The sequence below is a fragment of the Podarcis filfolensis genome, assembly GCF_964270895.1.
Source record: "Podarcis filfolensis genome assembly, chromosome: 2".
In the NCBI taxonomy this organism is placed as follows: Eukaryota; Metazoa; Chordata; class Lepidosauria; order Squamata; family Lacertidae; genus Podarcis; species Podarcis filfolensis.
The window spans coordinates 85,288,264-85,432,442 of NC_139605.1; the positions used below are offsets into that span (position 1 = coordinate 85,288,264).

Below are 144,179 nucleotides of genomic sequence, written 5' to 3' on the forward strand. Positions count from 1 at the left end.
TTCCTAAAGTAACCAGCATTCAAACCAATATATACAACCATCTATATAACTGTATGGGACATGGGTGGCGCTATGGTGTAAACCACAGAGCCTAGGGCTTGCCAATCAGAAGGTCAGCGGTTTGAATCCCCACGACGGGGTGAGCTCCCGTTGTTCGGTCCCTGCTCCTGCCAACCTAGTAGTTTGAAAGCACGTCAAAGTACAAGTAGATAAATAGGTACCACTCCGGCGGGAAGGTAAACTGCGTTTCCGTGCACTGTTCTGGTTCACCAGAAGCGGCTTAGTCATGCTGACCACATGACCAAGAAACTGTCTGCGGACAAACGCCGGCTCCCTCGGCCTATATAGCGAGATGAGCGTGCAACCCCAGAGTCGTCTGCGACCGGCCCTAACGGTCAGGGGTACCTTTACCTTTATATAACTGTATAAAAAATATACGTTAATATATTTAATTAATAAATTAAAACTATGCTGCATAAAGATAGTATCGCATGATGTGTGACACAGGTATAATATACATATTTTTGTATATAGTTTATTCATATAGTGCGGCTTAGATGCAAGCAGGCAGTGACTTCAAGAGGCAGTCCGGATGTGGGCAATGGGCAGTCCGATTGGAAGTGCCAAATTCAATGTAATTGGATTCTTCCTCTATTCCTAACTCCAAACCCCCATTTACTGGTATGGTTGGACAATGAAGGATCTGGCTACTTCATGAATGCATCATGGTTCTTGCTCTGCCTGGGGAACAATCAGCTGGCCTGGCTGGCCTAAACAGTCCAAGGCCTCACAGGGACCAGAGGGGGAAACCTCTCCCTTCTGTTTTTTCCCCTAGGCTATAAACTGGGAGGCCTGTTCAGACCCCAGCCAGGGCTTTCTTCAGGCAAGCTGGGTAATTGGTTTGACAGCAGTCAGGCAGTTAGAAAGCTGGATTCTTGCCCCATTTAATAATTTAACAGAATTATATACTGCTTAATCATTAAAAAAAAAATCTAAGAGGTGCACATAAAACACTCATAAAAGCAACATAAATTTAATAGAATAATTTGAAATGGTTCATAATATACACATCATGCATGGGTGAAACATGTCAGGAAAAACCCGAGTGAAGCAAGAAATTTCCCACTCCCATGCCAAACTCTGTGTGATTTGCAGACAATATAGTTGGGGCCAAATTTAATCTACCTGCTGTCATGCTGCTCTGCTCTACACTGTGGGTACAAATAAACAATCTTTGTGTGACTTTTCATATGATTGTGACCATATTCCTTTTGTGTGGAAACGTAATGCTGCGCGTGTGGAGCTGTGCATTTTCATAAAACACTGCCAAAAACAAGGACGATCTTGTCTGGTTGTACCATTGGTTGCATGCATGACTCTTTATATATGGTTTACCACTGTTCATGTGTACCCCAGTGAAGCACCCCACAAAAAAGAACCTCTATGCAGTCATAGTAAAATCACATCCAGATTGTTTTTTATTATTTTATTTTATTTTATTTATTTTATTTTATTTTGATGCTGTGTTTTATGAATGAGGGCATGCAGATCGGTAACACAAACTGGAGGACAAGACATACAGGAACTGAAGGAATGGGGAGAGTCTGTAAACTTGGAATTTATTTCAGGATTACTCTTAGAAATTTTAATTAAGTCAGAACACAGGAGGAGCAGAACCCAGAGCGGAGCAAACGATAGAATGGAAAGACAAAGAAATGGAACAGGGAAACCCTCCCAATTTCAACTCTCCCATTGGAACCATTTTTTTCTGAGAAAATATCAAAATCTTTTCTTTACCTCATGCCACTCCCACTCCAATGCGCTGGAGTGATGCTATTTCCAGGGTACTGTGGAGGACGCAAAATGGTGGCCATGCTGCCAACACAGTTGTTGCTGCTGTAAACTATTGGAGAATTTATATCCTCTCTGGAGAAATGTGTTCAACTGGTCCCCGCAACCCACCTAAATAGCTTAGGGAATTTTGAGGGACCATTTGCACCCAGCTCTAATTTTGAGGAACTAGGTTACAGTGGTAGGGCATCTCCTACCCTTCCACTGTTGCCAAAACCTCCCCTGTTCATTTTCTGCCTGCAATTTACAACAATATATTTACTGGTTACACAAGGCCAGGAACTTCACTGCACATTCTGGAGCACCATCTACTGGTGTGTGGATTTACTTGCTTCTCATAGGTTGGGCTAGAGAGCATCCCTGTGACAGGTGGTGATGTATAAACCACATGTTTATTATCTCTCCGGGGATGTATTCCAGCCAGATGTGTCTAGTGAGGTCTGCCCAATATTGGACTTCCATGTCCCTGAAGAACATGATAGTCTGAAGGCAGGTCAAGGAAGCCAGATCTCTTCTTTTCCATGGCAGAAGATTTTGGGCTCTTCGGAGTTGTGTTATGATAATAGTTTTTATATATTTTTAAAATACTTTAACACTCAGGCATGGCTGCAGAGTAAACCCATGCTTCTTTACTAAGAAGTAAGTCTCATTGTACTGGTATTCAGTGGAACTTACTTCCAAATAAGTATGCATAGCATCACACAGGTTAACTAATCATAATGGCTAAATAACCCAAAGAACTCTATAAACAGATGCAAACGAGAATGATGTTCAACAGATGCAAGCACAGCCGTGCCAAATGTTCATTAATATCAAATTTGGGGAAGTCAAACTAGTGATTTTACTGGGTAGACTACCCACCCCCCAAGTAGCAGCTTATGTATGTGAATATTCACCTTCTCGAAACCCTCACTCCTGACCTGGTGCTATTGTTTCCCATCTAGATGATAGTTCCTTCTCCTTCTCAAGTTAGGCACATGGGTGATTCCATTATCAAGGATTATGGAGTGAATCAAGTTGCAGCATGCAGCATGATGGTGCTACTGTACATATATGTCAGGGATAACAAAACCATCGGATGTGGTGACGTGTTGATATCATTTAGGGTAAATGAGGACAATTGAGAGTGTGGGCAATTTTAGCCAGCAGAAAATGGGAAGCAGTTTTGAAACCATTGAGGGCAAATAAGGGCAATTGGTAGCAAGGCAATTTAAAGGAACAGAATGGGAAGATACACACACACACACACGGGGCAATCGACAGTGAGGACAGTTTACACAAGGGGAAAGAGGGAAGCATTTTTTTGGTTCTGTGGAAAACCTTTGCAAAAATGGTGCACAGTTCCTTTCAAGGCATCGCGAAACCACTAACATGAAAATCGGCTCTTGGGGGGAGAGAGATTTATTCCTGATTGGTAAAAGGTGTTTTTTTTCTGTTTATAACCATATTGTTTATTTCAATCAGCCATGCTAGTCCTACTATTCTGCTGCTGAGCTATTCAAGCTCATTTCTGCTTGGGACTATGTGGGAGGGGGAGGCTGCCTTTATCCCTGCTTAGTGCTTAGTTCACCGAAGCATGGAGGTAGCTTTTTCATGCTGCCTCCTGCTTTCTAATTTTTTGAGGCTTGATTATGAACCGCAGTTGAAAAGGGGTGATGGCAAAGAGAAGGGATCAACTCTGCTGAAGCAGGCATCCATTGCATCTGCAGTAGCTTCACTTTGGAACAACCTCCAGTCTCTGCAGGACAAACTTGGGCTGCCTTTAGGCAGAGCAGAAAGAGCAAAACAGGGGAAATTGAAGATGTCTCTGGGTCTTCATCACCTCTCATAGGATTCCCATGGACTGGTGGTCTGGAAGTTAGTTCTGCTATCACCTGAATACTTAAATCAGTTATTTATATATAAAAATTTGGATGGCATGATACATCCTGCAGCCCCCACCCCACTCACATTTATCCCCATGCATGACCCAGATTCTCTTAATGGCAGCTGCACTCGCTTGTAATCCCCTTCCCTATACAACAGCTCTGCAGTGTAATCCCTTACAGCAATGCTTCCACCCAGATGCCCTGGCTTGTTATCCTTTTCTCTGCCCCAGGCTGCTCCCTTCGTCTCCAGGTTCCCCTTCTGCAAGCTGGAGGAAACCAGTTTTGGTACTTCCCGTTGCAGACATGTGCAAAATCTTCAGTGAATATTCAACACCTTTGACCTATCCTTTTTTAAAAAAAGAAGTCGTCTAATAAATCTAACATGTACAGAGGTACCTCAGGTTAAGAACTTAATTTGTCCTGGAGGTCCGTTCTTAACCTGAAACTGTTCTTAACCTGAAGCACCACTTTAGCTAGTGGGGCCTCCCACTGCTGCCGCCGCGCGATTTCTGTTCTCATCCTGAAGCAAAGTTCTTAACCCGAGGTACTATTTCTGGGTTAGCGGAGTCTGTAACCTGAAGCGTCTGTAACCCGAGGCACCACTGTAATGCAATCCTAGAGGTGGAGTGGGGGAGCTCAGTTTGGCCTAGTTACATTTCCAAAAACAATATGCAAAGCACAACAACCCTTTGAAATTTGCACTTTCGTGAATTTTGCAGTGCAGTTCTCCAACTGGAAAGTGATAGGAAAACATGTGTACTGGGAAAAGAAAGGAGAAAACCACACACATAAGGCACAATAACATACAAAATGGATTATATTAGGAGAAATCACAAAAATGAGTGAATTAGGAGGAACGTACACTACTAAAGCTGCTGAATGTTTGTGAGAACTTTTTTTTATTTTAAGATTTAAAAATCTGCAAACTTCTGCACCAGTGTGGCAAATTGAAATTAAATCAGAAAAATAAGAAGCCAAGATCAACCAATATCAGCAGATTCATCCATCTCTATGAGATTTTAAACAAGTTTACTCAGAAGTAAACCTCCTTCAATTCAATAGGATTTGTTGCTCGGTCGCTGCTCCTGCCAACCTAGCAGTTTGAAAGCACCTCAAAGTGCAAGTAGATAAATAGGTACCAATCCGGTGGGAAGGTAAACGGCGTTTCATGCGCTGCTCTGGTTCGCCATGCTGGCCACATGACCCGGAAGCTGTATGCCGGCTCCCTCGGCCAATAAAGCGAGATGAGCGCCACAACCCCAGAGTCGGCCACGACTGGACCTAATGGTCAGGGGTCCCTTTACCTTTACCTTTAAGCATGTACAGTGGTGCCTCGCAAGACGAAAAGAATCAGTTCTGCGAGTCTCTTCGTCTAGCGGTTTTTTCGTCTTGCGAAGCAAGCCCATTGACGGATTAGCGGATTAACGCAATTAGCGGCTTTTAGCGGCTTTTAGCGGCTTTTAGCGGCTTTTAGCGGCTTATCGGATAAGCGGATAAGTGGCTTAGTGGCTTAGAAAAGGGGGGGAGGGGAAAAAACCCGCAGGAACTCGCAAGACATTTTCATCTTACGAAGCAAGCCCATAGGAGATTCGTTTTGCGAAGCACCTCCAAAACGGAAAACTCTTTCGTCTAGCGGGTTTTCCGTCTTGCGAGGCATTCGTCTTGCGGGGCACCACTGTATTGGAATGCAGCTGTGCAGTGCAAGCTTATGCGTTTGGATTGGCAAATCAGCACACTGTGTTCTGTGAGGCTTTCTCCTTAGTAATGGTGTATATGCCTTACAGCACAATCCTATACACGTCTACTCAGAAGTAAATCCCAGGTAAGCAGGTATAGATAGGATTGTCATCTTAGCAGGCTTCATTGTGATGCAGCAATTGTTTTTGCCTGCATCCCTTTGATGCAAAACAGCTTGCAACGTTCCTGTTCATATGTTGTACTGATTGGCAGGAAGAAGTGCAACTCGCTTGTGCTTCCTGCAGCCTGCTGTGCGGTAACATGCAAAGCCTACAGAATAAGGCCCTTAACTCTATGCTCCTCAGGGGACTTATATATGCATTCCATTCTATAAGTGGGAAACAACATAAATCCCAAACTGAATATACTGCCTAGACAAGAAGTAAGGTGGATTGTAAAGATTTATGCTTTATTGCACAGATGTTGAGAGAGAGACACTAAATGGATGGGCAAAATGGAGCTGCTTACATGTGTGAAAGCACAGCCTTTCAGGAAAAGTGAGAGGGGATGTTCTGAGAGGTTCCCACAGAATGTGGAAGAAGAGAAGGGGGGCTGTATAACGTTTCTGCATGTTTTACATGGATATAGGATCTGACATATTAAAATGAAATGTTAATAAATTCTGAAAGGAAGAGTATAAAAATATGTCTTGTGATGTGTGATGGGACCTGACAACTTGAAAGCTGATTCCATGTTTCCATTCTTGAAGTAGAAAGAGCATAAGAGAAAAACCACAGAGTCTGTCCTAGGAAGAGACAAAAGAGATGGGGAATGCATTCTCCGCTAATCATACCTTATTTATCAATAGAAAACATATTCAGCATTTATTTCTGTGACACTTTATAAAGTAATGTTCATTCTGTGATGCTGGCAACTATTGGAAGTGCTGCAGCAGGGATCATTCAGTTTCTAATTTAAGGGTTAATAATGTTAGCAGCAAGTCACCTAACCAAGGGTGGGTGATGGAGGTGTTGCTTTGCAACCAGGCAAAGTGCCATGATCTTTGCTGAGGTAGCGTGTGCCCAGATTGGCTGTGTAATTCTGAGGGAGTTATTTCCTGTGAGTCTTAGACTGAATGTCTCCTTGCTATGTACAAAATCTAGACTAAGAAAAACAAAACTCTCTGTTCCTTTCTCCTCAAAGTAGACACTGTTCTTATTCTGTTTTGGTCAGTAAATTATTATCAGGATTCATTTTCTCTCTGAACTCCATCTGTGTTATTTGCTAGCAGCCTCTTCCAGATGAAACATTTACTGACCAATCATCCCAATTTGTTTTGACAAAATTTGTGCAGGTATTTTATGGCATTGCTTATTATCCCGTACTTTCCACTGTTGTTTCCCATGAAAAAAATCCATTTTTTTTCCTTAGGGGCAGGGAGGAGATTTGTTGCACAGATGCTCTGTTATTGCACAAAGGACATCTACTGCCATTTACCTAAATGTGTAAAGAGATCCATGCAAAACTGAAGCATGCTGGAAACACCCCATGATGTTACTATTATAACAGTATTAATAACTATTGTTCGTCACAATAGACAAAACAGGCACAGGATTCAAAAAGCAAGCAAGTATGTACTCATAATACTATACCTAGAGAGAGAGAGAGAGAGAGAGAGAGAGAGAGAGAGAGAGAGAGAGAGGGACTAATAATAATCTACTGTTCTACTACACTTGTTTTCTAGGCACTGTATGGAGAATACAGTGCAATGTTACTATTGAGCAGAAAGCAGATATGCTAATACTGGGTGGTTTACTCAGAAAAAAACTATATTATAAATGTTCATTAATTTCATTGGGTCAGTCCTGAGTAACATTTAGTTGACTACCACCCACTACTTTTACTACTACCGAGAGTAACAGCAACACTTAAAAATTATTCTATGGAAAGAATATAATAGACAGATCTCTGCTGGAGTAGTATACAACCTTACAGAAGATGCAAAAAGAAAAGGGGATGGGAAAGGAAGAAGGAAAACAAGCAAATTCAAAATTCAAATACATTACATTCTGGTGGAAATTTCACTTGATATGCAAATGAGCAATGATGATGATGATGATAGTAATAATAATATTTTTTTATTTATATCCCGCCCTCCCCGGCCAAACCAGGCTCAGGGCGGCTAACACCAAAGTATATAATACATTAAAACATAAAGTCCAGCAATCGACTGAAATACAGATTAAAATTAGATTAAAATCAGAATAAATCAGATGGCAACCCACAGTTTATAACAACTATAACTATCGGGGTTATAGTTATACATTATTTCAGGTCTAGATTTTCACTGGCCAAACCCGTGGCACTTCTGTTTTCACTCCATGTTTGCCCTGAGTTCAAATGTCGCCCTGATTTCGCAGAGTTCCCCAGGAGCACCTCCTTTCCATTTCCCCTGCACGTAATTTCCAAGAGTCCTAAAGTGCAGGTGCTCCACAGCCTCCACCTCGTAACTCCCCTCCCCTCCCTTCCACACACACATATAACATACGCCCAGCAGCACAAGGAGTTATTCTCAATGATGTGGCTTTAATAGAGCCGAGGCTATAGGTGATGGAAACATGTAGGAAATGCTGTTGAGCTCAGGGACAGCTGGATAAACATGCAGTACTCTTGGGAAACAGGGTGGGTGGTAAGGGAAGAGGAGCCGAGAGGGGAAGAATTCCCTGGGGAACAAGGAGAGAGCTTTTTTTCCCCTGAATGATTCTTCAGCTTCCCCGACCCTCTTGGTGCTTTGTAGGCTTGTGAACACCGGGGCCTCCCAAAGCCCTGGGTGTTGGAGAAAAGCAGGATTTGCAAATCACTCTTAGAAAGGATGGAAAATATAAAGTGACTGTGTCCACCAGTCCTTGCTCATTAGAATAAAGGGACTCCTCAGCGGGTTGCTCTTTAATCTCATTTATCCTCATATTGTGAGCAAACCCGTCTGCTAATCCATCTGTCTGCCTCCCCATTTATCCCCATCGATGGCTGTCTCATGGAGGTATTTGTTAGGGGTGTGTACAGGCCCCAAGATTCAGCTTGTATCTGTATCTGTGCATTAAAAATGATCTGTGTTCTTTCCACTTCAACCTATGTTTCACGTTCTGATGTGCTCTGTATAAAATGAAGCTCTGTGTGCCCCATTCATTAGAATGGAGAATCTAAAAACTATAACTTTGCCCTTTTTGACCAAAGTGGATGAAATTTAGAGGCCCAGGAGCCCCTCCAGAGGAGACTGAGCCTGCCAAACTGCAGGCAAAGAGGTCCAAAAGGGTTTTGTGTGTGTGTGTTGGGGGGAAGCAAAAGGGATCCACTTTCCTCCACAATCATTTATTAGGAGAAAGGGGGGGAATGTTGTTGTTCATCTGTACCTTAAAACAATTAAGAGGTGGATGAGTGGTGTGCATTCTTGCTTGTACATTATAAAAAACAAGTCTGTTATGCACCAGTCTTTCCTTTGGAGAATTCCAGCAAAAACAGAAAGAGGACAGAAATTGCTGATGTTCACTTATTTGTCTTACTTTTGAAACAGAAATCATCCCAGTGAATACAATTGGTAACTGCTGTTGTTGCTTTCAGTCTGCAAACAATATGTGATTGACTACACTCCCCGCACACACACACACACACTTTGCATTGCTGTTTGCTTTGCATTGAAATGAATGGGGTGGAATAACGTAATGACAATGAGTTGAATTCAACGCTGGGTTATTACAAATGTTCCATCTGTGCAAGCATTGCAGCTTGCCAGATTGAATGATCTCCTTCTCCTCCCCTTGCACACTGTTCTGGGGGTTCTCTTGATCCCTCTTGAGCCAATTTTGGAGAGACCACGGGGAGGGAAAAGAGGGCGGAAACCTTCCATTGTGCAAGAGGATGCCATTGAGCAGGGCTTACACTGATGGAGCTGATTAGGTGAATACTGCCCAAAGTAACTATGTAATTTACGTCCTTGATTATGTAAGTCACATACTTTCTTCCCAGTGGACAGCAATATTACTGACATAGTTTTGAGTGGAAGGGAAACTGTAGTGGAACAGAAACACTGCTGCTCAGTTGGTTAGAGCTTGGTGCTGAGAATGCCAAGGTAGCAGGTTTGATCCCCATATGGGACAGCTGCATATTCCTGCATTGCAAGGGGTTGGACTAGATGATCCTCAGGGTCCCTTCCAACTCAACAATTCTATAAAATACAGGTCAGAATGGAAAATGATGTATTCTTCCATGCCTAGTCATAAGCCACACCTCTAAGCCTGGTGAGACAGTACCATGTCAGCTCACGTCCGAATGTAAAGGTAAAGGGACCCTTGATCATTAGGTCCAGTCGTGACCGACTCTGGGGTTGCGACGCTCATCTCGCTTTACTGGCCGAGGGAGCCGGCGTACAGCTTCCAGGTCATGTGGCCAGCATGACTAAGCCGCTTCTGGCGAACCAGAGCAGCGCACAGAAACACAGAAAACCCTCCCGCTAGAGCGGTTCCTATTTATCTACCGGTACTTGCACTTTGACGTGCTTTCGAACTGCTAGGTTGGCAGGAGCAGGGACCGAGCGATGGGAGCTCACCCTGTTGCGGGGATTCGAACTGCCGACCTTCTGATTGGCAAGTCCTAGGCTCTGTGGTTTAACCCACAGTGCCACCTGTGTCCCCGTGTCCGAATGGACACTACTGCAATTGCAGTGAAGGCTGCAGAGATTGCTTCAAAACTCAGCATATAAAACCACCAGGATGCTATCTGGGATAAAATGGGAATGGAATTATTCTGATGAATTGTTGCCTAGATTCTCAAGAATGAATGAGTCCTATGCATTTAGGAGGTAAATCTCACTGTGTGCAAAAAGTGGCTTACTCCCAGGTAAGTGTGCAGAGTTTTCTGGCCTGAATGGCATCACAATACAGGAGAAAATGTCACCTTTAAACATGATGTGGCAGTTGTCATGTGTGTGAGAGAGATTATTGGTACTTTCCCTTAGGCTCGAGCTCCACTGAAAGCACTGCTAGTTCTTACCTCTCTTTCCTCCCCTCAGAAATAACTTTGCCCTCACAAATACCATAAGAAAATATTTTTATGTGCAAACAGCATCTCTCTTTCTCTCTCTCACACACACACCATTCAAGCCAGCTGCTGTCAGTGGCAACAGGACGTGGATAACATCAATTCTATTGACATTGCCCAGTTGAAACTCTGCATCCCAAGGGATGCCCAGTTTAACCGAGTGTGGTTATTAATATTGTATCATCAGCATCCAGATGGTAGAGAGAGAGAGAGACAGAAAGAGAGAGAGGAGAGAGGCAGTTTTCCTGTACTTCATTGAAGTCCTTCAGAGGTAAATTGTTTCAATTTTGTTCCTTTTGTTTCCTGTGGGGGAAGCAATGCATTAACTACAGTATGTTCTTCGGTTGGACAAATAAGTGTTTGTCCTTTGGGGGGGAATTTGGGGGACTTAGGGTGACGAGTGCATCTGCACCAGCTCAGAACATGCAAAAGAAGGGCCTGCCCTCAAAAGGGCACAATCCACTCTCTTGCAATAACGTACACAACTTTCCTAACATCACATTGATGTTCTGTCCATGATAGAAGATGCACAATGCAAGAATTTGCTTTCGATTCTTGCAAATGTTTACCAGGCGTTGCATACAGCCCCAAGGCTATTATTAAGAATATAAGAACAGCCGTGCTGGAACAGCAAATGACTAATTTAGAAAAGCAGCCATCCTTAACTTGATGCCCTCCAAATGTTTTGGATTGCAACTCCCATTAGTCCCAGTCAGAAAGTCCAATGGCCTAGGATGATGGAGGCTTGAGTGGGGCTTGTAAGAACCAATGATTTGTCAGAAGCAGTGGTGTAGCGTGGGTTGTCAGCACCCGGGGCAAGGCAAGTAATTTGCGCCCCCTAACCCGTGGATTTGCGCCCCCTAACCTGTGGATTTGCACCCCCTAACCCTAACCTCCAGATGTTGCGCCCGGTGCGACCGGCTCCCCCTGCACCCCCCACACTACGCCACTGGTCAGAAGTTTATATTTTCCTGCAAAACTTCCCCCTACCCACCCACACAGGCAAAGGTATTTTATTGCCCCATTTACTCTGGTGTTTAGCCATGCTGGCATCTCATCAGACTTGTAATAACATTTCTCATCCATACTATACATTTTATTGGAGCTCCTGGTTATAGATGGTGTGCTGTTCCTCCCTTTTTAAGCTCCCAGAGTGCAAGCCACAGGTTCTCTGTGGAAAGTATAGGTCAAGGGGTCCCCTACTCCATACAACTTCCCTGCTCCTTCTACTGCTACCAGATAGCTGTGTTTACCAGGAAAAGGCTACTGGATTTCTGACTCAACATTGAGTTTACCTCATCTAGGCAAACAAGCCTTGTCCTGACTGTTTCAGCTTGTTGTCTCTGCTCCGCTATCATCTGTGGCTTAAATAATGGCTTGGGGAATGTTGGGCAGCTAGCCACCAGCTCTATTTTTCTAGAAAAAGAGGTGCCACAACTCACCACGAACACCTCCCTTGTTCTCCTAGAATAGCACCCACCTGAAAGTTGCCAGAACTGAGTTCTGGTGAGTTCTGGCTGGAAAAAACCCTGCCAGCCACCACTACCCTAAACCACTTCAGGTATACCTGGTCAGGCTGGGCGAGACATGGAGAGGATTCATCTAACTCCCTGCAGAAGATAATAGTAGCAGCTCTTTCTTTATACACTTTCCTATTCAATATACGTAGTCTAACCCTCTGCATTCTTAATCAGTAAATCCCACTGAGTTCAGTGATGCTTAGTTGAAGGTAACATACATATGATTGCAACCTAAGGCTCACAGAGGACTTGTGCCAATCCAGGGGGGTTTAACCCCATGTTAAATCACAAACTGCTGCAGCTCATTTGGGCTCACAAACCACTTTCCATAAACATCTTCATCGTCTTTGTTTAAGGGCCTTCAGCCAGCCCAGAACTGCCTCCAGACATTGGTCCAGCACCTGCAGAACTTTGTCTGATTCTGCATCAGCCTTGTCCCTACATGCTGTTTCAGCAAATCCATGGACCAGGCACTGGTGATCTTGCCACATCCAGTGCACACTTGCCTTGGTAGAAGTCTCAATGAGCACAGTGGGGCACTGCGTCCAAATAAAAAGGCATAGGATTTGTTTCTGATTTGGTTTTGCTACAAGAGGACAAGAAGGACAGTGCTCTCAGCTAAGTGCCCAGATCTCAGCGGGGCACTGCGAAGCAGGTCTTTAAGTCATGTAAACAGCATTGCACAACAAGTATCTGCAATAAAAGATGCCAATGCTGCAAGTGATTACAAAGAGAGAACCTCCCCTCCCAATTACAAATTGCGAATGGTAAACTAAGTGAATTAATCAGAGGGTTTGTACACACATTATGGTAAGAAATACAACACCCTACGGTAAGAAAATCATTGTACTGCACCCTGCGGTATCAATAAATGTGCCAAGAGTGTGTGATTAGCTTTCCCACATTCTTTATCCGCAGTGTGGTGTGTGTGTGTGTGTGTTCCCTTGGAGAGATCAGTTAGTGAAGAGTAATGGATCCGTGAGTGGTTGCTGCTTCCACCTGGGAGCCTTCAATTACATTGCAGACTCCAAAGAGTGCATCAGTGCAGCTGTGAGAACACTTTGCAGATGGGCAAGCTGAGGCCAAGTGAATGTCTGGATCATGAGATGAGCCAGTCAAAGACCTGGGCAGAAGAAGGATGAAGATAAAATGGGGAAACGCTTGTATAAAATAGAAATTAAATTGGTGGCTATGTTTTTAAACATTTCAGCTCTTTTGCAAGATATTCAGATGTTCCATATTGCACGCCAATCATTAAATACTGTGGAAGAGGATATTTTGGTTTGTTTTTGCAAACTGTCTCCCAAGAAACCCTGGTTTCTTTGCAAGCTCCCTTACTCACTCCATCCAACAGCCTTCAGGTTTGGGGATGGTAGAGAGCCAAGACCTGCTTTTCTTTGCCAGTGCAAAATTAGGAGTGCATTTTAAGGTTCCTAGTCATGCATTAGCAGCCGTGTCTCTACCTGATCGGCAGCTGTGTCTCTACCTGCCCCACATCTGTGGGTATGGTTTGGGGAAACCAGCCTTACAGGCCAAATTTAAACCTCTGGCAGGCAAATTTGACCTGCAGGTCAGAGATTCTGACCCCAATCCTATATAGTTCACTATCTGTTCCTACACAGACAAAGGAGATACCTACGGGAAGTCCACAAGCAGGATGCGGCAGGAATAACCACCCCTCATTTCCACCCCCAGCTGATATTCTGAATGATCTTACCTCAGTGACTCACTGGATATATATATGGAGGGAGCACGTAATATCTCAGGCCACCCTGACTAGATAAGCCATAGATGCAGTGAGGATTCCAGCATTACAGGGTATCTCTCCTACCCCAGTGCTTTGTAGTGGTGGGCTGTGAGAAGTAGGTAAGATATCTAGGTAGAGGCATCACTATAACCATGCCTTAGGGTTAACTCCATCTGCTTTGCTCATTCCCTACCCACACTGAACTGTCTTCTATCAGCTCCATTAGCAGCTGTCAGACATTGGAATCTGGTCAAGGCAACCTTACCTTCTATCAAGGTAACCTGATGGTAAAGGTGGGAGCCCTTTTCAAACCCAGGGGCCAGATTCCCTTCTGGGCAACTTTTGAAGCCACTCAGAGTGGCTGGGGCAACCCTGCCAGATGGGTGGGGTAGTATTAGCATTAGTATTAGTATTTTAGTATTTTAGTATTACATGCTAATGGTGGGCAGAATCCTAGGCAAAAGCGGGTGGCGTAGCAGATGTCAAGATCACCTCTGGACTTGCACAGTTTGCTAGCACCCCTCCTCTCTGTCCTCCATCCCTGCAAACCAGATGCAGAAACCCTCACAGAAGGTGCAAAGCTGGGCAAGGTAGGGGTGTAGCCTGTGGAGAGTTTCGGGGCCAGACAGAGGGGCCAGGACAGCCATATTCAGCCTGAGGTGCCCCACCCCTGTGCTACTGAGATCTCAGTCACAGGCTTCGCTCCCTCTTCTCCATTTGTGAGGGGAAGAGAAAGGAGTACGTGGCTGCTTGCAAATGGCTGAGCGGCGCCTTCCGCTCTCACTTGCCCGAAACCTGCTTATGCTTTGAAGGGGGCCAGGAACACTGCGCAGCAGCCCAAATGTGTCGCAGCAGCAGCTGCTTCCTCCAGGTATCCTTCAGCTGCGGGGCGTTTGTTTGCTTTCTTTCGTCACCCTGAGAGCCGTGCGGCCTGAGCTGATGATAGCATTGAAAGGGACAGTGTGTGCTCCACAGAGCATGTCGCTATTGCAAATACGCAAATACCACAAGCAAAACAGCAAACAGATGTCGTCCAAGGGAGTTCATAAATTTTTGATGGTGAGCCGTGAGCCATGCAGGGAAAGGAAGGGCCCCGCCATTGCCCACCAGAGATGCGCGCACTGGAGCTAATTGACTTGCTAGAAAATGTAACAGCATTACCGACACTGGGAGCGAGCAGAGTTCATAACGCTGCAGTTAGTGAGTTCTAATCTGGGGTTTAAACAACATTAAGATGGGCAGAGGAAACGGATGGGTAATTGCCCTGCCTTCCCTTATTTGTGGAAAGCATTTGTCTTGAAATGTTGACACTCAGCCTTTTCACATAGGTGCAGGGGGTGGGTGTTGCACACTGGCAAGATGCAATTGCCCATGTATTAAAATATGTTTAAAAAATAAGACAGGATCTGTGATGGGGTAAGATTGTGCCTTAAGTTGCTGTAATGCAACTGAGTGCTATACACCTCCCTCACAGTAGCATCTCACCTCGTAGCAGAACGTCCTGTGATATAGCACATACACACAAGAAGGAATCATTCCATTCATATGTGTGATTCTTACTGTAAGAACTTCTGCGCTCTATCTCTGTCTCATATGTTAGGGAGATACTTTGAGTCAGTCACACCAGTCTCATCATAATGGAGCAAGGGTGGGCATGCTTTAGGGAGATACTTAGGCTACAAGCAAATTCTTTTTCTCAAAGAATGTTGGGCACTGACATTTGTTAGGGGTTGGGGTTGCTGGGAATTGTAACTCTGTGAGGGGTAAACTCCAGGAAAAGAACGCGATTCGAATGTGCTTTAAAGGTGTGGTGTGTACACAGCCTTAGAATCAGCCACAGCTCCAGAGAATAATACCTTGCCGCAGGAAGCAATGTAGGTTGACAGAAGCACCTCGGAACGTGGATGCAGTTTACTGTGCTTTCCCAAAGAACTAGCTAAGGCTTTGCCACTAAATTCTCTTTCCAGTTTGCCCTAGATGTTCTGCAGTGTGAACATGCCAATCTTGCCAAAAGCCTCCGCTCCCTTCGATAGAATTATAGAGCGAAGTGGATGTGAGGTTTAATTCATCTGTGTTTGCTCACTGCTTGGCTTAAAGGAGCTTTTGTACATTAGCATATATACCCTCTAAGAATGGTGCAACTAATAATCCTGCTCTATTAGCACTGGATCATGTAGTGTAATATGGGCTGTTTGCAGAGATCCCAAGAGGCACTTGTTCCGCTTAAGGAGGAGGGAGCTCCACTCTCCCATCCATTAAGTGATTGGGCATTGCTGTATTTAAATGATTTTCTTTGGGGGCGGGGTTAAACTATTCTTAAATTCCAATTTAATAAGCTACATTTCTACCCTCAACCCCCATCCCTTTCTGTAGCTTGATATTTTTTTTCTTTTTTCTTTTTTTGGTGACAGACATCATTATCCTTCTGGTGGAGCCGATTAGCGGATTGCTATTGGGCTGCAATTTGAGTGTAATTAATTCTGCTTCGGGTCCCAGTTCAATAGCATGAAACAGCTCTCAGGTCCCTCTTTCAGGATTCCACAGAGCCTGTTGGCAGCGCAGCCTATAGCAAAATGCTGCAGGCAGCAGATGCCCCAACAACAGGCCTTGCTCCTATCCTTCCCCAGCCCCTTTGTTCAGGGTCACACTCTTTGCAGAAGGAAGGGCTCCAGTTTGCGAGGGATGCTGTCATGTATTTCTGCCTTCTTTCGTCGGAGATGTGCCTCACTGAATTTTGTGAGGTTTTATATCTCTTGCAAAAATCCATTTGTTTCATCACCATTCTCTCTAATAGAAAACTCAGGCGCTGAGTGTCGATGATTATGTAGCCAAAATAAGAGAGATATGCAGAGAAATAACAGGGAGGTGTCAGGATGCTCTGGAGAAACACCAAAGCCTATAGATCTACAAAACAAGTGAAGTGGCACCCTTCTCCCTCAGAAAGCTGCCTGATGAGGACTGAGTATATCCAGGGCACATGGAATGCTGAGTGTCTATTCCAGGGGGTGGGAAAACAGGGTAGGGAGAATTGCATGGAACAGTGAGGGAGAAGGCATGGCAGATTGGCTGGAACAGGAGCACTTCACACTGCAACGTTTTCTTATGGCTCCCACTTGTTTCATTCCTGTATTGACTTACTTTCATAGAATCCTAGGTAGCATACTTAGTTCACACATAGCCGCTGGCGGAGGAAGAGGAGTGGGGGGGGAGCGCACCACCCTCGGCAGCGCTATCCCGGTGGGGTGCCATCGCGGCTGCCCCCCCCTGTGCTGGGCGCCACGCTCCCACAGGCGGTGCACCACACCACCAGGACACACGTCATGCCCCTCCCCCCAGTGCTGGAGCATGAAACTCCGCCACTGCACATAGCCTTCCACAGACGAGACCTAACTACTACTGACATCTTGTGTGATTTGGATCATGCATCTGATTAGGTGCATCCTAGCAAAACTAATATAGTATAGAGGGGTGGTATCTGTATTAAGATGCACATTCAGAGGCAGGTATCATGTGTTTGTACTGTGCTTCTTTCAGCTGAATGGAAATCCAGATGTATATCTCAATGCACATCCTGCCCCAATTAGTCACCTTTCTAGAACTGTATGCAGCAGTACGCCATCTCATTCTCCAAGGCTAGCAGTCTAGGTCAGTAAGATTCCCTACTTTCTTACTGGCTTTCCCAACCTGGTCCCTTGCAAATGTGGTTGTTGGACTCCAACTCCCATCAGCCCCCTTGGGCAATAGTCAGGGATGATGGGAGTTGTAATCCAATAACACCTGGAGGGCACCAAGAAGTGAGAGGGAGGCTGGTTTAGGTTTATAGACCCCTGTGCAATCACCACAGGCTGCTCAAGGCTTTTCATCTAACTTGTTCAGTCTCACAACTCTTAAATAGCACAGCATAAAACAGTTCTTGCACTGAAGCCACTTTGAATTGCATCCCATGATGGCTTTCTTTTTCTCCATGAAGTAGCACCCCATACAGGAGTGTTTCGGAATACTTGGAAGAAAATGCAGGATTTTGAGATCACAAACGGGCAATCCTACGCACATCTGAATTGCATCGGTTAGAAGATTCCAGAATTCCAATAATTAAGTAAAGCTCTGACATGATAGGGAGTGAAACACAGATGCAAACAGCAGATTAGAGCTGCAAATTAATGTCTGCGTCATCCAGCCAAAAGACTGAAAGGGAGTTTACCAGCTCTTGCCAATACTAACCCTTTGATCAGCTACTGTGCCAGTCAAATAACACTCATAAAGACCAGACATGGTAGGGGGAGATGGGAGTAGGAGACGAAGAAGAAGAGAGCAAAACATCTTGTGGGGGGGGGGAATCCACAAGAAACCCTTCTTGTGGTAGCTTTGAATTCTTAAAACATGCTGGATCAGTGGGAATAGGGTTGGGGGGGTTGGTTTTTAGTTTTTTAGAAAAGAATGCTCCATTAAATGTGCCTATACAAGTAGAAAAAGCTTCATGGGTGAGGGAAGGGGCAGAGCCAGTGCATTAATTCCCACCCTCCCCCATTATATAGGGCCGCTATATGTCCAGATTTTCGGGATTTCAAAGGTGGAATTGACGTCTGGGGGGATTTCCGAAAGTTGACGCTTTGTCTTGTACCTTAGGCAAGTTAATCAGAGAAAAAAGCTCAACAATTTTGATGGTTTCCTAGAGAAAGTTCAACAACTTTTGGGGTGTCCTGGTTTATACTTTTTGAAATATGGCAACCGTACATTATATGAGGGACCAGAATGCCCACATAGGGCTTTACTTTGGAGTAAATGTCTTCTGAACTGGGCTGCTGCATCTTTGACTAGATGGTCTCCATCAAGTGCTTTTCCTTCCAACGCTTCATCAGAAAGCATCAGTCTTAATCAGTCACAGGCAGCTGGACTCCCTGGCATTGTAATTCCTCCACACCACTGTAGTGTATGCGCAGCTTTGCATTGTGAGGAACTTTTAAATGGAGGTATCAGGGACTCTAGCTGCAGGGATCCTGTGCTGACAGCAATGGCAAAAGAAAAGAAAAGAAGTAGGCGCAGGAATCTAGACTGCAACTCGTGTCAGTGGCAGTGGGCCCTGCTAGGCTCCTGCCATTTGCCCAAGGATGCCAAGTGATGGCACTGAACATGCAGAAACTCCCTTGGTTTGATTCTGTGAGCTGACTTGGGCATGACGCTTTTTCTCTGCCTCTCTTCTACCATCTGGGGATGATAACTCTGACCAAAGGATTGCAGCAAACCAATGTATGTGGTGTGTTCTGAGCACTCTCTGAAGTGCTCTACAAATGCTGACTGTTATTCTTTTATCATTCTTTCCTTATTGAAATCAGATATGTTTTTGTTAGCAAAAGCTTCTAGAAGTTCACATCAGTCTTACAAGCATCCTTTGCACTCTAATGTCATTCGTTGAATCTATGCTATTATGGTTACTTGTTTGTTATTTCATTTTTAAAGAACTCATCTTTCTGTCGATGCCATCCCAAATTCACCAGCACTAGGCTCTCAACTCAAAGGCTATTGAAATGACCTTTGGTGATTCATTAGACAGGAGCTGCCCTGAATGTGCCATTGGATTGAATCCTAAAAGCAAGAAAGCTTGGATGCTACTATTAAAGGAAAGGCTTGACCTGGAAATTAGTGGGCAGTTCCAAGGACATACGCAGCACCTTAACAAACAAACAAAAGCTGCCTCTGATTACACAAAAATAAAGTGATTGCTTCAAGTTTGGGCATCAGTTTGTGTGCGCCTGTGTGTTTTACAAGTGGCACATCTGGCAAAGGATGAGAGGTCTCTCTGAACTGGCTCCGAACCCCGATTCTCAACCAGTGAGCTGTGGCTCATTGAAACACTGGCCATTGATTCTCATGCAAATGGAGGGGCGACGTGAGCAGATGTGAAACATTTGGTTCTGTTCTTGTTGGCTTGTAAAGAAATAATGCAATTGGGTGGGGGGAGGAAGGTGGTGTGCACAAGGGGAGGGGTTTATGGGGGGAGTATTGGAGAGTTCTAACAATGGCTTTCTTCCTTGGTGGCCCTCAACAATGAGGTCTATGTCAGCCTATGCCAAATTCTTAACACTAAGCAAGCGGGACCGGTAGCTGTAAGATCTAGGTACAGCACACGCACAAATATTATAAATACAGGGAAGTGTGGGAGCCGTGTCATGTCCAGAGGGGAATCATCAATCATTCCCTTCCTGTCCTGAGTTTATAAAGCAATTCCTAGCAGCACTTAAATGGTTTACTCAAGCAGCAGAGAAAAAGCTTACAACATGCTTCAAGTATGTTGCCTTTGCTATGGTGGAGATGTTGTAATTCTCATCTAGAGATTACAACACACACACACACACACACAGCCTTTGCTCAAAAGAAGCACTGATGGTTCATGCACAAATTAAAATTATGCTTTACCCTGGTGGTCCTGTTCCAAAACCTTTGTTTCTATCTGTTAGCCCCATCTAGGGCAAAAGGGGCTAGAGGGGATCTGCCAGAGTCGGGCCGGAAATTTGTGGGATGGGATGGGGTAGACAACACAATTGCAGCTCTCCATTTCTAGCATAATATGTGGTGAAAGATGATGGAGACCCGGGAGCCAAATTTATCTACTGAACGTATGAATGCATAATGTATGCATTATGTAACAATACGGCAACAATAAGCTCCATAAAATTAATGCTGTTTCCATAATGTGTGCTAAAGACCTTTAAGCACAACTCCAAATGTTTATTATGAAACTTTACATTCTAGAACCCCTTCAGAATCTTCAGTTAGCTGTAGCTTCTTCATCTTGCAATACAGATCCATGTGAACCATTGTGCATCCCAAAGAAGTGAATGACCTGTCGGAGTGGATTTTCATAAATGGTAAACTGCCACACTTTTTCTTCAGTGGGTAGTACAGATTGAGTGTGAACATAGATCAAAAAGCATTGAAACAAAGTTCTGAGCATAGAAGAACCCTTTGCCAAATTGGCCAGTTCTTTCCTTTCCCTACATAAAAGCCAAGAATCAAGAATGATAGAGCACTTCTTTTCTCTTTTGGCATAGCATCCCCAAATTTTATAAACAGCATCATCTCCAATTAGAAAAAAGAAAAGAAAAGAAGGGTGCTGGCTTGGATCCAGACTTGCAGAGTTCTAATCATGAGATCTCTAGATACTAGCCATTATGTACCAGGGCTTGGGAAGGTATTGTGGGTGAGGAACCTGTGGCCCTCCAGATGTTGTGTTGGACTCCAGCTCCAGTCAGCCCCAGCCAGTGTGGCCAATGGCCAGGAATGTGTAATTTGTAATGAGAGTTGTAATCCAACAATATTTGGAGGATATTAAAGAGCCCTTTTGGCCCCTTGGTATACACCAGAGTTTAGGACAATGAAACAAGCTGGCATGCAAGTGGAGGAAAAAACCCAGATGAATGCAATTTAATACTGGTGTGTGCTCACTACTGATCAGTGGCAGCGAAAGCAGAAAAAAGCATACTTTACTGCCCCATTGCCTCCTCACTGTGCCATCCGCCAGAGCTTTTCTGAGTAGTATGGATCCTTTTATGGGCTGGCCCAATGGAGCTGGTAAAACTGATGGGGAAATGTAAGTTATGAGCTTTTTAATCTGAGATGGTAGGCTATGAGAATAAGTATTTAGGAAGAAAAAAACATGTGACTTCAGAAGGGAAGAGGGAAGATGGAAAAGCAAATCTTGCGAAACAAAGGATTGGGAACAGCTGGGAAAATCATTTGCCACCCAGCCATTCAGATAAGTGCTTGCCCATGCATAGAGGCACATTATGATTATTGTGATTTTATTTCGTGAAGCATTAAAGGCCAGATTTTCAAAACATTCCTGTGTGCAATTGCCTGCACAAACCGACCAATTGAACACAAAGTCATGGATGCTGCATATGCAAATCAGGCATGAAATTGCATCGATATTTTGTTGCCCTAAACTGTTGAACCACTGGCCCTAGGCATTTCTCCAGCCCCTGCAGAAGACCATTTAATCATGTGGCTAGGGTTGTTTTCATTTTCACTTTAAAATGTGTTGGTTTTCTCTGTTTGCAGTGACAGAGAAAACTCATTGCACTGGGCCAGAGGGGGGAGATTTGTAGATTTACAGAGAAATATCATACACACTCCTTTTGCACTACTGATTTGGTACTGCTTGTGACTTCTGCCTTCTGCCAGCAGAAAAGAAATAGAGACTGGACCTCAGATGGCCGCCACCATTTTGAAAGATATAGAGCTGGTTAGAAAACAACAATAAAATATATCGGCATCAGAAAAAAACAAGAAATCCTCCCTGCTGGTTTTCTTGCTGAACTTACTTCAGCTGTGAGCGGAATGTATGAACACCCTTGTAAATAAGACCACAAAAGTTACTAGCCTGCAAAAATGTTTACCAGTCTGTAGGAGATTGGCAAAGGGATGGAGCTTTCTACCCCCCTTGCCAGCCTACTGCATTTCTATGCTGCTATGCTGGGTGCCAATGAGGGATGGACAGCGTGGTGTAGTAGTAAAGAGCTGTGGACTCATAATCTGGGGAACCAGGTTTGCATCTCCACTCCTCCACATGCAGCTGCTGGGTGACCTTGGGCTAGTCACACTTCTCTAAAGTCTCTCAGCCCCACTCACCTCACAGAGTGTTTGTTGTGGGGGAGCAAGGGAAAGGAGAATGTTAGCCGCTTTGAGACTCCTTCGGGTAGTGATAAAGCGGGATATCAAATCCAAACTCTTCTTCTTCCCCACCAGTCTGCACATTCACTTTCATGGAATTCCATCCACTCAGCTGCACGCAGTTGCTACCAGACTAATGATTAAAATACAAGACTTGTTTAGCTCCACACAGAGGCTCTTGCCTGCCACTGACTGACTGACAATAAAAGTAGCCACAGGCATTAGCACGTTGGCTTCATTAGCCAGGAACATAGGAAGCTGACTTATACCAAGTCAGACCATTGGTTCATCTCACTTAGTATTGTTTACACTGGCTTAGCAGCATCTCTCCAGGGTTCCAGACAGGAAGCTTGAATTTGAGACCTTCTGCATTGCAAGGCAAGCAAAAAGGCTGCTGATCAACCCAGTACCCATGAAATCAAGGTAAAATCATAGACAAAGAATTAGATAATCTATTCAGGGAATATTCATCCAGCTCTTACTGGCACAATAAGTGAAGATGACAAGGATTTGGACAATTTTTTGCTCAGAATTGTTAAGTACTAGGAGTACCTCTGCTTCTGTGTAGGAATCAGTTTAAGATGGGGGAAGCTGAAACACGTGAAGTAGTTAAAAAGATGGAATGGCCTCTCTGTGCATTTACAAAGTGCATTCCCTTCACTAGCTCCCCATCCCAACACACACTGCAGTTATCTGGCCTCAGAGATGGCTTTTAGGCAGGTGTCTGTTCTGGGGGCCCTCTTTTTAAAAAAATATTTAAAGTGTATTCATTTTTAAAGGAATAACAGGTTTGCTTCTGCCTGAAGAAGTGTGCCAGGTGTCAAAGTTTGAAGGCTCCATTTCAGATCAAGGAGCCAGTTTTGCTCAAATGGCACTATGTGTGCTTGTCATCCGTGCATGACAGATGCCCACTCACGGCATTTGCGGAGCACTTTTCTCACTGAATATTTGATGATGGTGGGAGATCTTTTGTCCCCCCTCAGTACTTTCCAAACACCCCTGGGGCCTGCTTAGGGTAACTTTCTGTCTCTGGCTCCTTAAGCGAAAGGTCATAGGACTGAGTAACACAATCTTAACTCCAAATGCTTAAAAACTGGAATCATGTTATAAAAGGAGCATGTAAGGCTCTTCCCAAGATGATTGCATCTTTGTGCAATTAGAGTGTGCACAGTTGTTGCCCATTTACCGAGTACAGTTAAAGCATCTTCCCTCAACATTGTGCAGTGGAAGAGGGAAGAAATTTGATTCTATTGACATTTAAATGAGAAATTGCCCAATTTGCATTTCTTAAATCAATATGTGAACCAAAACACAATTATCCATCAAAAGCCTCACTTGTCTCAATTTTGTGATGCAGTTCTACAGCCAAATAATATCTACAAAACTGTGTGTATTAGGGAAAGGTGTGCAGCATAGTGCATATATTGGCAAATATAAAATGCCCAAATGCATTATATTAGGGTCAAAACTGCATACAAAAATATGTATATTAGGAGAAAATTGCACTAAAATGTTGCCAAATTTTCATGTGGATAACCTCAAACTGCTTGTATAGAATTATAATTTAAAACTTGCCGCAACCTTTGCTTAGTAAGCACTAGAATAGTAACCACTAGTAGCTAGTGAGGCTTTTCTGATGGGTTGTGCTAGAAAGGTTTGAACCCACATGTCTGATACAAATGTACTAGGTCACTTTTTATTTCTTTCTCATGAGTGATACTCACATTCTTGGAATTGCAATACCCTCATAATTATAATTAGGGCTGGGTGTTGTACTGACAGGCTGTTGGACTGGGAGAGATGCAACTTAGTATGTCAAGGTTTTCAAATGTGGTCTTTGGGTGACATTGGAAACATACAGGATATTGGTCTATAAATCTCCCTAGTTTATGTGTCAGAGGGAGTGATTTTCTTGCTGGGTGCATTAGTTTATTAGCCCCATAAATTCTTGGTGCTGACTCATTATGACAAATTGTGCGAGGAGATAGAAAAGTAATTGGTGAAAGTGTCCCAACAGAGGTGCTTAACGCTGGATGAAATGTGATCTAAACAAATGCCAAAGGGTGGCCCAATGAGCCAGAATTGTCTCAGGACACACCTTTAAAAAGGAGGGAGGGGTCATTTATACAAGAAGTCCAAGTGATACTCTTAAGATATTTCATGTGTAAAAGCAGCGCACCATCAGGCAAACACACTAAGCTCTGTGTCCACATTGTCACCCTCCAAAATTGGAGAGAAACATCTGAAGTGGGGAGCTTCCTGTACTTGCAGAGATACCCTGTGAGATTTAGAGCCTAGAGTCTAAGCCATCTGAGTAGCTTCCATGAAAACAGGAGGCTCCTACTTCAGATGTTTGCCTCCCAACTTATGATTGGGAATTGATGAATCTGCCAATTTCACTTTCTCTCATTGTCTTATTTTTCCCATCCTAAATTCAGTTGTTCAGATTTCCTGATCAGTCTGCATTTTTTTAAAGAGTCTTTCTGAAAGTTCCTCAGGATTTAATAGACATTTCTCATATTTTTGCAAGCAATTTTCCTTACCATAACGCATTTGATGGATAAATTTAATAGTAGTGCTATACTGATCATTCCATGCTGATCTACCTCCTTCCCTTTGATGTACATCATCCCATGATGGAGAGCATGGCTTACTGATTGGCTGAAATCTTGAAAAGAGCGTTCTTGTTAGGGAATGAGGATATAAAACAATGGAGCAAGTTTTCTGCTACCCAGGAGCTGTCCTTGGTTCTGTAGATTCTACCTCCTGGCTAAGCTTACCTTGGTAGCTGGCCTTTGAAGAACTCTCCACTCTATGGACTGTGCTTCTGGACTGCAATTGCCCTATGTGAGGCTCTACTGAATAATCAAGTGGACACTCAAATGGGCTGCATTGAACACAGGGTTGTATTCAACAATAGTTTTACTCAGAATGGACCCTCTGAAATTAATGGACAAAACTAACAGGCTCCATTAACTTCAGTGAGCCTTCAGTAGAACTTAGATCTAGACACATCAAAGAAACAACTCAGTTAAATGCATTGTAAACTTCGTACAGGGAAATCCCGTTGGCAAAAGACAGGACTCCACAGTGGTGTCACAGTGTTATAACGCATATAAAGCATTTTATCTTCATGAATGTAGCTAAATCCTTAGTTGGATGTAACTCATAGTATTTCCAACAATGCTGAATGAATCATTAGGTCACTCCTACAAAGAATCCATGAGGCAATACCATTGGGAATTCTCAAAATGAACATAGAGTGATGTTTTTGTTACTTTCAATCATTCAGACAATCCTTTGACCATATCCTTTGAAAACAGACCATATCTCTGTTTTCTTCCTTAGCAATGTATCATTCTTCACCAGGTCTATCCATCAGTGCCTAGCCTCAGATGAGGACCTTTTAAGTTGTATAGTCAAAACATTCCTCATCTGGCCATGAAGTTTTGGACTAAATAAGTTTTATTTAGGAATGTCATTTGTTTTTTTTTTAAAAAATCATCAGTTATAGGCATATAACTCTGAGCAGAGTATAATGTACAGTGAGAAGGTACTGCCAGCCTTGCACTGGTGACAGTGAAATAAAAATCTTCTAACAGTTGCCCTCACATTTCTCTGGCAAACAATAACACTTTGCATCTGATAGCCTCCCTGGAAAGGGAGCAAGGCAGCGCATCCCAACTGGCTGGCTGGCACCAGTCAAAGAGCCATCTGGGAGGCAGCCACCACCTAACATGAATTAGTAAAAGATAGTAAGAAAAGAAGACTGAATAGGAAGCAAAGTCTTTTGTGGATGGAGCTTTTCCTTCTTAGCAAACCTTTGCAGTACACATAAATTTTGTTCTGACATGATGAGCAGGAGTGATTGGCTTGGAACTGAGAAAAAGCAAGGAACGTGTGTTTCAATCCTAATAATTCCTTAATTTGTCAGACTCTGAGGAGTGAAAGGGAGCAGGGATATGTGGCCCACATTTCCATATTACAAGATAAACCACAAAGTACATTGTTCAAAAGGTTTGTCTCTTGAAGAGAAGGATGATCTGTGGTTTGTTTGCATACAACAGATAACGTGAAGGCAGAGAGGGAGAGAAAGAGATGGGAAGTAGAGGAAGAATCAGTGCTTGACTTATAGAAGGGATAATAGGGGGCAGTCCCCTGACCTTGGGTAGGGGGCCCCTTAGCTACCATTTTTTGAAGTCTTGAAGGAGGCCTGATTTGGCTAAATTGGGGGGCAAGAGGGGGAGCTAGTGGATTTTATTAAGCACCATGAATGATAAACCTGGAGCAGAAGTGGAAAGCCCTTTTAGCCCAGCAGACCAGATTTTTATCTTCTCCACCCATCAATCACCTGACACCTCAATGCCCTCAAGAGTCTTCAGAAGCCTCTTTCAAAATACTATTTTGCACAGCACTTTGAAAGGAGCTTTTGAGAACCTGACAACCAGCTGATCGCTGGTTTTCAGTAGCCCCTTTCAAAGTGCTATTTTGTGCAGTACTTTGAAAGGGTCTTCTGAAGGTCTGTCTATCAGCTGGATTTATTTATTTATTTTTTGTTAAAGCAAAACAATATAGGATTTTCTTTTTTAAAAAATAAAACTTATGAGAAGCTTTAAAAAATCCTCTGCTGCTATGTTTTAACAAATAATCATAATAATATTCCAGGGCTCTCCAGAATTGACATTGTGCTTAAACTGAAGAAGACCCCCGAATCATCCCAATTGCTAAGCACCACCCCATTTTTGTAAACAGCAGTGTCCCATTGTGTCAGTTGCTCCTGCCTAGTTTACAGAGTTGTTGTATAGACTACTTGGAGGAATTCAATGAAGGATAAGTGTCTCAGTTGTGACATTGGGTATCAGGGGCAATATGACTCTGAATCTTGGGAGTAGCAGCAGGGGAGGGTTAATGTCACACCCTGCTTGCAGGCTTTTCTTAGTTGTCTGGTTAGCCTTTGTGGAAAAGGATGTCAGACTGGATACCAGGGGTAGGCAACCTAAGGGCTGGGGGCTGGATGCGGCCCAATCACCTTCTCAATCTGGCCCGTGGCTGATCCGGGAATCAGTGTTTTTTTTACATGAGTAGAATGTGTCCTTTTATTTAAAATGCATCTCTGGGTTATTTGTGGGCCATAGGAATTCGTTCTCCCCCCAATATATATATATATATATATATATATATATATATATATATATATATATAGTCCGGCCCACCACATGGTCTGAGGGACGGTGGACTAGCCCATGGCTGAAAAAGGTTCCTAACACCTGGGATAGACTAAGGAGACAAAACCCCTCCATACTCCTGGGCTAGAATTTATAAGGCTGCATTTTAATGTTTTAATGTTGTATTTTAATCTTGTTTTTTAAGTTGTATTTCAGTCAACTTGTTTTTATTATTGGTTGTTAGCCACCCTGAGCCCAGTCTTGGCTGGGGAGGGTGGGGTATAAATAAATTATTATTATTATTATTATTATTATTATTATTATTATTATTATGATCTCTGTGCAACTTTTGGATTCATCTGAATGACCTTCTCACCTGTGCTCAGAATAGTGTACAAGCAACTTGGATGTATGCTTACTGTTGAATAAATGAATTGGAGTGGAACATATCCTGGGAAATGGGACCTCTCTTTTTTGCAAATTTGGACTAGGCGTTGGGGAAGAAACCACAAGAGGCTGAAGGAATCTCAAAAGAGGGAGAGTCAAGTAGTTGAATCCTGATTTACACAGCTTTCAGCTCCAGAGGCCTAAGTTTCCTGAAGCTGCTTCAGCCAGATCACCCAGGATGACACGAGTTAGATACCATTTCAGCACAATTCCCAGCCGACCCAACAACATTTGTCCACACACAATGGAAAGACCCTCCTCCCCAGAAAGGAAAGAAAAATCCTTGAACTTTCTGGTTGATTTCAAGGAGAGAATGCCCAGGAGATTACCCGGTTCAATAATGGATTTGGCTAAAACAGGAGCCTCCATTGACTCCTTTCCTCTGGGCTCTCAGATACTCGCACTGCCCTGGCTCCTCCCCATTTGCTGCTATTGTTCCTATTCATTCTAAATGATGAAGGGGCTTTTGTTGCTCAAACCCATATGGGGTCAGATCGCCCCTTGCTTATCAATCTGCCTCTCTCTTCTCTCCATAACCTCAGCTTACCCCTCTCCCCAGATGCAAACAATGCCATGTTTTCTTCTGGTGCAGTTTTCAGAGGGGGAGTTGTTGCCTTTGGCTTTTGACCTTGTAATCAGTTGTAAGGATGTGTTAGCCTCCGTGCCCTCTCTCCCAAACTCCCCATTTAACCTCTAGACCTGTCTAAGTGATGGGAGACTCCAAAACGCAAAACCAAAGAGCCTTCTAGTTTCCAGAGGAATGTGTATAAATGACCAGTCCATTTGCAATGTCTTTCATGCCTAAGGAAACAGCCCACTGGCTTAAATTGCATGGGAACACCCAGCCCAACGCCACGCAGATCATGGTAGAGAAATTAAGATTATAATAATTTTTAAATGTGCAGCAGTACACAGCCCCAAACCAAATAATGATTCAGGATGCCTCAGTTTTGTCTCATTTTACATCCCTGTTTTCATGAAGACAGGGGACTTGGCCTTTTCTAAATATTGGGGCCCATGTTAGGTGCCTACCACCAGTTTTTTCCACTGGGGAAAACAGACATACTCACACTATAAATCATCTTGTAGGTGTACATTGTTCTACCTTGTTGATAGTGGATCAAACAGCCAGGGGTTCAAGAACAGGGCATGTGAATTCTGCATGGGGAAATCCCAAATTCTCAGTGTACTCCCCATCCCCATTTGCTTATTAGAACACATGCTTCCAACCAAAGTATACATGAGGCAATCAAATGGGGAGGGAGAGTATATAGTGTTTGGTGGGGTGAAGCTACCCAACTTTGTGTTTGAGTCTTGCCCTTATTGGCTGATGGAAGCTGCCTGAGATGGACAAAGTGGATAAAGTAGTAAATAAATAACTCCTTACAGGAGGGCATCACTCCAATGGGTTGTGGTAAGACCTCTACTTTTTTCTTTAAAAAAAAACAAAAAAACCCTCCATGAACCTTGCTGTGTTGGGTCATGCCCAGATAGGTCTCCAACATTTTATTTTTGAGCAAGGTGCTGGAGTTCCTGATAGCATCTTGACTGTCAATTTTGCCTGGATATTGCAAAACATCCACAGCCTTTTTGATCTGCAAGGAGAATATTTAGATGCTAAACTGGTGCTGAACAAACCCCTAGCTGCTGCTGCTGCTGATGATGATGATGATGATTTTTTATTATTTATACCCCGCCCAGCTGGCTGGGTTTCCCCAGCCACTCTGGGCGGCTCCCAACCGAATATTAAAAGCACAATACAGCATTAAACATTAAAAACTTCCCTAAACACTGCTGTCTTCAGATGTCTTTTAAAAGTAAGATAGTTGCTTATTGCCTTGACATCTGCTGGGAGGGCATTCCATAGGGTGGGTGCCATTACCAAAAAGGCCCTCTGCCTGGTTCCCTGTAACTTGGCTTCTCACAGTGAGGGAACCGCCAGAAGGCCCTTGGAGCTGGACCTCAGTGACTGGGCTGAACGATGTGGGTGGAGACGCTCCTTCAGGTATACAGGCCTGAGGTTCTTCTGCTCTATAGAACTGCTAGGGTAGGGATGGAGTTCAGACTGGTTTGAATGGACTGCCATTCCCCTTGAAAACAGAGGCTCATAGTCTGGGGCTGCTTCTGAATCCAGCTTGGAAGCTAGAACCGATTTTAATGGCACTTACACCCAAGTAAGGGCATTAGTGTTGCAGCCTCACTGCCTCATTAGTGTGGGTACAATTGTAGGTTTGTGCATGTTCAGGTCTCCCACTGAAATCAGCTGGTTCACAGCAGTAGAAGATATTTCATTACTGGATACATTTTTCTAAGCCGTTGAAGTTCAGCATCAGAGCTAAATTCAAACAGCAAATAAACACGAGGAGATCTGAGTCAAATGTTTCGTGAGTACCATTTGTCTTCAATTCTTAAAATCTATGGAAGCCATTTCAAGTGAAAAGGACTTCCCTGCAGGCTATGAAATAATGATGCCCTTACTATCAGGCGTTTTCGGCTGAAATGCAAGGAAATTACTATATGTTATTCACTCCTCAAGCAGAACAGTTTAAGTGATGAGAGGAATATAAAAAGAACAATATATATATATATATATATATATATATATATATATATATATATATATTCCTAGTATAGCCACGGTGATCTGTGTGTGGAAATAGGTGCCCTCAGATGTATAATTCTGCCAGATCTACATCAATTTATGCAAAAAGTTGCTGGGGGACACATTAGTAGGTGATCTCCACACTGATAAGTATTGAGCAACACTTGCAGAGGTTAGGAGGAAGGTGTGTGCCACACAGTGTGTTAGAATATCCAAGGAACGTGGGTGTTGTGCTTCAACAAGTGAAATCTATGAGTGAGTACAGTATCACCTTGGGACTTTTATCACTATAAAGGTGACTTTTTGCACTCATTTTGCTTTTCACCTTGCATCTTTTCCAGTGTGGTTCCTGTGACTTTAACAGCTGTGCCAAGATGGAAAAGCTTTCACAGTTAACTTTCCTGTACCTGTTGCACAACAGTTTAAAGGCACAGGATTCCTGCCAGGAAGCAAGATCAGAGAATCCTAAATTGCGTTTCTCTGAATCTTCTAGGCCACCTGGTCTAGCTCCTTGCTTGATGCAGTAAATCCAGAGCTAGAACATTCCCCAAAGATGGTGGTCCAGCCTCTGTCTAGAGTTCTCCAAGATGGGAGATCCCATCACCTCCAAAGTAATTGATTCTATTTTCAAATGGCTCTTACCCTTAACGTGTTTTTCAGAACATTTCAATCAAAATCCGCCCTCCTGTAGCTTCAGCTCATGAGACCTCGTCTTGCCTTCTGGACCATCAGAGAACAAGTGTTTGCTCTCTCCCTTCGTGAGAGCCCTTTGGGTATGTGAAATCTGCTATCATGGGTGTCCCCTCTTCAGTCTTCTCCAGTTCTTTCAGCCTCTCTTAAGCCTCCCCCCCTCCCCGCAACCTTGCTGCCTATTTTCTTTGCCCTCCTTTGCTCCTGTTCATGTGCTTCTATGACCTTTTGAAAGTGTGGCTTCCTAGTTGGAAGTTGGGACAAAGCAAATAATGGCTCTCAGTTAGTGGATTAAGTCAGCTGTATAAAATTCTACAGCTCTGATTCCCAGTTAGCTTCATAGTTACAGCACCCATGTAGAAAGCAGTTAGTCTGCTGTTGGATATTCATGGGACAATTTGTTCAGGAGCTCCTACTCACCCTTCTTCTTTCTTGCTAATTTTATTTCCCACCTACCCACCTAACTTGATGGTTATTGGAGAGTGCAGAAAAATCCCCTTTTCCAATCAGCTGTTGATAGTAAAGAATCTCTCCCTGTCTTTGTATCTGGTTGCTGTAAAAAAAAAAAAAAGCTAGAATGTTAAAATGGTTAATGTTAAAATATTACAGCCCAATTCTCCAACACCATTTGCCTACACTTGGCCAGAGACTATTGGCAGTATGACCAAGTGAGCAGAGCACCAGACTGAGTCCTAGGTTTACATTTCTTGCTTTGCCATGCAATCACTGAATGATTCTACACAAAACACTTGCTCCAATAGGTTCAGTTTTCCCCATCTGTAAAACTGGGAAAAACCTGCTGTTTAGAGATGTTGCAAGGATGTGAGGGTGTATGGACTTTTTATACGTGTGGTCATAAAGTTTTTCTCAGGGAGACTCACTTAAATTTGTCATGTTCATTAATTCCAGTGAGTTTTCTCTGAGCAAAGAGCACACATAGCCTTTACCTAAGTGTTATGTAGTTGCATCCGTGCATTACCACTTATTTCACAGCAGGACCAATAATGTCATCTCCTGATGGGCTATTTGTAAATCCTCTGCATGGCAAATAAGCTTTTCTCAGGGAGAAACTCGCCATCTAATCTAAGGCTACATTAGCACACATGGCTAAGGGTTACACTGAGACTTTCTTTTTGAAATATTCCCAAATCCTTTTATTATGACCAACCAAAATGTTACAAAATAGGGGGTAAGCTTTTGAGTCCACCAGAGCTCTTCTGTAAAGCACAGCGGGAGGTAGAGTGAGGGAAGGGAAGGCTTAGTACTGAAGTCAGAATATCTGCAATGGTCAAAAAAAATTTTGCCGTATAGTTTTGTGTGGTTTTGCGGATCTGTTATGAAAGGTGTCTGCACTTGAGAATTTACCATTAAACCACTGGGTTTCATAAACCCTGAAAAATGAGCGGAATTCACACCCGAGTAAATAGCATGAGCAGGATCAGGCTTCAGAAGTGCTTCTGAAGTTGGCAATAGCTATACATCTCCAGCTCTGAATTTCGAAGATAGTGGTTGGAGAAGTACTGTATCTCCCAAAAGTAACTCCCTCCCTATCCCAAGTGACTGCGCGGGGTGTGTCCCAACTACTTCTTTCTCCGCCTCCATTCAGAGTCCTCTCTGAAAGGCATCTCCGCCCACTTTGCTTTTGTCAACGTTCCGTTGGCTCCTGGGCCCGTCGCTCAAGCTTCGGAGGTGCCTTTCGGAGAAGTTTTTGCTACAATCAAGAGCTCCACGTGTGGTAGCCGCTGGAGCAGCCGGGAAAAGGGAGCCCCGCAGGAAAGAAAGGTGACAGGCGGTTGGGAGGATTTTCGCCTACCCGTCCGCGCGAGGTGGGCGCTGCTGCTGGACAGCTAAGGAGCGCGCAAAATCCGAGCGAGCAGCGGCGGAAAAGCAACACCGCGCACGGCAGCATCTGCGACCCGAGGTGGCTTGGGAAGAGTTGCCGGCTCAGGACTGGTTTGTTTCTTCTTCTGCTGCGCACAAAGCTCCAGCAGACCGGGGTGGGACTGGCTTCCCTTCTTTCCTCCATCAGCAACAACGATCACCCGGGATCTCAGCCTGGGCAGCCGACAGACGCTGTGGCAGAGAGAGGAGAGCCCTCTCGGCGACAGATCCTCTCCTTGAAACCTTGAGCGCATCCTCCTCCAGCGGCTGCCTCCCGGATTTGGCCGCGCTTCCGATCTCCGCCTGGATGCGCCGCGCTCCCTCCGAGAGGCGCCTGGCAGTGTTTCCCCCGCGCTCAGGCGCGCTGCTCCTTGGCGGCGCTTTGACCGGAGATGCGCCAAACTCGCCTCCCAGCTGGAGTTGATGCTACCCGCCCCTTTCGCAGCGGCTGGGCTGCTGCGAGGCTCCCTCGAAGGCCTGGCTTAAGCCCAGGTGCCCAGACCCCAACCCCCGCCCGACTCCAACGCCTGGCCGCTGGGATGATGCGCCCGTGAAGCTCCGCGCACGGGGGGAAACCAGCTGCGCCTTCTGCCCTTGCTCCCCACCCCATACACCCAAACCCGTCAGCGGACCCCGATCCGAGCCGTCCATGATGGGGTTGCCCGCTCCCCGCCAGGCAGGGCTAAGGGGCTGAGCGTAGGGGGCGATGGCCCCGGCGCGGGGGGCCGCCTAGCATGGCCCGGGGAGGGGTGCCCCCCGCCTCAGCGCCTGGCCCAGAGCCCCTGCCCCGGCGCGCCCTGCGGAAGCTGCTGCTGGTCCTCGGCTCGCTCCTCATGTCTCTCTACGCCAGTTACTGCCTGGCCGGGGCTGCGCGCGTCCTCACCAGAGAACCGGCCCCGATCCCGCTCGCGCCAGGCGACGAGGGCGCCGCCACGCCCCGCGATCCTTCGCTGCAGCCCCAGGCGGCGGGAGAGGGCACCAAGCGGCTGCCGCAGGCGGTGATCATCGGCGTGAAGAAGGGCGGCACGAGGGCGCTGCTTGAGTTCCTGCGGGTCCACCCGGACGTGAGGGCGGCGGGCGCCGAGCCGCACTTCTTCGATCGGAACTATGGCCGGGGGCTCGCCTGGTACAGGTATGGATGAGGATGCGCTGCTCTTGAACGTTGGCTTGGCTCAGGAGAGGGACTGGGCGCCCCTTCTCCTCCCCTTCCTTACTCTTGTGTGAATCCGGATTCAGTCCTGCCCAGACTGCTACTCTTGAAATATTGTGTGGGCAATTAAGGGGAATCCAGTACAGAGATATGAACTTAGGGTTCCTGTCACTCAGTGCCATGCATCCAACTGTGGGCAGCAGAAAGCCATGCATACTTACCTTGGGAATTCCTAACCCCTATGAACACTAATACTTTCTCCTGCGTAAACATGTATAGGTTTTGATTACTATTTGTGGTAATGCTGAGGGCCTTAAAACTATTATTTCTGCCTTGGAAGCACTGCTTTTTAATTTGAAGTGTATGGGACATGCTGTGGTTATTTAATGCTGAGAGAAATATCATTTGTATATGTTCAGAAACACTGATTGATTTGCATATTCCAGGACTGGCCAGGTCATAGAGGGCAGAATTACTCCTGGGCCTTTGAACAATGGCAAGAGTATTCCTAAACTTGCCTGGGTTCCTCTTAAGGAAATGTGTGTGATGCTCTGCCCACACCAGTCATGAGTCTGCCCCCCCCCCCGGGTCATGCTTTGCAAACTCTCCCTGAGACCTTGCTACTGTCCTAGGTCCATAAAATCTGTGAACATTCCTTTCCACAACCACAGAAATCTATTGGCCTTTGCCCTGAGATTCTCCCACCAAGATTAAAGCCTTGTGTTTAAAACCCACTTCAGAGCTCCAATATCTCCTTCTGAAAAGGCAAACTTTGATGCCCAAATCTTCCTGGAGCCTCTTGTTTTTTGTTTTTAAAAAGTCAAAGGCCTTGGCATAATCTTTTTGTAAACCACTTTGAAGTTTTATTACAATCAAGTGGTATATAAATCTTGTGGAATAAGTAAAATAAATAAATCATTAACCAACCATGAGACCATAACTCCTGTCCACAGCCTCCCCATTGACCTGTATTTATCTTCTCTGGTACCAAACCTATGAAGGTATCTCAGCCCTGCATCTTTAACTGTCTGACTTGAGTTGTTCTACCTCAACTGTCAAAGTTACTTACAGCCCTGACTTTTTCACAAGGGTAACCACAGTGTTTTCACAACAAGGTATGGGTAAAGCAGCTTTCGCTAGTTGGCCTTTTAATTAATAAGGTGTTTGCATGCTTAAAGCTTGGTCTCCAGCTTGGTCTCCCTACACTTCATCTTCACACCTGTCCCACAAGCCCACCTTTAACCATCACTCTGAGCACAACCAATTGTACTCAGTATGGCAACTCCTTGTGTAAGACGTTTTGCATCAGCCAGCTTTGAACCTCAGACGTCCCACAAATGTGCATCCCTAAGAGAGGAGCCCCACACCCTATAACTCCATTTGCTCTTCCTACACGCAGCCCCATCTCCTTGTCATGTTATATTAGGAACTACTTCCTATCTTCACAACTTGATCTGCAGTGCATGTATCTGGAAGTGAAGCAAACTCTCTTGATTCCAATAAAGTTTTACCAAGTCAAGTGTGTTCAGATTTGCAGCATTAAAAAGCTCAGAAGTCGTCTTCAGGACATTGTTGCAGCCAGCTCCAGTCAGTCCTTCCTGATAAATGTTGTGAATGTATCAAACTTTCTGTAAAGAAATCCTTAATTAATCGTCCTGCATTCCATGAACCCACTTTCTCCCCCCTCTGAGCAATCAACTCTATTCGTTATATCTGAACTTTCCAGCCTCAGCCTTGAAAGTGACCTCACTCTGTATCTGTCTTGGACCCCCCTTCACCCTTATCTACAGGGTCAAAGAGGAGGTGTGCAAACATGATTGGTAAAACTCAATTAATCAAGGGCTCGTTTGGGATTCGAGGGTGGGGTGAGGAGGTAGAAGAAAGGCAGCCCTTGGCAAAACTCTGATTTGCAGGAGTGATGCCATGAGTGCTTCAAAATTTGGAATGCACCACTTATAATGCAGAATAAAAAGTGGAACAGACTATTTGGAACTGAATGTGTGTTTCAGCCAACAGAGGTCTTCAGGTTTGAATTTCTGATGCGAGGAATGTAAAGCTCCCAGTTTGCCACTTGTTCAAACAGTCTGAAAGGTGATGATTTCTGCAAAAGGACAGGTGGTTCCCTCTCTAGTTCCTTCCTCAGGATTTCTTTTACTACTAGTTGTTAAATTAAAACAAACTGTAAGAATAACAGCCCATCTACTTCCATTGAAGGGATGTGCATTGCAAAACATGGGTAGGCTCTCATTTTTACAGACTTTTATCTAGCAAAATTAAAAAGAAAGAGGGGTGGGTTTTTTTAGAAGGCAGAGTTAAGAAATTAGTTGTGTGTACTCACTGATTGTCTGTTTCAAAGCTCTTAACAACATTCTTGCCAGTGGATTGTGGGAAATTAGTGCAATTAACCGCCTCTCTGTTCCTGTAAATACTTTTATCATTTTATTTCCTCTGCCATTGACACATTTATGCAGTCATGAGGGATTTGTGCAACTGGAGCCTTTGATGGAGAATTTTTGATGCTGTGCAAAAGGTCCTTCTAAAAACCGTGGGCCCAATCCAGAGGCAAAGTTAGGTATGCTTGACACTACAGTCTTGTATGCATCTAGTCCAACCTGCTACATTGCAGGAATCTCAACTAGATCATACAAGACACTTGGTCATCCAAACTCTACTTGAAAGCCCACAAGGAAGGAGAGTCCACCACCTCTTGTGAGTGTCTGTTCCACTGTTAACTGAGGTTTATTCCTTGGTAAGTGGGTGTTTTTGATATTAGAACTATATTCACCCTTTCCCAACTTTGGGAGGTGGGAGGTGGGTATGCCAGTTGTGTGAGGCCAAAAGTAGGTGTGGCTGTGGCACATTCTTGCATGCATAGACACACAGCCTGATCTGTGCAGATGAGCTGGGGGGTATTGTTCCTTTTCAGCTCTGCAAATGATTAAACTGATGGCCACAGAGGGGACAGCTTGCATCCCCATCAGGGCCCCTGTACAGTGTCTCCATTTTTGCTTTTGCTGCTGCCAAAATCAGTGGGTTTAGGGGCGAAAATAAAATTGATTGGAGGGCTGCATCAGACCAGGGCTTAGCCACCCCCGGGGTATAGGCTTGCATCCTCTCTCACTGAAACCAGCAAGGGTTAATACATTTTTGGTGTAGGAGAACAAAGGAAGCTGCCTATTCAAATGGTGAAGTCTTATTCCAAGTCAGACAATTGTTCTGTATAGCTCAATGCTGTCTACACTGGCTGGCAGCGACTCTCCCAGGTATGAGGCAGGAGCTCTCCCCAGCTTTTCCTGGAGTTGGCAGGGCTTGCACCTGTAGAATTACACATGTGTCACAGGCCACTACTGGGAAATGCTGTGACACTGCTAGTGAGGAGCTACACTGTCTCCATCCTTCTTATGCCTTGTGATCTGTAGAAAAAGTTGCTGAACTACACCCTGCATGGCCAATGGCAAGGGATGATGAGAGCTGTAGTGCAGCAACACCTGGAGAACCACAGGATTTCTGCACCTGGTATACTAGACAGACTGCTGGACTTGTGCTGGAAAGGGGTACACTTCTTCCACACACACCCTTTTTTTGAAGGGGAATGGTTGTGTGAATCAGGCATATGCAAGCAGAGGGAGTGTGATTGACAAACACTTTTTGTAAATGGCAGAAGGGACTTTACCCTTTAGCTTTGGGGCCATTTTTGCTTTGACCCCTTTCAGGGTGTGAGTAGAATTTCCTTTGTTTTCTTTCAGTGTCATCGCCATGTAGCTAAATCTGATTGTTTATGCATCATCATGGGCTCATCCACACAGGAGCTTGATGTGGGTTTGAAGCTACTTGCACGATGATTTTTTTTTTGGGGGGGGAAGGGTTGCCACTATCCACAAACATCCTGTGAAGCCCATACTTTCCCCCCAATTTATGCCCCATGGATAAATCTGATAAAGGGGAAAAACCTCCAGCATGTAATTGCTTGTTCCCTGACGTGCATTGTGAGGTCACAATATGGAAGGGCTCTTTTTTTACACATGCAGACATCTCATTGGGTGTTGTTTCCACCAGTTGCTGCTGAGGATGTGGTTGTGGTACACACACACACACACACACACACACACACAGCTGTTTTGTGTGAAATTGCTGTTGTGCAAAACAGCTGTATTAAAAATGAAACTGGCCCTTCAGGATATAAACAGGAGTTGACAGGTACAGTAGGAAGGAAGGAAAGAAAAAGAAAACACTTGCTCTCCAAATCCCGCCACTCAAGAGCACTCTCTTCCCCCCCACCAACCCATCTTGTCTCAGCTATGTATGCCTGTGTGTGAAATGCATTTACATTTAATTGTTGACTGCCCAGAGATTATTAGTTATTGGGTAGTATAAAAGCACTGTCAATAAATGAATGAATGAATGAATGAATGTTACCAATCCATGCACTTGTGCTATTTTGCCTGATGGCTTGACCCTGCCAAGTAGCATTCAGCAGGATTCACTGCCCCTCTCGCACCCCACACCCCCAAACTGACTACTTTGACAAAGCAGCTACCCCCACTTGTGCCTCCTGATGGGCTTGTTTCATGAAACTTGAGTGGGTAGAGAGAAGGGAGATCACAGTTCTCTATCTCCACTTCCAGGATCCTATCCTGAAATAAGCTGAGGCCAGATCATAGTAGGGTTAGAGAAAGCAGCCCTATTGGTGTAGTGGTTAAGCAGTGGACTCATAACCAGGTTCACTTCCCTGCTCCTTCACATGCAGCTGCTGGGTGACCTTGGGCTAGTCACACTTCTCTGAAGTCTCTCAGCCCCACTCACCTCACAGAGTGTTTGTTGTGGGGGAGGAAGGGAAAGGAGATTGTTAGCCACTTTGAACTCCTTAGGGTAGGGATAAAGCGGGGTATCAAATCCAAACTCTTCTTCTTCAAACTCTTAATATCCCTAGCAACAAATAAAAACGCATATGGAAAAGTCACAGCCTTTTATCCATTTTATTTCTAAACTGCTTTGCATGGCAACTGGGATAGGGGAGATCCTGAAAGAGAAAGACTTTCATTTGGGATTGCCAAACAATCACCTCACCAGGGCTCTGTGCCTTAGATGGACAGCTTGACAGAAACCAGAGTAGGAGAATATGTGGTTCCAGCTCCATGCTAGGACCACCCTCACCTGTCGCATGCATGCCTATCTTGGGCCCTGTCTGGAACAAGCTAGGTCACCAGGATGCTATCATTGAGGAGGGAAAGGGGAGGCACAGAATATTTGCCAAGTGTTAGGCAGCAGCTGGAGCACATCCAAAGCCCCTGAACCCAGAGGCACTGGCAGCTGTGCTTGTGAGGAGTGAGAGAGAGAGGGAGTAGTGGCCACCTAAGTGCTCAGACAGTGCTCAGGTCTCAACCACTCCTCACCACCAATCATCATGGGAAGGGGATTCAGTGACTGAATTCTCATAGTTTTTCATTGCTGTTCATTTAGGCTGTGATCTTCTAAGGTAGATGTGCTCATGACTGTTTGGACAGCAGTGGTGGCAGCTGGAGGGGAGTGCCTGGCCTTTGTCAACAGGGCACTTAACCTGAATGTATTCACCTATAGTAAAGTATGAGTGAGAGAGGTATGGGAGACAGTCACAGCAAATCATACTTGGCCCCAATGCTTTCTCTTCCTTTGCTCACCTGCTCTGCCCTTGCATCCCCAATTGTTGGTGTGGAGCGTAGTGTTTGCAGTTGGTATGGAGTCTGGTGTTTGCAGTCTCCAGTTTGTGGCTGGAGTCCCAGGTTGAGGTGCATGTTAAGGTTCTTAGAAAGGAAGTGCTAGCAGTGCGTTAAGTCCCCACGTGTGTTGCAATGTCAGGTTGCTTGTGCAGGTCTCCCTTTTGTGGCAAGGTGCTCAGAACTACCCCTTAGGAAGTCTAGGTATGACACGAGGCCAGAGAAGTATCATCCCATGCATTTGCCTTATCCTCCTCTTAGGTTTACATACAGTTTTACCTCAGGTTAAGTACTTAATTCGTTCTGGAGGTCCATTCTTAACCTGAAACTGTTCTTAACCTGAAGCACCACTTTAGCTAATGGGGCCTCTCACTGCTGCCACGCCGCCGGAGCACAATTTCTATTCTCATCCTGAAGCAAAGTTCTTAACCTGAAGCACTATTTCTGGGTTAGCGGAGTCTGTAACCTGAAGCGTATGTAACCTGAAACGTATGTAACCCAAGGTACCACTGTACCAGTGGGTGATGTGCTGTGATTGGGTGCTGAGTTGCACCATGCTGGTGTGGACTCAATGGAAGTCAATGGAAGGACAATTTCCCGCACTGGATTTGAGGTGACATTAAAAACTGTGCCACAGATGGAGGTCCAACTGTGGATTGTAGGGATGTAGGATACAACACAAGTGTGCCCCTCCACTGCCCTGCCATGACTGTCCCCCATTTCAGCCTTTCCTTCAGCATACTTGGTATTCTACTTGTGTAGTGGGGCTCTCAGTCAGTGGGTGTTTAGTGTATCCTGTAGCTGAGGGCTGTGCAACACCTTGCAGGAATGTCTTCAGTTCAGACCTGACTCCCACCCTCCACTCCGCTTCATTTCCTTAAATAAGCCACTTTCACAATGGTAGAATTTTGAGAAATCTAATAAACGTCGGTTACAGGAGGTGCCTGCAAAGACAGCTTTAATCAAATCCAATCAAATATTTTTTAATAGAATACATTCATCATTCATTGGGAAAGGGGACCAAAAAAAGAGACCACAATGTGAAAATAAACATGAAAGCCAAAGGGCAATTGTCTTATTTGCAATTTGCATTGTTTAGATGGTTCTCCCACGTGCTCCTGTCATTTAAAGTTAATAAAGTTGTGTCCTCTGGCAAGTTAATATGAAAATAGCTTGTTGGCTCAGCAAGCAATTTGTCTTTGTTGCACGGCAGAAATGCTTTGTTTCCCGTCAAGTACGCAGGAGTGGAACAAAGGGCTTTAAGGCTGGGATTGGTGCACACTTAGCAATGAAACATCCTTCCAAATGATCATCAGTAGGTCTTCCCTGTAAAGTCTAGGATTGGGTAAGACTTCAGTCAAAGGCTCACTTGCTAGGGAAATGAATGCAGAATGTGTACTTACTTTGAGTACACATGCTAATGATTGCACTGTACTCCTCGGATAACACCTATTTAGCTAGGTTTTATTCAGAGTACACCCACTGAAATGAATTAACATGACTAAGTTAGGTCCACTGATGTCAGTGGGTCTACTCTGAGTAAAATTGTGTTCAATATCACCCCTTGTTCTGATCTGACCTCAATTATTCCTGTGGTTGAACCTGTTGCTTGATTGGTTTGAAAGAGTAAAGATAAAGGGAGAAGCAGAGCAAGTTATGTGCAGTGCCGTCTGATGTATGTCTGCTCAATAATACATCCTACTGCATTCAGTAGGGCTTGGAGTAAGTCTTGAGCTACAGCCAGAATGTCGAAGTCAGCAATCCTGTAGACACCTACCTGGGAGTGTCTACAGCAGTGGTTCTCAAAGGGTGTGGTGCAACACAATGATGTGGCAACAGAGGATGGCAAGTGTAGTGGGAAGATTCAAGGACAATCAACATATTTTGGGAATGATTCATGTTCTTATGTAGTTGCATTTCTGGATGTCCCGTGATCATATTATAAAGTTGTTGTGTTTTGTGTTATAAATCAAGCACTGCTAGGAGTTGCTTCTTATTGTTCTCCAGTGTATTTCCTATCAATAAAAAAATTGGTGTGGTCTGATCAAAGGTTTATTCTGAAGGTGTGGCCCAGAGAGAACCACTGGTCTGGTCTATAGGATTACAGGCTTAGACATTCTGGTTGTAGGTCAGGAATGGGAACCTAATTGACTTGAGCTACCAGCAGTCCTTACCATTGGTTGTGCTCGCTGGGATCTGGTGTCCAACAATTTCTGGAGGGCCACAGGTTCTTCATCCCTGTTGTAACTGAAGCATTGTTCTTGAAACAGGAGTCCCATATTTAGATGCCAATTTATGCCCCTTTAACCCCATGAATTCTGTGGTATACCGACCAGATGCATTTCCCCCCTGATAATAAAGACTTTCTATTCCTGAAACCCAAAGCTGTCTGAGGAATGGTATTTTCTTAACTGTGCAGTTATCCAATTTTGCGTGCCTTGAAAGAGAATCAGAAAGGAAACATTAAAACTTCTGAGATTTTTCACATTTATTTTTAAGCACATTTTTCTTGACTTTGAAAATAAACACCTGACTTTGGGGACAGTGTGTGGTCACAAAGTCTGGCTGATACTCAAGGAAACTGTTTTATACTTAGTTGTGATCCTAAGGAGACTTGGACATAAATTCCAGTGCAATCAAGGAAATAGCTTTGGGAGGAAACTCTTTGCATATAGTTTCAGAAACTTTGTCTGAGTAAGGAATGCAGGATTGGATAAAGGAGCTGCCTCATCAGCAGTGAATTTAAGAGAGCATGACTGGTTCAGTCACACTGGGTATGGAGTCTTGGAGGTGCCACAACTGTGATGTAGAATGGAAGATAAGAGGTGAGGGGGAGGGCACTGCAGAAATTTGAGACCCCAAGATCTGCCACTGGCATCACACATTGCAGTGCAATTAATATTTTTTTTTAAGTGGCCATAATAATTTTCACATAGGTACAATTGATCTTGGAGACACTTTGATTTCTGCATGGTTTTATTTAATCTATCCTATAATTCATCACCACAACCACCTTTCACCATACTGTGGTGATTGGAGTGGCTTCAGAAAACAATACACTGCAATTAAAAGCTAAACCAATCCATCAAATTGAAACTGTGGCCACAGAGCTATTTGACACTTTAACAGATCGCTGATCTGCACTGAGACAGCTTTTGAAAAGTTGTAGTCCAACTCAAGTACATGTGAGTCTGCCCTAAATTGCCCTGATTTGCCTCATTACTCAAGGTACACAGAAAACAGAGGCACACTCATAGAGCTGGATTCAGCTAATGAGTCCTAATAGCAGAAGCCTGTGGAAGGTCTTCTGCTAGCGCAGTGGGACTTTTCACCCATGTGTGCTCCCCACATTGGCTTTGGAGTGGTCAGGGAACCCCAGAGCAGTGCATGAGAGGAGAGGAGAGATTGTTCCATCCGGCAAGCTGAAATGCAACAGTCTCCTTAACACTACACTGAATTCCTCCCCATGCATTTATACATTAGGAAGTAATGTCTTTAGGAATAAGATGTCAGAGTGAGATCAGTAAAAGGATGCCATACAGTGGTACCTCAGGATGCGAACGGGATCCGTTCTGGAGCCCTGTTCACATCCCGAACAGAATGTAAGACGGACAGTGCGTCTGCAAGTGTGCGGGACGCGTTTCGCTGCTTCTGCGCATGTGCGTGATGTCATTTTGACCATCTGCGCATACGCGAGCAGCAAAACCCGGAAGTAATGCGCTCCATTACTTCCGGGTCGCCACGGAGCGCAACCCAAAAGCATTCAACCTGAAGCGTATTTATCCCAAGGTATGACTGTACTTGCCTTTGGGATTTAGGAAGTAAGAGGGGAGACCCACCAGTTCATGGTGACATATTTTTTTTAATAACTTAAAAAAAAAAGCATTTACTGTTTTCCATCTCGCTCCTTAGAGTGAATTGAAAATAGTGTTAGATTAACCTTGCATGGAAATATATGGAGGATGAACAAGGGCAAGTTCAGTAAGTACTCAAGATAGTTGGTGACTATTCTTATATGAAAAAATCAAAGCCAACAAAGTACTTGTTTGATTCCAGTTCATATTTTTATAGACCAAAGCAATTTGCAACCAATTTTCTCTGAAGTAGATACATCAGGACTACTTGGGAGTAAGATTTGAGGATCGTTGTTACAGCATATATTCCATGTCTCCTACAAAGCTGAAGATAAACAGTGCAATCCTATGCGTGTTTACTCAGGAGTAAGTTTTACTGTGTTCACAAGGCTTGATCTCTGAGTGTTTAGGATTGCAGGCTACCCAAAGCTTTTTTTGTGGAGGGAAGAGCATTTTCCTGATAAAACTATTGGCCAGTATAGAAATCCCATCCCTAATTAAGCTCCAAGCCATTAAAACTAGCAAATACAACATACGGATGTTTATGTTAAAATATCCTAGTGGAACACGGTGTTTGGAACATGCAATTAGAAGAGCACAGTGGCTTTAACATCAGTCTCTCAAGTTGTTCTCTTGGGTTAGTTTCTATTTTTTACTTACATAAGAGGACAACAGTGACCTCTACAGTTGAAAATAAAACATTAATGGACCTACTAGAATGGAAATATTTAGTAACCAAGCATACATTTAAAAAATGATGCATAGAAACAGAGTTTCATGTTGCTTTTCTAATGAGAAATCAAAAGTTTAGTAATATTGTGGACAGAAGCTGAGTAGGTCAATCTGATTAAGCTCTTTTATTTCCTAAAAACCCCCCAACAAGACAGTGATTTTGAAGACTATATGAAAGCAGAGTGTGCTCCTCTAGCTAATCCCCCTGTTAGCCAGTTAAATTCTTTCTGCTTGCTTATGGATCAGAATCGGAAATGAAACATGTCTGCAGCGCTGCGTGCTGATTCAAGGGGAACAAAGTCTCTTCCCTGCTCCCACCCATACCTTCCCTTAAGAGCACATCTCTCACATTGCAAAGGCAGATCACCCACTGCAGAGATCCTTATTTAAACACAATAGCGGGGCTTTAAATTTGAAAGCTGTGACATCTCAATGGATGGATCCATGTGGGCTGGATATTTCGGGGGAAGCTGAGTGCCTGCAGCAGCTTTCTCTCTGTTTCACGTCTGCAAGTTCCTAGGTTCACAAGGGAGAAATTGGGAAAGGAGTGAGTTGGGGGGGGGGGAGGGAAGCCAGTCACAATGGCCTCATTGATTTAAAAAATTGAGGAATCGTTGAACAAGTCTATTGAGCAGGCAGAGTTCAATAGCAGGTGAAGCTTCCCCCGCCCACCCCCTTCCTTCAGTGTAATGTGACTTTATAAAGCCTGAGGGTGAAGGAAACCTTATGTAGGTTGTGTTAAAAATGTAGGGGAGTAAGTTACAAAGGATGCGGTGGGGGTGGGGGGAGAAAAGAAATCATTACTAAGGACGTTAGGGTGAAGGGTTGTTTTTGAGAGGTGCTATTTTTGCCTTCTGATCCTTTGTTTAGCCCGCCACAGATTCAGTTGCCCACTGGAATGCCATTATCCCGTCAGTCACTCCAAGATCGTCTATTTAGTATGTTTTAATCTTGCCTGCCTTTGTAAAGCTGCCACTGGATTTGCGAGAGGAAAAGAATGCCACTATCTTAGGCAGCGTTCTGCAAGGAGATGAAAGATGATTCAGTATACTTTTCTTTCAAGGATCTCTGTGTGTATGTGTGGGGGGTTAAGTACTGGCACTCCTTGATGCTTCAGATCTGGGAAGTTCTGTGTCTTCTAATTAATACTGTTTCTTTGCTTACACACATCTTCCCCCTCCCTCAAAAGGCAGCTACGAATGGTGGGAATCAAAGCAAAGGCCAAAGTTTGCACTTCCTTGAAAAGGGCTTGGAGAGAAGCCTGTTCCAGCAGCTGGAGGCAGCTGTGGAGCCCCTGCTTCCTGTACGGCTTCCCGTCCTCAGTGCCTCAAGCTCTTCCTCACATGAAAAAGTTGTGATGGAATCTGAGCCTTGGGGACTGAGCACTTGGCTGCTGTTGTGGCCTGCCTGCGCGTGAGATGGCTTAGCAAAATGCAGGGTCCATAGGGCCAGAATGGGGTGCATCACAGCTCTGAAAGAAGCCGTAGTGCTTGGCATGCCACCCATCATTTGGAGAAGGGTTGGGTTGATTAATATGTACTGTATGCAGGTTACATTTAAGGTGACAGTAAGCACATTTAAGCTTTGAAGGGATTTGTCTGTTACATCACTGTACTCCCCCATCACACTCAGTCTTCTTGGTAGAAATCAGGAGCAGGAATTGGGCTTCTGTTCTTGATCTCCTGCTTCTCTTACCAAAGGCGGGGGGCTAATTTCCCAGTTGGAGGTGAAATTCAGCATTCAGACAGCTGTAGAATCTTCCACTCAGGCCAAAATCTTAGGAAGATAGGAAGCTGTTTGAAACAGAGTTAGATTGTTGACCCATCTAGCTCAGTATTGTATATACTGACTGGTAGCAGTTCTCTAAGATTTCCATCAGTAGTTTTTTCAGCCATATCTGGAGATGCCAGTTATTGCACTTGGGACCTAGCACATGCAAAGCAGCTTCTCTACCATGACAAGAAGGAAGTAGCTAGAGAGAATGAATCGTGGTTTCACTTGTCTTAATACTAATGCACAGGGCATAGAAAACAAGCAAGATGAAGTTGAGCATTTAATAAAGCATGGCAATTATGACCTAATAGGCATTACTGAAACCCTGGTGGGATGTGACTCATGACTGGAATGTAGAAATTGAGGGGTGTAAGCTATTCAAAAGGAATAGACCAAACAGGAAGGGACCACCAGCAGCATTATATGAAATAGAATGCCAAGAATGTAAGATCCAATAAATTACTCAATTGCCTTGCTGACAATTTCATTTCCTAGAAGGTGGTGTCTTCCAACTCTGCGGTTCTACGAAGAAAATAGGACTTACTGAATACATGTATCTAGGAGTTCACTTTCAGATATTTTCTTCTCCCTTCTGGGAGGGGAGAAAAGAATGGGGAGAGATAAAGTTTGTTAGAAACATAGGAAGCTGTAATTAGTCCATCTAATTCAGTACTCTCTGTGCCAGGGGTAGCTAATGTGGTGCCTCTAGATGTTGTGGACTACCACTCCCACCATTCCCACACTGAGAGCCAGTGTGGTGTAGTGGTTAAGAGCGGTAGTCTCATAATCTGGGGAACCGGGTTCGCGTCTCCGCTCCTCCACATGCAGCTGCTGGGTGACCTTGGGCTAGTCACATTTCTTTCAGCCCCACTCTCAGCCTCAGTCTCTCAGCCCCACTCACCTCGCAGAGTGTTTGTTGTGGGGGAGGAAGGGAAAGGAGAATGTTAGCCACTTTGAGACTCCTTAAGGGAGTGAAAGGCGGGATATCAAATCCAAACTCCTCTTCTTCTTCTTCTTCTTCTTCTTCTTCTTCTTCTTCTTCTTCTTCCTGACTATTGGTCATGTTGGTTGAGACTGATGGAGTAGTAAACCAAAATTTGGAAGCCTTCAAATGTGGCAGAAGATCTGCACCTCTCTGCCCTTCATTAACATTGCTCTGTTAGGCTGCAATCCTAAACTCTCTCACCTGAGCATACTCAATGGGGTTCACTTCCAAATAGGCTTGTACTGATAGGTTTGCTTCATTAAGTCCAATGAATTTAATGGAACTTATCTCTGAGTAGGCATGCCTAGGACTGCACTGTAAACTCAACTAACAAACATTTTAAATATTTGGACTCCTCCGGAATAGTGTCATGGATTCCACTATTTTATCATTTTCCCCCTTCTTCCAGGTTCTCCTTCTCATAAGCAGATGTGTCCTTTATGCAGATGTGTGTTTACACATATGCATCCCTGAACTGGTATCAGTAGACTTGGTTTTATGTGCCAGTTATCTCCTCGAAAGGGCATCATAGATTATTGTTTCAGGGTGTGTTTGTAAGATGTTATTCCTCAGACAGATGGCAATCCCTGTGCCTGTAGTCTGGCTTCAGGCACAGAATCCTATAAAAGCAGCTGTCGGTTCTGTAATGAGCTTTTGAACTCTGACCTGTCATTCGGAGGGTCGGGGTTTTCACAGGCTGGCTGTTGGGAAGGCAGTGTCTCTTGAATCACACTGTACCCTGTGTCTGAAGCCACAAGGTGATTACCAGGAAATAATTCCATGATGGCAGCCTCATACATCTTTAATTAGTTTATGGCAAGAAAGAAAGAGAGCCCCGGACCAGCTGACTGTGACATCTGGGTGTGTGGGGTGTGTAAAGTGAAGAGGGTACAGTGAAATTGGTAGGGCATACAAAACTTGTTGTGTTCAGTTGCTGGGTGTTTCTTCACCTTTGGGTTTCATGTGATGTGCTCATGCATATTAGACCTCTGGCAAGAATTCATTTGCCTACACCTTCAAACATCTATCACTCAAACACACACCTTTTCCACTGTCCTCTGTGAGTTGCAGTGTGTGCAGGACCTCTCAGAGGTTCAGAGATCTCTGGGCCACTTTGAGCTTTTAAGGCCTGATGATTCATGAAAACAAACTAAAAATAAATGGTTTGTTTATATAATCAACTATCCTGAGAGAATATATATATATATATATATATACCGTATTTTTCGCCCTATAGGACACACTTTTTCCCCTCCAAAAATGAAGGGGAAATGTGTGTGTGTCCTATGGGGCGAATGCAGAGCTGCCTGCTGTCTCGGGGCGAGCGCAGCTCTGCGCAGCCATCCGGAGTGGGGCGCGAAGTCGCGCCCACCTCCCGTTGGCTGCGCAGAGCTGCCTGCTGTCCTGGGCGAGCTGCCTGCATTCCGAAGCCTGGGGAGACCGGCGCAACTTACCGCTGGCCTCCCTAGGCTTGCGGATAGCAGGCTGTTCTCGGGGCTGGGATTGGGGGAAGCCCCGCGCCTGGAGGGGAAATAATTTTTTTTCTTTATTTCCCCCCCAAAAAAAAACTAGGTGCGCCCTATGGGGCGAAAAATACGGTGTGTGTATATATATATATATATATATATATATATATATATATATATATATATATAATTAAAGTTTATGAACACTTATAAATCGCCAACAAGACTTATTTGCTGGAATTTACAGCTCTAAACATGGGACGTGGGTGGTGCTGTGGGTTAAACCACAGAGCCTAGGACTTGCCGATCAGAAGGTCAGCGGTTCGAATCCCCACGACGGGGTGAGCTCCTGTTGCTCGGTCCCTGCTCCTGCCAACCTAGCAGTTCGAAAGCACGTCAAAGTGCAAGTAGATAAATAGGTACCACTCCAGCGGGAGGGTAAACGGCGTTTCCGTGTGCTGCTCTGGTTCACCAGAAGCGGCTTAGTCATGCTGGCCACAAGACCCGGAAGCTGTACGCCGGCTCCCTCGGCCAATAAAGCAAGATGAGCGCGGCAACCCCAGAGTTGGTCACAACTGGACCTAATGGTCAGGGGTCCCTTTACCTTTACCTTACAGCTCGTCTACATTTGGAGCACTCTTTGAGCTTGAGGCCCAGGTCAGTTGGCTCTTCTGCCCCTCTCTCCCTGATTGGCCCTGAGGGTGTCTGGAGATGACTTCTCCACACAAATGCAAATGCATTAAAAATGAAGGCAAACCCACCATTCTCTTTTCATTCCCTAAGTGTGACTGCAAAATTGTGTTTACAATGTGCTTGATATTACCCCATTGACTGTGGACACCACCATAATCCATATTCTGCTGTTTGTCTTCTTGTCAGGAAGAGCTTGTATGGGTTTTGGGACTTTGTCATCTCGCCATAGCCTCTTCCTGCTCATTAAACCCTATTGCCCCATCTGCTCCTGATACCTCCTCCTCTGATACCTCCTCCCTCCGAACGCTCATCATCGTCCCACCACCAGTCCCCCGACTCTGAGTCTTCTTCCCATGGGATTCCCTAGCTGGTGGCTCCTACCACTCTTCTACATCCAACCAATCCATGACTGCATCCGCATGTGGTTTTTAATTTTAATTTTAAAAGGCCATTCAGCAGAACTGGCATGCAAGCAAAAGTTAACTTCTCTCTAAATACTCTCTCACTTCCATCCTTCTTATTATACATTGATGTCTTATGGTATAATTATAGTGGTAAACTTGTCACCTCAGAGTTCAATGGAACTTACTCCACAGTAAGTATGTATAGGGGTTGCAGTGTTAGTAATACACCATGACTTAACCTTTCCTAGAAAGTATCCAAACTTAGCCTAGAAAAACAGTGCAAAGAAAAAATTTCTGTTCACAGTGTGTTCAGGTGTAGTGAAAATGAACTGATCCGTTCCAGCCTGTGTTTTTTCCATGCTCTGTACTTGTATAAAATAGAAAAGTTAAATCATTGGAATTTATGAGGTTCAACTTCTCTAATTTAATATGTCTATTGATTTCTCCCGACCTCTTTTTTGAATTATAGCCCATCATTTCCCAAACGCTCAAGTGGGTAACAATGCTGGAATCATCAAACCTTCTAGAATAATCAAAACTATCCTTATCTTTCTCCCCACATCATAAAGTCCCCATTTATATGACTTCTCTGGACACTTTAAAAATATTTCAGATATTTCAGTAAAAGTGGCATCATTCTCTGTGCATAAATGCACATTCCAAATGTTCCATAGATTCCGTTTTCTATTTCTCCCCTTTCTTCATCACCCTAACCAGATGGAAAAAGCAGGTACTACTGTCAGTTTGTTCATTATTTATCGCTTCAATTTACATACCACCCATCATCATTTTCATCCTCTGGGCAGTAGAGGAAGTCTACAGCTGCCCCTTCTGGCAATCAAGAATCTTTCATTTCCTCCAGCCCTTCTGAAGGTGAAGTTCCTGGGTTTGACCAAGGTAGATCTCTCTCTTGCTCCACGCCGACACGCTAATAAAATTATTCCAAAGTTGCCTGCTTTTGAAGGCTGGGATAAAAGCTCATGGGATGAAAGTAGGATGAAGAATTTGAGTACTCTCAAGGGCTACCTCACCTTGGAGCAAGTTACTGCACTGCCTCCAGGCAGCAGATTCTAGAGAGTATATACCGTGTGTGCTATTTTATTGCCTCCAGCCTGCATCTCAGTGCTGACATGTTTGCTTTCAAAAATGAGCTGAGGAGCGTTGTTGTTTTGACTGATTTGCTTCAGGCATGGAAATATGTAGGGCCAGGGCTGAGCCTTTCCCTTGGCATCTAATCTCACCACCAATCCTTTCGCCAGGCTATGTGCGCTTCAGGGCTCAAACTTCTCATCTCCAATCTGCAAGCAAAAGCCCACACAAACACCATTAGAACAACCCAACCCACTAGGTTAAAAAAGGTGGTAATTAACTGCAAAATTTCAAATAGTGGACTATCATTTGCAGAATTCTTCACACAGGCACCTGTATATTTAGGCATAACCTTACTTTATTATCTCTAAGGGATATGTGGGGCTTCTGCAATCAATGTAGTTCTAAGCAAGTTCTCTTGCACTGTTATTTTTTAGGGTAAACTGAGGGAAACTTGGGGTGATATGCTACTAAGTTTTACTCAGAGCAGACCTGTTGAAATTAGTGGACCTAACTAAGTCATGTTCTTTAATTTCAATGCATCTGAGTAAAACTTAGTTGAATACTCTCCCCCAACCAGCTGAGAATTGTGGGACATGCATAGAATTACCATTTTGACTGGAAACAAGGATAACAAATGACTGTAGGAATTTATGCCTTCTATCCTGATACGTGTGAATGTTCTTTCCTTGTCAAACAGACAGTGCTGCGGAGGAGGAGTCTGTCTGGGGAGTTTTTTGAAGTGACCTAGACAGAGAGAGATCCAATTGAGAGGGCTCCTTTCTCAGCCCCTTGGCAAGAAGCTATGGGTGGGTAGCTGGAGACTTAGCAGAAAAGGCCTTGCTGGTGGAGGTCATGAAGAGGTCTTTGGCCTGTTTTCTTCAAGGAACATAAGCATTAATCCCAGGATCCTAGCTCAGGTAATATTACACTTTCCCCCGTGAAACTGACCCTGCAGTTTCCATTAGCATTCTCCACCTCCCGCCACTATACCTTTGCCTGCTGTTTAACATTGTTCTGTGCAAGGTGCGGAGGGGAGGGAGAGTTCTGGGATCTAGCCCAGGAGTGGTTGAATTTCAGTGCTGAACTTTTGCCTATAATCAGCAAAGTTCTTGGAGAGGAAAAAAAGGTAGGCAAGGGAATCGGTGTGCATGGTGACTGTAATGTGATAGCTTTGAAACACTGGTGTGCCTCTCTTTCCTCTCCTTCCTATCCTAGCCTTCCTATTATCATTACATAGTATCGAGCATGTTCAGATGAGCTACCACATGCTTCCAATGAATGTGTGAGGGGGTAGCCAGAATGTGCTCAATTTCCATACATTTGGTGTTGGTATGAGAGGGGTCCTATGCGCATGTGGATGGATGAGTATAAGACTTTTCAACAGAAGTAAGAAACCTGGCCAATCAGGGATCCCCCTCCCATGGAATAGACCTACTGTCAGGGCTACCCTAGGTCCCAGCTCACAAAGGACCAACGCTGCTTCGTTGTTAAGTATAAAAGCCTTTATTGAAGTTCAGTTTCACTTCCAGAGCCGCAGCGCGCAGCCCCACGTCTAAAGTGTCAGACCACTGATGCTCCGTCTGAGTCTCCTCCCCCTTTACACCAATTTAAGAGTCTAGCCTTGCTCCACCTTCTCCGCTGCTCCTTCCTCCTCTGGGTCCGCCTGCCCGCCGGGGTTCCGCCCTTTCTAGCCTCTTCTCCCGCTGATTCCCCTGAGCCTTCTCCCTCCCTCCGGCGGGCTTTAGGAGCTGGTTCCCCATCCGGGTCTCCTGCTGTTCCGCCCGCCTGCACATTTGAACTTGGCGCGCGCGCCCAGCCAGCAACTTTCCTCCTGACCGTTCCACTGCTGCTGTCACTGCTTCCCCCATCGGGGGGGCTAGCTGCAACTGACCTCCCCTCCGTTGGAGGCGTGGTCAGCCCTGACTCCCTCTCTGGAGGAGACACTGCTCCTGACACATGTGACTCCTCCCCCCCACTACGCTCTGGTGGGGAAACTGGTCCTGATCCTCCACTGCTGCTTTGGGGTTCCCCTCTGGCTCCTTGTTTCTGGTGCGTCCCCCCTGGGACCCCCCTTGCCCTGACCATCGGCGCCCCCTTCTGGGAATCTTCTGATTCGCTGGAGAAGCTCATGGAATCTCTCGGACCACTGTCATACTCCCCTACGCTGCCCTCGGATTCTTCCCCTTCGCTCTCCCAATCCTCTCTCCCCAGTGCTCCTGCTCCTGATTCCCTGACATCCATCCCCCCCTCGAAGCCCCCCCTTCCCCCCTCCCCCTCTTCGGGTGTGGGTTCCGGGTGCTCCAGTCCAGTGGGTGTGAGTGCGGGATACCATTCTTCCCCCCTGGTGTGTAGCCGGTCCACTGGATCCGGCCCAACCGCAACGGGCTCGTCGACGTCGATTTCCTCTGCTTCCATCTCTCTGCTGATGTGCTCGAATCCAGGATCCTCCCCCAACACGTCCATGTCCTCCCCTCCCCCGGGTACCTCTGGTGAGACAGCTTGCAAAGGTCCCCGCAGCAGCTCCCTGCGCCACCCCACCTCCGGTTGAGTGTCCCACCAATAGGAGCGGTCTGTGGCAAACCCCGAGAGAGACCCCTCCGAGGAGCTAGTGTCTGGCGTCGTCTCTTCAGCTGATGAAAAACCCTGGAACGTACTGGCTGACAGTGTGGGCGTGAAGAGCCAGTCGTCGAAATACTCTGCCGGCATAGGTCTGTGTGGGAAGAGTGCATGGAACTCGTCTTTAAGATAGTGCTCCTCCACGGCATAGCACGGTACCCACCTGTTGGCACTGGCTGGGGTACCTTCCCTGGCGAGGAGGTATTCCACCCCCTCTTCCCCCCACCTCGAGTCCAAAATCTCCGTGACCTCGTTGAGTGGCGTCGCCCTCCGTGACCCCTCCCTCTTCGGAGATTCACTAAGTGTGTCTGGCGCGTTCCCTGTCGCCTGAAACCTGTGGGGTTCCCTGTAGGGTGTGAGCACTGACCTATGAAAGACTGGGTGCATTCTGGAGCCCTCCGGGAGTGTCAACCGGAAGGCCACTGGATTGATTTGCGCCGCGACCTGGTAAGGTCCCAGCTGCTTGTGCTTGAGCTTCCTCTTAGCTAGCGTCCTGGCCGGCACTGCCTGGGCTGCTAACCAGACCCAGTCCCCCACCTGGATGTCCTCCCCGACCCTCCTGTGCTTGTCTGCCTGCATTTTGTAGGCGTGTTTCGCCAGTTCCAATTGCCTGCGGAGTTGCTCGTGGACCTCCTGTAACTCTGCTGCTAAGTGCTCTGCTCCCCTTGGCTCCCCCTCCCCCTTCGTCTCTAACCCTGGGAAAGTTCTGGGATGCCGCCCATTATTGGCGAAGAACGGTGTCACTCCCGTAGACCCGTGCTTCGTGTTGTTGTAGGCAAACTCGGCCAGCGGTAGGTAGTCCACCCAGGTCGAGGGTTGTTGATTGGCGTAGCATCGCAGGTACTGCTGCATGATGGCGTTGACCCTCTCCGCTTGTCCGTTGGTCTGCGGGTGTCGTGCCGACGCTAAGTTGATCTTGACGTTCAGGATGCCCAGCAGCTTCTGCCAGAAGCTCGAGACGAATTGGCGACCCCGGTCGGACAGGATGGACCGCGGCAAGCCGTGAGCTTTGAACACGTGGTCTATGAACAGCTTGGCGGTCTGTTCCGCTGTGGCCACCTTCGCGCACGGAATAAAGTGTGCCATCTTGGTGAACATGTCTACGACCACGAGCACCGCTGTTTTGCCTCGCGAGCTGGGCAGATCTGTGACAAAGTCCAGGGCCACTCTCTCCCACGGTTCGAGCGGCGTCTGTAGGGGTTCTAGTAGACCCGCTGGCTTCCTGTGTACTGGCTTGGCCCTTTGGCAGGTGTCACACCTGGAGACGTAATCCGCGACTTCTCCCCTCACCTTGGGCCACCAAAAGTCTCTGGTTACTAATTCCGCCGTTTTGTCCTTGCCGAAGTGCCCAGCGCTGGGCGCGTCGTGTAGCTGCTGCAAGACTTTCGCGCGGAGGTCGTCTCCGGGCACGTAGAGAGCCCCTCTGCGGATGAGCAGTCCGTCTCGTATCTGGAACTCGTCGTCCTTCGCTGTGCCTCTTCGCACCTCCGCCATCTTGGATTGTGCGAACGAATCCGTCTGCAGCGCTCGACGCACCGCGTCCAGGTCCACGGCAGCTGAAGCGCACGCCCACGCTTTCGGTGCGAAAATGTGCTTGGCCGCCACCGGCGCCGCTTCCTCGAGATACTGCGGCTTCCTGGATAGTGCATCCGCCATGACGTTGTTGTCTCCCGGGATGTATTCTATCCGGAAATCGAAATCCGCAAAGAACTCCGCCCAGCGGATGTGTCTCTGGTTCAGGAACCGCGCCGTGCGCCAGTACTCCAGGTTCTTATGGTCCGTGCGGACTTGCACTGTGTGTCTGGCTCCAACGAGGAAGTGCCGCCACGCCCTGAAAGCTGCATGAATGGCCAGCAACTCCCTGTCCCAGATGGTGTAGTTCTGTTCCGCCTTGCTGAGTTTCCTGGAGTAGAATGCGCACGGCCTCCATTCCCCTTGCGGATCTTGCTGCAACAGGACGGCCCCCACTGCTCTGTCTGAGGCGTCCGTCTCAACCCTCATTGGTCTGCTGGGGTTTACATGTAGCAGCTGTTCTTCGGACGCGAAGAGACGCTTGAGTCTCCGAAAGGACTGCTCCGCCTGGTCCGTCCAGGTGAACTTCTTCTTCTTGGAGCTGAGGGTGTCCGTGATGGCCGCCGTCTCCTTCGCGAACCCTTTGATGAACTTGCGATAAAAGTTGGCGAAGCCGACGAACCTCTGGACCTCCTTCCGATTGCGCGGGCTCTTCCAGTCCAACACCGCGCGGACCTTGGCGCTGTCCATGGCGAGTCCCTTGTCGGACAGCTTGTAGCCCAGAAAATCCACCTCCGTCATGTCGAACTGGCACTTCTCTAATTTGGCGTAAAGTCTGTGCTCCCGTAGCCTCTGCAGGACCTCCTTGACGTCCCTCTCGTGAACCTCCTGCGATTCCGAGAAGATCAGGATATCGTCCAGGAAGCAGACGCACTTCTTGTAGAGGAGTCCCGCTAACACGTGATGCATGAAAGCTTGGAAGGTATGGGAGCCATTTTGCAGACCAAAAGGCATTACGCGATATTCATAGGTGCCTAAAGGTGTAAACATGGCTGTCTTCCACTCATCGCCCTCCCGCATGCGTATAAGGTTGTACGCCCCTCGTAGATCCAACTTGGTGAAGATCCGTCCCTTCCTCACCGTCGCGAGCAGGTCGTCGATCTTGGGCATGGGGAATGCTGCGGGCTTTGTTTTGGAATTTATGGTCCTAAAATCAACTATGAGTCTCCGTTGGGGCGTGTCCTTCTTCTTCACGAAAAACACGGGACTGCCCCCCACTGCTTTAGATTCTTGGATGAACCCCCGCTTCAAGTTGTGATCTATGAACTCCCTGAGTTCTTGCAGTTCATCTTCAGACATGGAATACAGTTTCCCAGTCGGCAGCGTCGCTCCCGGCAGGAGGTCAATCTTGCAGTCGTAAGGCCTGTGGGGAGGCAGCTTATCCGCTTCCCTCTCGCAGAAGACCTCCAAAAACTCCTTGTACTTGTTGGGTACCGCTTGCACCATGCCTAGGTGTAGCTGCGGTTCATCCTCTTGCCCCTCCTCCTCCTGGCGGGTCTGGATGCAGTGTTCTGCGCAGTAGGAGGAACAGAAGGTCAACTGCCGCTGGTACCATGCCAATGCCGGGCTGTGCCTATCCAGCCAACTCATACCCAACACTATGGGCGTGTCCGACAGGTGGGTGACGTTGAAGCTGATGACTTCGCGGTGGTTTCCAATTTGCATCACCATCGGTGGTGTTTGCTGTACCACCTCTCCTCCCAGTAGCTTCCTGCCATCGACCGTGACGACGTTTAGGGGCATCGTGGCTGGCATGAGTGCTATGCGATGTTGCTTGATAAAGTCCACTCCAATAAAGTCTGCGTTGCTCCCAGAGTCAATGGTTATTGGTACTTGCATGGTGTGCCCATTGGGCAACTGGAGCGATGCGGTGAGTTGCACCACTGGTTTGGGTGGGAGGGGGTCTGTGGGCTGTAAAATCTCTGGGGACTGCTTCACTGACTTGCCTGGTTGGGCCCCAGTGGCTCTGTTTCCAACCAGGCTTCTTCTTCCCCCTGCAGCTGTTTCAGCTGCTCACCTGTTCCCTTTACTGTTGCTGAGGCTGCAGTGTGCTTCTGGAGCCTCTGGGGACACTCTTTGGCCATGTGCTGTGCACTGTCGCAGATGTAACACTTCCTGGTCCCTCTAGGAGCCTTCCCCTTGACTGCTCCCGGTGTTTGGGCTCTGCTGGCAGTCTGAGCCCTTGCACCACCAATCTCCATCGGCTCTTCTCCCCTTCCCAAAGGAGGCATGGACAGCGCCCGCCCCGCCTCTCTGGGAAAGAAAGGGGTTGTCCTGGCTGGGGTGCTTCCCTTACGTCCTTCCAGGCGCACACCAATTGCCAACGCTCTTTGGGCAACTTCTTGGGTATTTTGGGGTCTTTCTCCTCTTGCCAGTTCATCTTTCACCTCTCCACTTAGCCCCTCCCAGAACAGGTCTCTGACAGCAATGGAGTCCTTCTCCCAGCCCAGCACGTTCAGTAAGGCAAAAAAGCGCGAGTGATACTGCCTCACCGTCGCTTTCCCTTGCTGTAGTCCATGCATTTCCCTCCGAGCAATATCTACATCTACCGTAGATTTAAAGCAAGCGTCCATAGCTTTGATAAATGCATCGGAATCTTTGAGGGCAGGGTCTTTTTCGCGCCACAAATTCCGCAGCCACGCTTTTGCTTCCCCATGCAAATGAGTGATTATGAAGCCCACCTTCTCTTCCTCATCTCTAAAGTCTTTCCGAAGCAAATTGAGCGCGTAAACCACGTCAGCTCTGAAGTTAGGGTATTGCTGCAGGTTCCCATCAAAGTGCGCCACCAGGCTGCCCCCCCTCTTCCCGAGGCCAACTCCCTCCGGTTTGGGTCCTGGCAGCCCCTCTTTCCCCCAACGGTCCCACCTGGCTTGCAGATCCCGGCAGAGCGCTACTGCTTCTTCTTCTCTTTTCCTGGATGCTGCTACTTCCGCGTAAAGCGTCGTGACTGCTTCTTGCAGTTCTTTCACCTGGCTCTCTGTTGTCATCTTTGCCTATCTTCGTGAGCTCGCAAAACACCAAGTCTTGCCCCTCGCTGCACCAACTCACGCTGCGAGGTTTTTATGAGGGACGGAGCATACTGTCAGGGCTACCCTAGGTCCCAGCTCACAAAGGACCAACGCTGCTTCGTTGTTAAGTATAAAAGCCTTTATTGAAGTTCAGTTTCACTTCCAGAGCCGCAGCGCGCAGCCCCACGTCTAAAGTGTCAGACCACTGATGCTCCGTCTGAGTCTCCTCCCCCTTTACACCAATTTAAGAGTCTAGCCTTGCTCCACCTTCTCCGCTGCTCCTTCCTCCTCTGGGTCCGCCTGCCCGCCGGGGTTCCGCCCTTTCTAGCCTCTTCTCCCGCTGATTCCCCTGAGCCTTCTCCCTCCCTCCGGCGGGCTTTAGGAGCTGGTTCCCCATCCGGGTCTCCTGCTGTTCCGCCCGCCTGCACATTTGAACTTGGCGCGCGCGCCCAGCCAGCAACTTTCCTCCTGACCGTTCCACTGCTGCTGTCACTGCTTCCCCCATCGGGGGGGCTAGCTGCAACTGACCTCCCCTCCGTTGGAGGCGTGGTCAGCCCTGACTCCCTCTCTGGAGGAGACACTGCTCCTGACACATGTGACTCCTCCCCCCCACTACGCTCTGGTGGGGAAACTGGTCCTGATCCTCCACTGCTGCTTTGGGGTTCCCCTCTGGCTCCTTGTTTCTGGTGCGTCCCCCCTGGGACCCCCCTTGCCCTGACCATCGGCGCCCCCTTCTGGGAATCTTCTGATTCGCTGGAGAAGCTCATGGAATCTCTCGGACCACTGTCATACTCCCCTACGCTGCCCTCGGATTCTTCCCCTTCGCTCTCCCAATCCTCTCTCCCCAGTGCTCCTGCTCCTGATTCCCTGACACCTATGCAAGTAGAGCCTCTTGCACAATGCCACCAAATGTATGGTTAGTGGGGATGTTGGCATCAAAGAGGTGTGGGTTATGGGCGTGATCTGCTCCCTCCATCAATGCACAACACTTGTTTGAACAGTCCTATAAACAAGCAGGATCCTTACCTAATGGTGTGTCTGTCATCGATCCAGGCTGCATTTGTGAAGGTAACTCTTCCGCCATGGGCTTCATCATGTAGCTCTGATCTGGAGAATATCTGGTGCTTTGCTCCTCTGTGGCTGAATTTAGGAGGTGTGATAGATTTCCACTTCTGTTGCTCTTCTGCAACAGATGTGTTGAATTAATGCCTTGGCTCATAATTGCTTGCATGAAGCACCAAGCTACGTTTGCACAACATGCAAAGATGTCTTCATGTTTACCTATAGAATAGATGACTGGTACTGGATCATTTATTTGTCACAATTATTTTTTTATCCTGCTCTTTAGCCAAAAACGGCTCCCAGAGTGGGTTTATCAATTAACCAAAAAAGGGACAGCTTTTGTCCTCAGGCTTACAATCTGAAAAAAACACAGCACTAAAGGAGAATTGATTAGGAAGGAGAAGAAAATAAGCAGATTCAAGTACAAGCAGTGGCGTAGCGTCGGTTGTCAGCACCCGGGGCAAGGCAAGTAATTTGCGCCCCCTAACCCGTGGATTTGCGCCCCCTAACCCGTGGATTTGCGCCCCCTAACCCATGGATTTGCCCTAACCCCAGATGTTGCGCCCGGTGCGGCCCGCCCCCCCTGCACCCCCCACGCTACGCCACTGAGTACAAGTTAAAGTATTTTAATGGCCAGAAGAGAAAGAGCCAGAAACTGCTGATCTGGCAGCAACACGAATGGGATGGTTCCGCATCCCTTCTTTCCAGCAATCATGGTTGCTGCCAAGTGATTGTGGAAAGAGGAGTCTGACTTTTCAGCAGAGCTGATGGTAGACTAGAAGGTAGAATAGGTTTAGAAGGAGGAGTTGAGGTTAAAAGTTAAAGAAACACTTCTGTAAGGGGACATATGTACCTTCTTCAGGAGCCCTAACAGAAGGGGTGCTGCAGAGCTGAAGTTCAGGGCAGCCACAACCAGCAGTACTGCTGCCTGGGAAAACCATGAAGATTGCATTAGCACTGATACATATATCTAAAAGTCAAACTACATGTTCATCACAGTCTGCCTTTGACTGCAAGTTCCCTTTTCATTAATTGCCAGTCTGGGGCCACCAATCTAGATCAGAATAATTGGGGTGGGGTGTAAGAGGGGCTTTAATCATTTGTCCCACTTTGGCTCCAGTCTGGATTGGGGTGGTGGTACTCTCTCTCTCTCTCTCTCTCTCTCTCTCTCTCTCTCTCTGTGTGTGTGTGTGTGTGTGTGTGTGTGTGTATGCCACCTTGAGCTCCTTGGAGAAAATGGTGGGATTGAAATGCAATAAATAAATCAAATAAATACATAAAGTAATAGCCTTGCATCATGACAAGTATGACTTCTGAGGAATTTGAAAATATAGAGTGGCATTCTGTAAGGGTAGTTTTCTTCACAAGTGGGGGAAATCTTCTCTCTGCAGAGTTCACTAAAACCCAAGCTTTTTTTCTGAAAGAATGTAAGACTGGCTGACTTATGTTGTCTGAGACTTGGCAATAAAACCCACAACATAATGTACCCACCATGAGCCCAGAGAAGCTAAGGAAACAGGGGGTTCCCCTCCTCCTTCTGAGAGCCTGTGTTGATCTTTGCTGCCAATACTGAATGCAGAAAGCTGAACCTTCAGCCACTTAGGTTGCAGGCATAATGACCTCCCCACAACACACACACACACTTCATACAGTGGTACCTTTGGGAAAGGGGATGATGACTAAGCAATCTGGGACCAGGAAGAACACCAATGTGCCCCTTGACAACCTCCAATGACGTTTGTCACTAGATGCCTCCCTTGCTCTCCTGGGCACTTAAGTAACTGCCCATTATCCCCCTTTAATCCTTACAATAACAGAGTCAGGATGTCAAGGGGTCTCTCTTGCACAGGCCATTCAGAGGAGTGGGGGGTGGTATGGGAAACAATATTGGACAGGAGTGTTTCAAAAGCCCTGAGAAAGTGAGAGGTACAAGCTGTGCTGGAGTGAGGAATTAGGCAAATTAAGGACACAACACGGCTGCAGATTAAAAGAATCACTATGGAGCTCTGCACATGCTGGATTAGATTTGGATGGTTACATGGGTTAAGGATTAGTTCCTTGGTTTGTGGTGCTAAAATGGCAGATACTCTGCTCCCCCTCTCTCATCCGCCCCCTGCAGATTAATGTTTTTACCTCTAGTACCTGCTTGTGAGATTTTTATTGTTGTGCTGAAAAGTCAGCAGCAGTGGCGTAGCGTGGGTTGTCAGCACCCGGGGCAAGGCAAGTAATTTGCGCCCCCTAACCCATGGATTTGCGCCCCCTAACCCGTGGATTTGTGCCCCCTAACCCATGGATTTGCCCTAACCCCAGATGTTGCGCCCGGTGCGGCCCGCCCCCCCTGCACCCCCCACGCTACGCCACTGGTCAGCAGTTGGAGTCATGCCAGAGGCCTGCCTAACACCAGTATCTCTGGACTCTTCCTTACTGCAAGGGAAATGGCTAGTGGAATAGAAATCCTCATCCATTTAGATTGAATTCAGATATGAAATTTCTTCAGTTTCACACTCCGAGGTTTGCTTTGTATAGCCAAATGCATGATGGTGGCAAATTCAGTTAATTCTCAAACTCAGCACTGGAAAGAGCCAAGAGATATCAGAGCCAAAATGGGGGGGGAATAGATGAAGCATTCTCCCCTTAAATACTCTTGATGCAAATTAATTTCCTTTGTCCTGTATGCTGTTTTGTGTGCTGTGGGCATCTGCAGTGCAATTAGCTCCGCAGTTGAGTTGTGAGAGACCCTTCATGTCCCATTTCCCTTCCATTGCTTTTCAACACCATCCTCAGAAAAGGTATAGGACAAGAATAAGCTGGCTCCATTTCTGGAGACAGGATGCCTCTGAATATCCATGGCTGAGAATCACAAGTGGGGGAAGGATCTTGGGTCCTGCTTGGAGGCTTCCCATAAGCATCTGGTTGGCCACTGTGAGTACAGGATGCTAAACCAGATTGATCTTTGGCCTGATCAAGCAGGTTTGTTCTTATGTACTTACGTTGGCACTGCAGTTCAATTTCATTTTTTAGCTTCAGCCTCTAATTCAATTTCAGCCCTGTCTGTTGCTTTAAATTGTGATTTTGAATACAGTGGTACCTCGGTTTACGAACTTAATCCGTTCCGGAAGTCCATTCTTAAACCGCGCTTTCCCTAATGATGCCTCCTGCCACTGGTGCCCTTCCACCGTTCGGATTCCATTCTTAGACTGAGGTAAAGTTCGCAAACCAGGACACTACTTCTGGTTTTGTGGAGTTCGTAAACCGAATCATTCATAAACAGGACAGTTCTTAAACCGAGGTACGATTGTAGTTTGTTGTTAAGTCACTACCAAACCATTTCTGGTATGTGGTGATGAATAAATCAAGGTGTATATAATAATCATAAATAAGCTAAAGGTAACGGGACCCCTGACCATTAGGTCCTGTCGTGACCGACTCTGGGGTTGTGGCGCTCATCTTGCTTTATTGGCTGAGGGAGCCGGCGTACAGCTTCCAGGTCATGTGGCCAGCATGAATAAGCCGCTTCTGGCGAACCAGAGCAGTGCACGGAAACGCCATTGACCTTCCCGCCGGAGCGGTACCTATTTATCTGCTTGCACTTTGACATGCTTTCGAACTGCTAGGTTGGCAGAAGCAGGGACCGAGCAACGGGAGCTCACCCCGTCGCCGGGATTCGAACCACCGACCTTCTGATCAGCCAGCCCTAGGCTCTGTGGTTTAGACCACAGCGCCACCCGCATCCCATAATCATAAATAGCAAGATAATAATTACTTCAGTTACACCATAAAGCAATGGTCCAGAAATCAGCTGCCATAGCAGGGCAAGAATTATTCCCAGCATGAGAGCATATGTTGTTTCCTTGTTCTGCATCTCTTACATCTGATCACATTGGTGGTTCGTTTGGAACATGTGATTGAAATACAGTGGACTCTCACTGAGATTCTCCATAGATCCAGTAAACAAAGGGAGCGGTGCAGTCCCAACATGGTGCTGTTCAGTTTTTGTTTGTCTCCAGCTCCCATCAGTCCCAGCCAGCAAGGCCGGTGGATAGAAACAATGGGAATTGGAGTCCTCCAGCAGTTGAGCAGCACCATGTTGGCTATGCCTCCTGCAGCATTGAGTCAAGCTTCAGGGTTGCTCTCCAAATCTGTGCAGGTAGATCTGAGCAATGCCTGAGACTAGCTTTGGCTAGGTCCGGCTATGCGATAATGCCAGCTTCCCTGCAGAGTCCTCAGAGCAATGTTTGAGAATACAGCCGTGTGTTTTTGAAATGGTTCCTCCGGTGGCTGACTGCGAAAGGGATTCTAGGATTTCCTGATTTATAGAATGTGTATGCTGACGACTTGGCCTATTATCAGGAGCCCGAAAGCCTCATTTGGTTTCTGGGTCCTACCTTCCAGTTGGATTTTTATGGTTCCTAATGGGCTATGTATTGCATATACTTTTTTTGTTTTTGTTTTTGCAAGGTTTTATCAATGTGTTCATTTTCTCTCCCTCTCTCTCCATACCATACCAACAACCCAATATGCAGCCAAACAAGTCAGACAGGGATATGGAGGTTTGTGTTCAACATTCAGAGTATGTTAGTAGAACAGTCAGGCGTTGGGGAGCCTGACAGGTCCGGGTGCCGAGGCAACCCCCGGTGTCACACATGCTCATGTATTCTGAGCAGAAAGAATAGCTGGAAAACTTCAGCAGCTGGCTGGGGAGCTTCTCAAGGGGCCAAAGCTGGGAAAACATCTCACACTCTGACCTAAATACATGGTGCAAGCGTTTAATTGAGTCTGATAGGCTTGAATGCCCCTAGTCAGACACAGCCTTGCCATTTGCCAGAGCGACTCCGAGCGAGTTTTGTTGAATGAACTGGATGGGCTCACTCATCCCTGAGCATGCACTCTGCACACCCCCTCCTCCCACACCAAGTTAATATGCTTGCGCTGTTAAAGGGCCCTGAACATTTTCATTTCAGGCTCGCAGAGTGGCTTAAAAGGGCAGGCTTAACTGTTGCACTGCAGGACCCGGGACAAAGCTGTGTGTATGCGCTATGTCCTTTGGTCGAGGTGATGCACGGAGCTTCTCTCTTTCTGTGTGCTTTCTGCAGTCATCCGTTCGTGGTGTCCTAATTGCAGATGATTAGGAGTCGTTTGGCAGGCTGACAACTGAACTTCCAGTTCCTTACTCTGATGTATGGATATTCCTGGTCTTGACTCACCCATCTGTGCAATGCTGACATTGAAGCTCCTTTAGTCTGAGACGGTTATGTATATTTAAACACACACACACACACACACACACACACACACACACAGGTTGCCACATCCAGCTCAAGGAGAAATTGGGAAATGGAAGTGTGACTAAATTTTTTTTTAAAAAAAAATCACCAGCTCTGGAATGTCTGTGTATGGCAGCAAGATCACTAGCAGATGGCTTCCTGCTGGTGTTGAAAGTGAAAGCCTTTTTGGCCTAATTTTAACAGATTTAACCTGCCAACACTCTTGAAGCAGAGGAAAGACATCAGCTTTCCCATTTGCCCTCAAAGTTTTTCCACGAATACTCATTTTCTGATTATACAGTGTGTTTTTGTTTCTTATATATTGTGGTACATTTAATTTCTCTGATTTTGAATACAGGTGGGGAGAGGAGAAGGGTCACAACCTTAGAAAAAGCTCTAGGTAGCCATGGCTACCATTATTTCATGAAATGTAGTCTAATTTTTTCTAATAATTTATGATATTGCTTTCTTAGAATCTCTGTACTTCTAAAGAGCACAAGTTTTTAGTCCTCAGGGCTGCTTAGAATGCTTTGAAAATTGGTGGCCAGTCTCTTGCTAAAGACGTAAGAACCTGTAATGTAATTTGGAACAGGAATAATAATAATGATGATAATGATAGCAATAATAAACAAATATAAACAGTCTTTGAAATTCAAAAAACAAAACATTGTCTCATTATACAGGGAAAAGAAGCTCCTGGTAATTAAATTATGTCCTTGTTGTGAGCTGTTTGCAAGAGAGACAACAGAAATTCTTGCTCTCTTGAGCCTGTCAGTTCTTTGTCCAGCTTCCCCACTTAGCTGTTTACTACCGCCCAATAAATATACCTAATATTGCCTCCTGTGATAAGAATACATTATGAGATTGGTGTAATTTTGTCATTTTCCCCCTGCAGCCTAATTACTAGTAGAGCCGTGAAGTATTTTGCCAAGAACTGCAGGTGGGAGGGGGGGTCTGCCGCCACAGGACTCCCAGCAATAGATGTCAGCTGTGTACTGATGCCTTCTTTCCTTTGTCACTGGCTGGAGGAAGAAGCCCAAGGATATTCTAACAGGGAGACTAACCCAAATGCTCCTGGTGTTGGGAACTGGGTGTTCCTGAAGAGCCAGTGATGTGTGACTTGGCTGAGAGATGCCACTAGGGGAACACTGGCCCTCCAGCCCCCCCATTGGGACTCTCCCCAAGCCACAACCCTCACCTGGAATGCTTTTGCTTTATGTGCCTTTCTCTGGCCTCCTATACAAAGCAAGGGTCACACCCGTCACTCCACTCACTTTTGCATCTGCCCCTGCCCACTTCTAGTAGGTGGCTCCCACGGAATGTGGTCCTCAGGTTGAAAAAGATGCCCCACTCCTGCATTGGGCTAGTCCTTTACACTTCCTGCCTGTTGTCCCCTCAGCTCCAATAACTCTCTGACTCCCTGGACATGAGGTGTCAAACTTTATCAGCACCCAGGTCTGCATTCCAGGCAAAGGAGAGGAGAGGAGAGGAGAGGAGAGGAGAGGAAGTTGTAGAATGGAAAGCAGGGTTGAAGAACAACAACAAAATAAGAGCCTAGGGCACTAAATGTCTCTCTCTGAGCTGCTGGTAATTATGCTTATGCTTAGCATCTCTCTGAATACATTTTCTGAACTTTCAGCTGGATCTGGCATCTTTTCATTTCTCCACCCTAATCATCATATAAAAGGATGTCACATAGAGGAGGGAGAAAGGTTGTTTTCTGCTGCTCCAGAGAAGCGGACACGGAGCAATGGTTCCAAACTACAAGAAAGAAGATTCCACCTAAACATTAGGAAGAACTTCCTGACAGTAAGAGCTGTTCGACAGTGGAATTTGCTGCCAAGGAGTGTGGTGGAGTCTCCTTCTTTGGAGGTCTTTAAGCAGAGGCTTGACAACCATATGTCAGGAGTGCTCTGATGGTGTTTCCTGCTTGGCAGGGGGTTGGACTCGATGGCCCTTGTGGTCTCTTCCAACTCTATGATTCTATGATTCTATGATTCTATGATTCTATGATTCTATGATTCTATGATTCTATGATCATAGGAGCCAATTTCTAGGGGCTGTGGGGACTTCGGCCCCCACAAAATTGATGGGCATTCCCATTCAAATGGTGTGTGTGCACCACATCATGTGATCGATTATGTGGGGCGGGGCTTACCTGGGGCCCCACAATATTTTATTCAAGTTGGCACCCCTGGCAATCATGGACTATCGATAAAACCTACGGGCCAATTCACATGGCGTAGTGATGAAGTGGATGAGCTGGTACACAATAGCATTCCCATGTGATAGCTGACTCACAGTCACAGCTCTGGTGTTCTTAACCCACTTTCAGCAGTGTTGAAATGCATGACTAGAGTTGCAAGAATGATTCAGTGGTTCTTTCGTTTCAATTCGAGCTGTGTACCCATTGCATCAGTTTGGCTGTGCAAATTGGCCTCAACTGTTGGAATAGATCAGCCTTCCCCAGGGCTATATTTCTGGGGGGGAAAGGTGCCAGAACTCACCATGAATGCCTCCCTTGCTCTCTTATAATAGCAGTGGCACCCACCTGGTGAGTTCAGGCTAAAAAAAAAAGCCCTGGTCTTCCCCACCAGGGTGCCCTTCCAATATTTTGAACTACAGTGGTACCTCGGGTTACAGATGCTTCAGGTTACAGATGCTTCAGGTTACAGACTCCGCTAACCCAGAAATACTATCTCGGGTTAAGAACTTTGCTTCAGGATGAGAACAGAAATTGTGCGGCGGCAGTGGGAGGCCCCATTAGCTAAAGTGGTACCTCAGGTTAAGAACAGTTTCAGGTTAAGTACAGACCTCCAGAACGAATTAAGTTCTTAACCCAAGGTACCACTGTACTTGGGAAGAAGGGAGGAATAGAAATTTAAGGGGAAGATGAATAAAATAAATCAGCCCCCAGCCAGCTGAACAACTCTAAAGTTTGCTGATCTTCCTCTTAATTTTAATAAAAATGAAAAAAAAAGTTTCTTTAAAAATGAAGAGGCTAAAGTAACTATGAACCTAAGGCGAATTCGTAGAAGCTGTGAGCTAAGCATAGGCCATTTCTTTTGCTCATTGATATTTTTTTCCTAGTGTTTTTCCATCAGTGCAAAATATTTAAACTCCCAGCCCATAAATCCAAGATCTTAGCCATCAGGGAGTTGTGGGGAAGGGGGTGGTGGAGGAAGTAGAAGTCAAAAGACAGAGAGCTCTGAGTACCTTAAAGGTCTCTGATCAGGATTGTGTTTCTCCATCTTTTGAATCTGCCTTTCACACTGGCCATTTTTATAGGGCCATTTAATCCCAGGATGTAAGAGAGATGACAGGAGGCATGGAGGGGCTGTAATATCTGGAGTCGGGTCAAGTTTCTCTCTTTCCCTCCTCCTGAGTCCTCCTGGGCCACTGGACTTGGTGACAGGATACACTGTGTCTAACAGAATACATTCAGCTGGCCTTAATGGACTAAGCTGTTTAAATCCTGCTGTGCTTTCTGGGGTAGATGCCCTGTGGCTTCCGCCATGGCTAATGCCGTGACATTTTATACCCTAGTTTAGGTCATGCTCATTGGAGGGAGACAGATTCATGCTTTTCCTTTGTTATGTCACTGTTCCCAAAACAATTTCTGGATCTTTCCCTTTCCCTTCCCTCCAGTATGTTTACTGTGAGCTGGTGCTAGGTCTGATGCTGGAGCCTGATTACATCTGATCCCATTTCTTATTGTATCTTTGTTTCTCCAGTACACACACACACACACACACACACACACACACACACACAGGCTTTTGAGTGTGATTACTGCTGTGTGAACCACAGGATAGCTCCTAAAAAGAAGAAATTGCTGGACCTTGACACTTGAAATCTAGCTATTTCCCTCCCTTGGGTATTTGTACATTCCTAAACTCAGTTTTAAACAGTTTGGACAAGACCATGGGACAGCTATATCTATCTCTATTGCACTATGCTAAAATGTATTTCATCTTCTACAGAATATTGTACACCCATTGGCTTAACCATGGTTTATTTTCCTTAGCAATGGCTTGTTTTTCTTGACTGTGCTTAAGCATTAGGCTTGAACGCCTTAACAATGTATAAGCATTAGCCATCAACTCAAATGTGAAATATACAGTCAAAGGGGGTTTAGAAACCGTGGTTTGTATTAGCCATGTTTAAACGTTGCAGTGAAATCTCTGAAGCTCAGCAAAATGTGGAAAGTTGTTCTGGGTAAGCACTGGATTGAAAACTTGCATGTGGATATTGCCCGTCCATAAAATATTGTTCTCAGTGTGATATGATTTGGAAAGCACATTCTGATGTGCATCCTGGTGTGTCTACAGCTGGGTCATAGCTTTGTTTGCCCTCACTTATGCCACTAATGGGCCAAATCTTTTTGGCTCTGTCTCTGCTGTTATCAAATTTGGCATGTGATAACTGATTGGTTGGGCTCGCCCAGTAAATGAGCAAAAATTTGCCTTGTTAAAATTACAAAATAGCACCATCTGCAGCATATATTTGTGTGGTGGTGCTTGAGGAGAGAGTAAAAAAATCTCCTAAGAAGTATAAAAAAGGAAAGCTGATCCCTACGCTAACACATACAGTACATTCATCAAAATCAGACTTATATTTCTCCCCTATAACTGAAATGATGAGAAGATAAAGAGATGGGTATTTGTTATTTTTTTATTCAATCAAATAGAAGTGCCATTCTTGCCCAGTGGGGATTCGTGGACATTATTTAAATCTACAAAATTTAGATAACAGAAAGACTCTAAGCCAGAAAAATTGGTCAAGGTGCTTCTAGAGATGGTGCATGTGCAATTAGTGCTCCTTATGCATCCATGTTTCTGCATGATGTTGTTCGCATAAAAATACTAGCCTGTATTTCCTTACCCTCAGATATATCCATATTTCCAGATATACCCTTTCCAGAGAAAATCTGATTAGTAAAAAAAATAAAAACCACATGCCACCCTATTGCCAATGTCCGATTTAAAATATTTTGGTGACCTGGTTGCAAATTAAGACCCTATCTGGAATCCTCTTCAGTGCTATAGACCAATGAAAAATCAGATATTGAAGCCACCTTGTCTTTGAATTACATTAACTATGAATTCTACAAAAATCAGTGTAGAATGTCAATTAGTGTTGAAAGTAAACATGGTTCTAATCTTGGATGTGCAGATAATTTTAGAAAAGAATCTAAAGAAATGGTGGGAGGGAATTGCAGCCTCCATCTGCTGCTTCAGTACGTTCTTTGAGCACATTTGCTCAGACACAGTTGCAGGCTTCTTGGTCTTGACACAGCTGTGAGTTAGAAGAAAAATGATTTTATATTAGCCAGAGCGCATTAAGTGAACCTCATGCCTACTTAATCCCTCCCATCATGACAAAAGCTTGCCCACTCAATCCCAGCTCAGACATGAATTTCATTCGTAGTTGTAGGCAACACACACACACCCCTTAGCCTTTCCTTCAGCCTCTCTCTCAGCCTCAACCTTAGAGAAAAACAGTGGCCTGCCTTACCAGGTTGTTGTAAGGATTACAGTGGTACCTCGGGTTACAGGTGCTTCAGGTTACAGACTCCGCTAACCCAGAAATAGTACCTCAGGTTAAGAACTTTGCTTCAGCATGAGAACAGAAATTGTGCTCCGGCGGTGCAACGGCAGCAGGAGGCCCCATTAGCTAAAGTGGTGCTTCAGGTTAAGAACAGTTTCAGGTTAAGAACGGACCTCCAGAACGACTTAAGTTCTTAACCCGAGGTACAACTGTACTGAGAAAATGTGGGGGGGGGTATTTAGGAAACTTAAAAATGCCAAGCATTTTAACCACAGTTTGCTGACCTGATGGCATGCCAAAGAATGTAGACAACTAAACAGAGTGCATGTGAGATGGAAATGTTTGGGTAGGAGGGAGGGTAGGTAGAAAAAGAAAGGGACTGAAAAGCAGGATCTGGAAGGAGGGGCTGGGGAAGGAGGTTTGAGGGAAAGGGACTGAGATGATAATAGGTTAGAGAGGGCCTAGGGTGACATGCTATGCCCTTTTAAAATGTGGGAGGTTTTTGGGGGGGTTATTGGGTTGTTTTTATTTTGGTTATGTATTTTGAGGTTTTATATTTTGATTTTATTCTGTGGACCGCCCTGTGACCTCTGGGTATAGGGTGGTAAATAAATTCAATCAATCAAATAAACAATAAAATATTTTATAGTGCTTATGGGCAAGAAGTGCAGTATGAATCGAGGGAGGTGTGAGTGCTAGGGAATCTGTTGGAGAGACAGGATGATGAGGTGGAGTCGAGCAAACGACCAATGCTACATACAGGAGTTAAAGAAAAAGAAGAGTCAAGGAGAAAGCAGAACCTCACTCAGAATCCAGGATGGCAGCAGCTGTGCATTTTTTGGCAGGAAGGCTTGGAGAGTTGGGAACTGTGGTCCACAGAGCCAACCAGACATTAATACATGAAGTCAGTGGGCATTTCAGCACTTACACTTACCAATAGCTGTATACTTGCTGGGGTTTTTTTCAGATTTATTTTTGCATGTTTCCACATGATGTTGTTGTTTTTATTCAGATAATATTCTGGAGTAACATACTCAAAACACTGTTTGTTTCTTCCACCACAACCCCCTTGACTTTTGTGAAAGATCTGGAATGGGTCCTCAAGATTTCCACTTGTGTGGCAAGAGTCCAAGCATCATCTTGGGGTTGGTGGGTGTGATTTGGGAGGCATCTGTTTTGCACCCACTTCCCTCTGCCTGCTGTGAGCTGTCCATTTGTGAGCTCAGTGCAGAGGAGAGATAATGGCAGATACAGACTACGGTGCTGATGCAAAGTACTGCCCATGACAGCAGTCATTAGCTGCAGACAAGCTTTCATCACAATAGCCAGGTTTGCCATGGCTCAGACAGACACATAGCTCCACTTCTCATTTTGCAGTATGCTAGGTGTTAAATACATACACCAAAAAGCAGTGAAAAGGCTATCCCTGTGAACATGCTCGTAACCCCAATACTTACTAGCTGGAGGTACATGAGGAGTGTACCTGGAGTGGCTATAGCCAGAGAACTCAATTTAGGCACAACCTGACATTGGTGCAGATCGGAAAACACTCTAAAAACAGCAACAGGTGACCAAAGGTGCAGACAATCAGCTCCAAATTCACTCTTGAAAACGACATATCAAACAGCCAATGAACCACTGTAAATGGTAAGTGTGGAAAGGCCTCATATCTTTTTCAAGAAACAGACTTCTGTTGATTGTGGTTTCTACACTGTCGTTTTGGTATTGTAACTTGGCGGCTATAAAGGGGGAAATGAGGGCCCAGAAGTGAGGAGCAGAGAGCTAAATGTCACATCAATTTGAGCTAACAACAATTCCACGTATTCATGTTTTATTCCACTCTTTGAACTCAGGGATCACACAATGAAACCTATCTCACCAGCTCCAAAATCCAGGAAAAACTTTCACGGCACCTACATGCCCCCTGGCTAGGGGTGGGGGAGAAATTCATTTCAATTTGCATTTAAAGGCAAATGTACTTTACATTAAACAACATTTCACACACTTCAAATGCAACCACCAATTTCCATTCACATGTTCTTTCTCAGTTCACTAGAGCTCAGATTCACTGGAAGTATAGCACACAACATACTAAAAGTGTGAGTCACTTTCTTTGACATTTTGATTTATATAGTTTTTTAAGTCTTTCAGTGTCAACACCAGGGGTGCCAACTTGAATAAAATATTGTGGGGGCCCAGGTAAGCCCCGCCCCACGTAATCAATCACATGACACAGTGCATGCACACCATTTAAATGGGAATGCTCATTAACTTTGAGGAGGCCCCTCAATATTTTATTGTGGGGGCCAAAACCTCCACGACCCCTAAGAGTTGACTCCTTTGTCAACATCCCAATAGAAATGGACATAGGATTGAATCTAGTAGGCCTTTAACACACTGTTAAAGACAACATATATCAGAAATGGGAACTATTTGCATATATAATTTGTCCATTAGAAGTAATTCCCCTGCTTTGCCAAACTGCTTCATAGGTTGTAGCTGGGTGGCCTGTATGTTCTGCAGCCAGCTGAAATTTGGCTGCTGTTAACAAAAGGCCTATTAATTCATATCATGAGCTTGAAATATTCTCTATTTATAAGTGACCCAACAAAACCATAAGTGGATTCAAGGGGATTGTATGCCTTTTAACAGACTTTATCTAAGGATCCTTGCCTGGTATTGGATTATCTTTGAGCATGACCACCAAATATGCTGCTCTTCCAACATCAGGAGGCAGCCATCAAAGTTTTCCTTGTGGTGAGAGTATACTAGAGACAAGACCTTTTTTTGCAACATCTGTTTATTTACAAATAGGCTGCACATGAGGAACCGGAAAAACTATCCAGGGAGACGAGTCTCATATTCAAGGAGCATCAGTTCTCCTCAAAGAGAAACACATACCCTTGAATTCCTATAGCCAGCTGCAAAGACTCAAATTTCTGTTTCATTTGCTGGCCGCTTTGCATTGCCAAACTGTATGCATCTATCCAAGCAAATTTGGTGACAGCTAGGTAGTAGCAACCAGCCATCAAGGCCATTGTGCAAGCAGAATGCTTAGCTATTGGTGCCCTTTACTGAAACATCTTTAACTAAAGCCTACAGATGGTTATCTTTTATTTCATTTATTGCATGTATATACACCTTTTCTTCCAAAGAGCTCAAGGCGGTGTACATGGTTCTCCTTCTCCACCCTCCACCCTCACAACTACCCTGTGAGGTAGGTTAGGCTGAGAGTGAGTGCCTGGCCCAAGGTCACCAAGTGAACTTCATGGCTGAGTAGAGATTTGAACTCTGGTCTCCCAGGTTCAACACTCTAACCATTACACTACACTGCCTCTTCATCAAGATGATGCCTCACAATAGCATTTCTACTTGGCTGATCTGGAACACAGTTACGGGTATTTCCAGTGCCTCACAAGCAACCTCTGTCAACTTGTTTCACATCTGTGGAAAGGAGATTTACCTGGCTTCAATTTCAGGTGGCCAACACTTGGGGCTGATTCACACTTACCATTCTGCCGCCCCGCTCTTTCTATGCACAGGCCTGCACTTTAACACTCTATGTCGGAGTGTGGTTTTCTTTGCCTCAAACTTTCACCACAAAAACCGGCTCTTTAAAGCTGAATTGGAGCAAACATCAGTTTGGGTTTTCCGCAGATTGACATTTGCTCCAATTGAGCTTTAAAGAGCAGATTTTCATGGGAAAGCTCTTGAGCAACGAAAAGGGCACTCAGACACAAAGCTTTAAATCATGGGCCATGCCTGGAAAGAGCAGAGGAAAGGTATGTGTGAATAAGCCTTTAGTGTTACTGTTCTGTGTTCTCTCTTATACCTTGTAGATAATTACCTGAGTCAGCAATATCCATCTTGATTCCTTTGTATGTGTTATTTAGATTAGTGTGCCAATTTCCCTATTCTGGCCCAGGCATTCATTCTGTTTTTATAACCCATCCCCAGACCCCATTTCTCTATGCATCGTGGACTGTTAATGTCAGTGAGCTACGCTCCTAGTTGATATTCCCTCAAGGTACCCCTGCCCCCAGGAAAACCTGTAGGCAAAAGTAGATAAGGCTAGCTTTTAAAATTTTGCATTAAATATGTTTCTTCTTCATTTTGATGGGAGAAAGCTTGTGCACCCATGTGGATTCCCCTTGCTGGTTTCATTGCTATTTCTGGGTTACCCAGGCAATTCACTCATTACACAGAAAGCTGATCCATATTGAGCTGGTTAGTTACATACACTCTGAACTTTTTCATTTAAATATATTACAGAGATATCAGCAGGAGCCAGGGACACTTTGCTGTCAAATGTCAGCCTTGCTATGACTCTATCTTTCCAAACTGAGTAAATTCTTCACCCCCGCGGTGCAAGCTTTAATTTCTCATTATTATTGCTTTAATAAGACCAATACTTACTGTATGTTGCTCATTTGCAACTAAAACTGGAAGCATTAGAGCAGTAACTGCCAATTACCTCCTGAGCAGTACAGCATGCAAATACTTCCATTAGTCTCTCTGAAGCAGAGGCATGGATCAGTGGTGCACATGGACAATAATAGAAAAGTACAGCGGGGGTGGACAACTTTTCCAGCCTTTGGGCTGATGACTGCCATCTGAGGAGTGGGGGTAGCCAAATACATAGTATAGCAAAAATGGATGACTGCATAACTTCACAGCAGCAATATTGGTCTACAAGTAACCCACCTGTCCTGTCACATTCAAGCCACATGTTGGCACATTCAGGGTAATATATGGCCAGGTCTCCGAGACAAGATCCAACTTGTATCTGTATCTTTGGGAAAAGCTCAATCTGTGTTGCAGCCGCTCTGAATTCAATTCATTATTCAAGACATAATTAGATTGGTTAAAAAAGAACTTCAGTCCCCCCCCACACACATTCACTATAATGGAGAAATCTAAAGACACTCCCCTTTTCACACAAATGGATGAAATTTGCAGGCATAGCAGCTACTGAACTGAGCCTTCCAATTTGTAGCTATATTCAGAAGTTTTGATGCTGGGCACCTTTACATTTTGGTTTTTTTTAGAAAACAAAGGACAAGTCTATACCCCTTGTTTTCTTGCAGCATTGTCCCAGGCACGAACACCCTTCCTGAGGGAATGAAGCCTGCCAACATTCAGGATGGTTGTTGTAGTGGTTCTCTTGTAAGGGTAGACTTTCCTATTGGGGGCTGGATAGGTACAATAGGAACCATAGTGGATGGAACTGGTAAAAAGAGCATGGATCCCCAGGGAAAAATGGGATGGGAGAAATGTTATACCCCAGAAAGGACCCTGTTTCCCCATGGATTTTTGGAGCTACAGGGGAGAGGCTAGCATAGGAAGATGCATATATCCACTAAACTAAAATGTCCCAAACACTGCAACTTTTCTTCATGGGAGAGTCATTACATCCCCTTGATCATTTCAGTTGTCCTTTTCTTAACCTTTTCCAACTCTACAGTATCCTCTTTTATATGAGGCGACCAGAACTGTACACAGTGTTCCAAACATGGTTTGTATAACGGCATTATGAAATCGGCAGCCTTCAATTTCAATTCCTTTCCTAATGATCCCGAACATGGAAGTTGGCTTTTTCACAGCCACCGCACACTGGGTCATTAGATTAGTTCTATTGCAATAGTGCACACCTGCTGGGGGTGAGTAAATCCTACTCTATTTGTAGATCCACTGCTCTAAATAAGTTAGTGTGGCTTAGTTAAATAGACCCCAAGATGGTAAGTAAGCCTCTTAATTCCAGTGACTGCTCGCTGATTGAACAAAAGCAGAGGGTAGTCAGAAAAATGAGCTCTGTTGTTTCATTGGTCCTGTGGGGGAGAAAATGAACACTGGGCCTGATAATATCTAGAGTCATGCAGTGATAGGAAAAGTGAGGTTGCCTTACAGGGGCTGATCACAAGGTGCTTGAAATGATTTAACAGGCATCAAGAACAGCCAGGAATGGTTTAAATGTGCATAGTGACAGGAAGACTTATTTTATTTTATTTTATTATTATTTTTTTATTTTATTTTTTTTTTTGTTTTGATTTGTTTTGCTTTGTATATTTATTTATTTAAAATTCAGACAAGCCCACTTGGTTTTCTCATTTCATTACGGTAGTGATCAGCCATTTAGTTCCAACAGTTCTCCTCTCAGAGTAGGCTACAGCTGTTATGACGCACACTGTGAATTGCAATGGTTGTCTAATTGGCCCTTCCATCCATCTCTGCTTGTTGAGGCGAGAATTGATGTTGGCCAGCAGGTTAGATGTTAGGGAGGTTAGGTGAAGTTGCATCAAGCTTTTGAGGGCATTTCCATGTCACTTTCCTTACTGTAAAGAAATAAAAAACTGTTTATGGAAGGTAAGGCACAAGAGCAGCAAGTAAACTTTAATTGTGCCTCCTGAATTTGCTGGGATGTGATTGAATCTCATTCGAAACACAGAACAGTCTAGAAACATCTACGGCAGAGGTTTTCAACCTTTTTGAGTCCACGGCTCCCTTGACCAACTACCTTCTTTCTGTGGCACCCCTGTGGAGCTCAGGAGCCCAGTTATGTCACCCTTTGCCTGCAGAGCTGGCAGCCCCTCATCCTTCTTTTGAAAACCCTCTCTTGTGGAGTGTTCCCTTAGCCTCCTCTCCCCTCTCCTTGGGAGTCCTCCAGGCAGCCACTGCTGATGCCCCTGATCTCTGAGCTTCTCCCCCCCCCCCCCCGCCAACGCCTTGCCCCAAAGAGAGGTGCCTCCTCTCATCGCCCCACAGGGGCCTGTAACTTGTCTGTCCATTCCCAACAGCAAGGGCTGGGATACTGGATGGCTAGGCTCCCTTGCCTGCTTGCTTGCTTACTCCAAGGCTGCCTCAGCTCCTGGCAACCAGTACCCCCTGACCAGCCCCAGAGGCACCACTCACATGTGGAGCTTGTAGCCAGGGCTGCTGCAACAGACAGCTGTGCAAGACTTTGGGAGGCAGAGATACAAGAGGGCATCAGAGGAGGAAGGGAAGGAAAGGAACAGAAGCTGGTGTTGCCCACAGCAATCCTATCATTCAAGGCACCCCAGGGTGCCATGGCACACTGGTTGAAAACCACCAATCTACCGTGTCAAAATAGAGTGAGAGCTGGAAAACTGACTAACAACCGTGCATTTATTGAATGAGGAAAACGGTTGTGTGTGAAGTCCAGGCCCCTATGCCCAAAAGGAATAGGTGATAGTATCAGCTGGGATGCAAGAGTTAATCCCCCCTAGATTGCACCCTTTTGAAACTCAATCCTAAAACGAGGATAGATTCCCAGTCTGTAAATGGTGAAGGAACAGACAAGACTTGTCCGATGTGCCCTGCTCAGATAACAAGAAGGTGCTGGGAGAACATCTATTGTGAGAAGTGTTCCTTTAAGGGCAACTCCTCCCATGACAGCTTGGTGTCTGTGTTTGTTATGCACGTCCCTTTCTTACGGCCTTCATTACTTGCCTGCTATCTCATGTCATTAAGATATCAAGTTCATTTAGGTACATCCACATTGGCAGTTTAATTATGTCTGAGTATCAGTCCGTATTTTATTCATGGGCTAACACAGGGTGGTTGTCAGACATGGGGCCCAGGAGATAAAGGCAGAGGAGCTGAAGAATGCTAATGTCCTGCTGGATCCTGCTTGACAAACACACACATACTGGTTATTATCCAGCTGATTATTTCGTTCATTCATTAACACCACATACATCAGCTCTCTTCGCCATGGATTATTGTGTACATTCATCTTTCCGTAAACAATTACCTGACAAGGTTGGGACAGGAGGGGCAGGGGAGGAGAATTCCCAGATGGGATTTTCCTGGTTTGGGTCAGTAGTGAAGTGCTGAGCATAGAATACCCTGTTGACACGATCACTTCATTAATCAAATTAGGGCCAATAGTGCATCACATGTGCTTAATGTTCCTAAACAATACTAGACCAGGTTTTATTGTGCTCTGCTGGTGGCTTGGCTGAAATAGGGGCCTGTTTGCAGCTTGTTGACATGTGAAGCAAACAGGGAAATCTCAATAGTAACCTCCAAAAAGCATTTCCTTTGGGCCAGCAATGGGGAACCTGTGACATCCAGATGTTGTCGGACTACAAATCTCAGTGGCCACAGTGGCCAACATGGCCAAGGATGATGATTCCAACAATGTCCACAGATTCCCCTTCCTTGCTTTTAGGGGCATGCACTTCCCTGCATCCTCCCCATTTTATTTTCTGAGAGAATTCTGCATGAGCAGTGATAGTTTGCTTATCCTCAGCCACCTACTTTTCTTGAAACCTTCAGCTCTTTCAGGAGGCTGTTTATCCATAAATGAAGAGAGAACTGCATTTAGACCTTTGTCATGCCATCCATAAACATAGGGTTCCCAATTTTTCTGAATTTCCCTGCGGGTAATGGAAGGATGGGATTCCATCCCAGCCTGCACTTGGCTTCCTTTCCAGTGATAACCCAGAATGCCGGGGGTGGTATCCTGTTATTGAGGAAAGGGGGAATGTCATGATCTTTAACCTTTTACCTTGGGGTGACTGAGCAATATATAAGACTAATCACACAGGTGGTAATAAATTCAGCACTGATTTTTGTCATATATGAAAGTTGCCAGAATGCCAAATGGTGACCTCGGACAAGATCTGTCTTCATTATTTACTGTTTCTCATTAGCCATTGACATGCTTAGTGGCCCTCCCCCTTTAAAAAAGAATATCTGAGTACCTTATGTTAATCTTAGCCCGCAGGATTCACTCTCAGTATCTAAAACATTCTGGAAAAAAGATTTGTGCCTGCCCATCCTTACCCCCAGCACACAGTTAGACAGAGGAGCATTTATTCATATGAAAATGGAACATTCAGAGAAAAGATTATTTGGTGTGGCAAAGAAACTCTGAACCTTTGACCTTTTAATATGTGGTTGTAATCCATTAAATGAGTTGGGAGCTGATGAGACCTAAGCAAAAATTACTCCTTTTCTCCTCCACTTTTTCCTTGCCTTGAATCATATTTGTGAGCTACCGCTGGAGTGTCTTCTGACTCCCTCTTTTATTTTTTTGGATGCCTTTACCTTCTTTGACTCAAGGGAGCCCTTTGCTTCCCATAAAAATTATATTTAACAAATAGAGGAGGAGAGAGCTATTGAAGAATGGATTCTGGAGTGAGTGTTGTGCTCCATATATTTCAGATTGCAGCCCAAGGTCAGCAGCTCTAGTACAGATAAAGATTTTTGTTTGGCCTTGCAGGGGTAGGAAATATACAGCAATCTATAAAGAAGTCATACCTCAGAATAATTTAAGAAATGTTTATTCTCTGAGGGGATCCCTCAAATGCTGTAAAACTGTCTTTTGATGAGACCAAGGATAGATATGACAAAGATCTGTCAGAAAACCATGATGTGTATATGTGTGTTTCCTTAGCTGAAAATGGTACATTTGTTTTGTGGGTCTGAGTAGCTTGCCTTGAGAGAGTTATAGAGAGGATAAGCAAAGTACTGTGTGGAATGGGACTATGTGGGATGGGACTGTCATTTCCATTCCATGCTATGGAAAGACATAGCAAGCTTAAACCTACCCAGCCAAGTTTCTGTGTACAGTGGTACCTCGGGTTAAGTACTTAATTCGTTCTGGAGGTCCGTTCTTAACCTGAAACTGTTCTTAACCTGAAGCACCACTTTAGCTAATGGGGCCTCCTGCTGCTGCTGTGCCACTGGAGAACGATTTCTGTTCTCATCCTGAAGCAAAGTTCTTAACCCGAGGCAGTATTTCTGGGTTAGCGGAGTCTGTAACCTGAAGCATATGTAACCTGAAGCGTATGTAACCCGAGGTACCACTGTACTGCCGTATATAAGAGCAAAGTGTACTGCAACACTCTGCTTTTAATTTCTTGAAAGTACTAACACAATCAGCATTCAACCACTGAAGCATTATTACAAAGTACAGTTTGTTTGTGTGTAGATAAGGATTTACTTTGTGTCCACCAATGGATGCTTTTGCTGCTGATTTTTTCCCTTGAAATCAGTTATTCAAAATATGGAAAACGAGAGTCCAAAGGCAACTTAAGATGCCCGAAGGAAGAAGGACCACTTTTTTTTTGAGTGCCTGGGACCCTCCCTCCAAAACACAGTACTCTTTGAACAGTGTTGTATAGTATTCTCCCCCAAATCACTATTCAAAATCCATGCTTAGATCCTTCTGTGAGAGACTGAAAAGTTCTCTTGAAGCCTGCTGCTGCTTGAGATCAGCCTTGAATTTTTCCTCTGCATAAGATATCTTCAAGTTCCAGGAAGGCCCCAGTTGTCTTTAGCACCCAGAGGAAAAATCGAAGGGAAGGCTTCAATTACTAGTATGAAAAATGAGTTGCCTAAGAGGGGGCCCTAACACCAGCCAGTGGTGCTTGTTTTTAAAACTGAATTATAGAGACGGTTCCATTTCCCCCCTCCTTCCTTCCAGAGACAAATGCATTAATTTTTCTCAAAACAGACAAGAGGGAAGCAGAGGGAAAATAAGATAATAAGAGTTTCTGTGGTGATTTATATGCCTTTGTGAAAAATAAGGCAGACTGGGACAGTCAGCATACCGCCGGTTGGCTGAGGGGGAGCAAATACAAAGCATGAAAAGCTCCCAAGAGCCCAAATAGCATTGTATTGCCGACTGATTTGAAGGAAAAATATATATATACATGTGTGTGTAAAATATATGAAGGCACTTGAGGGTGAACGACGTGCTACCCTTGCCACAGGGATGGCGTTAGAAGCTGACTGGATGGTCACTCCTCCAACTTGGGGGTGATCTACATCTGATCCAGTTGGGGGGAGATTTTCTTGTTAACATCTGCCGTGAAAAGGAATGTGCTAAGGGGTGCTGAGAGATGCTTTGCTTCCCACAGCCTGCACACATGTTTTCAGAAGAAGACACATGTATTCACACGCTTTGGTCCACTGGGACCTCTGGTAAAGCAGATTTACCAAGGGTTTTTTTTTTTTTTTTGAACCAACACCAAAACATGTTTCCAATGGGGAGAGTGGAATGAGTACACTCACCTCCTCTGTCAACACCTGGGTAGCTCAGTTGGTTAGAGTGTGGTTCTGATAATGCCAAAGTTGCAGGTTCGATCTCTATATGGGACAGTTGCCTATTCCTGCATTGCAGGTGGTTGGACGAGATGTTCCTCAGGGTCCCATGCAACTCTACAATTCTATGTTTCTAACTCTATCATGCCCCTCCCTAATCCATACCCTGCACAGGTCCTCCATGCCTTCCTTTAGCACTTTTGTCTGGCTGGAACATGGCATTAAGCTGTGATAATCCTCCTTGCTTGCCTGGACACATGTGTTGCATTGCCCATCCTTTACTTCTGTGGAATGTGGCCTCTCTGGCTAAAGAACATTTCCCTACTCCTGGAGTGAATAGATTCCTGCTGGATGAGACCAAAGGTCCATGTAGTCCCACAGTGGCCAAGAAGATGCCACCAGGAAGCCCACAAGCAGGAAGGCAGCAAGTCGTCACCAGGAACACAATTTTCCTATCCTCTAGTTGTTCATAGATTGGTCCTCCAAGTATTTGTCTATTCCCCTTTTAAAGCTGCCCTAGCTGGTGCCCATTGAGGACGCAGGTGGTGCTGTGGTCTAAACCACAGAGCCTAGGGCTTGCTGATCAGAAGGCCGGTGGTTTGAATCCCCGCAACGGGGTGAGTTCCCGTTGCTCAGTCCCTGCTCCTGCCAACCTAGCAGTTTGAAAGCATGTCAAAGTGCAAGTAGATAAATAGGTACCACTCCGGTGGGAAGGTAAACGGCGTTTCTGTGCGCTGCTCTGGTTCGCCAGAAGCGGCTTAGTCATGCTGGCCACATGACCCAGAAGCTGTATGCCGGCTTCCTTGGCCAATAAAGCGAGATGAGCGCCGCAACCCCAGAGTTGTCCGTGACTGGTCCTAACGGTCAGGAGTCCCTTTACCTTTAGCTGGTGCCCATTATTGTATCCTGTTTGTCTGCCCTGAATCTAGTAAGGTTCCCATACGTCTGGAGGAAATCCAGCAAATGTCTGGGGAAATCCGGACATGTCAGCAGTGTTGTTTTTCCTCAACAGCTCAACAACTTTGCCCATGGAAGCTGGCAACCCTAACAGCCTGTTAATTTCATGACTGACCCTGAGTTCTAGTATTATGAGTATTATTATCATCACCTTGCCAACAAAGGTCCGTATAGTTAAAGCTATGGTTTTCCCAGTAGTGATGTATGGAAATGAGAGCTGGACCATAAAGAAGGCTGATCGCCGAAGAATTGATGCTTTTGAATTATGGTGCTGGAGGAGACTCTTGAGAGTCCCATGGACTGCAAGAAGATCAAACCTATCCATTCTTAAGGAAATCAGCCCTGACTGCTCACTGGAAGGACAGATCGTGAAGCTGAGGCTCCAATACTTTGGCCACCTCATGAGAAGAGAAGACTCCCTGGAAAAGACCCTGATGTTGGGAAAGATTGAGGGCACAAGGAGAAGGGGACGACAGAGGACGAGATGGTTGGACAGTGTTCTCGAAGCTACAAACATGAGTCTGACCAAACTGCGGAAGGCAGTGGAAGACAGGAGTGCCTGGCGTTCTCTGGTCCATGGGGTCACTAAGAGTCGGACATGACTAAACGACTAAACAACAACAACATTATTATTATTGTTATTATGAGAGAGGGGTAAAATCTTCTCTTTTTGTATGCCATGCATAACTTTATAACTCTTTTCTCCTCACCACCACCAACCCCATCATATATTGGTTTTCTCTAAATTAAGAAGCTGCCATAGTCTCAAAAGGGCTCTAACTCCTTAGTCCCTTTGCTTGTCCTCGTCTAGATTTATGGAATCCTTTTTTGGGAAAAGCAAAGGGCGGGGGAGCAAAGCCAGATCTTTCTAAAAGCATTCCTAATGCAGCAGCACTATCGATTTATAGAAAAACCCACAACAATGCCAGCAGCCCCAGACTTGCTGAATTTGACTTGTTCCATTCATTTAATTTTAACTATTGAAAAATTAATGCAGCACATTAAATTTAATGATCACTAATTAGTTTAGCTGGTAAACATATTTAAATAGCCATGCTAAAATAATCACATTAACTTCGCAGATAAACAAAAGGGCAGTTTCCCTCCAGAGAGAATTACAATAAGTCTAAGAGACCTTGGCAAGTTCATGTGATGGGAGAACTTGAGGAAAGCAGAGCGAACTTATGGGAAAGTGTGCACAGCGCATAGTGTGTCTAGGCTCAGTTGCATGAGACTGAATCCCACTTTAGGCCATGGGACTTGCTGCATGACTATTTTCACGTGTGACATTAGCCATGAAGAATTCCAGTATACTATTTTTTAGCTATGTGTGGATGTTGTTAGTGTAGTCGACTGCAGAAGGTCTATCAAATTTACATTCTAACTAAATGTAAAAAATAAAATAAAATGATGGGGTGCACATTTATGAGCTTCAGGTTTTGTTGATTTGGGGGTTTTGTGTCTTTATTTTATTGCCATTTTCTCAGGCATGTTTAATGCATTTTGTGAAGTATAAATGCATATTGTATATGCATTTTACTGTTATAAGCCGCTTTGAATTTCTTCTTGGAAAAAGGAAACAGATGAACAGATGAAAAAAGCAGATGGGCATAATTGAAATCTAATGAGATTCCACCCCATCCCCCCAAGAGCAATGGTTTTTCAAAAGCAGAAAAAGCTGTACTTAAAAAAAATAAAGCAATAAAATTGATATTTATGTTTTAGAGCAAATGTGATAGTAGATTATAAGATGCACACACTGGAACATCTTCCCACAATATGTTGACCTGATGGGCCACAATTCATGATTTTAGATGAAACTGTTGAAAAAACCCAGCAAGCTACAAGGCAACAGATATTTTTTTAAAAAACAAAACAAAACAAAATACAGTCAGAGGGAGGAGGCAGAGAGCCTGGCTTAATATTGATAGCCTACCACCCAAAGCGATAAGAGATGGCAGGTTTGTGTATTATCATTAATCTTTGCAAACTGTTCCAAGTCTAATTTCATTTGGTCCTTTCTTCCTTCCCCTTCCCTCATCAACCCTGCATGGCGAATGCTGCTGCCAGAACAGTTAACCTAAACAGTTAGTCAAATGCTGACTCATCGAGCTGGCGAACAGGGAAGTGTCTGATTGAGGCAGGCAACTTCCTCAGTGGACATAATTGAAGCCTAAGGAGATTTCTCTCCACCCCCCCCCCAAACAAACAGATTCATGGTTTTTCAAAAGTAGAAATTTGCATATTAATAAGAGGCTGTTCAGACTGATTGGCTTAATGTGTTTGGGGTAAGTATAATTAAATGTCAAGGGAGATATATTATGAAGTAATGAAGCTGGAGGTAATTCATCAGAAATTGAGCTGAGAGAAAGGCATTTCAAATAATAAACACTGTTTTAACCTTCCTTTTTAAAGGTAATTTGCTTAGTCTGTACTAAGACACGCCATTTTTTTTTATTACAGAGGCAAATAAACAATGATGTTCTTTCTTTGTTCGTTTTTAATCTCCAAGAAGGTGTTTTTTGTGTTGTTGTTTTTTAAGTATATATCTTTCTAGTTTTGGTCCATCTGCTCGAGAATCAAGGAGAGGCAATTATGCTTTAGAGCATTTAATTCCATTATTGCTGCCTCCTGTTGCCCTTTAGAAGTAGTTTAGAACCGAAATAACACTGAGGTTGAAGGAAACTTCCAAATGGGTGTTTATTATGGGATTGATACTGCTCATGCATGCAAGGGCCTTTTGCTCCTCCTTTGAATGCTCAATGTCCGTGGAATGTTATCCTCCAACTTCTGTTGCCCCACACTTTCTCCTTCCTAAATCCAGAGATCCCCAATGTTTTGAAATTCCAAATATGAGAGTTACATCAATTGCATGCTCTCTCTCTCTCTCTCTCTCTCTCTCTCTCTCTCTCTCTCTCTCACACACACACACACACACACACACACAGATGCTGAGCCACTCGCTAACAAAGCAAGTGGTGGGAAGCTATGCTCATATGGTGACTCTTTATGTTTATATATGCTCTTCCTCACCCCTCAATTCACCAGGAATCATGTAGGCTGATCTATAAGCACAGGAGCCAGCAGAAAGCTCTCTGTTTTTGCATCCGTCCTCACTCACCCACCCCAAAATAGAAGCAACTGCATAGACAGTTTCCGGATATGTTTGGGAAAAAGAACATTGCCATGTGTCAGTTCTAATTAAGAAGTGCCAGAGTTAAAGGGAAATGAGCACAACTTGGATTAATCTAAACAGGTCCATCAGGAAAATTGCTTCTAATTTGGGAGTTGCGGCCATGATGCTGGGCAAACCCAGAGTGGCTGGCTTGCTTCATTGTCTAGAATTGGCAATGCTGTTAAACACTAGCAAAGTATTCTCATCTTGCCCTTGAGTCAGGCGACTGTGGCTTAAGTGTTGAAGTCAACCAAAGTTGAATTTTTCAGAGGATGCTTACATGCTATTTGAACTGGGCTCAGGTGAGTGCTCTCCTGGACCCATGTCCAGACTGCCCTCATCCTATTTCACTTTGTCTGTGATCTCTGACCGCAGTGAATCATAGCTTGAACACACCAGATGCCATTCGAAAGGCCTGTTCAGCACACCAAAATTCACTAAGAAAGTTCACATGACAAAAGAAAAAACTCATGCGAGTCAGGCCACCTTGTCATTTGGAGACCAGGCCTGGTAGGCCGAATGCATAACTGAGGCCTGATTGATGGCAAAGGAGCAGGTGAGCGTGCTCTTCTGCACTTCCTGCTAAATTGTGTGGATAAAGGAATGTATGGAGGTGTGCTCATATTTTGTGCAGCTTCAACTCTGCGGTTGTGATGGTCAGATCCTCCTCCTCCCCAACAGAGGAGGAGGATCTGAAGATATTCCCCACCATCCACCTTAAGTCCCCAAGGCAGGTTACAGCCATTTAAAATACAGTTTTAAAAAACAACAACTTAAAAGCTTACAATTAAAAAACACAATTGCAAAAAAAAAAAAAAAACCAGAGTGGGTCCTAAAAATATACATCTCAAGTGTGAAAGACCCACGTGATGAGGTGTGGCTTTGGCATTTGCCAAAAATTGCATAATGAAGTGGCCATGCTCGCATCGGTAAGGGAGGTGGCTCAACTCCCTTTACTTTTTGAGTCTAAGGCCTGTGTGAAATTCTTGCAGGGAACTGAGGGAGAAGCCAGACTCAGCAGTGCCAGGTTTGTAGGTCAGACCAAAGGGTCATCTCCAAGGGGTGGATAAATCAAGACTTCCAGCAAGCCAGAAGAATGTGAGTTTCTGCGAGGCTAAATGCGTGGTGGCAAGTGCAGAAATGCAGAAGGGGGGGGCGGACTAAGGAGCTGACGAGCCGTGCATTCAGGTTGTATAAACTGTAATGATTTCCTTGTTAAAACAAAGGAAAAAATCAATGAGGTGCACAGCTAATGGCATCAAAGGGTTCCTTCTTGTCGATAACACTTAAGGAACTGACTGTCCGCAGGAGGTTTGGAGATGAGCTTCTCGGAATAACCTCCATCCGGGATGCTCAAAGGCAGGAGTCCATGAACACAGCAGGACTCTGCATCCTCCTTCTCCTGCAGGCAGTGTTAATTCCCTAATTATAAGGCCAAAGAAGAGAGAGATTATGGTGAACTTTCTTAGGCCTGGAGCTCTTGTATTACCTGACATAAAAAAACAACAACCAGGCCTCTCTCTCTTTGCATCAATAATTAATCAGAGCAATTAGGAGAGGGATTGTACTCTACAATTAGCTGTGATCAGTGTTGATTCCCCACTTTTGCCCTGAAGGCCAGCTGGTCCCCTGGAGTTCAAGCTCAGTGCCTCAAAAATGCCAATTGGCAACAATTCAGGAGCTGAGAACTGTCAGGTCTGATAAGAAGCAGGAAATAGCAAGGGAACATAACCCTCTTGTTCTTCCCTGGAAAGCTCACCCAGCGTCAGTAGCCCTCAGCATGCATAGACGGTGTACTTTTGATCTTTGCCATCTGTGCTGAAATACACACAGGTTGGCATTGTTAGTGTTAACCCCACTGGGGGGGGGGATGTTCTGGATTTATGGTGGCGGGTACAGATTACTCATTAATTAATTACACTAGTATCCCATCTTTCCTCCAAGGAGCTCAAGGTGGCACACATAGTTCGCCTCCCCTTTTTATCCTCACAACAACCTGTTAAGGTAGGTTGGGCTGAGTGACTGGCTGGATCAGGGCCACCCAGCAAGCTTCATGGCTGAGTGGGGATTTGAACCCTAGGCTCCCAGATCATAGCCTGACACTTTAACTACTACACCACACTGGCATGTTTGCTTCACTCTTAATGTTTGGTTACAAACTGGGCATCATTTCCCCACAGAAGTTCTCTGATGTCAGATTCTGCCTTATTGTATAAGAAAGGTGGTGATTTAAGCATGCATATACTGTTCACAGTGTTATATGTAGCTACAATGTTTTCTGTACCCCAAAACCAAAGTCTTGTAGGAAGTATCCCTAATGATGTAACCTATTTCCTTGGATGTAGCAGCTTTGACAGCCTGCCAGAAAGATGTGGCATATAATTTCCTTTGACTTCTTCCTTCAGCTTTTAGAGCAAATTGTGAACATGTTGACTACTTCTGCTTATGTGTCACTAAATCCTATACTTTCAAGATGAGATGAAGCTCTCCTAGATTTGATGTGTGATAAGATATAATATCACATATAATATCAGTCTCTAATGTCTAAGATCTGCAGTTCTGTGGACTAAAGAATGGGCACTTGATGTTACTGATCCTTTTGACAAGGTAACTTTAAAACAGTGCAATGACTGGCAGCCTCAGCAGTAGAGAAGCTGTTGCAAGATCCAGGTTTGGGGGCTGTAGTTTGGAAATGTGCCCACAGCAGACCCATTTTGGACAATACTTCAGAAAGCAACTTTGAAGGACAGAAAGTTGCAACCGTGAAAGTGAGGGGCCCAAAGTTGCTCTTGTTATCAACCAAACACTGATGATTTCATACATATATGCAAATTCTCTTTCATGTACATTAGTTGTTGTACTCCATGCAAACCTTAGTTAGTGATGCTCCATTGTGCACTCATCAGGGTTTGTTGTAGGACCATGGAGCTGACAGTGGCAGTTTGGGCACGGCTGACAGCAGGAAGGAGGAAATGCTTTTCATGGGGGGAAATATATTCAATGTACCTGCAGTCTAATTTAGGGCAGAACTGAGAGTGCAGGAATATGCACCTAATGAAAAACTGGCCCCAGTACTGCTGTAATGAAGGGTGTACTGTGTGGCTAGGGTTGAGGGGTTAAAAGAGCCATAAAGGGAGTCACTGCAACTTGCCTGAGCATAATACTGTAACAGCAAGATGTATAATCATTGGTGTCAGGGTGGTTGGGGTAAGATTCATTTTCCTGATAATTCAAGGCATGATTGGAAGCTTATTTTGAAACCTTATTAGACCAGAGGATGCTGGCTATTGCAAGAAGCTAAACAATATGCTATTAACAGACCAAAGCAATTGGGCTTCCAGTTCTGCCCTTGGGTGATGACTCTCTTATAGCCTTTTCCATTCTAAATAAAGTTTTCCTGTGATTGAATTACAGGAAATACACTGGTGGGGCAGCTCTCCCCGGTGGATTGCAGTTGTTCAGCTATCTGCCTCTCGGGCATAAGTCGTGGAGGTGTGCTCATTGCAATGAGCTCCTGGCTCTCAGGAAACAAGTTAGCTCCCTTGAGGCTAAGGTGGCTGACCTGGATGTGCTGGGGGAGGCAGGAAGGTCTGTAGATGAGACTGTCAGAAACATGATAGGGACACCCCATGCCTGGACTAGTAGCTCCTCTGCTGTCACAGAGTTGAGGGTCTTGGGGAAAGAAAGTGTCATTCCGAGAAAGAGGGAAATGATCCTTAGAGGAGACCCATACTTTAGTGTGAACTAATTTTCTTTCATGCTGAGTACATGCCTCTGAGAGTAGGCAGAAAGAGCAATGCTTGTAGTGGGTGTTTCATTATGAATACAGAGTTTATTATAGGTGGATTGACCTTATGGGGAGCTACCTGTCTGATGTGAAGGTTGCAATTCATCCCACAGTGTGGATCCTTTACATGGAAGACATTGTGACAGCCCTGGATCTTGCCGGTTTCATATTCCTACATCAGTTAAAAAAATATCAGCACCCCAAGAATCTCAGTGTCCCCAATTGGTGTACTGGACAGTTTGACTTCCACTCCAAAATGAAAGCCTAAACCAAGTGGTAGCCAACATGGTGCCCTCTAAATGTTGTTGGGCATCAGCTCCCATCAGCCCCAGGAAGCATGGGAATGGACCAGGATGATGGAAGCTGGTGGTCCTCAACATGTGGAGGGCCTGAGGTTGGCTAAGCTCATGGACCCTACTGGAGAGGCAATGGACTTTGTTTGCACCTTACAGTTCTTTATCTGCTATGAAAATCCTGCTCCTTCTGCATTTATTCATTAGAGAGGTCATCTATTGGATTGATAGCAGCTGGTTAGGGGTCACAGTAACACAGGTAAACTCAAACACCTCAAGAACAAATGGGCACTTATCAAAGCAAATGAAAAAATATTGGACTTTGAATTTCTCCATCTTAATTTTTATAAGTGTTGGATTTCCTAATATCCTCATTGCCTAAAGGGGAAATACCATTGTACTTAGTATACAAGTGAACATACTAGCTCTCAAAATAGAGTGTTTCAAAGATAGGAATCAATGGACCCTTGAGGTCTCTGGTTCTATTCAGGCTCTTGAAACTTTGCTCATGGGATGTAGTTAGTCATTCTCCCCCATCATTCCCATTGCTGTTCTTCAACTGTATGCACATCATCTCAGGCCCTAACAGAGGTCCCAGGGTAGATTTGTTTTGCCTCTTACTTGAAATCCTCAAGAGCAGTCCTGCAATTATAACACTGCTCCCTGGCTTGATGAAAAATAGCAACCACCCTCCCTATCTTCCAAGAATGAATGTCAGAAACAGAGGCATGACAATTGTTTGTCAGTGCAAACAGAACAATAACATAATCCTATGTACACTTACTTCCAAGTAAGTATTGTTGTGTTCAATGTGGCTTAGTCCAAGTAAGTGTGCATAGGATTGCAGGCAAATTTTTGTATGCTCAGCATGCTCTTAAGAGCAGAACCTCTTAAGAGAACTGATATGTTAACCAAAAGAAGTCATGAGAAGTCATTTTCTAGTACAACAGGATCCTTAGCCCACTAGCTGAGAGGTGGAGCAATACTTTTTTGTAAAGCAACTTTAATGTTGTGAACCACCCTAAGATCTACAGATGAAGAGCAGTATACAAATGTAATAAATAAACTTAGAAGCAAAAGTCATCAAAGGTCATTTGCCATTATCTATGATAAACCAGACTTGAACCCTTATTCTTAACTATCCTTTACAATACACTTTCAAGTTGACTGAGTGAAAGTTCAGCTTGGTTGTTGGAAAAGTTGCACCAAATTAATTCACATTCAGTCATTTTCTTTCATTGAGTGAAGGCAGAACTACATATTATACATAAATACATGTGAAAACAACTCTGGCAGGCACTTCTCTTAGGCAGATATAGGGAACCTTTGGCTCTTCAGATGTTGCTGAACTACAACTCTCACCAGTTCCAGCAAGACTGACCAATGGCCAAGGATGGTGTGAATTGTAGTTCAGCAACATGTGGAGGGCCGAAGGTTACGCACACCTGTCTTGAGGAGAAGCAGCTTTGGAAGAGAGTGGTGCAGAAGCAGCACAAGTAAATGTCTAACCCTTCCTCTGCCTGCCACTGTTGTGCTGGAGCTCCTCTCCCAGCTCCTTCCTCACACTCAGAGTTCCAGGTAGATATTTGCATTAGTGTTTAGAACCATGTGAGAGCCATACAGGGAGGGTTAAGCAGCCAGGGAGAGCTAGAGGGGAAGGGATAAGTTTCCTCTTTCCCTGTGACTTGGCTTTCCAAAGCACCTTCTCCCAAAGCTGCAAATCAGGAGGGCATCAGGGTTTTTTTTTTTGCTATGTGTGTTGGCTTGCAACATGTCATTTTGCCTTGAAATAAGGGTGTCTGAGAAGGAGTCATATCATAAGCCTGATATATGGGAGTGCTAGGCTCTGTTTCCACACTTGGTAATTACTTACGTGAAAGAAAAGTTAGCAAGTTGCTTTCATAGGAGAGCAGAATTATTTGACCTCCCAAGTGCTGGTTCCTTCCTAAAGGGCTTTTTCTAGAAATACCTGCAATTAAACCAATTACCACTTGCGTATAACAGTGCAATCCTGGGCATGTCTACTCAGTGAGCATTAGCAAGCTTGTGAATTCAGTTTGGTAATGATACAGGGTGGGCGGTGGGGAGAATCTGGTCCAGCTGATGTGCAAACCATCTATCACACAAGTGCATTTTGTGCATCAGCTCAGCTTGTTAGGAGCCTTTGCATCCCAGCAGAGAGGCAGCCATCTCCAGTAAACGCTGGCATTATGTAATTATTTTGCAAGCCTGACTCTGCCACATCGAGCGCTGCTGATCAGAGATGTGTGGCAGCTCACAGTGCCTTTTGAGTTCCTTTTCAGGCTGTCTGCTTAGCTTTGTCTGCATCCTACTCTGTTATTTAAAAAAGAGCTTAGAATAAGCATCGGGTTACTTATCAGTGAGGTAAAAGGAGAGGCAGGAATGCAGAACAGAAAGAGAGCTTCTCTGATAAGATGTAGCTTGACAGATATAGCATGGAAACAGATGCCACAGGCTGCAGATGTAATGAGATACATAAATACCGAGGCCTACTTGAATAAATGGAGGCATCATCTTCCATAAAGATGTCTGCTGGCGCTCCCAGACATCACTACCTGTGTATTTCAGCACCAGAAGTCAGATTGGTTTGATTTCAGAAGCAGAAAAAATATGTTTTACTTGGGGATTTTGATCAGCAGATTTTATTTTCCAGCACACAGAGTGGCATCTCACCTTTTAACAAGCTTTCTGAGATGCCAAGAAACAACAGTGTCTCTGTGACTGAACAACTAAGTTGCACAATAAAGCTAGTTTGCAGGGTTTCTGCCTGTACAACACCTTGCTAAATGCTTGTGTTCACTCCAGCTTAAGTGAGAATTTAGTCTAGAAGGCCCAGGAAGACAAAAGCATTATTCTATCCTCATCATTTCCTTAATAAAAGAATGGTCTGTAACTATGTGGCTCAAATAGCTGTGCTCCTGGTGATGGGTACTAAGACTGGAACTGACATCTCTTCATTTTCATTCCAGTTGTGCTAAGGGCGCTTTTAAAGATACTGTGAAGTGGGATGAAGGTACCAGTTGGGGTTGATGAAAAGTCAGGCTTCCTGCCAATAAGCAATGCATGGCAAGGCAGATGTACTTTCCAAGTTCTTACAGCACAATGTTTACTCAGAAGCAACTATCATTGAGTTTGGTGCGGGTTGCTCTCAGGTAAGTGGGTGCAGTGGCGTATCAGTTGCCCCAGACACAAAATTGCTAGGGATGCAACATTTCAACACCCAGTGCTGCCTCAATACAGTTCTGTCTCTGGGCTGCATTGAAAACGGCTTCTCCATGTGAACCAGGAAGTGACCTCTTTTGACAAGGCCTCTTCTTTTCTCATCTCTTTGGCTGCCATCTCCTGGGTGATGTGGATGCCATTAGGCAGTTAAATATGTATGTATATATGTGCCCCTCCATGCAACACCGGGCACTGGCAACCCACGCTACACCACTGTGTGGGGATAGGACTGTAGTTCTAATTTTGTATTGTCTCAGGCTACTGTTTAGCTAATATGATTGTCGTAAGTTGTAACCACTTCTCTTCACGTATATCTGCACATGAACATTTCTTGAGTTTCCTGATTCATGCATTATCAGCGTACCAACAGCAGCTTTGAAAAGTAAGTTTAGTATCAGAACTGCAAAATCGTATCACGTCTCTTCCCACCCATCTTCCCGAAACAGGCTGCCCATCTCAGCTACACCCTCAGCTAACAATAGGGAAGGAATAAGTGCAGACTCTTCTGCATGTGTGCTATGCAAATCGTTGGGATCAGGTGTTTGAAATGAGCACGCCTGAAACTCAAATAAAAACCTGAGCAGACACACCCTTACTGTCATATAGCCTTTCTGTATTGTTGGTCACCCTCAGCTCATATTTTTTCATACTTGTATTGAAATTCACATCCCGCTCTTCCAGACAACATGCCAAATCAAGTCCGTTTACAGTACGTTAAAATATTTTGACATAAGCATGGGTCATAGTGCATCTTATATCATCGCTGGTTATAAAATGGGCATTTTCTGCTATTGCCCCTGTATTGCGGAATGCCCTTCCTTCTCCCTGCCATACACGCAGCAGCAATCATCAGTGGCTTCAGATGTAAAGATTAATTGATTTACCCAGCCTTTCCATGACCAATGAGATCAGACCCTGTTTTATGTGTTTGACTCCCCTAACTCCTGTTTTCAATGATTTTATATTGCTGCTTTATTGCTGTTAAGCTGCATTTTAAAATAATAAGTTTTTTTAGAATACTGCACCAGTGGCGTAGCGTGGGTTGTCAGCACCCGGGGCAAGGCAAGTAATTTGCGCCCCCTAACCCGTGGATTTGCGCCCCCTAACCCGTGGATTTGCGCCCCCTAACCCATGGATTTGCCCTAACCCCAGATGTTGCGCCCGGTGCGGCCCGCCCCCCCTGCACCCCCCACGCTACGCCACTGTACTGCACACACCCTGGAATTTTTTGAAGTCTTATGTGATTTGTAAATGTGATTAAATAATTAAATGTCTTACTCTTTGGACATTAAGCGGAATTAAATGGCATAGCATCATGTCAGTTCACAGGGGTATGTGGGAGGCAGGGAAGCAATTTTTATGAACATTCCTCCACGCAATGGAGACCTCAGAGAAAAACAGCATGTTAAATAGGCAGAACCATTCTCCACAGCATGGTAGTTTTCTATGGACAGTGAGTTTCATTTCCAGGAGACCATTCAGATATTTGATTCCTCTCATCAGACTAAAAACTGGTAAAGTCCCCAAATGGCTTAATTTTCTTGCTTGAACAAACTAGTATTTAAGAGATATATTCTGTAAGATACTCAGTGTATTTAACACATAGCAAGGGGCGATTTGTCATGTCATAAGTGAAGAACTAAATACTGAGCTGGCTACTAAAAGGACTGTGATTCAGAATACAAACAAGGCTGGTTACCTACAGCAACATTTCTTTCTTTTTCATAAACCCAATGAGCAGTCAATTCATGTTAATCATGTAATTTCTATTTTGGTGGGTTTATTTTCTGACAGCAAGCATTGTTAATGTGAAGTGAGGGCTTGATCTTAACTCAGCTGAGCATAAGCTCAAAACCTTGTTAGAAAGATGCCTTCTCATTTTGGAAAGCACATTGCTTTCTGACGTGTCAGGGATGAATTTGATTCTTTGCTGAAATTCTCTAATTTTTATTCCAACACAAACAATTGTACATTCCTCTGTCTTGAAATTTGTTCTTTGAAAACGTTGATATTTGCCATGTCCTGACTCCTGACTCTTCAAATGGAAGTTTCTGCTAATGTTACATAGTTTTTTCTCTCCCTCTCTCACAACATGCATGCACACACACACACACACACACACACACACACACACACACACACCAATATTAGCAGAGGTGGAAGAAAACCTTAAACTAGCTTCCTCCTAAACTTTGTATTCTTAGTTTCTGCCCTATTAATGCTGTAATCCTGTACAAGCATGTAATATGCATGTATAAAATTGCACTGTAAGGCACAGAGCCCATGCATACCTAAAGGACTTAGCTATAAACCAGGGAGTCCTTGGTCACTGGATGGCTTATAGATTCTTGACTGTCAGGGATCCCACACAGTAGGTGGAAATGCACATAGAGACAAAATTGCACCCTTCATGGATCCTTGCAAACTACAGTCTTCATGTCCCCCCCCCCCACATCCGCACCTACACTATGACATATAAATTAAATAAATTAACATGCACACATCATTCTACTAGGTATTTTGCTTACAATATTTGTCTAATGTACAGGGTTGATGTAAAGCAAGGGTGGGCAACCTTTGGCTCTGCAGATGTTCTTGGACCACTGCTCAAATAATCACTGATCATTGGCCACATTGACCAGGGTATCAGAGTTCAACAGCATCTGGTTGTTGGTGCAGGTTGGCTTTTCCTATTGTAAGGATTACTAAGAAAACGCACGTGGCACATCTCTAAAGTGCTGTGTGAAGTCTAACAAGGGTTGTTAAGTCAACATGCACTTTGAGTGGGTTCTTTGAATAGTTTGAACCCTCCCTATCCCCATAAAAATTTCCACATATGTGTTGTTGTCAATCAGTGCCTCTCTCCATTCAGTGAAGAACCGGGCTTGGATACAATACTAGTATATGTCAGTTACTGGAGCCACATTCAGTATGCAAACACCAGGACTTGTTTGCAAGCTGAAATGTAAATTCAAGTCCTGTTTGCACTTTACCCAGGGCGGAGAATAATGCTGTTAAAGAAGTCCTATTGAAGAGCTACCAGCAAGTGAGAGATCTGGATCCATGACAAAGTCACACAACATGTGCAACCTCCCCTACTGAAAAACCACAGGCATCCCACACAGTTGCGGGCAAGCCTAAAGAAACAGCAGCATTCATTACCAGCAGCTTATTTCATGAAATGGAAAAACACCGTAGTGTCTGTGTGCACCAGCAAAGAAGTCTCCACAGAGCTTGAAAGGGAGTCTGCCACAGACTCAGAACAAACCATTTTAGGTCATCTCCTTTGTGGTGAAAGTCGGGCAACTATGGATGAAAGCACTTTCACCTCATACCCCCGTGGCAAGATCAAGCTTGCCCTTCTTTTAGCCCCACCAACTTATTATAGATTTCCCATGAGGCGATGAGGGAGATGCAGTCATGCTTGATGTGTATATTAACCAGTGATGTGGGTAAAAAAAATTCCAAAGCGGAAAAATTTTCAAGTGTCCCCCCTCCCAACAGAAAATTTTCTGTTTCATTAGGAACAATGAATGGATGCCCACTGCAGATTCCTATTAGGCAAGTGTGCCATTAAAAAAAACCTACGCAAATGACCCTAATTTGCAAAGGAACTTTTTTCCAATTCAGACATTTCCAGAAAACTATAGTTCATTCCTACAACCAGTCAACACACCAAACTGACCTTCTGATGGCAGCTTAACCACAAAAGCTCACCATCTCAAACATTCATCCAGATTTGTCCCCGTTTGTGCAGGGTTGTGAATTAGAATTCAATACTGATTCATTTACTGTAGGCTTCATGAGAGGGCACAGCCCACTGGGATGTTCTGAAGTGTCTGCTCCCCAAGAGGTTCTTCAGCAGCTCCCATTCATTTCAGTGGGCTTGCACAGGAGAATTTCCCAATGGATTGCTTCCATCATTAATGGCCGTGGTCACTTCTGTCAGGATACCAGACTAGCTTCAGTGGGACTTCAAAGCAAGAATCTAAAAACACAAAGAATCTTTCTAAATGGGTCAGATGTCCTGCTTGAGGTACTTCTGGCTTTCTCAACTGTTTGTTGGGTCAGACACACACTGTGCATTTTGGGATTCATCATAGCGTAAGAACATAAGAAAAGCTCTGCTGGATCAGACCAAAGGCCTATCTGGCCAACATTCTGCTCTCTCACAATAGCCAGCCAGATGCTGATGGGAAGCCTACAAGCAGCACTTTAGTGCCATAGGGCTCTCCCTACTTCTGAGCCCTAGCAAATGGCATTCAGAGTCATAGCAAATGCCCCTTTTGCTCTTGGCCAGCCAGAAACTGCCCAAGCTTATGCTGTTTGTTTTATGAAATGCAGTGATTCCTGCTGTGCATAGCCCACTGTCCCCATAGAGTTTTCAAACAGTAAGCCACTATGTAATTTAATATCGAAGGTGAAAAGGCTGCCTAACTTATTCAACAGAAGAAGATTTTCACATCCCTTCAGATTAATCCCAAACCTTACACAGCCAAAACCATTTTTTCTGTCCATAGTTTGTTTGTTTGAGTGGGGAGGTGGATCAGATTCAAGTTTATGCTGGAAACAAGACCATGCCCTTCAAAAAGAGAATATTAGCTTATTTTTCTAGGCTCTGAATAACCTCCATAGTGCGTACTGCACTTTCCTCTCAGTGCTACCATCATAAGACAAAGTAGCTATAAGAAATGGCTTTATGCTGAGTCGGTAAACTAAGGAGGTTTTTCAATTCCAAAGACTTCCTCCTGCGTCAGACTATTGGTCCATTTTCCCTTTTGCAATTTGATCAGTAATTGGGAGATTTTCCCTGATCCCGCCACCTGAGATCCTTTGGTCCAGGGATGAGGGGTGACCTGTGGCCTTCTAGATGTTGCTGGGGGTCCCACTCTCATCAGCCCCAGCCAACATGGTCAACAGTCAGGGATGATGAGAGCTGTAGCCCAACAACATCTGGAAGGTTTCAGGTTTCCCATTCCTGCTTTAACCAGTCATGCTGCATCTGCAATCTTATAGTTATGGGTCATACGCTGTACTAGTGAGTTATATATATTTATATATAGCCATGTGTGTGCTGTGCTTTCCTTCTGCTGTTTACGTGTCTTGGGTGGAACTATGATTGGCTTCGAGGTTCTATTGAGAGGAAAGTGTGGCCACTTGCAACCAAGTGAAGCTGCCTGGGTGCCAGGATGGCGTCTGATGTTTCCACCATCTGGAGGTGCATGCCTGGGGGTCCTTGGGTCTTGCCTGTTTCCACACACTAGCAAAACATTCTGCAGAATTCTATCTGTGATATTTTAACTTCACAATCAGAATGAAAAAGTTGCATTGAAAGATACGACTTTCAAGCCATTTGACCCCCAAATGGCAAGTAGACATTCTGCTTTGGCGCCTGTAGCCCTGATTTAAGGAGCCATTTGGTGCCTAGTTAAATATATCCGAGTTTCTAAAGTTGCTCCCAGGCAGTGAGTGGTCTGTCAGTTTAACATTGTAAAGCTCCTCTCTCTCCCCCCCCCCATCCTTGCCTTGAATCATACCTCCAAGTACAGCAATAGCGCCTTGGCACTTCTGCATGTTGCTTGAAATGTAAACAAAACACCAAGTGAACAAATGCCGGAGGCAGCAAATGCTGTGAAGTAACAGCAAAAGGTGTCAAGATGCCATGATCCCATGGTGGATTGATGCTTTTATCAGAATTTCCTTCTCTCCTCCCCCCCCCCCCCCGGCTTTCTTTCTTTCAAAGCATTGCATGTTGTTGACTCACAGTGCCAGTGGGGAGGTGTTTTGTTTTATCTCCTCCTGCCCACATATGCAAAAGCCTGATAACTCTGCATTAACAAGCAGCTTTCATTTTTAACAGGCACTGTCATCTGAGCAGCAAAGCATCTCTCGAGAAGCAACACACAACTAAATCATGTTGGATGGCCCCTGTCTTTTTCCAGAGATGAACTCATTGATATGTGAGATTTATGTTGTGCACTTCCCCACTGCTACAAGAGAGAGTAGAGTTGAAGGAGTGTGGGAGGGGGAGGTCAATGAGGCTCTAGTCCGGTGGCAACCAGCGTCATGACCAATGTGCTACAAGTAGGGACATCAGGGAATTTCCAATGAAAACAGAGACAAGAGCAGAAATGGCCAGTGTTCACGTATTCATCCCATGTCCAGAATGGAAATTGATCCCGTGAGAGCTCCCCCTGCTGGATTGTGGAATATAAATCTCTGAGAACTGCTGGTTGTTTTGGAAATTCTTTTGCCTGGATGATTACTTTTCCCATGGGATTTACAATTTGACCTTGAAACCTAGACAGCTGTGGAATGAGTGTGGCAGGAAAAACAAGGGCTGCCAAGAAAGCAAAACAAACTGAGCTATTGCAATCAACTTTGCCTGTGCAGCCACGTAGATCATCTGTTCCAACAGTGATAGATCTGCCAGAAGGACAATTTAAACAGCCAGCTTTGGAGGATATGGCTGCAGGAGGGTTAGACCCTATTTCTAAAGAAATTTTGGAACAACTGGCAGCATTAAATAAGAAAGCCGACGAACAAGCGGCTAAATTTGACCAGGTTACAGCAACAATTAATAAGTTGACAGACCAAGTTGCTCAAAATACACAGGCGATAGGAAATTTCGAAAAGACTATATCAGAGAATCGAAAATTAGCTGAAGACGCAAATACGAAAGCAGACCAAAATAAAAAAAGGATTGAGGAATTAAGAGGGGAAGTAAGACCACTGAGCAGACAGGTTACTGAACAACAGGCCTATCTGTCTATGGCGGAGCTGAAAAACCGGGAGAGTAATCTTAGGATCAGAAACATCCCAGAACTAGAAAAGGAAGATTTGGCCGGTTTTTTGACAGCAGAAATATCCAAGTTCTGGGGTCTGGCAGAAGAGAAAGACTTCAAAATCGTCACCGCTTTTAGATTGGGAAGAGTGGCCAAGAAAGACAAACCAAGGGATTGCTTGATCATATTGAGATACAAGCAAGAAAAAGATAACATACTTGGCCTACATTTTAAAAACCCATTGGTGATACAGGGGAAGACAGCAGAAATCTTCAGAGACATACCAAAACAACTGTTGGATTTAAGAACTATATATAAGGACCTGGCAAGATTATTAAGAAACAACACAATCCCCTACAGGTGGGAATTTCCCCAAGGACTATCTTTTAATTTGAAAGGGAAGAAGGTGAGAATCAGAACAGCAGAAGAGCAAGAAAAATTCCTAAACGACTACGGGGAGGACCTTCGAAAAGGGACAGCAGGTACCTGGCCACCCCCCACGCCAGACACAAAAGATCCACCTCCAGACATAGACGATAAGGGAGACAATCCCACTGGCTAACAAGTGGATCCAGGATGTCTCTGCAGCTTTTTAGTTGGAATATTCATGGTGCAAATTCCCCTGAAAAAAGGAAAAGGATTTTCCATATTTTGAGGAAAGAACAACTAGACGTCATTTGTCTCCAGGAAACCCACGTGACTAGGCTCCACAGAAGAGTGCTAATAAACAAGCGACTAGGCCAAGAATTTATTTCATCAGCTAAAGAAAAGAAAAGGGGAGTCGTGATATATGCAAAGGAGAGCCTAGCACCAAAATTTGTGTTTAAAGATGAACAAGGAAGAATTTTGGCGATTGAGATACAATCACAAGGACAAAAATTTTTGATAATTGGAATTTATGCACCAAATGAGGGGAAATCTGAATTTTATGGGAAGCTGCATGAGACAATGCTGGACCACATGGACTATAACAACATCATTCTGATGGGAGATATGAATGGGGTTGTCTCCACACACATGGATAAGTCACAAAACCAAAATGTGACTAAAGATGGCAGACTACCAAAGACCTTTTTTGAACTCACAGACAATATGGATTTGATTGACATTTGGAGGACAAAGAACCCCTTAGGTAGAGAGGGAACATTCTTTTCTGAAGCCCACCTATCCTGGACAAGAATCGACCAAATCTGGATATCTGGAGGACTGGCACCTAAGACCAAAAAAGTAGAGATCTGCCCTAAAACTTGCTCCGACCATAACCCCTTGAAAATGGACTTGAGACTTACACCAGCTGGATCCTTCAGATGGAGAATGAATGACGCATTGTTTAGAGACCAGGAGATAGTGAAGAAGGCCCAAAAGACGATGAAAGACTACTTCGAATTGAATTTGAACACGTCGGTGGAAAAAAAAACAATCTGGGACGCAAGTAAAGCTGTCATGAGAGGGTTTCTGATACAGCAGAATTCTATTAAGAAAAAACTCTGGAATGGTAAAAAGGACAAGATTTTGGAAAGGATAAAAGACGGAGAGAAAAAGTTGAGACTAAATCCAAAATCAAAAGAAGTTTTGAGAGAAATAAAATTCCATCAAGCACAATATGCTAAATTGATAAACCAAGAAGTTGAATGGAAAATTAAACAGATGAAACAAAGATCATTTGAATCCGCAAATAAATGTGGGAAGCTGCTTTCATGGCAGCTGAAAAAGAGACAAAAACTGAACTTTGTTACCAATCTAGAGGTTGAAGGAGAATGTATTCAGAAACCAGAGGAAATTAGAAAGTGTTTCCAGAGATATTTTAAAAAATTGTTTTCCCAAGGACCCCAAGTGGAGACTGAAATAAATAATTTTTTAAAAAGCTATGGCCTACAAAAATTAACACAAGATAAACAAACTGACCTGAATTATAAAATAACCCAACAGGAAATCGAAAATGCCATTCAGCACATGCAACTAGGCAAATCTCCGGGCCCAGATGGACTTACCTCCAAATACTATAAGACATTAAAGGAATACCTGACCCAGCCATTGATGGAGGTATGCAACCAAATCATGGAAGGGAAGGGGGCACCAGAATCGTGGAAAGAGACATTCATCACTTTGATACCAAAACTGGAATCTGAAAAGACTCAACTTAAGAATTACCGTCCCATCTCACTCCTAAATGTGGATTACAAGATTTTTGCTGACATTTTGGCAAATAGATTGAAAAAAGTTTTAAATGGAGTTATTCATAAAGACCAAGCAGGCTTTCTCCCTGGTAGGCATCTGTCAGACAATACTAGGAACATCGTCGATGTTCTGGAACTTCTACAGACAAATTTGAATACGAAAGCAGTATTGATATTTGTGGACGCGGAGAAGGCCTTTGACAATATATCTTGGAAATTTATGAAGAAGAATTTGGAAGGGATGGGAGTGGGAAGGGCGTTTCAAAATGGTATAGATACAATATATTCAGAACAAAAGGCTAAATTGATAGTAAACAATGTGGTGACAGAAGAGTTTAAAATTGAAAAGGGAACACGACAGGGGTGCCCCCTATCACCCTTGCTATTTATTTCTGTCCTGGAGGTTTTGCTAAATTTGATTAGGAAGGATCAGCGGGTGGAAGGAATACAGGTCGGAGGAAAACAATATAAACTGAAGGCCTTTGCAGATGACTTGGTTTTGACATTACAGGAGCCGGTGTCCAGTACAAAAAGAGTATTGGAACTAATTTCTGAGTTTGGTCGGGTGGCGGGATTTAAGTTAAACAAACAAAAAACTAAGGTCTTGGCAAAAAACTTGACATCTTTAGAAATAGATGGGTTTCAGAGGGAAACAGAACTAAATGTTGTTAATAAAGTGAAATACCTGGGGGTTAACTTGACTGGGAAAAATTTGAATCTGTTTAAAGACAACTATGAAAAATGTTGGTCTGAAATCAAAAAGGATCTAGAAATCTGGTCAAGATTGAAACTTTCCTTGTTGGGAAGAATTGCAGCAGTAAAGATGAATGTATTGCCAAAAATGCTGTTTCTGTTTCAGACCCTACAGATCGTGGACAGAGTGGAATGTTTTGGAAAGTGGCAGAGGGACATTATGAAGTTTGTCTGGCAGGGCAAAAAGCCCCGAATAAAATTTAAAATATTAACAGATGCAAAGGAAAGAGGGGGTTTTGCCCTGCCGGACTTAAGGTTGTACTATGAAGCTGCATCCCTCTGCTGGCTGAAAGATTGGTTTTTGCTAGAAAACACTGATGTCCTAGATCTGGAAGGGTTCAATAATGCTTTTGGGTGGCATGCATATTTGTGGTACGACAAGGTAAAGTCTCATAAGTTGTTTAAAAACCATATTGTAAGGAAATCTCTGTTTTCTGTCTGGACTAAATACAAAGACTTATTCGAAAATAAGACTCCGAGGTGGTTATCACCGATGGAGGCTAAAACCATAAAAATACTTAATATGGGGGGTGGCTGGGCAAAATACTGTGAAATAATAGAAAGAGTGGGTGACACTTGGAAGTTGCAGAGCTTCGAAAAATTGAAAGGGAAGGTGCGAGACTGGTTTCATTATGCCCAAATTTTAGAGATTTTTAAAAAAGATAAAAAAATTGGTTTCCAGGTGGAAAAATCAAAATTAGAACTAGAATTGCTTGAACCTAAGACGAAAGTGCTTTCAAGAATGTACAACTTGTTGCTTAAATGGAATACTCAAGATGAGACAGTCAAATCAGCCATGATAAAATGGGCTCAAGATATTGGATACAACATTATGTTTGAGGACTGGGAAAGGTTATGGACCACCGGTTTGAAATTTACGGCATGTAGTGCCTTAAAGGAAAATATTATGAAAATGATGTACAGGTGGTACATGACCCCAGTCAAACTTGCAAAGATATATCATTTGTCTGATAATAAATGTTGGAAATGTAAGGAGGCTGAAGGAACCTTTTACCACCTCTGGTGGACATGCCCGAGGGTGAAGGCCTTCTGGGAATTGATTTATAACGAGTTGAAAAAGGTATTTAAGTATACCTTTCATAAGAAACCAGAGGCCTTCCTCTTGGGCATTGTGGGCCAGAGGATACCCAAGAAAGACAGAACCTTCTTTTTATATGCAACGACCGCAGCAAGAATTCTCATAGCTAAATACTGGAAGGCACAGGAGCTACCCACACTGGAAGAATGGCACACACAACTGATGGACTATATGCAACTAGCCGAAATGACTGGCAGAATCCGAGACCTGGGAGAAGAGGCTGTGGAAGAGGACTGGAAAAAATTTAAGGACTATTTACAAAAACATTATAAGATATATGAATGTTAAAAATTTGCTAAGGTTTGAGGTAAATAGGCTTCAGTATTGAAATTCGGAGACGATAGAAACAAAGTTAATGATTGAGAAAGTTTTAATTTCAGAGTGAATAACTAGACGAAAATACAAAAACACAGGAAACAAGGTACTAATTTGCTGTTTACATTTATTATAAAGAATGCAGGGATGGAGGGGATGGGGAAGTCCAGTGGATGATGGAAAAAGATGTTGAAAGATGAATTTTTTCTTGTTTAATCTCTTTTTTTCCTGTAAAACTGCTTTTGTTGTGTTATTGATGATGGATTCAGATTCTGGAAAAAAAGCAATAAAAAATATTTAAAAAAAAAAAAAAAAACAGAATGGAAATTGATCCCGTGAATATGACCGGTATTTGCAATTGTTGCTTTCGGTCCACAAATGATATGTAATTGATAATGTTTCCCCATTATTTGTGTTGCGTTTCCTTCACGCTAAAATGAATGGGGCAGAATAATGTAATGAAAATATAATGTAATAATTATGATAGTGAGACAAATAACATAGTTTTTGGTGGAAGATGAATTGCAGCAGAATGGAAACATTGTTGCATGAGACAAATGCATGTGTTTTGATCTGAGATAAGGGAGAGGTATGGATAGCCAGGACCATAGACCTGCCTTCTTCTGTTCAGGCAGGCATGCAACACAAGCCCACAGTGCCACTGCTGAGCTTAGGCATGTAGTTTTGTCATTCATTTCAAGTGGATGGTCATCCACCCACCCTTCAAAATAGACCAGCCTACCTACTGAGAAATATATGTGCCATTATCAGAAAGCAGTAGCAATGTGGCTGTGGTAAAGGTAGTTCCTTGTAGCTTGATTGGAATGAGACAAACCATGAACCTAGGTTGGCATATAAGGCTAAGCTAAACCACCATAGTATAGTGGTTTAGGGAAGGAGCAACAGGGAAGGAGCAAAGCACCAGCACATTGCTTATTCACTTTAAGCTATCATTTGGTTCAGTGAATCAGGCCAGTGTGAGTGTTTAAAGTTTCTGAGTAACCCAGAGGTAAAGCAATGAGAAAGTAGAGCACATAAGAAAAAAATAAAATCATACAAAAATAGCACTGTCAGGGGCACACTGCAAACACTTTGATCCAGAGGATGGGTCCTTGAACTTTAAAAGTCTTAAGAATTATTGAAAACATTTCTTAATGGTGAGATACATGTTGGGTGCAAATGTCTATCAAAACTCCAATGGCCTCTGAAGGACAAGTCATTCACGGAGGTGGTATTTTGGACCACCATATTGCAATTCTCCCCCAAACCACCCACCCCTGTAGGGTTCCAAAGAATGATATAGCAGAATGGACTTGAATAGCAAATTAGATAAAGGTGATGGTGGGAGGGGAATGGCAGTGAGAAACATCTCAGCTTTAAACCCCCCTGCAAGCAATTCCTAAGTTGAATATGGGCACTTCCAGACTGCTGCTATTTTCAGGTGGGATTCAGTCATATACATGCAGGTCTCGCTTACTGAACACAATGCGTTCCCAGGAAATCATTCATTAGGCTAGTGTTCGCATTATGAGCTGATGATTTCCATTATTTCCTTTGTGAGCATGTCTTATCCACGATCTCTCTCCCCACTCCCACTATGGTTTCTTCCAACCAGCAAAAGAGAGTCAAAGGGAAAACAGATTTGTCCAATCTCTCCTGTTCTCTTAATTGTCCAATCTCTCCCCCTTCCCTCTCTTTGCACTTTCTTCCCTAAATGTTTGCAATTGACCAGGAAAATAAAAATAAATTAGGTGGGCAAATTCCAGCTGTTCGGATATCTGAATTTGAGGAATATGTAGAGATGTTTGCGCATAATTCTTTATTTTCAGATAAGTGAATTTTTGCATGGTGGGAACTGTGGAAACTGGCACATTCAGGTTGAGCAATTATAGTTGTTTGACGTAAGAAACCCAGTTCTTAAAACATTGGACTTTTTGTGATGGATAAAGTGATGAGGAAACGCCCTGGAAAGTGTGTGATGATACTTGTTTTGATGCAACCTCATCTCACCTCCTGGCAAACAAATGAGGATGGATGCTCATCAAATAGCTAACATTGTCTAATCTCCCTCCAAACAAATCCAGATGAATGCTCAGTAAACAGGTTTTCTAGAAGTGCCCTCTGTGCCTGTGCCTTTCATCATGAAACTGCTTTTGCAGTGGAGCATGCCGACTGGTGTTGGCGAAAGCCCATCTGTACAAATCCATAAACATTGCCTCCTTCAGCCAACAGGACAATGGAAATGCATGTCTGAGCGCACACTACATCGTGCCTGTGGACCACGTTTTGCTCCTGCGATAAGACTTTGCACAGCCTCTGGGACTTGGAGGCTCATGTGGGGAGGTGTGTGAATAAGTCACTCAATGGGGCTGGGCCTTGTACCAGGCTTGCTTTTGTACAAATATTTTTCCCCCTCCTGCAGCTTTGGCATCTCTTTCTTTTGCATTGTTTCTCCGGCAGTTATTTAATGCAGCCTTTGGGGGCCATGGTCAGGTCAATGGTAACAATGCCAAAGATAAGGATAAACGATTGTGTCAGTGTGTGTGAGCACTCAGGGATGGCTCTGCCGTAAGGCCCCGTGCTCCGTAATGTGCCACTCTTTGTTCATTGCACCCAAGGGCATCTGCATGGAAACTGTATCCGTACTGCTTACAAGCTTGCCCGCCGCTGCTCTTTTCTTCTTCACTTGGCATCCTGAGCCTATATAATTCAAGACACAATTGCCCATTCAGCAATCGCCACCAAGCATTGCAAAGCGAGAAACAGAACGCTGGAGGGGAATGAAGGAGGCTATGTAGAGAGGACCTATCACACCGTGAACAGCAAAACCTGTTCAATGGTCATTCTTTTCCCCCATCGCACCCCAGAAGAAAGATAATCAGAGCAACAGTCATCCAGCCCCATTTGCTCCTCTGTTAGCAAATTGCATATACAGTGGTACCTCGGGTTAAGAACTTAATTCGTTCTGGAGGTCCGTTCTTATCCTGAAACTGTTCTTAACCTGAGGCACCACTTTAGCAAATGGGGCCTCCTGCTGCCACCATGCAATTTCTGTTCTCATCCTGAAGCAAAGTTCTTAACCGGAGGTACTATTTCTGGATTAGTGGAGTCTGTAACCTGAAGTATCTGTAACCTGAAGCGTCTGTAACCCGAGGTACCACTGTATGGGCATGTTGGCAGCCAAAACTGCTTGGGGGAGAGGACAGGGGTGGATCTAGCCAGGGATATACATGGTGAGTAGAGAACTCTTGAGGTCTGCAGGGCAATCCTGGATGGATGGTAGGGGTGGTGTTGCTTCCAGAAGTGGCTTTCCAGATGGTGTGGCGCCATTAATCCAGCTTCCCAACAGATCAGTCACTGTTGCTTACTGGTAATGGGAAAGCTGATGGGGAGCAAACACATTGGTGGAGCCAATCCGATACTTGGGCTGGAGCATTTAGCTTCCCCACCGCTTTGTCCCTCTCCCTCCTGGTAAGCAACAGTGACACACCCGCTAGGAAGCTAGCATAGAAACACTGCCCCACCTGGCACAGATTCACTTCGCTCTCAAAGAGGTTGGGGCTGAAGAACAGACATGCATTCTGTCTCTGAATAGTAGTGGCAGAGAGCAGTTCACAGGCACAAACTCTCAAGCTTGCCAGTAGTGGGAAGGAAATGGAAGGGAAGTGCATAGCAAGCATTTAAGCTCCATTCAGCCTGACACTTAAAAGGCATAGAATTTGTTTTGGTAGAGGCACACCCTCAGGCATAGTCTCTCTGAGATGCATAGCAGAACTGTGAACACATCAGGAACACATGCATGTCCCAAAGGGGAAATGTGCAACTTCTCTCCTTCCCTGAAACCCATAACCGTGGAATGAAAATAATCACTGATGCATCCTGTATACTGGGCCTTGGCCCAGTATACCTGAAGGAGCGTCTCCACCCCCATCGTTATGCCCGGACACTGAGGTCCAACGCCAAGGGCCTTCTAGCGGTTCCCTCATTGCGAGAAGCAAAGCTACAGGAAACCAGGCAGAGGGCCTTCTCGGTAGTGGCGCCCACCCTGTGGAATGCCCTCCCATCAGATGTCAAAGAGATAAACAACCATCTAACATTTACAAGACATCTGAAGGGAAGTTTTTAATGTGTGACATTTTAATGTATTTTTCATTTTTGTTGGAAGCGGCCCAGAGTGGGTTCAAATAAATTATTATTATTATTATTATTATTATTATTATTATTATTATTATTAATTTAACATTAATTTAACTATAACATGCTTTGGATAAAGGTGACCAAGGCTGAGTGCTTCTCATAGGGGTGGCCAGCACCATGGGGCAAGGGTGTGCCACTGTCCCCCTGCCAGTGTAAACACACTGGCAGGAGCATGGGATTGGCTCCACTGGTGCATCCACACAGGACCAACTTTGCCACCACCCTGTCCCACTTCCACACCATCTCATTAAGTGGCAGCAGCACCTCTGCCAGGACACTGCCCAATCCTGCAGGTTGGTCCTGCACAGAGATACTTCTGTTTGCTCCAGTCCAACATCAAAACATTAATGAGCGCATCAAACGTTTGGAACCAGATTGGTAGCATTCTCAATGAAAAAGTAGGCATGGAATAAACTTATTCAGCAAACCAGTTAAACAGGACAATGTAAATCAGATGATGCTGTAGCTGAAATGTTCAGGGTCAGTTATTTTTCCACACTGCCTAAATACTGTATTTTTCGCTCTATAAGATGCACCAGACCACAAGACACACCTAGTTTTTGGAGGAGGAAAACAAGAAAAAAAATATTCTGAATCTCAGAAGCCAGAACAGCAAGAGGGATCACTGCACAGTGAAAGCAGCAATCCCTCTTGCTGTTCTGGCTTCTGGGATAGCTGCACAGCCTGCATTCGCACATACATTTCCCCTTACTTTTTAGGAGGGAAAAAGTGAGTCTTATAGAGCAAAAAATACGGTAATTTGAGAATAGTCAAAGTTTTGGTTAGTCAGCATTTGTCAAATGCTATTGCTCCTATGACGACTGCTGGTGGTCAGATGCAATGCCTGAACTGAGGGATATTTAATAGACATGGTGCTTAGTTCCCAAATTCTTGGTTCTGTTGTTCCCAAGCTTCCATTGAAGCATTAGCTTTAGGCCTTCAGTAGCATACTTGAAGCATGGCTGACCTATCAGCTGCATGGGTAGAACTGAGTCAGTGCTAGACTGTGAATTTAGACTACGCATATAAAAAGTACTCTGTTTCAGAGAAGGCATCCTCTTCCATTAAATAATTAAATAGACATCCCCCCATCCTACTAAATTTAAAATAACACAGTCCATTTATTCTGGCAAAAAATCATTTGGAAATTATGTTTGCCAAAATATTTCTGTGGCTCTGATCTTTTTCAAGTGGCTCCTTCTCAATAAAATCCAGGTGCCACCCATCCATAAGGCCCTACAGGCTGCTGTTTATGTCCATGAAAGATGCCTTTGTCATTCATTAATCTCTCCAAAGCTGTAGCAGGACATGCCTAGTAGCTCCCAACAACTTGCAATCCGTGGCTTCAGCCTGCCAAGTGTTGACACAAGCAGACAAAGATAGCATTCACCTCCCAGTTCTGAAGAAGACTAATGTGCTACAAAGATGCCACCTAAAAGTTTGAGTTCCCCAGTAAATCAAGATATGAGCAATCAACCTTCTGTGTTTGCTTTGTTAGGGTAGCATTTCGGTGGCTCCTCTCATTCTTAAGAACGGGTAATTAATGTTGGACTTGGCAATATCTGCCCTATTGTGAATCATTTGGGAAAATCTTTGTTTGCTTTTATGGGACTGGGTTTTGGCTGACCCTTTCTGTAAGCATCCTTTTTAAAAGAGGAAGCTCACAAAAGTCTGTCTTTAAAATTAGATGATCCTACAGTGCTCTGTTGCCATCTAACAGTTATTAAGCTCTTTCAGGTGTTTGAAAACAGTAAAGAACTGTGGCTTCTGGGGCATATTCAGACGCAGTACCTAGGAAGACTCCAGTGAAGGCTTTGTCTATGTAATCACACATTGGCCTGATGTGGTTATGAGTGGACCAAGCAGCTTAATTTCAATTTTGCTGGACCACAATCATAAATTCATCCAGTCCCATTTTGTTTGGACATTTTTAAAACAATGCATGAATAAATTTTATTTAAATTAAATGCATTTTGTATGCACTTTTTTGTACATAAAACACCTATTTTTCAATAAGGTTTCACACCAAAACTGCACTGCAAAATTCAGATAAGTGCATAATCCAACTGGGAATTTTGTTGTGAGCTGTAAGCAAATACAGAAGTGTCATACCAGGTCAGTGTGCTGCAGAAAGCAGACCAAATGCATTCCCCGCCCCCGCCCCCCATTCCTAAATGTGGTTTTAAAATGTGACAATTAATCAGAGGGAGAAGTGTGATGAGTTGCCACATTTATGTAATCTAAATGTATCAAAATAAGAATTATTTTCACAACCATACCTTTTGTAATGAAACACGCACAGAGTCAGACTGCCTATTCTTGCTTCCTGGATACTTATTTAGTAGTAGGATACAATCTAGCAGTCATTGCTCTTGCATCACGTTGGGCTATCTTTTTAAAGGGAGATGAGAGTCGCATGATAGAAACATCCCATGATGTTCTCTCTAATTTATTTTGACCCAGTGTCATCTCAGTTTTGCAAGTCATCTTGATTACATTCTCCAACTGAACATCACAACTTTTGACTTTTGAATTAATGTTGTAATTATTCTTACCCAAACCCTCACAACAGTTTCCCTTTAGGGTTTACATATTAGTCTCTCTCTCTTTTTGGTTCATATCAGTTTCACATGTGTTTATTTGTAAGTCTATTCCATCCTGCTTCCACATTAATCTTCTGTTTCTTAAAAATGCACATGGAGGATATAAATATGTATTTCTGGAAGCATTTCCCCCCCCCCAAAAAAATATGCCTTTCTAAATTTCTTCTCTCTCTCTCTCTCTCTCTTAAAAAAAGCTTATCATAAAATATTCATCTTTATACTACATTGGAACATTTTAAAAGCCAAAAACTGCAATGCAAAACCCACAGAAGTACAGAATCCAAAGGATAACTGTGTTGTGATCTCCGCATTAGTCTGGGAGATGCAGTTCCTATCAGAAATCACAAAGAACAAATTCCTCTAGCAACCCTAGTTTTCTTCAGGCAGATGATTCCTTGTTGAATTGCTTTTGTTGCTAGGGTTCCCATCTTCCCACTCACATTCAGCTTAAAGCACCAGTTGTTTTGCCTTCCCTTGATGATGTCGTTTTGAATGTTTGAAAACTCAAAACATTCTCCCACCCCCACCCCCCAAAAAACCCCCACATGTTATCATCAGTTTGGTGAAATATATAGGGTTGCATCCAGTGTTGCTGTTCTACTTCCACAATGGCACTTCCTCCTTCTCTCCCCTGCAACCCTCTGTGCACCCTCAAATTCTTTTCCAAAAGGCTGGGGGATATTCTGGGAGGGGTGAGCTAAGGGAAGGGAGAGGAATTGGAAGCCCCATTCCATAAGTGGAAGATCACTCATGTAGCATTGGATACTCATAGAGTTGAGTTTGGACTGAGAAACCCATATTCAGATGCCCATTCAGCTTTGAAGGTCACTTGACTCTAACTAACCACACATGAGAATAAAATGGTAAGATGAACAGGACTGCTTTGGGGTAGAGTGAGAGGTGACTAAAAACAAAAAACCTCCTAATGTTTTTTCAGATGCAACATACAGAAAAGAAACTTCCTTCCCCCTCCCCCTCCCCAAGAGAGTACAACACAACATGCAAGGATGAGTGGAATGTATAAACATGCCATTACACAAACTAGATACAAGTAGAAGAGAAGAAGAAGAGTTTGGATTTGATATCCCACTTTATCACTACTCTAAGGAGTCTCAAAGTGGCTAACATTCTCCTTTCCCTTCCTCCCCCACAACAAACACTCTGTGAGGTGAGTGAGGCTGAGAGACTTCAGAGAAGTGTGACTAGCCCAAGGTCACCCAGCAGCTGCATGTGGAGGAGCGGAGATGCGAACCAAGTTCACCAGATTACGCATCCACCGCTCTTAATGAAGCTGGAGGTGTAACAGTGACTAGCTAAATGCCTCTAGGATATCCAAAGGCAATAACCATCCCAGTCAGATGTGCGGGGTATGAATACAACAACAACAACCCCTATTTGTTCACACCAGGCATCTGGGATTCAGAGCTATACAACTTGGGAACACAGAGGAATTAGTTATCATCGCTAATAGCTTGTCTATAGACCTCTCCTCCATTAATTTTCCTAATATTTTTAGAAGTCATCTAAGCTAGTTCCCAGGGCAGGAATGGGGAACCTGTGACCCTTCAAACATTGTTGGACTCCAACTCCCATCAGTGTCAGCCAGCATAATGATTATGCAGTGTCCGAAATTGTACATCTTTTTTTCTAAACTGAATCTGCTGCCTGGCAATTTTAACTGAATAATTCCTAAGTAATAATTTTATGAGTAAGAAAAATAGCTACCACTTCCTTAGCAATTTGTAGCAAAGGAAACCATTCCTATTTGCATCTGTGGGAATTATATCATAGCTAAATTACACTGTTTGGGTAGGATAGACTACCTACTGATATGTTTGTGGCGCAATGCACATGTAATAGCTACACTGTGCACATCACTGGAGATTTACTTATTGTGTCAGATTTAGCTTATGAAAATGGATGGTATGGTTCCATGGCAATTGAGCCTTGGTGTAGACGGTAAAGCATTCAAACAAATGAAAAATGTGTTATGAGTGCTATGGGTAAGTGCAATCTACGTGCATGTATTTTGTTTGTGCCAGCTGGTCTTCATTGCAAGAGACCTCAACCAAACTTGCTGTCGAAGCCCAATTCTCCAAAAGTAATTTCGATCTCTCCTCTTTTCTGCATTAGGGATTTGATGCCAAGAACTCTCGATGGGCAGATCACCATGGAGAAAACTCCCAGCTACTTTGTCACCAAGGAAGCCCCGGCTCGCATCTCTGCCATGTCGAAGGGCACCAAGCTCATTGTGGTGGTGAGAGACCCGGTCACCAGAGCCATTTCTGACTACACGCAAACTCTGTCCAAGAAGCCTGACATCCCCACCTTTGAGAGCCTGACCTTCAAAAACAGGACTACGGGCCTCATTGATACCTCCTGGAGTGCCATCCAGATTGGCATTTACGCCAAGCACCTGGAAAACTGGCTCCTGTACTTCCCCATTGGGCAGATCCTCTTTGTCAGTGGGGAGAGGCTAATCAGTGATCCAGCTGGTGAGTTAGGCCGAGTCCAGGACTTTCTGGGCCTCAAGAGGATCATCACGGACAAACACTTCTACTTCAACAAAACCAAGGGTTTCCCATGCCTGAAAAAGGCTGAAGGCAGCAGCAAGCCCCACTGCTTGGGCAAAACCAAGGGGCGGACCCACCCCAACATAGACCAGGAAGTGGTCCAGAGGCTGCGGGAATTCTACAGGCCCTTCAACATGAAGTTCTACCAGATGACTGGACATGACTTTGGCTGGGATTGAGGCTGGGGAAAATAATAATTTAAACAAATAAAAAGGAAAAATATATTTTTGTACATATCAAAAGAGAGGGGAAATTAATATTTGTGCTAATGTCTGGTGGTTCCAATTAATATTTTCATTTTGATGCACATATCATGGTTTTCTGTTTTTCTTGTTTTGTTAGTCAGGATTTATAGTATTCACTTCCACAAGGCTGTCCGTTGAGATCTGGCCACTGCGTCCAGTATGGGTCTGCCTCTTTCCAATTTTCCATTTGACATCTTTGAGGTTTTTATGAAGTAATTTGGCACTATTTGTCTATTAATTCTGGGTTCTGTGCCCAGATTTTTAACAAAATGGCATTAGTCGGTCACGTTGGTGACCAAAATAATCAGGTTTGGAAGATATTTTCCTAGTTCTACTGCTCTGGCATGACATGCTGTATGAGACTCAGATGTCAGCCTTATAAAATGATATGTCAAAAGAGACTGGGGTGGGATCCATTTTTATTTCACCTTTTTAATTTGAGAGAGAGTTTCATGATGTGAATTCGGTAAACAGCTTGAGAGGGGACTGTTTGATTTACAAAATTCTGCACTCCTTTCTTCCACAGCTGACTTCATAATGACACTACAGCATCCACTCCTGGCATGTACCCTGATAGTGCCCAGCACAACCAGGAAGAGAAGGGTTCTCTCTAGCCCAAATACAGCATTATCATTTCCCAAGATGTAACAACGGTTCTCTGTTTCATCTACTGAAGCTAAAGCACACCCTTGGGAATGGGTCATTAGGCATTTACTGAAGAGTGGTGTGAGGCCTTGTCCAAACATATGACTCCAAACCTAGATGTTTTCTCAGAGAAGATCCAATATCCAAACTAATTAAGATAAAGTATCTTCATTATAGTTTGAAAGGCTTTTCAAAGCCTTATCCCTCTACCCCCAACGAACCCACCTGTTGTCTCCGTAAAACCTTGTATTAGCTCAGATTTCTCTACCCAGAGCCCAGTGACAGCTGGGCTGAGTGGAAGAGTCAACAGTAGGAAGAGAGAAAACTAAGTCATTTTCTCTGTCATCTCCCCCACTTAAGCACAAGGGGTCATGAGGTTACCACTCACTACCTTCAGCCAACCCACTCGGCCTCCTGTCTCTGCTCAGAATGGCTCATCTCTAGCCTTAAGCCCTTTGCTGGCAGTGTCTTGTGCCATAAAACATCTGGGTAAACATTCAATAATCACCCAAACAAAGAAGGGAAAGTAGTTAATTGGTCACTTGAGAATGTAACATACGACAATGCTGGCTTGCTCCCGCTCACAGCAGTTCTTCTGTCTGAGAGTCTTCTGAGAACTTGATTCATCCCAAAAACAGTGATCAGCCATTGGGAAAAAGTACTCTGTCTGGGGACTCTAAAAGGGAGGGGACCATCAGCACTAGCTGTGTTATTATACTGCCATGTGCCCTGAAATGGAGACTGGTTTACAATACACTTGGTACAGGGGGTACCAAGTAATACCATGGCCCTCTTTTGACCTGGTTCATCTCCCACATCCAAAACTACAGCATTGAATCATTTCCTATTATTGAAAAACAACAACATAGAGATATTTCAATAAACTTGAAAGCCTAAGCTAACAGTTATTGGTATTGGTGCCAATTTAGGCCCATTGTTCCTGATAAGTATTTTCAGCCGTCCATGAATCTGGAAGGGTGACAGCTTGATCCTAATCAGGTTGCACAGCTTTGCAATGTATGAGAAACATCTCTATATCCTAACTATATCCCAGTGTCATGGTTTGTAATTGGCCTGGCACAACTGATGCTCCCTGGGACATGGCAGAACAATATGAGGACTAGGCTGAAATTAGAACTGGAGACCTGGGGTAATTATACTTTGGTCTCTGTTAATATTTGTTAACACTGCAGGTCTCAAACTGCCGTCCCTCAGGTATCATACAATGGTGTTTCTGTCACATTTCAAGTTCTATGGGCCAAACAAGAATTGACCTTGGCTGACACATTTCTTTTCATGTGTCTGCCCTGTTTAAATACAAAGCGAAGGATGAAAGTCTTCTTTTAACAGTAAAAGAACACATGGGAAAAGAACAGCCAGCCCTCCCACCACCAATACCTTCTTTTCCCTCTTTCCATTGCTCCAATCAGTGTTCTCCACTCCCATCTCCCATCCACTAGAGCAGCCAGCTACAGGGCATCAAGGCGCAGAACGGAAAAGGATTAGGTAGCCCTTTCGCATGTACTCCTTTTACCCAGCACACCCATTTCACGTGTGAACAGGGTGATCACTTAAATGTCCCATCACAGCTAGTTTTGCCCTAAGTTGTCCTTGTCAGATTTTTTTAAGCATCCCCCCCAAAAAATCAAACTGATATAGAGCATGTCATACACATTATGTACAGTGGTACCTCAGGTTAAGTACTTAATTCGTTCCAGAGGTCTGTTCTTAACCTGAAACTGTTCTTAACCTGAAGCACCACTTTAGCTAATGGGGCAAAAGTTCTTAACCTGAAGCACTATTTCTGGGTTAGCGGAGTCTGTAACCTGAAGCGTATGTAACCCGAGGTACCACTGTACCTCTTTTTCATGCTATATCCTAGCAAAAAGAATTGGGTTTTGTAGCTAAATGAAAGCTCTCTTCAATGACAGCAGTGAACACATGACCAGAGGATATGTGGATGAGTTGTTTCACGCACCATTTCTTCAATCCAAACATTTTAGAACTCTGCGAAATCAGGATTCTAAAACAGGTTTGGAGCCTCAATGAATGCAAAAGACTCCATGCTTCAAACAGTTGGAAGGCAACAAAAATGGTGACAAAGCAGGGCAGATCTAACGTGCTCATTGTGTTTGCTCCTGCCACACGTTTACTGATGCCTGAAGAGGGTTGAAGGATTTGAAATCTCTCTCAAACAGGAAGTAAGACACTGTTTCTTTTTAGATGCCGAGGTAGATCAGTTCCATAACGACCTAATTACTGGGGATGGCTGAGTTTGTTTCTTGTAGAATTCTCTTGGGCTTCAGTTAGGGTTTCCAGATTAAAACGTGACCTCTTTTGATTGGGACACCTTGGAACAGCAATCTCTACACATACATGGAGCTAACATGTTCTCAAGTGAGAGATGACCACATTGCCATTTTACAGAACTGTGATATACAAATAGGTGAGCAGCAAAAGGACCAGAGAGGTTGTCCTGTTTGTTTATTTGTGGGGTCATCTTCGTGTAGAATAATTGCAGCTTCCATTCATTTCCAGACAGCTTACAGCCAAGTACCAGCTTGTAGTTTGCATATCACTTTGTGGCTGTTTTCTCTGTTAATACAAGGCTGAATTAGGGCCTTGGTGCATATGGGCTTTACTGTGTCCCTGTGGAGTGATGTTTCATAATAACTAACCCCAACCAGTTTTGTATTGAGAAGTGCACACTGTAACACTTCTATGCAGACAGTCTGAAGGATGCAGCTTGTCAATATTTCTCCAAAGGGTTGTTTCTTGCCGGCATATATTCAACGAACTAAAAAACTATGTACAAAACTAAATTAAAAGCCAGATTGTAAAGGAGCCTGTTGAGCGAGTCTTTTACCTCTTAGCACACCTGGTGTAATAAATGCAAATGGATATGGCATTAATTTATATTTTGTGGAATCTATGACTCCTACTCAGGAGCATACTTTCAGAAGTTATTTATTTTAAATAGTTATTACTTTATCTCTCCTTTTCTATCCAGTATATAAGGTATACCATATAAGGCCTGCCAAGAAAGATACCCATGTCTTTTTTATTAACAGAAAAGAATTCTTCTTTCCTTTGTACATACTATTTTATGTTATTTCTTTGCGTTGTAATCCTCTCATTTCCTCACTTTGATGCTATTTCTGTATGAGCTGAAATACTTTTTAATTTAATTTAAGGCTGAAAAAGCACATGTTTTAATAAACCTTACGGGTATTGAGAGGCACTGTGCTGTCTTTTTTGGCTTTGACACAAAGCGTGGGGGAGAGAGAGAAGATGTGAACCTGGGCTATTTCGTAGTCATCACAGTTTTAATAAAAATTCTCTGATGTCTGATTTTTATATACATAGTAAATATGAAGACCCATTTAAATAGAGGGAGGCAAAGCTGCAGCCTCAGAATGCTGCAAACTGGCATCACTCTACTTGTGTGATGAGCAGAACCATGGTGTTGATGCTGAAAGCAGATGCCAGTGAGGGCTTAGCCCTGCCTTGCCCAACCTAATGATCTCCAGATGTTTGACTCCCATCAATCTCAGCCAACATGGCCATATTTTCAGAAGTGATGGGAGCTGCAATCCAGCAACATCGTGAGGGCACCAAGTTAGGGAAGCTTGGCTTAGCCGAAGTCAATAGAAGAAAGAGATACCAAACAACCATTTTTTAACAGTCCAACCAGCAAAAATAGACTGCAAAATGTGTGAAATGTCAGTAGCATCTTGTTTCCAGATGCGATCAGGCTTCACCCATGCCTGACCAGATCCTGTTAAACACATTGGCTCCACTTCCACCCCCGTCTGTTTGCTTAGAATTCTTACATATACCATTTTAAATCATGCATATTGATGTATACTTTCCATAAAAGGATGCGTCAAAAAAATTCATATGAAACATACATAATAATTAACAACTATTTCACTCCATTTAAAAGTAGTACAAGAAATGTCCAGGCAGGAGAAAACAGAATAAACATTGTTGTGATACCTATCACTTCATTCTTCTGCATGATTTACGCTTTCATTCATTTCTTCACAAAGCATTTATAGACCACTTCATTGTTTAAAAATCTCTAAGCTGTGTACACTATGAGCAAAACACCCCCAATGTCAATTAAAACAAAAATACAACCAATAAGTAGGTTGTACAGACCAATCTTCTGGGGCAAAAGAGAAAATGCGCTACAGAAAGTCAGAAAGAGGTTGACCTCATGAATAGTGTTAGTGAAGCTGTGCATTTTCAAGGGCTGCCCGGTTCTTCAAAGGGCTATGTGTTGATGCTGGCATGTCCACAAATCCAGTGGTTAATGAAGCAGGAATCTAGTGGAACAGAGGAAGCTGCCTTAAATAAATCTGTCTAGTGGTCAGTTTCAATTAATACTGACTCCTCCAGGTATGAGGAACTTGTGGCTCTCCAGCTGTGGTTGGACTACCAGCTCCCATCATCCTCAATCTTTGGCCATGGTGACTGAGGCTAATGGAATTTAGAGACCCGGAACATCTGGAGAGTCACAAGTTACCCACCCCAAACTCTCTGCACTGACTGGCAGCAGTTCTGCAAGGTAGGGATTTCCCTAGATCTACCTAGAGATGCTGGGGATTGACTGGGGAGCATCTGCATGCAAAGTATGCGCTCTACGACTGCCCCGAGGAAGCAGATGGTCACATTTCACTTCGGAAATGTTTCAGCAAAAAGCATGTTCAGTGGTTTGGCAATCAAATATCAAATTTTCAGTGTGGTGAGGTAAAACGAGATTTCTATTTATTTTTTTACTTGCACAGATTAAATCCCAAGAAAATACACTCCTGTACCTCAGAACATTCTATTAAATTCCTGCCGTTTCATATAAATCTTTATCCTTGGACAGAAAAACATCCTATTACTTTTCCTGAGCTTCTGCATTTTGTCTTTTAATTATTGCTATTGAGAGTTCATAATGTAGGCTCAGCATTCCTCCCAGGTAATATTTATCTAGATTTGGACTGAAGGACTTGAGCTTATAATGCAAACATAAGAAATCCTCATTAAGGCTTTGGGGAGGAAGGGACTTGACTGGATATAGTACAACCTGGGGGGGGGGTAGTTTTAGTAAGGAAGATTTTTCTCTCTCTCCTCTCTTTTTCAACATCCTCCATTTTCAGAACTGGCCCCAGACATTTTGCTGCCTGAGGCAGAACAGCAAATAGCATCCCTTCTCCTAAAGCATGACTCTTCATACCCAAGAAAGACCTGGGGTTTTTTGATACCTGAGAAAGAAAAATCCCATGAGTGCCTCTGCCTGGGAGAAAATGACAACAACAAAACCACAGAAAATGTAACCTTTTGCTGCCCTCTGATGACACTCAAAATCATTGGTCTGAGGTGGTCACTCGGTCTAATGGTAGGTCCATCTGTGGCTGTATGGTTATATTAATACAAAAATGATGGCCTTCTTAGACTTTAGCAATGCCATTCTTAAAGTTATTATGCCACCAGTGTTTGTGAACTCAGGTTCTTCTCTGGACTTAAGCAAATCATTGTTTCTCAGCATAAGTTCCTTATGGCAAATTGAGGACAAGAGTGTACCAACATTTCCCCCATGATTTATAATTTTTCTTCCTCCTGGCTGAGATTGCTTCTGATCTTTCCTTCTGAGCTTCCCTTCAGTGTGTGTGTGAGAGGGGGGGATTTTTCTCTGAGATCCCATATCAAAGGGTGTGTTGTTTATCACCCTACATTGCCCCTTCCCCCAACAGGAGAATTTCTAGAGGCAATTTTTGCCCAGCAGAAAGAGAAGAACAGATTACTGGAGCAGCAGACCAAGAAATACAACAACCACATACCCCCTACCTCCCAGCCACCAAGTAGGACAGCAGAGCCTTTGAGATTAGAAGCTAGGACTTCCGGTTTGGATCGCAAGCAGCAGGGAGCGCGGAAAAGCCGCTGAAGGGCTTTTCCGAGCCATACGGGGGCTTGGGGGCAACGCAAAGGCACTGCGACCCCCAAAAATCTCAGGAGGGGTACTCCTGAGGGAAAAGCTAACCAGCAGCGTTGGAGTAGCTCCGTAGTTTTTTCGGGTTTTTTTCTGAGAGACTCGGGAACGACGGGACTGAGAAACGCGAATGGTAAGCTCTGCGGACCCCGTGTGGCAATGCCTCTAGCTCTCACTGGAAAGGCGACAAACCTCCGTAACTTTAAGAGCGGAACCCTTAGTGTTTTGGGAACAATCTTGGGCTAAAAAGATGGACTATGCACTAAGTGAGCTCTGAATGTAAAAGAATTTAAATGAGGAGCCCGACCTGCTTCTTCGGAGTCAAAATGGCGCAGGATATAAAGTCATAAGAGTGAAAAAAGGAAATGACCAGGCACCTGCTGTAGAACCAGAAAAGTGAAAGTCCTCAGCAGCAATTAAGCGAGGCAAAGGAAACAAAATAAAATGAAAGTAGCAGAAAGAAAAGATACTTAGAGACTTTGTATTCCTTTTGGGGAAAGTACGAAAGAATAAAGGGAAGAACTAAACAGAGTGGTGATAAAGAAAAAGAACATGTTGAAGACTTAAACTTTAAGGCGGAACTTTAAAGGAGAAGGGAGAGGACGAAAAGACGGAATAAACGCAAAGGCTTTAAAGAGACTAAGGCGCTCCACTTATTACTTTGTCTGCCCCAAACTTTGGATTTCTTATACTATACTCCGGGCAAGTAAATGTTCCCTTTTTTTGTTTTTTCCCCCTCAAACCTTTAACTTTGGACTTTACCTTCCCCCCTCTTAAAAGAACTTGGATTTTTGGACTTCCCCTTTACCACCTCTTGTTGAATGGTTGGGGATTTCATACGAACTGAGCTTATAGGGTCTTATATATATATCCCCAGTAGGACACTTACCTTCTTTACTTTTTTCTGGTTTGTTTTTTCCAGATTAATTTTTGGAACATTTCGAATATTTAAAAACTTGGAATTTCTCTTTCCCCCCCTGGATTTGAATTACTTGTGAACTGAGATAAAGAGGGGTGAGCCAAAAGGCACACACCCCCTTTCTACTTAATGGACTGTTGGTCCCCTGGATCTGTTCCCAATCACAGTTCTATGTTGGAATAACCCAACAAGTGGATGTAAAGCCTTGAACTTAGAACCCACTTTCTTTCACGGCAGGTTTTAGGATTGCATTGGAGTGCTGGAACCCTCGACCGCCTTTTTTCTTTTTTTCCTTTTTCTTTTTTTTTTTTATTTTATCCTTTTTTCTTTTGATATAGAAGGGATTCTACAGAGACAGCTTCCCAAATACTGCTTACCCTCCTTTGATTTGGATTAAGCCAACCAAGTGGCTGAAGACCGAACAAAGGAAAGAACAAACTGCTCCCATTTAAAACAAAAGTTGGTTACAGGCTAAACTTTCGCTTCTTCCGTCTTTGTACACCTATCATAAAGGTCCCCTTTAAGGTTAATATTTCTTTAAGGGCCTTATTAGAGGGCCTTTATCCTTACATAGTTGATAAGTCTTAGACAAAATTGTTTGATTAGGAGTTTAGTTTGAACTTATCCACATTTAGAGGGTACGAAATATATGGACGGTAAATGAATTGAATAGGCACAGGATTTGAGAATACTTAGAATTACAGATCTTGATTTGGAAAATCCAGAAATATAAATTATAAATAATATTTTGATGCATTAGGAGAAAATTAAAGGGTCAGAGGAAAACTTGTTTGGCTAAGTTTAAAGAACTACCCCATTTTTCTCTGCCTGATTGCAATTGGTAAAAACTGGAATTAGATTGCTTAAGGGAACGTTGTTGTAATCACTTTTTCTTGACACTAACTAAAACTTGTTAAGACTGTGCGCCCTCTAGGGGAGAGAATAAACATTACAAGAAATTTATAGTATATATATATTTACATATATACTTTGAAGAGGGGAGGGGAAGGAAAAAGAGTGGAAACGGAGAAAATGTCCGGGAAAAATGGAAAAAAGATAGGAGGGACCCCATCAGAAAGGAAAACATCTCGACAAGAAGAAATCAAAGACTTAGACATTCTTTGGTTAAAAATAAAGGAGGAATTTAAACAGAACGAAACTCACATGGAGAAAAAGCTAGGAGAGATACATGAGTTGATTGATAAGAAGATAGAAGATGCAGTAGGGGAACTGTCAAGTAAAGTAAAAGACTTAACGGTTCGATCAAAGATTTTAGAAGAATCGAATAAAAAAGCACAGAAAGAGATAAAGGAACAAAGGAAGGAGACAGATAGGATAAAAGAGGAACTTCGAGAACTGAACAGGAATCAAGACCAAGTTTTGGACAATTTAGCGATGATGGAAATGAAACAAAAACAGCTAAATTTAAAGTTTAGAGGAGTAGGAGAAGAATCTAATGAGAATATTAAAGAGAAACTGACTAAGGAATTAGCGAAGTGGTTAGAATTGAAAGAAGAAGAGATTGCATATACGATAGAAAATGCTTTCAGAATAAAAATAAGGTCTAAACAAACAAAATTTAAAAAAGCACTGGGAGACTGTTTAGTTATATTTAATTCGATAGAGATGAGAAATCTAATCCTAAGAGAAAGCTACCAAAAGAAACTAATAATTGAAGGCAGACCAATTATTATCTTTAAAGAAATACCAACCAGACTCCTACGCAAAAGAGAGGGGTACAAACAATTAACAAGCGTTCTAAAAAAGAACGGGATACAACACAGATGGGAATTCCCCGAAGGGATTTCGTTTTTCTATAAAGATAAAAGATTTAAGATTACTGATAGCCAGGAAGTGGGTAAATTTCTACGCAGATATGAAAAAGACCTTGGGAAAGTGGAGGAGAGACTTGGAGGGAGAAATGGTGATTTACAAGAGAGAAGTAGAAGAAGAGAGAAGGGTGGAGAACAGGAGGAAAGGGAAGGGGAAGGAGGAGAAGAGGAGGAGGAAGGGGAAGAAGGAGTAGGGGAAGAGGAAGTGGAAAAAGAGGAAGAGGGAATAGAAAACAAAACCACTCGGATATAAATTAAGTATTTGGATATCGGCAAGTAAACATAACAATGAATCTGAAAATTCTGTCATGGAATGTGAACGGTGTGAATGAGAAAACCAAGAGGAATAAAATAGTGAATGTTTTGAAAAGAAAGAACCTTGATTTAATCTGTATGCAGGAGACACATGTGACCAAAAAGCATAAACATATCTTGATAAATAAAAAATTGGGAGTTGAATTCATAAACTCCATTGCAGAAAAAAAAAGAGGAGTAGTAACATATGTTAACGAAAAATGGGAACCTAAACTGATTTACAAAGACGATGAAGGAAGGATATTAGGGGTGCAAATTAATTTCCAGGGTGAAAAACTTAATGTGATAAACATATATGCACCGAATTCGGATAAATTGGATTTCTTTAAGAAATTGGAGCAAGTATTATTAGAGTTAGAGGATAACAAGACGATATTATTGGGAGACTTCAACGGAGTACCGGTACCAGAAATTGACAGACAAACAGAAAAGAAAAAGCGTAATCAAGGGAAGCTGCCAAGATCATTTAACAATTTAGAAGAAAATCTAGACTTAATAGACATTTGGAGACACAAACATCCAATAGAGAAGCAATATACCTTTTTTTCAGAAGTGCACAAAAGCTGGGGTAGAATTGATCAAATCTGGATCTCAAGAGAACTTACCTTAAGAACCTCAAAATGTGAAATCCAACCGAGAACCCTCTCTGATCATAATTCGATAATGTTGGAAATAAAAGGTGTATCACAGGGGGGGTTCAGATGGAGAATGAATGAATATTTATTGGAGAGTGAGGAAATTATTGAAAAGGCTAAAGCCACTTTAAAAGACTATTTCGATTTGAATCTTAATACAGAATCAAGTATAGAGATAGTCTGGGATGCTAGCAAGGCAGTCTTAAGAGGCTTCTTTATCCAGCAAAACAGTTACAAGAGGAAAATAAGGGAACAAAAGAAAGAAGAAATTCTCAATCAACTAAGAGAATGTGAGAAAAAACTAACAATAAACCCAAAAGATGAACAAAACATACAAATAATAAAAATTTTACAAACACAATACTCAATGCTGACAAATCAAGAAATCGAATGGAAAATTAAGTTAATGAAGCAAAAATATTTCGAATCAGCTAATAAAACAGGTAAACTACTAGCTTGGCAATTGCGAAGAAGGCAAAAACAAAATGTGATAAATAAGATAAAAATAGGGGAGCAATTGATAGAGGATCCAAAGGGAATAAAGGAAAACTTCCTCAAATTTTATGAGAAACTGTACAAAAAGGAAGAAGAAGATTCAAAACAAATAGAAAAATATCTAGAAGACTGCAGCGGAAAAACTATTACAGAGGAAGAAAGATTACAATTAAACAAACCTATAAAAATAGAAGAGATCCAGAATGCGATAAGAAAAATGAAATTAGGGAAGGCCCCGGGACCGGATGGACTGTCTGCAAAATACTATAAAGTATTAGAAGATCAACTAACGCCAGTGCTATGTGATACTATGAATAAAATATTAGCGGGAGGAAAGATACCAGAGTCATGGAAAGAGGCCCATATCACGATGATCCCCAAACCGGACACGGATAAATTAAACATCAAAAATTATAGGCCTATATCATTACTAAATAATGACTACAAAATCTTTGCAGAGGTAATGGCAAATAGACTTAAAAAGTGTTTAGTAAATCTAATTCACAAAGATCAAGCAGGATTCCTCCCAAACAGGTTTCTTAAAGATAATGTAAGGCATACTATAAACATTATTGAATATTTGGAGTGCAAGAACGAGATACCTGCGGCGCTGATTTTTATTGACGCGGAAAAGGCATTCGATAATGTCTCATGGTCGTTCCTATTAAAAAGTATGGAAAAAGCAGGGATAGAGGGCGAATTCATGAAAGGAATAAAGGCAGTATATTCGAGTCAGTACGCCAAATTGATTATAAATAACAACTTAACAAATCCATTTAGAATAGAAAAAGGAACAAGACAGGGTTGCCCTCTTTCCCCGCTTTTGTTTATTATAGTACTAGAGGTCATCGCGAGTAAAATAAGAGCAACACCAGAGATTCGAGGGATTAAAGTAGGAACGAAAGAATATAAATTAAAAGCTTACGCAGACGATCTGATGTTATCCGTAGAAGAGCCGCAAAAAAGTGTTAGCAAGGCGCTGGAAATATTAGAAGAATACGGTAAACTATCCGGTTTCAAATTGAATAAACTAAAGACAAAAATGATGACTAAGAATTTGGGAAAGGACGAAAGAGAAAAATTAGAGAAACAAAATGGAATCAAGGTGGCTAAGAAAATAAAATATCTGGGAATCTGGCTAACTACAAAAAATATAAATTTAATTCAAGATAACTACCTGACAACATGGAAGGAAATTAAAAAAGATCTAGATATATGGAATAGAGTTAAGCTTTCGTGGATGGGAAGGATGGCGGCAATAAAAATGAACGTACTTCCAAAAATGTTGTTCTTGTTCCAAAGTATACCAGTGATTAAAGGCTCCAAAATGTTCAAGGATTGGCAGAAAACCCTTTCGAAGTTTATATGGCAAGGGAAAAGACCGAGAATTAGATTTAAATTGCTTACAGATCGAAAAGAAAGAGGGGGATTCTCGGTCCCAAATTTGAAATTATATTTCGAGGCCGCCTGCCTTTGTTGGATCAAAGAGTGGATAACTTTGGAAAATACTGACTTATTAGACCTAGAAGGATTCAACAATAGGTTCGGCTGGCATGCCTACTTATGGTCAAATAAAGAAAAGGTACATAAGGGGTTTTCAAGCCACATCATTAGAGGACCACTATATGAAGTTTGGGAGAAAAATAAAAAACTCCTAGAATGGAAAACACCTTGGTGGTTGTCCCCAATGGACATTTTAATAATTAAGAAAACAAATATGGAAGGGAAAAGATTAACGTACGAAGACCTACTAATAAGATCAGAAAGCGGCTGGAAATTAAGAACATATGAGGATTTGAAAGAAAAATTAACAGGCTGGCTACAATATCATCAAATAAACGCAATGTGGATGGAAGATAAAAAAGTAGGGATAAGTGAAAAAAAATCCAAATTTCAGATAGAAATAATTGAAGGTAAAACCAAATTATTATCTAGAATGTATGATATACTATTGGAATGGGACACCAAAGACGAAGAAATAAAGGAGGTTATGACAAAATGGTCAATGGATTTGGGATACAATATAGATTATGAAAAATGGTCGAGGTTGTGGAATAATGGAATAAAATTTACGGCAAGTGTTACCCTTAGAGAAAATCTGGAGAAGATGATATATAGGTGGTATATCACACCAGCAAAATTAGGAAAAATGTATAAAACAGGAAATAAGGCCTGCTGGAAGTGCAAAATCAAAGAAGGCAATTTCTACCATATGTGGTGGACTTGCGAGGAAATGAAGAAATTCTGGGACTTGATTTATAATGAGTTAAAAAAAATATTTAAATATACTTTTCCTAAGAGACCGGAGGCCTTTTTATTAGGTATAATTGGGGATGAAATTAAAAGGGAAGATAGGATTTTATTCCAGTATTCGACAACAGCGGCCAGAATGTTGATTGCACAGAATTGGAAAAGTACAAATATACCAACGGTTAGAGAATGGCAAACAAGATTATTCGAATATGTTGAATTAGCAAAAATGACGCAAAAAATTAGAAACCAAAAAAATACAAAGTTTATTAGTGATTGGAATAAATTTATGGCATACATTGAAGGAAACCATAGAAACCTAAAAACTATAGCAGGTCTGTTATAAAACTTATGATGTGCAAACTGTTAACAAATACTAGCTGCAGAAAATGGAAAATTTCATTAAGAAGCCCGAAATCAGGAGGGAAGGAGGTCAATAGGGGAGTAGAAGAAAGATATAAATATCTAATCATATAAAATCTTAATGAATAAGAGATAGAACTGTAACAGAGATTGTTGCTTTTTGGTGTTAGATGCGGATACTTTTTTTTTTTTTCTTGTCTTCTTGTTCTCCTTGTTTCGTTTTGAAATTGTTGTCTTGTCTTTTGTGTTTTTTGTTTTTTTGTTTCTCTCTTTTTTATGTTGTAACTGAAACTTAATAAAAAGAACTTAAAAAAAAAAAAAAAGAGATTAGAAGCTAGGATGGTACAGATGGAGGCACCCTGTGTGCAAGTGTTATATGGGTCCTGGCCATACACCACTGCCCAGGTCTCATGCCTCCCTTGCCCTGAAGTATTACAATAGGCATCCCCACTTTGTTCCTCCTTGAAGGTCTGGCTGCAGCACAACAGTGCATCTCTATGACTTGGCCGAAGCATCAGGAAGCCTTCAGGCTGTGGTTTCTTGTAATGAAACCCTCTGAGCAATTCACATTTTTCAGCATCATTCAGCAATGTTATGTTTTAGATGAGATGTAGTGACTCCCCTGCCTTTCTTGTTAAAAGAGGGGAAGATATGCAGGAACCCCCAAACTGCCTCACGAAGATCCCAAGCCTTATAATCTTCGAATTACCAACCTACCTTTTTTATTTGCTTCCAATTTGCTATCATAAACCCCATCTGTTTCCCTTGGCAGCTCCCTCGCCACATAAAAATGCAGCACTGCGATGATGCCTGTGGCTTATGGATCCAAAGCCAGGATCTTAAGGGAGAAAAATGATGGGAGCACATTAAAGATTCTCTTTCTGAGAAAAAGGCTGCAAACTATGTTTGATGAGGTAGGTAAAATTAGTTGGAGGATCTACCCAGTACAAAGAGTTCCTCTCTATGTGCTTTGCAGCACTCTTAAGGATTATCTGTCAGCAAACCACAGGGGCTTCAGACCCAAACATTTGAGCTTAGGAAGGGGATCCTTTTTTGTGTGTGGCACAGATTGGTGAGGCACCAGTTCATAGCTGTCAACTTACAGATTTGAAAATAAGGGACCAGCAGCCTCGAAAATAAGGGATCAGCAGCCAAAATAAGGGATATTCCCAGCACAGGTATGTTTAACTTCTGAGCCCCTCTGAGCCAAAGGCAGAAAGCCCAGCCAGCAGCCAAACGAAGCCTCAAGCGGTGGTTCCCACAGCACAGCAACCAGGCAAAGGGGATGCAGCAAGGAAAACCACCGTCACCTCTCCGCTGGGAAGTGCTGAGCAAAGGCGAGTCCCCAGGCAACGTGGCCAATTTGATCGGCACAAGACATGCAAGCTCCATCCCCCGGTTGTTCTTAGACTCCTATATGGGTGAGCAACGCAGCCAAGCAACACAGTTGGAGCCTCCCTCCTCCCCGGCCGGCAGGGAGGGAGGGAGAGGAGCTGCTTCCTTTGAAACTCGGGAAATTTAAGGGACATCATCAATAAGGGACAGCAGCGGGACATGGCGCTCGGATAAGGGACTTTCCTGCCAAATAAGGGACGGTTGACAGCTATGCACCAGTTGGAGTTTCTTTATGCTATGTCACATACCAAAGCCTTGATGCCTCACATTACATTAAATTAGGGTGGTCCTAATTTAAAGACTGTACTTTGCTTCAAGAGTGGGCATCTTATGACCTTATGAATGTTGTTGGTCCACAATTCACATTATCCCTGACCATTCCTAGTTATGTGAAATGCTAACTGCAGGGTGTGGATTCATCCAGTTTGGGACCATGGCAGGAGCTAAGGGTTAAAGCAATCTTTCCCCTGCTACAGTCCCCCCGTGGCCTCTGTTTTTTTCTTTGTTAAAACCACAGAATTGCCAGTTGCATGAATAACATCACATTCAGTTTGGCCCTTAAGTTGTATTCCCTTTGAAGACTGCATAGTGCATTATCAAGAAGGTCCAGGATTAGGGGGAAAAGAAGGGACAAAGTAGTCAGCCCAAGAGTGAGCGATAAACTGATCTCTAATATCTGCTTCTGCTGGATGTTGTGTTTATCAAACAGTTGATAAAAGGATGATTCAGGCATTTGAAAACATACATAAAGAACTCCCCAGCCTCAGAGATCCACCATAAACTAAACAGCACCCTGCTTAGTCTCTGTATTCTTCCAATACTGCCATTTCCTCCAGTGAATTATAGCCATGGGAAACAGAGCTACATGTTGGCTTCCAATTACTTTAGCCTGTGGCAAGCCAGCAATAAGAACATATAAGCACTGTTGGATCAGACCAAAGGCCTGCCTAGTCCAGTATTCTTTTTCCCATAGTGGCCAATCAGATGCCTATGGGAAGCCCACAAGCAGGAGATGAGGGCTGTTCTTCCCCAGAGACTAGTATTCTGAGGTATGGAGTATCTTATTCTGGAGGCAGCATCATGACCAATAACCACTGATAGCCATACCCTCCAGTCATTTTCTAATCTGCTTGTAATGCCATCTAAGTTGGTGGGCCATCACCCTATCTTGTGGTAGAGAATTTTATAGTTTTAACTACTCACTGAGTGAGAAAGTACTTCCTTCTCCTGTCATGTTCAGCTGCCAACGTCTGCAGAGTTTGGTTTCTTGGCATAACCGCTGTGGGGGGAAATCACCTTTGTAGTGTGCCAACAGCCAAATCCAATGCATGCCAGGAGATGTGCACGAGTGACAAGCCAAAGACTGAAGCAGCTGGAGCCAACCTGGGCAAGATATTTTTTTCCCCTATGGCCACAACATACTGAAGTGATCGTGAGAGGAACAGGGCACAGCGGAGCCAAGGGAGTTGCTCACATACCAGGACGCATGAATCATGCGGCTTTTGCCGTGTAGGTCTGGCTCACACAACTTGCAACTTGCCAAGCTGAACATCGACCACCAGACAAGGGACCCAATAAGCCTGTTTTGAATTGCTCATTGGGACTTCTCGGACACGTGGCAGCCCCACTTTACAAGGCTGATGGGCTGTGTTTGGACTGATGAGGCATCAGTTTTGCAGGCCTAATTCAGGTTGGCTTTGATAATGCCCTCGAAGGAGCTGTCTACGCTTTTGTCCCTGTTGGCAAAGTCAGCCTGACCTCCATCACAACTGGATGCGGGAAACCATTATGGCGCAAGTCCCATAGACTGCAAAATGAGCAGAGCATGAGAAGATGCTAATAGTTTATTACAGTTGTGAACATGGGAAGGAAAGGGGATGGGGTTGAGATGACGTTCAAAACACAAATACAATAGTCCTTGTGTGAAGTGGAAAAAGCAGGCTAGAACATACAGTCCAGAGATGAATATTCCATCGGCACTTAAGCATAGCATTGGCACTGAATATTAAAACAATGAATAATAAAAACAGGCAGCTATCAAGACTGTGCATCACATGTAAACTTCTGTGAAACATCCAGCAGAGCACAAAAGAGTTGATCCTTCAACCTCACCCATACTTGCTCCTTTCAAATATGCATTACATTACAGTTTCAAACCACTAGCAAGGTAAGGTGTTGAGGGAAGGAAACAGGATCAAACTCATGTGGGAAATGGCCACCACTTAAAAAGCTCCATTGCTAACTAATTTGCAGCATCTGACCTCAAGCATGGTTCAAACACAATATCACAGTAGCAAGGACAAGAAGGTGGAGTCGCCGTCCCACAACTGAACAACGCATGTGCATGCAGAGCATACAAAGCTGTAGGAGGGAGTATAAAGACCTCCATTGTCCCTTTCAAGCCACTTTGATGCACAATCAGGAAACCCCCTCAGAAAAAAAAATGGGTTATGGTATCTGCCACTCCCCAACTCCCTCTGGTGACATGGAGAGACATTCTCCAGGCTCTTTGGTCTCTGTGTTTAGACTCACTTCACCCTGAAATGTGCCGACATGGAACAGCAATGTCAGGAGGCCATGAATAAAAGCTTTCATCGGCTGTCACTTCCCATTACAGCAGGCATGACATGGAAATGCACTCGCAGTGGCCTTGGTGGTTTGGGAATTCTGTCAGGGCCTTGCAAAGGGGACTTTTCCATTGCCTACCAAGAAACAAAGTAATTGGCTGTCATTTTTCCTTATGCTCCATTGATCCTTTCGAATTTTAACCAATCATCTTGGCTCATGGGAAGTCAAGCTTTCTGTCTTGAACTAACTCGGCCTCCTTCCTCTGTCCTGCTGCACAGAGGGTTTTTCTGAAGAGACGGGTGGAGGCATTCACAAACCTCAAGCGGTCATTTCTGGAGTAGACCTACAGATTCCAATCCCAGTAGGCTCCATACAGCCTCCTTGGCTGAGCTTTGTAAGCTTTTGCAAAAAGAGCTTCCAGAAGAGATACCAAGCGCTAAGGTCCAGTCTGATTGGAATGAGCAAGAACAATCTCCTGGTACTTGCTGTCAGAGTAGTAGTTTGACCCTTTATCCCAAGAGCGCTCTGCTCTAATTTTTTTCAGCATACCAGCTGTCCACCTGGATGCCAGCACCAAGCCACTAAAAGCTCTCTTCTTTACGGCTTTATGGACTTTGGAAGTTTCAGAGTGTACATTACATGGTTGGCTACGTTTTATTTTATTTTTCTGCCCTGCTTCAAATGCCTTGGTTTCTTACTTGAAAAAACAAAAACCCTCCACAAATAAAAGAGTTTTTAAGTGTTTCTTCTTTTTTAAAAAAAGAATCAATTCAACAACAAAAATACAAGTATAATGAGTTTTGCTTTATGTACTATATACATCATTCATGGACATCATTTCTACATTTTTTCAAGGGCAGCTTTTCTATTGTGTAAAGGAAAAGGGACCCCTGACCATTAGGTCCAGTCGTGGCCGACTCTGGGGTTGCAGTGCTCATCTCGCTTTATTGGCCGAGGGAGCCAGCGTACAGCTTCCGGGTCATGTGGCCAGCATGACTAAGCCGCTTCTGGTGAACCAGAGCAGCGCACGGAAATGCTGGTTACCTTCCCGCTGGAGCGGTACCTATTTATCTACTTGCAGTTTGACATGCTTTTGAACTGCTAGGTTGGCAGGAGCAGGGACTGAGCAACAGGTCTCACCCCATCGCGGGGATTCGAACCGCCGACCTTCTGATCAGCAGGTCCTAGGCTCTGTGGTTTAACAAAGTCATAATTGAGCTGCGTATGCATAGCATATATCAAAGAGCTGGGGGACAAACCTGAGTGAATTTTTACGACTGAAATAAATAACTAAATACTGTGAATTCACAACCACCTGTCCCACAATGTAAGTAATCAACTCACACTTTGGAGGACCTCAAAAACTCAACATCATAATCATTCCAAAATGTAAGTTGTCCCCACAAAACCAGAGTTACAAACATAGTTATATCTGTGGAACTGAATATATATTATATAGTCAAATAAGAGAGTTGCGGGCAAAGAGCTTCATGGGGCACCTTGAGTTTCTAGGTGTGAAAATTGGCAATAGAGTTTCCGTAAGTTTTGATCATTCCTGATCACAACCTACAACCATGAATAATGGATTCAATTGGTCTTCAATATAGCAGCAGTAACACAAAATATCAGTGTATTGCTAGTTAATACTGTGTAGAAGAGGGAGGTTTTGACCCTTCTCTTTGGGAACACTGACCTCCTTTTCATCCAGCAACCCTGAGGTTAAAGCTTGCAATAATCAGTATGTTGTAGAGAGCCAGTGAGGGAGCGGGTGGCACTGTGGTCTAAACCACTGAGCCTCTTGGGCTTGCTGATCAGAAGGTTGGCAGTTTGAATCCACATGACGTGGTGAGCTCCCGTTGCTCTGTTCCAGCTCCTGCCAACCTAGCAGTTGGAAAGCACAACAGTGCAAGTAGATAAATAGGTACCGCTGCAGTGGGAAGGTAAACGGCATTTCCATGCGCTCTGGTTTCCATCACGGTGTTCCGTTGCACCAGAAGCGGTTTAGTCATGCTGGCCACATGACCCAGAAAGCTGTCTGTGGACAAACGCCAGCTCCCTCGGCCTGAAAGCGAGATGAGCACCGCAACATCATAGTCACCTTTGACTGGACCTAACTGTCCAGGGGTCCTTTACCTTTACCTTTTACCTAGAGAGCCAGGTTGGTGTAGCAGTGGTTAGTGTGTCAGACTCACAGCTGGGCAACCAAGTTTCAGATCCCCACTCAGCCATAAAGCTCATGGGGTCACCTTGGGCAGACACTGTCTCTCCTCAGGCTGTTTTGAGGATGAAATGGGAAGAGGGAGAGCCACAGACACTACCATGATCTCCTTGGAGGAAAGGCGATTTCTAGATGCAGGAGTAATAGTCATTTTAAAAACCTTTAAGCAAAAAACGTCATCATGGGAGGTCTCATTTTCTAACTTGAAAAGGTTTGATCCTCATTACAGGTCTTTAAAAGGAATAACAATTGAATTGCAAGGTAATTTATGGAAAATATATTAGACAACTGCATTGTGAATATACAGCATGAGGGAGCCTGTGTCTGTGAGACAAGTGTTTCTAACCCACAAGATATTTGAAATTTGGATGCTGTATTGCTATTTTACATCATAAATAAAAGAGACACCTTTTGTATTCTTATTCTGCTCTTACAAGAGCAAACAATGAGCAACTCCTCAGAACACATCAGCCAAGGGCTTCACCACTTGGCTCACTGGATCCCTCCACAGCAAAATGCACCTCACTAATGAGGCTGAGAAAAGAAGAAAGGGAATAAACCATGTTGGCTGTAAGTGTTCAGCTCCAAAGTTCACAGGCCTCTCCTGGGGAATCCAAATGCTTCAGTCTTGTATATTTGTGGTGGGCTCTGGGTGCTTAGATCACTTGCTAAAATATCAGAGGATGATTCTTTCTTTGAACAAATGCCTATGTTTGTAGTAGTAAACCAGCATCACTCCAACTAATCAAATGAAAACAGAGTTGTTGTTGTTTCCCCCCTAAGATAGTATTCTTAGACATCTGTGTCTTCTTGGATCAAAAGCTGCTGCTCTGGAAGTACATGGGTTCTGGGTGAATAAATAAGAACAGGCTGTAGGTAACAGTAAACAAACTGGCATTAGGCAAAGCAAAAAGCAAGGCAACAGCAATGGAGTAATGAAAATGAAAAGGTGTATCCACGTTCTATGCAAGAAGCACCATTGTTGTATGTACATCAGTGTTATGACAGAGTTTCCCACAGCAAACACAAAAAGACTGGACAATATACTCATGTCCTAGCCAATCAGGGGTTCCGGCTTTATACACTGCTTTATAAATAAATGGGTAAGTAGTATGTGAAGTCATCTACCCTTCCTCCTCCTCCTCCTCCTCCTCCTCCTCCTCCTCCTCCTCCTCCTCCTCCTCTTCTTCTTCTTCCTCTTCTTCTTCTTCTTCTTCTTCTTCTTCTTCTTCTTCTTCTTCTTCTTCTTCCCAAATAAATTGGGAAGATATATGGGGACATATATCTGTGTATATGGAGGAGAGACAGCATGTCAGAATTTGGCCAGACCCTTAAGTTTATTAAACTCCCCTTGTGCATACAGTAATTTGGCTCTGCTGAAAATTAGCCATTTTGCTTTCAGGACTGCTGAGAGAGACAGACAAATTTGCACACATACACACAGCCCATAAGCCAAAATCCACCACAGCCAACATATACCACAGCCATTGTCTTTGCAGACTTGGATGTCTCCTTGTATAATCTGTTTCAAAGGATAGTATTCCATAGAAGTGTCCTGATAAGCCATGAGCACACATTATTATGATCATCTGCCCATTGATCAAAGGCTTAAAGTACACATGGTTGGGCTTCTTACAACTAGATGATCCCAGATACTTATGAAGGTTGCAGAAGATTGAGGTCTGCAGCCTTTATCTTCATAAGTTCAGAATGAGCCAGATCTCTGTCTATTATCTATAACATACCAGCTGCTTCTCTGTAGCTACTCTTTTGTTCTTGCGAATAAAAACCTCAAATATGTAAACTAATCATCTCTGTGCAGATGGGTATCAGAGATATGGAAAAGTTCTTGTCCTCCATTTGTTGCGTGAGATGACCAACATTGCTTTTTTCTGTTTCTGAATGACAGGGATTCTGGGGTTTTTGTAGTGCTTCAAGAAGAACTATTGAAGACCCAAAACCTTTCTATCTATCAAGAGGTTAGCAAGTTAGCAACACCAGAGTGCTAAGGGGGAAACTGTTTTGGTTATTGTGCAAAACTATTTATCTGGACAAGTCCTAAGGATAACCACTGCAGAATGATCTCGGAGAAATCCTGCTATCGTTGCATAAAGTGGTGAACACTGAACTCTGCAGGAGTTTATGTCGCCTGATTTCAATTCCCCATTCCACTGAAGACACTCGCAAGAACAAGATGTAAGCCTGACGCATCAGACCCAGAATGTTACACATATGTTCACTCTTAAAAGAGTTTTGTGACTTGCCAGAATTGCTGGGTTGGATGTGGTATGTAGAATTCAGCAGGGGCGGAACCCAAACAATTTTGAAGGGTAGGTTTTCTCAAGGCCCTATCTTTTCAATAGTTTGCAAACTTGGCAACCAATGAGCTAAATTGGCTGTTCCCCTGTAGCAGCTGGACAATCAATGGAGCACTCTGCCAGAACTCTCCTTTAAATAATTGGAAGATCAGCATCTCATACTCTTTCCTCCTTGGAGGTTTGCTGTTGTCTTTTGCAAGACCAGAGACCAGCCGGAAGGATGCAGGGTCTTTCCAGACAATCCATTCTCATGCAACTCATGGGTGACTGCTTCTCATTTGCTGCATGGAAACATACACGTCACTCATTTCTTGTATGAGAAAAATAAGTGCTTTTGTTTCAGGACTACCATGTTTTTCTATCTCTAAAGCCATAGTCTATTCTTTCTGGCAGATGGGAACTATGGTACTCGCCCCCGCAACAAACCCAATATGATTTAGTGCGGGGATGAAGAATCTGTGGCTCTACAGATGTCATCAGATGACTCCCATACTATTGACTATCCTGGCTGGAGCTGATAAGAGTCAGAGTCCAATAACATACAGTATTGAAGGCCTCAAGTTTCCAGTCCCTGATGTTATCTATAGTTCTGTCTCAAAGACCCTTAGCGCATAGTATATATGGCATTCCTGATGATGAAAGTAACTTCACCACATTCTCTAGGCCCATCGTACCATTGCGTGATCCTTGTACAGAACATGCAAAGAAAGTGAAACTGAGTAGTCTAAACAAAAAGTGTGTATAATGCCATTGGCAATTTCTGCCCCTCCTTCTCCCTCCCTCCCTCTCTCTCTTTTACATGCAAACACAAAATCTGCTAACCTGGACAATAGCCAGTCTGAGGCAGAAGTGACTGTGTCCATTTAGCTGGCTTTGTGTCTTCCATTAAGTTTGAGATTCTTGAAAGGTTACCCTCATGGAATGGAAGCTGTGACTCTTGCCAGGTTATGGTGTTTAAATGACCTGCTGGGAAGGTGTGCCATCCTTTGAGAAAGACCTACCTGAATCCAAACAGCCCTGGCTCACATGGTTAGGCTCTTTAAATATTATCTCAGCTATAGGAGAGTTATTCATAAAAAAAGTATTTCCTACATAGAAGTTTAAGGGTCTCTGTAGTGGCTGTTTAACTGAGCTTTCTGCTGAGTTGAAAATGACAAGAATTTACTTCAGATTTTACAATGCAAATAGTCTCCATATATCAGACGATCTTTAAAAGTGTGCAATGCACAGCAGTCTTCTGTCCCCTTTAAGGCTGGTTGGGGGAACCTGTGGTCCTCCAGATGTTGAGGACCATTGGTCCTGCTGGCTGAGGCTGATGGAATTTGTCCTCTAACAACATCTGGAGGACCACATAAGTTTGCTGTCACTGCTATAAGGAAAGCTACCCTCCTACATCCTGTGACATATACTGTTCAGGTCATATTACTACTGCCTTTGCATCAAGATTTGCAAACCTAACCTCCAAAGGTCAAAACTTGAATAGGATAAGCAGCACACTCTGAATCTATCACCAGAATAAGACCTCAGATAAGCCCAAAGCTGTGGTATTTGAATGAGACAATGTCATATTCTACCCCACTCAACCTGGATCAAAGGTCTCTTTTGACTTTAAATCAGAGGAGGAGAGGATTTGTTGTTTGTCCTGGGCTGGCAAATCTGGCTTCAAACAAATAATTTTCTAACCTCCAAACTGCTTTCCTTTCTACACAGCATTCTGCTTACATCCCTTTGAGTGACCCTAACAGTTCCACAGGTTCCACATGCTTTCGTTAGCAGTGAGGGGGCACAAACCCTTTTCCATGCTCTCGGTCAGTCCACATTTCTGTTGCTCAGCTGGACTTAATTCTCGTTTACTGGTGGGCCTGATTCTGCCCCCTTGTCTTTATTCAGACCTTCTCTTGCTGTGTTGCTAAGCAGTCTGAGGAAGATGCAAGACAACTGCCCACTACAGGCTCCCCGCTCGCTCCTCTCTGCTTCATTTTGCCTGCAGGCACAATCCCTTGCTCTGTTAGGCTCTTGCGTTTCGCAAGCTCCTTTGCAGATGCTGTTTGTCAAAAGGTTCATTTAGAGGCAGCCTAGCTTTGATTCAGTTGTTTATACACACAGTCTCTTATTTCGGTGTACTTCCTGGCCAATATGTCTGCCTCTGTTTACCTAGCAAGATGCTGCCATGGATTTCACTCAGGGCTCACCTCTGCCTAACGCTTTCATCTCTATTTACACATAAAGTCATGATTACAAAGTCAGAAATGGGGCTTGCCCGATGTTATCTTGAAGTTATAACAGCAGATACCGAACACTGATGAAAGGGAACATGACAAAGTCACTGCTTGGTGCTCAAAGGAGGGCTAGTCAATCAATTCTATTTGAAATAGATGCCCCTAAGAACTCTCTTTTTGATTGAAATTGGCATTGGAGGTTGTCCTTTTCTTTGTTTGAGGCCCATGTTTTCTCATCCTTTTCCATCCCTTTGAAAGAGAAAATGCTGAGATGTGTAGGGTGGAAAAGAAAAGAATAGGAGCTCCCCAGGGTATTAAAAAATAAAAACGAATAATGCAGTAATGCCGAATATCGTGAGTTATGTAAGTGAGAAAGAAGGTGGGGGACAACAGATTGGGATATGTCTTTTGATGACTGGCATATCAAGGCCTACACTTCAGGAGATGTCTTTTTTTATTTATTTTTTAAATAAATTTTAATTAAATTTTCTTTTACAAATTAATCAACACAATCCTGTTCTCAAATTTCCAGTTTTTGTACTTCCACCAGCTCCTCCACCAATCATCCATATTTTCTATTCATTACGCATTTTCCATGTCTTATATTGCCAGTTAATACTATCCTATCGTCTCGGTTTCTTTTTACAATACATCTTTAACAATCACAAAGCCTCTTTAAAACCAACTAACGTTGTCTGTGCATCACATATTTTTTTCAGATAACCGTAAACTTTCCCCAGTCCTCGATGAATTTGTGATCCTTTTGATATCTAATTTTCCCAGTCATTTTGTCCAGTTCTGCGTAATCCATAAGTTTCATTCTCCACTCTTCAAGTGTCGGTAGTTCCTCTTGTTTCCATTTTTGGGCCATTAATATTCTTGCCGCTGTTACTGCATATTGAAAGAGTTTATAGTCCCTTCTATTGATCTCTCTTCCTGTTATTCCTAACAAAAAGGCTTCTGGTTTCTTTACAAATGTATATTTAAACATCTTTTTCAACTCATTATATATCATTTCCCAGAAACCCTTAACCTTCTTACATTCCCACCACATATGAAAGAATGATCCTTCTTTTTCTTTACATTTCCAGCACTTATTACATGTTTTGTACATTTTTGCTAACTTAACCGGTGTAATGTACCATCTATATACCATTTTCATAATATTTTCCTTTATCGCCGAACATGCAGTAAATTTCATATTTTCATTCCATACTTTTTCCCAATCAGCCAGTTGTATATTATAACCAAAATCTCTGGCCCAATGTATCATAACCGACTTAATCTCCTCATCCTTCGTTTGCCATTCCAATAAAATTTTATACATTTTTGACATTATCTTAAAATCATTATTTATTATCTCTGTTTGAAATTTCGATTCTTTTTCTATATATCCCCTCTCTTTAAGATCCTTTTTGAACATTTCATTTACCTGAAGATAGTGCAACCAATCAAACACATAGTCTTTAACTTGTTCATATGGCTTCATTTTCCATTTCTCCCCCACTTTAATTACCAAGTCTCCATAGGTAATCCAATTTCCTCTCATATTAATTTTCTTTACACTCATTACCTCTAATGGGGACAACCAGTGTGGGACTTTAGGTTCCAATATATTTTTATACCTGTCCCATATTTCTAATATGGAGCTCCTGAAAATATGATTCTCAAAACCTTTATGACTTTTCTTCTTCTCCAACCATAAATAGGCGTGCCATCCAAATCTGTTATCAAAGCCTTCTAAGTCTAATAACTTATTGTTTTTTAATTTTATCCAATCCCTTAACCAACAGAGACAAGACGCTTCATAGTATAGTTTCAAATCTGGCAGGGCAAAACCACCTCTTTCTTTGGCATCAGTTAGTAACTTAAATTGTATTCTTGGCTTTTTACCCTGCCAGATATATCTTGAGATCATTCTTTGCCACTCCATGAAGATCTTTGTCCCCTTAATTATAGGAATCATTTGAAACAAAAATAACATCTTTGGAAGCACACTCATTTTAATCATTGAAATTCTACCCCAGAAGGAAAGTTTCATCCTGCCCCAAACTTCCAAATCTTTCTTGATTCCGTTCCACACCGGTATATAATTATTTTGAAATAAGTCAATATTTTGGGGGGTTAACCATATTCCCAAATATTTTACCTTCTTAGCCACTTCAATTTCTGTTTCTCTTTGCATTTCTTCTACTAAACTCTGATCCATATTCTTCGCCATTACTTTGATTTTTTTCTTGTTTAATATAAACCCGGCCACCTTGCCAAATTGATCAATCTCCTTTAAGACCTCATTTAAACTGTTTACAGGGTCTTCCATCAATATTACCAGGTCATCGGCAAAGGCTTTAACTTTATATTCGTTTTGACCTACTGTCACCCCTTTTATTAATTCATTTCGTCTAATTGAACTCAAAAGGACCTCCAGAACCATTATAAATAACAGTGGCAAGAGAGGACATCCCTGTCTTGTACCTTTCCGTATCTTCACTTCTTCTGTAAGTACGTTATTTACAATTAATTTTGCTCTTTGCTCTGAGTAAATTGCCCTTATACCGTTGTAAAAGCCATTCCCCACTTCCATCATTTCTAAGTTTTTTAACATAAATTCCCACGATATATTATCAAATGCCTTCTCCGCATCTACAAACATTAATAAAGCTTGTTTCTCATTCCTAGCAGTCAGATATTCCAAAATGTTTATTATATTTCTCACATTATCTTTCATCTGCCTGCCTGGAAGAAAACCTGCTTGATCTTCATGAATAAATTCTTGCATTATCTTTTTTAATCTTTTTGCTAATATTCCAGAAAAGATCTTATAGTCTGTGTTCAGCAATGAGATCGGCCTATAGTTCTTTACTTGTGTTAAGTCAGAATCTTGCTTGGGGATAAGTGTAATAAAAGCTTCTTTCCACGTTTCCGGGATATCTTGTTGTTTCAAAATGTTGTTCATAACTTCTTTCATTGGTACCGTCAGGGTGTGCCTCAGTTCTTTGTAATAACTAGATGTAAAACCATCTGGTTCTGGTGCCTTTCCTTTTTTCAGTTCTTTTATAATCTCTATTATTTCCTCGTTCTCAATTGGGGCATTCAGTCTGTCTTTCTTTTCTGTCGGGATCTTTTGCACCTTTTTTTCTCTTAAATATCTTTCTATTTTCTTCATGTTATTCCTTTCTCTGTTTCTATACAAATGATTATAAAAGTCCAAGAATCCTTTCCTAATACCTTTTGGATTTTCTATTTCTTCTCCATCCACAATGATTTTGTTAATTGTGTTTTGTTCTTTCCTTTTCTTAATTTGCCATGCAAGCCATTTACCTGATTTATTAGCGAACTCAAAGTTTCTTTGTCTTAGCTTTTTAATATTCCATTCCACCTCTTTGTTTATTATCATTGCGAACTGCGTTTGCAGGGCTTTGATGTTTTGTTTTATTTTTGAGTTAATCGGTTTCTTAATTAATTTTTGTTCATTGTCTATTATTTGTCTTAAAATTTCCTTCTTTCCTTTCTCTCTGTTCTTATTTTTAATCACATTCTGTTGGATGAAGAACCCTCTCATTACTGCCTTACTTGCATCCCAGACTGTACTCATCTTTGTACCTTTGTTCATATTGTCCATGAAAAATTCTATCAATTTTTTTCGGGCTTCTTGTATAATTTTTTGATCGTCCAGCAAATAATCATTTAATCTCCACCTAAATGGTGGAGATGTCAAGTTCTTCCTTTGCCATACAGTAGCAAGAATTATGAATTATGAAGAGATATTTACGTATTTACTAAGCTTAGATGTATTATAACACAAGTATTGAATAGCATTATCATATTTTATCAAAATTGAATTCTACATATTGAGTGTTACGCAACTAAATCATAATCTGGGTGGACCCATTGAAATCAATGTGCTTAAATTCATTAAGTCCATTGATTTAAATGGATCTGCTCTGAGAATGGTAATACCGGATGTCCCCATATATTCACTGTAATGCAACATTCTCCTTAGAAGAAAATTAGCAGTGTAATCCTATGTATGTCTCTCTAAAAGTAAATCCCATCGAGTTCAGTGGTGCTGACTCCCAGGAGTTAGGATTGGAGCCTAAAGAAATTTTATTTATTGAGCTGTTTTTTTAAAAAAAAATCACATGCTGCTCTGCAATGTTTCTGTTTCCAAGGTAGTGGATACATCATAATAATTAGATGTTTTTTAAAAAAGGCAGAACAGATAAAACATTAAAACAGTGGAGCCAATAAAAGCATTAATGCACAACAGCAGCTGCAGAGAAAGCCCATTCAAACAGTAATTTAAAAGACCTGGGGAAACGCCCCCTAGCACATGCATTTTTATATGTACTATTTGGTTGTAGAACTGTGTCACAAAATTCAGAGAAGTGTGCATTTCGGAGGATAATTGGGTTTCAGTTTACGTATTGATTTGAAAATTGTGAATTAGGTGATTTATTATTAAAATGTAAATGCAATCACCCACCATCACCATTCCTACTGAGGTATTGTGCAGAATCCAGACAGTGTCTCCCATGCTTGCACAACCTTTGCCTTTTCCATAGTATTAAAACTACCGTATTTTTCACTCTATAAGATGCACCAGACCACAAGACGCACCTAGTTTATGGAGGAGGAAAACAAGAAAAAAAAAATCTGAATCTCAGAAGCCAGAACAGCAAGAGGGATCGCTGTGCAGTGAAAGCAGCAATCCCTCTTGCTGTTCTGGCTTCTGGGATAGCTGTGCAGCCTGCATTTGCTCCATAAGATGCACACACATTTCCCCTTACTTTTTAGGAGGGAAAAAGTGAGTCTTATAGAGCAAAAAATACGGTACTTTTTCCCCAGGTCCAAGCTAGGTGTGGCATTAAAATAGTGAATGTATTTAATGCACTGGAGGAGGAAGGGATTGGTGTCAGGACTATAGAATATGGCAAGGGGGCTTAAATTCCTTCTCCATCCCTGGTCGCAATGGAAATTGCCTCTTGAAGCTGCTATTAGCCCAGGAGGGAAGGTTCCATTGTCCTCCCTTTCTCCTGCAGCTGTTATTTAAAGAGGCTAGATGTGTTAAATGTAATGTCATGGCTATTTTAGCTCTCAACAGCAAAAAAAATGTTTGGATACATTTGAATGCCACTTTTTGTCTCATGGTCCCTTCCTGATCTTTAATTCGATGATGATGATGATGATGATCTGAAAATGTTCCATAGGATAGCAGTCCTTATAGCAGACATGGATATTTGTGGCCTCAGTGTGGGGTTCAGGAGCTCCTAGCCAGCCCTACTGAAATTCCTCAGGTGTCTGTAAAGGCCCAGATCATGCAAGATGCAAGAGGACCTATTTATTGGAAGGGCAATCTCTATTAACTGAGTCCTATCATATGAAAACACTCCAGACATCATTCCCTCCATCAGTTTAAATTAACCATTTTATTCAATTGATGGAGTTTTTTGTTTTTTAAAAAGTGAAAAATATTTAACACATTAGAAAACCACTTACAGTTATAGGGGGAGGTAGGGTGCTAATTAGCAGGTGACAAATATAAATGAGAAAAACCATTAAACATAACCATGTGAGAAATGTTCCTTTTCACAGTTTAGAACAGGGAGAAGAATTACATATAACATCTTTTACAACTTTCTCTCAGGGCTCTTCCCGCCCCCCGCCTTCCCAGTACTGAGGTCTAAATTGAAAATAACATGGGTCAGAGAAATCAAGTGAATTTGCATATTTGATTTTAACATGGCTACCATCATTTGCATAACACTTGCTTGAAGATGATGAATGGTAGACTGTGCCTCTGGGGCATCTTGTCTGGTGTTAGATGATCAGTCACCTGTGAATGATGTCTTTTCAGACGTACTGAATGTTCAGTCATGGAAAGTCTTCACTCAGAAGCATACACTACTGATAAGAAAAAAAGAGGGAAAGTTGGTATGGTTTGGGGTTTAATAGATTGTACGTCACATGAAGCACCTGATATTCAAATAGGATGCTCAGAATAACTGGCGTTGCCTAATACAGTGGTACCTCAGGTTACATATGCTTCAGGTTACAGACACTTCAGATTACAGACTCTGTTAACCCAGAAATAGTACCGTGGGTTAAGAACTTTGCTTCAGGATGAGAACAGAAATCGCATGGCAGCAGCACGGGGGCAGCAGGAGGACCCATTAGCTAAAGTGGTATCTCAGGTTAAGAACAGTTTCAGGTTAAGAACGGACCTCCAGAACGAATTAAGTTCTTAACCTGAGGCACCACTGTAACTGGATCAGTCCACACAATCCATTCTAAATGCATGTGGTGCTCTCCTAGTATCCTGAAGGACTGACCTGACTGAGGGTAGGCGAGGTAGAGTCAACAATTGGGTGGCTGGCAGGGAGTGATTTCCACAACAGACACATTTCTCCACCACTGTGATCACACTAGCCACTTCCAAGGAGCAGAGGCTGAATGCATGGAGATCCTGGTTTACAGGATGTCCTGTAAATAGGACATTTGTTCTAGGGATTAGAGTAGAAGGTAAGGGCAAAGGGACCCCTGACCATTAGGTCCAGTCATGGCCAACTCTGGGCTTGCGGCTCTCATCTGGCTTTATTGGCCGAGGGAGCCAGCGTACAGCT

At 43.6% G+C, this 144,179-nt stretch overlaps 1 protein-coding gene and 1 long non-coding RNA gene across 2 annotated transcripts; one reads left to right on the forward strand and one right to left on the reverse strand.

The window, feature by feature from the left end:
• The first annotated feature begins 32,832 nt into the window (after window positions 1–32,832).
• On the forward strand, window positions 32,833–115,722 carry LOC310755259 (heparan sulfate glucosamine 3-O-sulfotransferase 3A1-like). Its single transcript, XM_083597788.1, has 2 exons — window positions 32,833–34,344; window positions 112,717–115,722. The coding sequence occupies exons 1-2, from the start codon at window positions 33,947–33,949 to the stop codon at window positions 113,333–113,335; spliced, it is 1,017 nt and encodes a 338-aa protein (XP_083453914.1). The 5' UTR covers window positions 32,833–33,946; the 3' UTR covers window positions 113,336–115,722.
• On the reverse strand, window positions 93,247–93,956 carry LOC310755293. Its single transcript, XR_014544288.1, has 2 exons — window positions 93,858–93,956; window positions 93,247–93,673 (listed from the first exon to the last, which is right to left on the reverse strand). It is a non-coding gene; the product is annotated as an uncharacterized lncRNA (long non-coding RNA).
• Window positions 115,723–144,179: the final 28,457 nt, after the last annotated feature.

What these genes read in the sequence shown, in the direction of transcription:
- LOC310755259 (XM_083597788.1), top strand. Translation starts at nt 33,947, where the DNA reads ATGGCCCGGGGAGGGGTGCCCCCCGCCTCAGCGCCTGGCCCAGAGCCC. An exon ending in CGGGGGCTCGCCTGGTACAG is followed by an intron (nt 34,345 to 112,716) that starts GTATGGATGAGG and finishes TTTCTGCATTAG; the next exon opens with GGATTTGATGCCAAGAACTC.